Source organism: Labeo rohita, chromosome 4 (assembly GCF_022985175.1).
Source record: "Labeo rohita strain BAU-BD-2019 chromosome 4, IGBB_LRoh.1.0, whole genome shotgun sequence".
In the NCBI taxonomy this organism is placed as follows: domain Eukaryota; kingdom Metazoa; phylum Chordata; class Actinopteri; order Cypriniformes; family Cyprinidae; genus Labeo; species Labeo rohita.
This window is the reverse complement of record NC_066872.1, coordinates 35,659,138-35,803,316: the sequence shown is the minus strand read 5'-3', so window position 1 is coordinate 35,803,316 and position 144,179 is coordinate 35,659,138. Positions and strand designations below refer to the sequence as shown.

Here is a 144,179-nt window from a genome sequence, read left to right as displayed (position 1 = left end):
AGGGGAGGTGAGAGAGACGCAGACTCATGCCACTTTACCTGCTTGTGCCACTGTTGGACAAAGTTTTTTTAGAAAAACGATTGATTTATACACTTTATATTTTGTAATATTGGCATTGTTTTATGTTTATACTATGAATTCTGTCCAATATTTTGAGGAGACACGGCCTCCCTTGCCTTCTCAGAGGAAATGGCCACATTTTATTGCTGCCATCTGCTGAATTTGTAGTTTACAAATATGATGTGCCCTAACCTTTATGGCAACCTCACGTTGGTCATTTGCAGCACGGCTGGATTTGTGTTGACATTAGTTTACTAAAACACATCAGCACTATAAGAGGGCCGCGGTGGGACAGAAGTGTATCATTGAAAGAATACACACTCATCCTGCCCCAACCTCCTCGCCCTCCCCAACCCCCCAATGAAAAATGAAATACTGCATTGAAATTCCACACCAGAGGAAGGATAGAGAGAAGCTAAAGCTTTGAAGCTCCAGCCTGTCAGTCTTTTTTGTGTTTTTGTGTGTGTGTATGAAAGAGGGAGAGCGAGAGGATGAGTGAGAGAGTTCCATGTTCTAGCGCTTTCTCTCTGACTCTTTCTATTTCTCCATCTCATTCTTCTGTCTCTCTCTGTCCCTCTCTACCTCTCCCACCACTCGATTCCACAGGCCCCTTTGCTTTTCCACCACTGTCATTCCCAAGAGCCTGCACAAATCAGAAACACAGATTTGAAAAAAGTTGGGTTTGTGGACTTTGGAATGGAAAAGGAAAACATCCCTTTGCTTTTGAACTTGCCAAGCAGCACAACCACACCTTGCCCGTATCTCGGTTGTGTCCGATGAAGAGAACAAGAAAGGGAGGAAGAAGAATTAGGAAAGAAAGGTAAACAAACAACATGCAACACTGGTCAACATGGACAACCTTCCTTTAAACACTGCGTGAAGCACCTAAAGTTTACAACATCACTCCCTAAGGGACTAAAGGAAGGATTGTGTTTTTTCTTGTTTCTACTTTATTTTATCACTTTTACGATTGCTTCTTAAATCCAGGATTAGTATTTATTCATTCCAGAATAACAATGTAATTTATTTTAAGGACAAACCATTAATTACCATAATTTTCTCACCTTCATATTATTCCAAACCCCTATGTTTTTCCGTACAGTATTTCTTTCATAAAACACAAACAGAAATTTTGATTCATTGTACTGGTTGCTCTCTTCCACACAGTTTCAAACTTTTTGATGCCATGGACCTCCAACGATTGTAAGGGGCCCTCTTGTGAGGGCACCCTTCCTAAAATAGGCAAGCGAGCAGAATTTTAACATTTAGAAACATTAATAATGTGTGTGAGTATAAGTTGACATTATTAAGAAAATTCTGCCAAAGTGAATCAATAAAGGTTTAGAGTAGTCAACATTTGAACCTTTCATCAAAGTTGTCCTAAAACCAAAACAATACCCTTTCTTGTCTTAGGACAACTTTTTTTTGATCCACTTCAAATGTTGACAACTGTATTCGGAAAAAATTTATACATTTCCTTGCTTGTATTAAATGTTACATTTATGATCAACAAACTTTTAAATGTTTTATATATCTTTAATTTATCTAATAATTAAATATTTACTTTATATCATGTATTTTTTAATTAATATTTCAAGCTAGCACAATGTTGACAGCCCTAGATATAATTTTTGAATGTCCATATGTAATTACATTTTTTTTTTTTTAATTAAAATTGTTAAATTATTTTATATTATAAAAAAAATGATAAAACACCAAAAAATGTAGTGTATATATAACATTCAAAAATCCCAAAAAATATAAAATCAATTTTTGAATGTACATATGAAATTAAATTATATTTTATTTGGTTAAATTTCGTAAACGTATCATAAATACGTATTTTATTAATATTTCAAGCCAGCAATATTGACATCCCTAGATAAAATCTGTTTTTGAATGTACATATTTAATCATATATAATTTATTTCATATTATTAAATTGTATTCAATTATTTTATATAATACAACATAAAATAAAATACCAAAAAAAAAAACAAAAAAAAAACACTATAGCTAGTTGCCGAAATTTTATGTGGAAAATATTTACTTTACATTAGATATTTTCTTAATATTTCAAGCCAGCACAATGTTGACAGCCCTAGATAAAACATATTTTTAAAAAATGTAACTTTTCTGTGGACCTGGGTCATGGTCCATACAACTTTTGCGCTATATTCCCAGTCAACCGACTGTAATTAAGTGTGAAAAGCATGAATTTGGTCATATAATACACTGAAATAACCCAACACTATGTGTGCAGAAAGTAATTAAGTGACAGCCATATTTACATGCAACCTGAACCTGCCTGACAATGACCTTCAGCAACTTTGAGAAATATCATCTCTCATTCTAACCATACCGCAGGGGATATACATCTCGTAGCTCTGGTCCACGTGAGAAGCCAAATCCACCATCTATCCTCCATCTTTACTAGAGAGAGGCGCGTGTGCGAGATGAGACACTGTGGCTGAATATCAGACAGACAGAGGAGGATAACGAGCCTCATCCTTGCCGTTCATTAGCGCCGAGAACTCCCTAGCCTCGAGGGATGGGATAATTCCCACGGTAACCATTGCACATTCTTAACAAGCATCTACGCTGAACTTGCTCTGAGTGAGAGCTGCAGCTAGTCCACCTGATTTGGCGGGTCCAGCCCACAAGTGTGTGCTTGGTTACATGAGAATGATTAGCAGGGTCTTATGGGAGGCTTTGAAGCCCCCGCTGACACCGCTTGCTCATGTTTGCAAACAAACACAGAGCCTCTTTACAGAAAACAAGGTATTTAGCAGCCATTGAGAGTTACTCTTTTAATACACTGGCTGACTAGCATTAGCCGTTCCAACTCATCCCAAAGGGTTTTGTGCAGTCCAAGTCAAGTTCTTTCACTCCAGACTCCGTTTAGGACCTGAAGTGTTTGTCCGGGCTTGATTTTATGCGCTTTTTGGCAATTAGCACGTAGTTTTGGTCACGTAGTGCAGCTAATTTCTTCGCCGTCACCTTTTTGTACGACTGTGCTTGGGAGAGAAAACAGCATGATTATTTAGCCTCAGGAATGTGTGTTTTCTAGGCGAAGGCCTTGAAGAGAAGCATTAACATTCGTTTGCCACTTTGAGGGGGCAGCCATTACTAATCGCTAGGAAATTTCCTTACTACCTGAGGGCCTGTCAGGTTGTAAATGAAAAGGAATTAGGAAGAAATCCATACGTTTCTCCACCCAGCCCCCTTCCCTGGAGTTGGCTCTCCCAGCTTGCGCACACTAGATGGGAGTCTATCATTAGCAGACCAAATTAAACATTAGCTCTTCGGCTGCCGGTAGTTTGGGCTAATTGCTAATCAGCAGTAAAAGTTGCCTGGCACGGAATATTGCTTACCATAAGCTAAAGGTAATTTGCTGCTTGAGACAAGCTAGGCCAACATGTCTGTTGTTGTCCAGAGTCCGTTCCTAATTACTGCCGGAGGGCGATGACAGTCATTCAATGGAGATTAAGACTGAGGCGAAAAAATGGAAATGCGCCATAATGCAGGAATGAGCTAGAAATGCTTCTGTCTGCTTTTCTTTAATTTCCCCACTCTCGCTCTGTTTCCCTTCTGCACTCCGTTTATTACCAAGAGGGATGGATTCTCGCATGGCAAATCGACAGCAGGGTTGCTTGTTGATAGCCAATGAGTCAGTTGAAAAGCTCCATCTTGAACTGAGCTTAGATCATCAAAAGATTCCTTGAGCTTTGGGTAATTGGCACGACACTTACGGACATACGCAGTTATGGAGGGCACGTATACTGCGCATAATTAGATTTTCATTTGACAAAATGTTTTACATATCATTAAGAAAGTATTTCTCATTTTAGGGAGTAGCTAATTAAATTGCCATTTGTGCATCTTGAGTGATTCAGCTTGTTCGCATGATTCATGTAAACAACTGATTCACTGATCAAATAAAAGATTCAACAATTGGATAAATAAATAGATTTTGAAAGTTTTTTTAAAAAAAAGTTGTTTATAATTCTGCAAAATTGGCTAGCTTTATTACAGAACTACAATTCAACGCTGTCATGCTAATTTCAAAACCTCAAAGATTAAAGATTCAAAAAAAAATCAATATAAAATTTCTAAAAATCTAGATCATTTATATAATTTGGGGCATCAAGACAGTCACTTAAATGCACATATGCTGGACATTTTTTTTTCTGAATCTGTATGTACTGAATGTATTACATATCATTAAAAAAGTATTTCTCAATTTAAGGAGTAGCTAATTACAACAAAGACATATTTTTATGAATTGTAAATGAATCAGTTTGTTTTCCACATGATTCATGTAAACAAATGATTCACTGACAAAATAACAGATTCACCAACTGAACAAAAAAATAAGATTTTGTGATTTTTTTTTTAAAATTAAGCCGTTTATAATTTTGCTAAATTTGCTGGCATTATTTGCTGTATTTATTGTATAAAACTTCAATTCAGTGCTGTCATGCTAATTTCAAAACCTCAAAGATAAAAAAAAAAAAAAAAAAACTATATAAAATCTATATAAAATCTAGAAAAATCTAGATCATTTGTATAATTTGGTGCAACAAGGTGTTCGGTTATTTGCATGATTTTTTTCTGAATCTTTTCACTTGACAAATGTTTTCTACATATCATTGAGAAAGTATTTCTAGAGAGTAGCTAATTAAAACAAAACGTATCTTTTTGTGAATCTGTAGTGAATCAGTTTGTTCACATAAGTCAAGTAAACAAACGATTCACTGACCAAATAAAAGATTCCCCAGTTGAATAAAGAATTATTTCGTCAGTTTTTGTGACGCATTTATTTATTTATTTTAAGTGAGTGGTTTATAATTTTGCTAAACTTCAGATTCTCAAAGTTATTAAATCTACATAAAATCTATACAAATGCATGTCATGTATATATATATATATATATATATATATATATAATTATTTTTAAAAAATTGTTAGTTTAAGGAGTAACTAATAAAAACAAAAGCAGCAATACTACTAAATTAACTATATTTTTCATTAGCTGTATTTAAAAAGTCTTCTTTAATATAACTGTAATCAGGAGATCAGCAATGAAAAATGTTTTAAATATTTTACAAAAATGTATTGTGGTGTATTGTGTCACATTTATTCCTCTACTGTTACAATACATTAAACGTGATTTTCGTAAAGCTCCGGTAGCTCATATTTTAAGGATTCATTTCAGTGAATCAGATTGTTCAACTGAGTTAGGTAAACAAACGACTCACTGATCAAATAAAAGATTCACAGAATCATTTACATCATCGTTTCTAAATTAACTATTTGGTAAAATGCTTAAGATTATAATTTTCATAACTGTATTATTATTATTATTATCATCATTTAAAAAACTTTATAAGTTTATAAGTTAAAAAAAACTTCAGTGTATTTATCTATCTTTTGTCATAGTTAACTTTTGTGTAGCCCAGCTAGTTGATTAGCTTGTAGCTTAGCAAGCAGCAGTTTCAAATTAATTTTTTAGCCAATAAACTGAGTATTTGTTCTAAAAGATGCTACTTTCATAATAAATTGCATATTCATCCTAGTTATGTACTGTAGTAGCGCTACAAATCATCCTCGATGTTCATAGATGAAAGCTGCGCTTTTTTCCCACCGCGTTCCCATCAAGTGCCACATCATCCTGTTCCTGATTGTCTCAGTGTCAGGCAACCCGGCTCAGCTGATGTCCCACAGGTCTCTGACTGCAGGATAAAATCTGAGTCTACAGCTATCATAATTAATAATCACCCACCCACAGGCTTCTCAGCCTAACCTTCAAAATCCAATCCAGCTCCTCTTCTGATCCCCGGATTGATAGATGTGCATGTTTCCGCACGCGCACACTGTAAATATGTATGTACTCATAAACTCAAACAACATTCGTCCCTTTCATCTGCAGGTTCGCCGTACGGGGAGGAAAAGACACACGTGTGCAGATACACACTCGCGCACTTTTATCTAATGTCAGATATCAAAATGTCAAACCATCGGTTGGGGGGAAGGAGGGGGTTGGGGGGTGTTGCGGGTAGTCGTGGATGTCTCACACCCCCTGGTCGAATCCCAGTGCAGTCCGATCAATACATCGTTATAGATCTTAATCACGTGAAGCGTATAATCGCCTAAAACCTATCAATTATAGAGAGTGAGATAGCTGGGCCGCCAAATCCTGGCCTGCAGCCTCCTTCCTCCTTGGATTAGGATCTGAGATTGGGTCAGGATCATAGGAGCCGCGCCCTGCCCGGCCAGATAGCACATTAATGACCACTCCAGGGGCAGCTGTCTCTCAGGCTGCAGTCTGGCAAAATAAATAATAAATCATTTAGGCTGGAGCTGACATAATTACCAACTAAGAAGCTCGGAACAGGCCAGCGAGGCCAGTAACAATGGCAGAGGAGAGAGCGATAGGCCGAGCGCTCTGCGCTGATTAGCTCCTCTTTCCGCAGACATAAAGCTCGGCTTCTCTCTTTACAACATTCGTCTACCTTTGCTGCCTTTGTGAAGTTTATACGCAAGATCATGGAGCCAAACAGATGGAGTGGCACCAAACAGAATTCGGAAATAATGACTGTTAATCAACAGGTTTCAAATTCGCTAAAGGCGAACTGCAATGCGACCCATGATCGCTGTTGCATGTGATCCTCCTCTCAGCGATCTTGTCCTGCGCAAACAGAGCCTAAAACTAACTTTTTGCCACACCTGCTAAATTTAACATTGTGTGTCGTTTTTATATTAGCCCGACCAGCTAAAGAAGCTAAGTTATGATACCTCAAACTGTTGTTGAGACGTCTTTCTTACCTCACTCAAGTAAATATAAGCTTTATTTAAATACACAGGGTTTTCAAGATGGCCACCAAATGAACTGATTTGCATTAAAGGGACCGTAACAGTGTTTCCACTCTTCATGGAAATTAACCATTTTAATTAAATATTAAATAAACCCTTTTTCTACACATTATATAAGATAAAACTACACTGAATTAAAGAATTAGTTCACTTCAGAAGTAAAATTTCCTCATATTTAAATACAAGTCAAGGTTTTCAATATGGCCACCAAATGAACAGAATTTGCAAAAGGGACCGTAAATAGTGTTTCCACTCTTCAAAGGCAAATTAAACACATTTTAATTTAATCAAATATTAAAAATAAAATGCCCTTTTGTGTTACACATTATATAAGATAAAACTACACTGAATTAAAGAATTAGTTCACTTCAGAAGTAAAATTTCCTCATAATTTACTCACCCCTATGTCATCCAAGATGTTCATGTCTTTCTTTCTTCAGTCGAAAATAATTAAGGTTTTTGAGGAAAACATTCCAGGATTTTTCTCCATATAGTGGACTTCAGTGGGGATCAACAGGTTGAAGGTTCAAATTGTAGTTTTAATGCAGGTTCAAAGGGCTCTACATGATCCCAGATGAGGAATAAGGGTCTTATCTAGAAAACAATCAGCCATTTTCTATTAAAAAAAAAAAAAAGTATGAACGTTTGTATGAACCACAAATGCTGTAATTATTTCAAAGTTACTGCCAACTTACCTAGAGGTAAATACACTATCCAGGGAATGTTGCACAGTAGATGTGAAAGTGGTATTGACCCAGCCCCCCTCTTCCTGCTGGCAAGCAATTGTCATTCCCTCCCACCGAAACACCTTGTTGCCAGTGGCGATGCAATTAAAGGGACGGAGAACTCATTTCAGATGCAAGTCTCTTATGGTCGAATTGCCAATCAGGAAGGGCCGATTTTTGAGGCAACTGCAGAAATGCCGCCAACTCACCTCATTCATTTGTTCAGCGTTCAAAGGAAGTCTTAGATAGAAGAGGGAGGGCCGAAACAAATATGTTGTCTACATGTTCTAATTTATCTCACCTTACACACCTTTTCTGTCCCGAGAAGCTTCTTCACTTCCCAGTCCAAATTTAAATTCAGAAAAATTCCTAAGCGGATTTTCTCAATTTAGCCATACTTTTAATCTTTGGCAAAAATGAGTGATGACTTCTTTCAATAAAAAAAAAAAAAAAAAAAAAAAAAAACCCTGACAGGCTTACAGCGCACACCGGCGGATTAGTTTCCCGTGGAGATGAGGTTTTCCTTTGTGCTGCCGTGTGTCTGTTTGATGGGGGTTTAACAGGAAGCGTTCATGCTGAAATTGGATGCAGACAGGGATAGTGGTGCGATGGCCGGGTTTTGATATGGACCCCACGCAGTAACTCTGGTCTAACATACCCTCATCTTTCTCTCCCTGAGGCCTGCCTTAACGCCTATAAGACTACTATATATATACACACACCGGGCAACAAACCAGGATGTTATTTAAACGCATATATACCCAGATCCGCAGGAAAATGCACTTTTCTCTATGTTTACGTCAATTGGTTTCCGGAGGAAATATACGTCTTATCGTTCTCGCTTTTAGATATATTGGATTCCTGACACGTTGCCGTTCTGCCAAGGATGCTGACGAGAGATGAAAATACTGCGCATAATGCTGGACTCTTGTAAAGTAAGATGATTATGACATCTCGTTGCGTAGAAACAGGCCGTTCTCTGCAGCGAAGCAAGGTTAACAGGTTGTTTACCAGCTAAATCAGTTCAGGGTCTTGGAAAAGACTGCATCATGATGGTGCATTACACAAAATGAAGAGCTTTCTTCCAATTTGGGCGGTCCTAGACAGGAAGAATCATTTGAAGAGTATTAGGACCAACACAAGGCACGTGATTGGACGACTGCTGTCCTGGTGTGGCCCCCCTTCCCGTGCTGGCCAGGGTTCACGACAGATGGGCAAAGGCAGGCCTAAGCTCAGACTGTCTGAGACACTCACCAGGGCAGGATGGGTATCCTGTCCTATCAGACTCAAGCTCTCAATCCTGCAAACAGGCATTTGTTTGTTGATTTGGCTGCTTTGATGCCCCATTATACACCCTGTGCTGACAGACAGAGAACACTGGCTTTCCCCTGATTTGCGCGATGTTGTGTAAATACACCCGAAATCATCATGATATTTCTGATTTAAGGTGATGTATATTGCTTTATTAAAATGCTCCCGACGGTTGTTTAGGGTTAAGGAACAATGCACATTCAGATGGTCGATATAGAAAAATAAATCACTTTGATTTGTAAGGAATATGTCTAAATGAACAGTTTTGGATGATATTGGATATATAAATGTGCATGCTCAATTTTGACTATTTTTACATTTAGATTACCTTGGCCACCATCTACCAGCCACTTCAACATAATATTAAAAAATGCTAATAGTAACACTAATATTAAAAAAAATATATATATATATATTTTTTTTTTTTTTTTTATTATTATTATTATTATTATTATTATTATTATTTTATTTTATTTTATTTTTTTTGAATAACTTTTTATACACTTTTTATATCTTTTATATAATGGATATAGTTTATATATTTAATGTTTTATATATTTTCACAAATAAAATTGTAAATAATATTTAAAAATTATACAACTATACAAATAATTCATGAATAATCTTTTTTTCCCCATCTTTAAACCCTTAAAACCCAGTTTATATCTATATCTATATCTAATCTATACCATTTATATATACATACACACACAAACAAAAGTTTATATTTTTTATATTCAGGTTTATACAAAGTATATAAACTAAAAATATTTAAAGTTTAATATATTTAGACAAACAAAATTTCAAATAATACTGAAAAATTTAAATAATTATTGAATAATCTTTGTGCATCCTTAAAACCCAGTTTATGTACATATATATATATATATATATATATATATATATATATATATATTTAATTACACAAGTTTATATTTTTTATATAATTTGGTTTATATAAATGATACAGTTTATATATTTAATGTTTAATATATTTTGACAAATAAAATGTAAAATAATACTGAAAAAATTAAAATAATTAATTGTATTTATTTATTTTTGATCGGTTTATCCTTAAAACACAGTTTATGTATACCTGTATATCTATATCTATACACGCACACACACACAAAGTTTACATTTTTTATATTTTGGTTTATATAAAGGATATAATTTATATATTTAATGTTTAAATTCTTCCTTAAAACCCAGTATATATATCTATCTATAAACTGAGTCTATTTACAGTCTCTCTCTCTCTCCCTCATATATATATATATATATATATATGTTTGTGTGTGTGTGTGTGTGTGTGTGTGTGTGTGTCTGTGTATATAATTCTATGTACAATCTATTCATTTTTATATCAGTGCATCCATAAAACCTAGATTTTGGGATCTGAAAAAGGATTATTTTTTATTAATGAAAAAGCTTGCTACATGGCTACTTATGTACATAAAGAACTACATATATAAATATGATTTTATTATATGAGAGTTTGAAGTGATACAAGACGCTATGTTGAGAAAAAAAACAAAAAAACAAAAAACAAACAACAAATGGCACGATCAACCAATCAGATTCTAGTACACCAGAGGATCACATATTAAGCTAAACATTCTAAAGGGCCCAAGGATCATAACACAAAATAACCACCCCTTTAAAATCATAATATTTCCTAACGTCTCCTATGCACTGCTTCGCTACAAACAATGCCAGAACTTTATCCCAAATAACCTGATCTGGATGCGTGCTTTGATGTGCACTTGTATTTAACTGGTGCAAGTGCTGAGTTAGGACTGCGATAAACCACTGGGGTGGCTTGCTAGTCTGCAGGTTTTTTTAGCAGCGAAGTAAGGAGAAGAGAAGTGTATTGGCTTGCCGTTTAAAGCCTCTGCTCTTGACCTACTTTTCTTTAATGGAGATTCCGAGTGCGAAAAAGAGCTGTTTATCAGACGATGAAAAGCATAATGACACAATTTATTTATTCAAAGCTGAGCAGCCAGGATTCAAAATGCTGACCCTTAAGGAGGGGGCTGACGGTCAGCCTCAAGGTAAAGACTGTTGTTATTTAGCAGACGTCAAGTAAATGCTTTTTACGCATTAGCGCTTAATAAAGCAGGCTTTTTAATCATCCGACATGAAAGGTAGTGAGAAGATGGTTTGCGGTAGAGATCCGATGGTCAGTATTAGTCAAAATTAGTTGAAGCGAGTCAAAATGAACTGGTTCCTTCATATTGTCGAGCAGGTGTAGGGGGGTCTTCACGAATTCAGAGGGTGGGTACGTGCCGAGCGTCGGCAATTAGAGTCGCGTCGCACTCATGAGGTCCGTAGCACTTCAAAAAGAATTATTCAGGCCTTCCCTTTATTTGATTACGGCCGGTCCCCTGACTTTCCCTCGCCAGCGACCACAATGCATTTCACCAATTAGCTGGTGCACCTGGCCACAATTGATATGTTGTCAGAGGATCGCGCTTGGTGCAGAATGCTTAACGGTTGCATCTCAATCCCCAAATTATTCACTAAAGCATATAAATATTTGATTCCTGTACCCTGTAGCTGTATATCGGATCTTTTTTTTTATTCCAACCTCCATAAAAACACAGATGTTTTATATAAATATTTTAGGTCATCAACTCTTCTCTTCCCCAGTTTCTCTCCCTCTATATATCCTTTCCTCATTTACTATTTGAAGCAACTATTAGTGTTTTAACACCACAGGAAAGCGGCTTCATTGAAATGCAATGAAAACTGCACAGAAAAGGCAAAGTTAACTAATGGGCTCAAATTTTCAAACGAATGCAAGATTAAAGTCAATTGAATCTCCCATTGGGTTTTGACTGAAACCCTTTGAAAAGGAGCCCCGTAGTGGTTTTCAGAAATGAAAAATAGGACTTGTTCTAAAATATTAATAACATTTTATACCCTCATTATGGCAAAGCAATTACATTTATTCAGAAACTTACTTTCGATTCTACCTTGAGGTGATTCACACGCAGGTAATGCCGCCATCAGCCTCGTGAACGCTCCTCTACGCCGTTCTCCGAACTGACACATCAGAGGAAGAGATATAATTTAATATAGGCCAAATTCAAATTCGATCTGTGCATTGTAAGTGAGAGCTCTAATAGCGCATGTACCGGCGGCCTGTCATGAATCTCCAAGTGCGAACGCCAAAACTAGGTACGAGACGATTCCTTTTCTCGCGGTCGTCTGGAGGGGAATCAGAATTAGAGATCTGAGGTGCAATAAAACCTTTCGGGAGAGCATAAGTAAGTTCTGTATGAGTGTTTTATATCAGTCTTTGTGCACTAGACATCTCCCATCAACTAGTCTGGCCTAGTTTTCCATAACAGACGCCATTAATTAAATATATTACACAATGTGCACCCTCACAGATATAAATGAAGCATGCGATACAAAAACAATTCAGAGAGGAGATTAGCCGGAAAAGTTGCATTTGTTCTCCATTGACTCCTCTCGCTCCAAACCCCCGAGTTCCTCGCCGGCTCTTCAGAGGGTTTTAGCATATCTCGAATCACACACGCCGCAATCCGACAAAAAGCAGCACACTTCCTGGAGCTCGCACGCAGTCAGACGAGAGTGACAGGGAGGAAGATTTGAAACTCCTCTCTCGTTCTCACTAGCGCACGCTCTGCCCGTAATGGGGTAGAAGTCATTAAAAACATCACTGCAGGCCTAATTAAGACGGGACATCTGGTCTCTCCTCACAGAACGGATCGCAGCCGAGTACAAATAACTCCTCCATGACAAGTTGAGAGGTGTCATACATCTCAGTGATCGTCAATCAACAGGGGACTTAGGCAACTCTTTCATCGTTAACGAGCGAATGCTTTGTTTTCCCGTTATAAGAGAAAACATTTTGACAAATTTCAAAAGGGGGGTTGGAAGCAGGGTGTCTTCTGTCATTTTTCAATTCCCCTTTTATGTTGCTGCCAATTAGTTGGTGTAAACTTTAAGTTGCCTTTGACAATGATGATTTTCGCATAGCAAATGCCTGTACGACGGCGGATCTGCCACTGGTTGGTCTGCGAGTGACAATACGAAGGAAAATGAAGACGGAAGATCTGCCTTGACACTTTCAACGAGATCTGACCCTAACCGCAACAACCTTGAGCTTTTGTTAAAGGAGACATTGGATGGAAAATTCACTTTTACATGGTGTTTCGTATAAATGTGGCTTAGCAGTGTGTGGACACAATCACCCTACAATGATAAAAGTCCATCTACTCCTTTTTTGAATCCTAAAAAGTCTCAATTATCAAGCCGGTTTGATTTTCTGAGCAGTATGATGTCATACTGCTCAGGCCCCACCCACAACCTCTGCCGGACTGTCCCATATTATCATATTTTCACCCTCAGCCAGTTGTACGCTGTCTGCCAACACAAGAGTCTTCATTTTCTCCCAACATCAGAGCCAGTTAGGACGCAGTGGATTAGATTTGTTTATGCGATGGTAACGCACCAAATACACCAAACAACACCAAAATGCAAAAAAGGGGCTGGGTGAGCAGTAGCTCATCATCATTTAAAGAGACGCACCGAAACAGGTCACTGCGAACAAAGCTGTTTTTGATTAGGTAAAAGGTGCACTGTAAAAAATGACTTAACGGTAAAAAAAAATTTAACGGTAAAAAAAAAAAAAAAAAAAAAAAAAAAAAAAAAAAAACTGTAAAAATGCTACAGTAAAAACCTGTTAAATGGTTAACTGTACATTCCCCTACTATACACGGTATTTTTCAGTAGTATACCGTTTTTTTTGAAGTGGAAAAAATTATAGTGAATAACTGTAAATTGACATTCTCAGAATTACCTGCATTACATTTTTTTTTTTTCTTAGTTTCTTCTTAGTTTTTTTCTTATCAGTTTCGTACATTTGTACTTCAATAGGTTGGTACATTAACATTATATCAGTTAATGACATTGCGTTATTTATTAAACTAAAAAAAATTTTTACGGTACAATTCTTGCAACCACAGCTGCCGTTTTTTACTGTAAATTTTACCAGGTATGTTGCAGAATTTTCATGAAGGCCGTATGATGTCATACTGCTCAGGCCCCACCCACGACCTCTGACAGACTGTTTATGCGATGGTTACGCACCACCAAATACACAAAAATGGAAAAAAATGGGCAGGGTGAGCAGTAGCTCATTATCATTTACAGAGACACGCACCTGCAAATAGAGCTTGTTTTTGACTAAGGTGCACTGTAAAAAATGACTGTGAATTTAAGGTATAAAACTGTAAAAATGCTACAGTAAAAAAAACTGTTAAACTGTCAGTGGTAAGTTCCCCTACTATATACGGTGAAAAATTGTAATGGAAATTGAATTAATTTTACGGTAGTATACAGTTTTCGGAAGTGGAAAAAACATTTCCAGATTTCCCTGCGTTACAGTTTTTAAATCTGATGGGATTTTTTTGGCTAAAATAATTACAGCATTTAAATGTAAAATTAAGTTAAAACTTAAAACTTAAAACGTTGCTACCGTATTTTTTAATGATAGAATTCTGCCAACCACAGCTGCAGTTTTTTATCGTAAATTTTAGGGACAGTGTGTTGTTTTATACGAACAGACTTTTCATGAAGGCCGTAGAGAATCATACCAACTTGTGGAAGATGCATCCGATATCCTCTTTAAAGCTATTAACACCAAATAGCATAATAATAATTGTTTCCAGATAGGTTTCCTAAAAACTTGCCTTTTCCTCCATTGTTTCTATTTAAATGAATAAACATTGAATTGCATGCATTTATTTTGTGAAATAAAAGCTGAATATTCCATTTGCTCCATTGTTTAGTGTCACATAATCTTTCAGAAATCATTTTAATATGCTGATTTGGTAATCAAGAAACATTTTTGATACTCAGTATTGAAAGCAGCTGTGCTGCTTAAACTTTCTGTGGAAAAAGTTGGATTATTAGATTTAAAAGTTCAAAAGAACACTTGAGATATAAATATTTTGCAACAATGTAAATGTTTTTGCTGTCAGTTTAAATCAATTTCCTTGCTGAATAAACATTAATTCCTGTAGTCTGATTCACTGAATTCAGTGTGAAACTACAAACTACTCAGCCTGTTTAATACGCCGACAGCTGCTCAGATGTTGTTCAGCATCATGTACGTTTAGAATCCACTTGGAGATTCGATATGTTCGGGTATTTGTCACTCTTTTATGAGATTAGACAGCTTATCAAACATTAATAAGTGGCTAGGAATTCACAGCGTGCTACAGAAATGATAACTCTCGCAAAAAGGCAACGGCACAAAGGGTTAAAGTTGTATAGCGCAAACCCTCCAAGAAAAAGAACGAAAATACAAAGATGGATAAAAAATAAATAAAGAACAAAGGCAAAAACAACCAGACCTAGTCAGAAGCTAAGGGAGACAATGCATGAAAATAATTGGAGCCCAAGGGGTGATATTTGTTCTCCTGAAATAATAATTACTCTTATGGACTGTGTGCAAACACTTTAACACTAAGAGGAAAAAAAAAAAAAAATCACGTTCCTATCAATAATCATTTCTACAACTATGTGGTCGAGCTTTCTTTATATATATAATTATTTCTGCACTTTGCTGCTGTGATTTTTCACGTTGCATTTTAATTAGATAAATAACAGAAGCATAACTCTAGAACTGAACCCTATGCCGCTTCACAATCGAAAAGCGCTTTCCAACCCTGATTGTGTATAATTCTAATCAGACCCTCGCCATCTTATAGATAAGACAGAGTAGCAGATAATGCATTAAAAAAAAGCCTATCGAGTCTAAAATAAGGCAATTTCTATGTAAATCGGCAATAAAGCAGAACTTTCCTAACTGCTGAGGGCAGTCGCATTATTGACATGCGGGCTGTTCGGAAATTGTTTAACTGCTTGAAAGCAGGTATCTCGCCAGATATTTGCTTACCTTTCCTCTTCCATTAATGTCCCCTGTAATATTAAGCCATCTTCCATGCATGCGAACAGACGCCGCTCGCTCTTTAGCATCTGATTAGCGGCCGGTAATTCTATCTCCACCGACGACTGCATTGTAAGATTGCTCGCAATATTATGTGCGGGATGAAGCATATCCATCCATCTCGAATTGAACTCTGGGATGCATTATTGATTGACCAGAAGGAAAATAAGTGCCACTGGGTTATAGTTTAATATGAATGATAATGCACAAGGGCCTTGGTGAACCATCAAAGCTAGGTCTGTTTTCATAGGTAGCAGCGTGCTTCTGTTATGAAGCTTGAATCTGACTCATGCTCGCTCTTTGTTTGACGTAAAGTTAAGTTTCCACAACTTTGAAATGAGATGATAAAAGAATTCGGGTGTCAGCGGTTCTCTTATTGTAACTAGGGCTTATATTTCCCTGCAGGCCTCCTAGAGGGATTATGATTATACAGTAGATTAACACTTTTATCCCTATCTGTGAGCAGCGAATTATCGGTAGATGAGGCACAAACCAACGAAACACATCGTATTCGCAGGAACCGCTCACAATGCTCTACCCTGTCGACTTTTAACCCCAGCCCTGGGATAAGGAAACCTGACTGGATGGGATATCCAGTGTCATTCTATGCGTGCATGTGTCTGTGAATGACACTGTAAGCTTAAAATGTAAAGGTTAAACCTTTTGGGTGAGAACTAGATGCTAAAGTATTAAGCATGTATGTTCTGTGTACCTAGTGAATGCCAGTTAATTCAAAGTCAAGGTGTATGGCCATGTCTCGTGCCCTGCTGAAATTTGTTTTGGGTTTCTAGTGGAAACAAACGTGCTATCATTCATTTAAAAGTCAAACATAGCAGGTGTAAATGTTATAGGGATAGTTCATCCAAAAATGAAAATTCTGACATCAATTACTCACCCTCATGTCGCTCATAATCTGTATTATTTTCTTTCTTCTGAATGTCTGCTGTCGTCCATACAATGAAGGTGAATGGAGACTGGGACTAAGCTGCAAATATGACAAAAAGCATTATAAAAGCACCAAAAATATTGATGTTGAAGCAATTTTCACTCATATTATATATAAATATAAAAATATATATATATATTTACATGAATATACTTTCTACCAATATATTTTTGCCCATATTTGTATATTTTAGACCATGTATTTTAAAAATATAAATCTATTTTTTATGCATTTTAAAATATAATGTGCCATTTTTGTTAGGGTACATTTAGAATTTGACAATGTGAAGAAAAAAAAAAATTCCTTTTTCCCAAAAACCCAAACATGACCTTACATAGCTGCTTTGAAACGATTTATATTGTATAAAGTGCTATATAAATAAAGGTGATCTGTTGAAACATGTGCATAAAATACCATCTATGTTTGCTACTGTCCACCATGTTACCTTTATTGGGTAACACAGTTGACATTTTTAGTGTTTTGGGCCTATACTCAACATGGAAGCCTAGAACTACTGAGCATATGGTATGTTTAGAAATATATTTTCATAAAGAAAACATGTTTTAGCTAAATTGTCTTGTTAAAATTTGCGGCAATAATACTTGTGTAACACTGTTGACGGTCTATTAATCCACTCTTGACACGTTTTCTAGTTTAATCAATATTTGGGGAAAGAGAGAGAACTGAACTTCTAGTGTTTCATCCATGTGCTTCTAGAGGAAATATCATCATACTGCAAAAATTATGCGAGAATGGGACAAACAATTCCTTTTTGAGAGGGGACTTCCAAGTGGGTAACCTAGTTGACAATGTTAAAACCTAGTTTTCGGACACAAATAAAACAAGTTATATCATAATAAACGCACACCCAAATGTCTTGATAAGCTAATCTAACTAAAGGCAAAATTATGAAATTTATATTTGAGGTAATTTTCATGCTTAAATGCAGTAGAATGAGCAACTTTACAAAATCAGACCAAGGTTGTATGTGATATGAACATCATTTCTGAACAAAAGTTACAGCCTTTTTTAACATGTAGTAGTGTGATTGGGAAAATATAATTGTTTTCTAGAAAATTAGGCATTGGGGCTTTATATTGATGAAAATATATTAAAAATATATTTCAGGGACATGAGATGTACCCACAGTTATAGAATGACCAATAACAATCTGCAATAAAAATGTCAGTAAAATTAGGCAAAAAACTAACATTTTTAAACATATTTTGCTATATGAATGTTGAAACCGAATATATTTTCTATTTCAAAAATATATTTTATTAAGCTTCTCTGTTTACAACATATATATTTGAAATACATTTTGGCCACCAAAATAGTTTTTTGCAATATGGGACATTTCACATAAAATTACAAAGAAACTGCAAGTAACACATTCAATTAAACTTGAAAATGTTAAGTAGAAAAAAAAGTATTTTCTACTTAAAAAAGTGAGTAAATGTACTCCAATAATCTTTAATTGCGACCTTTTAATTTTCACAGTGTATATTCCAAGTCTTCTAAAGCAATATTATAAGTTTGCATGAGGAATTAAAGTTGTTTTCACAAGATATTCTGCAAAATAACTCCATAGAAGAAAGTCATAAGCTTCAAATAAGGCAAAGGTGGTTAAATGAGTGTTAATTTCTGGGTAAGCTATCGCTTTAAGACTGCCGTCAGTTCAGTAATTACAGTTTTACAATAAACCACCTAGCATATGACCCTGAACTATCTGTGTTTTATCACTTACATGACTGGTCTCAGCATATGCACACATTTTATTTTTCATTTAAAAGGTATAGGAAGAAATATATAAAGAGCTAATGCAATAAAATAACATTTAAATTAAATCTGAATGTTTTGTAGGATCCAAGGGCAGGTTGCACAACCAAAATATTGTGCTATGGTGATCTCATTCTCATTTAAGCATTTCGTCTCTAGGACAGCACTAGAGAGCATTGTTACATCACAGTACTTTATGTTGTCCAAGTTTGCAAGGCATGTACAGTAGCTGTGGGCCGTTAATTTATTCATGTTGTTTTCTTTAAATATTCACACAGTGGCAATCTGTTGAGACTCATTGGCCGACTCCTGAGCGCTGTCCGGAGCGACGCAGAGAAGAGAAAGAGAGGGCCCGACAGCAGTTAATTATAAAAAATGTCAAAAATAATCACTAACTCTCTGCAAACCTCCACTGTCATCAAACCTGTAGCGTATATCTGAATTCTGTTCAGCAGGTCAAAGGCGGAGTATGGGAGCCACTAATAGCAATGCAACAAAAACTCTCGCAGATACATTGAGGAATGGTTTTGTAAGCGGCTCAATAAATGACGGTTAAAACATGACCTCCATCCTAGCAACATATGTTGTAACTGAAAACTACTTTCACCTCTATTTTCGCTGCTTTGTGCGTGAGATGTTTCAAGGTGGCCTCATTTAAATCAAGGCTGTCATAGTGCTTGAATAGGAAAGGATGTATAGAATCTTAATAAAACCCTCCACCACAGGCTGCTTTTACATGAAAGCACTTCATATGTCCTTTAAATGCCATAGGAGCTTATTTAGCGAAATTATTGTGTCTCTCATTCTAGGCTTTTGTCAGAGGTCTTTGTTAAGCTTTTGTACTGTGTAACCTTTTGTACACATCTATTTGCTCTCTGTATATAATTTCCAATTTCAAGAACATTTAATAAGTTTTTTTTAACAATGCTTCACAGTCTTCCTAGATAGACAGATAGATAGACAGATGGATAGATCGATAGATGGATTCTAACAATGCTTCACAGTTTTCCTAGATAGATAGATAGATACATAGACAGACAGACAGACAGACAGATAGATAGATAGATAGATAGATAGATAGATAGATAGATAGATAGATAGATAGATAGATAGATAGATAGATAGAACAACAGAACAATAGATAGAACGATAGATAGAATGATAGATAGAACGATAGACATAAATGATAGATAGATAGATAGATAGATAGATAGATAGATAGATAGATAGATAGATAGATAGATAGATAGATAGACAGAACAACAACAGAACGATAGAACGATAGATAGATAGATAGATAGATAGATAGAACAACAGAACAATAGATAGAACGAGAGACAGACATATAGATAGATAGACAGACAGAACAACAACAGAACGACAGACAGACAGACAGATAGATAGATAGACAGACAGATAGATAGACAGACAGACAGACAGATAGATAGATAGATAGACAGACAGATAGATAGATAGATAGATAGATAGATAGACAGACATTAGATAGACAGACAGACAGACAGACAGACAGATAGATAGATAGATAGACAGACAGAACAACAACAGAACGACAGACAGACAGACAGATAGATAGATAGATAGACAGACATTAGATAGACAGACAGACAGACAGATAGATAGATAGACAGATAGATAGACAGACATTAGATAGACAGACATTAGATAGACAGACAGACAGACAGATAGATAGATAGATAGATAGATAGATAGATAGATAGATAGATAGATAGATAGACAGACAGAACAACAACAGAACGACAGACAGACAGACAGATAGATAGATAGATAGACAGACATTAGATAGACAGACAGACAGACAGACAGATAGATAGATAGACAGATAGATAGACAGACATTAGATAGACAGACAGACAGACAGACAGATAGATAGATAGATAGATAGATAGATAGATAGATAGATAGATAGACAGACAGAACAACAACAGAACGACAGACAGACAGACAGATAGATAGATAGATAGATAGACAGACATTAGATAGACAGACAGACAGACAGATAGATAGTTAGATAGATAGATAGATAGATAGACAGACAGACATTAGATAGACAGACATGTAGATAGATAGATAGATAGATAGATAGATAGACAGAAAGACAGATAGAACAACAGAACAACAGATAGAACGATAGACAGACATATAGATGATAGACAGATAGACAGATAGATAGATAGACAGAAGATAGATAGACAGATAGATAGATAGATATTAGATAAACATTAGATAGACAGACATACAGATAAACAGATAGATAGATATAAGATAGACAGACAGACAGACAGACAGACAGACAGATAGATAGATAGATAGATAGATAGACAGACAGAACAACAGAACAATAGATAGAACGATAGACAGACATATAGATGACAGATAGATAGAACAACAGAACAATAGATAGAACGATAGACAGATAGATAGACAGAAGATAGATTAGATAGATAGATAGATAGATAGATAGACAGATAGATAGATAGATAGATAGATAGATAGATAGATAGATAGATAGAAAGAACAACAGAACAATAGATAGAACTATAGATAGACATAGATGATAGACAGACAGACAGACAGACAGACAGACAGATAGATAGATAGATAGATACATAGATGATAGACAGAACAACGACAGACAGACAGACAGACAGACACATAGATGATAGACAACAACGACAGACAGACAGACAGATAGATAGACAGAACAACAGAACAATAGATAGAATGATTGATAGCTAGATAGATAGATAGATAGAAAGAAATGAAGGACAGAATAAGAAGGACCAATTAAAATATCTAGTTTATATGATGTTTGCTATTCAATCAGTGCGAGAACAGAATCAGTCGACGTGTCGTTATATCCAGTTATCTTGTTCAAGTGCATCCAGTGAAAGCAAAACTAATGGAATTCTGTGCGGTGGGCTGTCTGCCGTTTTCTGATCACTAGAAGATTGCACTATTGACCAAATGTCAGGCGCAGAGAGATGCAATGATTGAATAAAAGAGTATACATAATCGAAGGCGAGAACTCTGCCAGGGCCGCCTTCTGTTGCCTCTCTAACTACACCCTGGGAAATTCTCAAAAATCATTACCCCTCCCATCACCACAAACACACACACGCACGCTCGCAGCCACACACGCCGCTGTCATCCTACCTCTGCTCTCTTGTGATGCTCTCTTGAAATGCTATTTGTTTTTCTCATTAAAAGCAAATTTTATATATGTCTCTCTCGCACACGCCACATCTCTCATTCCAATGCATTTCTGCCCTGTTGCCAACAAACTGCTGCTCGGTATCTGTCTGAGGACATGTTATGAAATATTTTGGGCCCAAATTAATGTGCTATTACTACAGGAGGACTGAGCTGAAGATGACAGAGAGCCTCAGGATATTTAGATCACTACCAGATTGGTTACCGGAAGGAAAAGTGGGTGTTGACCCCTGGAGACCAATACACCGCCCCAAAAAAACATAACTCACCTCAGGGGGAGGAGGAGGCAGCTAACAGATTAAATTCTGATTAGGGAGAAGATGCCCAGAGGAATTTATTGGTCACTTGAGAGGCTGAGTGATGTTCTACCAGTCTGACAACTGCTTGAACATGCTAATGACGCTGTTGCATTTATAAATGCAACACAAATGTGGCAAATGAAAAATGTATTCCCTCAAAAAGAGGATTTTTCCCTACTTCTGTTGTAAAGTGATCCAAATCTGTCAGAGGTGAAATAAATTACACCTTCCCAGGAAAGGAATGGATTTTTTTAGGGTTTTGCTTTACAGTCTGTATTTTATATCTATTCTGTGAAAATACATTTATAAAATTGTTAAAGGTACAGGTCACTCAAAAAATGAAGTTTTGTCATTATTTACATATACCCTCTAACTGTCTTTCCAAATCAATAAGATTTTCTTTCTGAAGCTCAAAAGGAGAACTGAATAAAACAAATTTTTTTTTAATTGCAACTTATCTTATAATTCAGAATTGCAGGATATAAACAATTACGAGAAATAAAGTCAGAATTACAGGATATAAACTCGCAATTGCGAGAAATAAAGTCAGAATTACAGGATATAAATGTGCAATTGCAAGAAAAAACAGAATTACAGGATATAAATGTGCAATTGCGAGAAATAAAGTCAGAATTACAGGATATAAATGTGCAATTGCGAGAAATAAAGTCAGAATTACAGGATATAAACGGGCAATTGCGAGAAATAAAGTCAGAATTACAGGATATAAACTCGCAATTGCGAGAAATAAAGTCAGAATTGCATGATATAAACTCGCAATTGCAAAAAAACAGAATTACAGGATATAAACAATTGCAAGAAATAAAGTCAGAATTGTGAGATATAAACTCGCAATTGTGAGAAATAAAGTCAGAATTACACGATATAAACTCGCAATTGCAAGAAATAACGTCAGAATTACAGGATATAAACTCGCAATTCTTTTTTTCTCAGAACTGTGTGATATAAACTCACTATTGTGAGAAAGTCAGAATTTTCGTCAGAAGTCCAGTGAGGGAAAAAAAAAAAAAAATTTTTTTTCTCAGAATTGTGAATTTATATCTCACAGTCCTGATAAAGTCAGAATTGTGAGAAAAATTCAAAGAAAAAAGGTCACAATTTCAAGTTTAAATCTAGCAATTCAGACTTAACTCAGAATTGTGTTATAAAATTACAAGACATAAACTTGCAATTCTGAGGGAAAAAAAAAAAACGAGTTCGAGTTTATATCTTGCAATTCCTGCTTTATAACTCACAATTGCGAGTTTACATCTCGCAAGTCTGACTTTTTCCTCAGAACTGTGAGAAGTGAGCTCGCAATTGTTCACAAATATTTCCTTTTTAAATTTTTTATTTAGTGGCGGAAACAGGCCTCCATATTTACATGCAACTGAATGCAACTTATTAATAATAATTATAAATATAACCAATATATATAATGTATATTAATATATAATTCATGTCTTTTTTAAATAAATAAATATGTAAAGATTTATAAGCTATAAAATTATAGCTATAATATTAATCTATGATAAAAAAAAATATATCAAATGTATATTCATATGTAATAGTGACAATCAAATATTAAAAAACAACTAAATTAATAAAATGCACAACCTATGTTTATGGTTCTTTGGCATCCTATTTGTAGCTTGAAAAAAAATGTACATTCTTCAAAATTGAAGACAAAGATAAGTAATACAGATTTTGGATCCACAAGTAAATGTACCTTTTTAAGTGTGATGGCAGAACTTTTTTGTTGCACCTGTGCTCTCATAGGAACAGCTCAAGCCCTTCCCTCTCTCACCACTTGTGCATGCAATTACACCTAAATGCACTAAAACGATTGACTGAACCATGTGAAGGGCATTTACTTTTTGTGAAGCGTGACATAATCGGAGAGGTTTAGATTCCTTTTTATCAGGAGGCCCAGGTAATGATGAAGGCCTGGGATCCATTCAGAATTCTCATTTACAGCTAGGAGAGGATGGCCCCATCTGTTCCGTGGCAAGGCCCCTTCCAGCAATCTTTGATATCACTGAACGCTATTAGCTGAGGAAGAGGCTGGGCTAATGGACCTTTAAGAGCTCATTTATTTGAAGCAATTATTTTGAGGCGACCCCTTTTTGGAGTTGAGCATTGCCCTCACAAACGGGAAGATTATGCCATGTTTGGAGGAGAATGCATCTGACTGAAGGACACAAGGAACTGAAGGAGGAGGAGGAAGGAACTCATTTCAGGGAGGCAGACTGAAGACCCGCAAACAAGTGCTCAGTGTACTCTGATGCCGACTCAAGGTAGCAGTTCTCAGTATTCACGAGCGCAGGTTTGAACCAATCAGTTTGCAATAGCGACAAAAAAAAACAATCTCAAAAAAGAAGCAACTGAGTCAGCAGTGTTGCCTTTACAGTGAGCCAGGCCTTCACATCAAAATGGAGATTGAAGAACTCAAAGACGCTGATCATATGTCTTCTACTGCACAAAGGCATTACTATGTTGGATGTCCCACTGTGGAATAGGTCTTTGCCCAGTTCTGACTCCAGTTGTGTTTACACACTATAGGTGGAAATGTTGTGATGGATAGCTCTCACATACCTTTTAAATTTTTTTGTATATTATTTATTCTATTGTTTTGGGGAGATAAAATATTAAATAAAAAAGCCCATGAAAAGCACTTCTAGAGGGCAAATAATCCATTTATGAGGACTTTTTTTCTGAAAATACACAATTTCTGTCCATTTGTCAAATATATTAAAAGAAATAATCTGTACAATTATTGCTGCTACCTATGAAACCAACAAAAACAGCTGTGAATAATTCACAAGATAATGCAAATAATAATAAATATAGCTGCAAGCAGCAATTACAAGGCCAAGCACAATGGTACAATGAAGAGCTAAGGAGGTGTCTTTAATTACTCCATAAAGACAAGGGTTCTCCAACCCTGCTCCTGGAGAGCTCCTTCCTACAGTCTTAAGTTCCAACCCTGATTCAAAACACCCGTCTGTAATTAACTAACGTGTGTGTAATGAATACCTTGATTAGCTGGTCCAAGTGTGTTGGATTAGGGTTGAAGCTGAACTCTGCAGGATGGTAGCTCTCCAGGAGCAGGGTTGGAGACGGTTGTGGCTAGAAGGGATACAGTTCCGACAGGAAACTAAAAATAAAATTATATTTTCTATCTATTAGATTATCTATTAGTTTTATTAACATCTACACCAACCCCAACCCTAAACCTAGCCCTTACTATAGTACAAAAACAGTATTACTGTCGTACAGTGTGACAAAAATTACGCTAGATTGATGTGCACATGCCCAGTATCTGTATATCATCTAGCCTTAACTGTTGAAGATCCCCGTTAAAGACATTTGTTGATACAAAATTTTACTACAAAACTCCAACATAAGGCCAACATGAGATGGCACAGACGTTCTGAATCTAATGAGACCAATCTCATTATTTTTGATCAAACTCAGAAAATATGAAAAAAAAGTCAAATTTTGGCCAGTAGGTGGCGCTGTGCGAAAACGAATCATGTGTTCTCAAGTCATGCTTGGTATATCACGTACCAAAGTTTGGCCTTAATTCGCCAAAGTGTAGTGAAGATATAGCCTCATGTCCATTTTTCACGCAAATTTCGTCAAATTCGTTAACGCGCTTTACGAAAACGGTTTGGTATATCAAAAAGCTTCAGATAATTTTTGCCAGCATTGTCTGCAGATGATCTGAGCCAATTTAGGTGAAAATTGGACAAACCGTCTATGAAGAATTCGAAAAATTTGATTTTTTGCCAAATTTAAAAATGCGTAAAAGCTTGACTCGTAGAAATTTACATTTGGGTATGCATTCGACTTGGCGTGAGCCAAGGAATCAGAGAAAAAAAAATTGCTTCTAGGCCTCACGGTCCAAACGTTATTAGCAGAAATATGAGAGCAAATTTGGCCTGTTGGTGGCGCTAGACAGTTTGAAATAGAGACTCCAAAATTGCTGCGGTTAATATTTGTGTGCCAAATTTCATAACTTTCCCGCAAGCGGCTCCATGGCTTGCCATAGACTCCTTGAGCGGAAGAAGAAGAAGAGGAAGGAGGAGGAAGAATAACAAGAAAACAGATACAGTTTGCTAAACACTCAGCGTAATTCAGTAAAATAACAACTACAAGGGCACAACAAACTACAACAAAAGAATTGCATGGCACTATGATTTGAAAAGTGAATCAAAAACTCATGTTGCATGTTTTGCGTTCCAGTAGTAGTTCTTTTTTTGCAACACATTCAGAATCTCAACAGATCGACTTTTGACTTTTTAAAAATTGCCAGAAAGAACTCTACGTCCCTAGTTGCACATATAAATGTCTGCTTCTCCCTCCCCCATGACCGGGGTGCTTTTGAGAATATCACTCACTTTGCCAGGATATGAAAGAACTAAGAGCCGAAAGAACATTGCAGTGGCTTCAATACATGACATTCCCAAAGTAAAAAGATCAATCAAATCTTTCATGATTATGCCTCTTTCATTGAATGTTTCAATCAACCAAATATAGACAACCTCTGCAATTTACTCGCAAGTACTGCAAGTTTGTGATATACTTTGCACCCTTTTGAGACAGGAACATCCGCTTCTTGCCAGCCTTATTTTTTCTTAACCTTAGCTGTATTCTGAGATCAGACAATGAGCAAGTGATGCAATATCGTGGCCTGGCGGACTCAGTAATGTAGTCAATGGTATAAGTCCTACTGCAATTTAAAACTGCTTATCCGAGCTGAATCCAGATGGGAAATCACTCCCAAACAGTTTTCTCTTATAAGCACTCGTCAGGGCTTAGCCAGGGTGGTGTTCATCTCCGCACAGAGGATGCGCAAATCGCTTTAGTAAAAAAAAAAAAAAAAAAAAAAAAAAAATGTAAGGCCTCATGAGCCATTTGATGAGACGCCGGCTCATAGGCCTCTGTCTCCTGCCTTCAATTTGGTGGGCCCAATGCTTCAGCTCAGTTGCGCATCCACTTCCATTTTCAATATTGCTTCTCCTATCATGGCGAAAGAGTCCCTGCAAAGACAGACAGCCTCATATTGGAAAATAATGGGCCTTGAACTACCTGAGCCGCACGGTCTCTCTACACTAAACTATGTTTTTGTGTTTCCTTCTGTTCATCTGCCATTAAAATCTTTACATTTCCCAACAAAGCCACAGACATATTCACCCGAATGTGATAATTCAGCACATTTGAAGAAGGTGCACCTTAGATTGGGCTACTGTGAAGATGGCGTCAGAGCAATCTGAACTACAATCGGGCGCGATGCGAGAGGAGGGTGTCTGAACCGCCTTTTCACACCCTCTCGAGAACGGCATCCGGTCTGATCGTCGCTGGAGGATTACTAACTATTCCACCGGGTCCCCTGACATGCAAAGAGAGCAGCCAATTAAAACATGAAGGAGGGGACTCGCAAGCTCCTACACAAAAACATGGAGCAAAATAAAAAAGGAGAAAGGGGTAACGCGTGCGAGAGAGAGAGAGACAGGAGTGAGATGTAAAGATTCTCAGTTTGCTTGTACATCAACCCCGTTTTCGTCGCTGTGTACCATATGAATCAGGGAAAAAAGCCTCAATCCTGGCTGGCTTTGAACCACCAAAAGAAGCTTGAACTACACGCCTAATTTGCAGCTTTATGCCAGAACACATTCCCATCAAGCTCACAGGGGTTGTGACATGAGAAACCAAATGTAAAAAAAGAAAAAGGAACGGGTGCATCATCCGAGTCTGCCGGATGTTTATAATATTCTCTGTCTTCTGTACTAGGGACTGTATGCGATAAAGACAAACTGGCTGATATATGGATATAGCTTTCTCTAGCTTAGGGGGTTTCAAACTTTTGGAGCCCCAAAGGGCCATGAGAGGAGTCCATGGGTCCATATTAAACATTATTTGCCCAGTTTATCATGCCCCTTTCAAAGAATAAATGGTTCTTTATTTATGAAAATACGTAGCTACCCAAGTACCCAAGAGTTTTCTGGCCCTGCATGGACAGCAATGCAACTACACATGCATTGTACTCTTTTGTTTTCTTTGCACACAAAAGTATTCTTGTAGCTTCGTGAAATTAAGGTTGAACCACTGATGTCACATGGACTAGTTTAACGATGTCCTTACTACCTTTCCGGCTCTTGAGCGTGATTACGTTGCGGTCTATGCACGGCAAGAAAGCTCTCGGATTTCATCAAAAACATCTGATGAACGAAGGTCTTGTGGGTTTGGAACGACATGAGGGTGAGTAATTAATGACAGAATTTTTATTTTTGGATGAACTGTACCTTTAAAGGGAAGTAGACATATTCACACGCAAGACTTGACTCTGGACATTGGGGTGGATAATTGGCGCTGTTTTATGATGTCACGCGCTTGTGCAGCAGCCGTCGAGCGGATCGTAAAGAGTGACAGTTGCTCTAGCCACTGTGAAATGTGGCGATTAGCCATCTTAATTAGCTGTCGTCTCCAGCTCAGGCCCCCCTCCGCATGATGGAAAGTTGTTCTCCAAGGATCGATCATGGCAAAGCGGAGGCGATCGTCTTTAAATCCTTTTTTATACCTCCAACTTACATACTAGAAAAAGGTTGCAAAGTTAGTCAAGGCTGTATCAGACAGATTCACCATCAGGGTCCAAAATATTAGTCTAAATAATGACATCTAAAAGCCACTTCAGCTGATTTTCCTTTCAGTCTTACTTACATAGCCTTACCTTGAGAGCACTCAATGGCATGGAAATAAGTGTATTGCTTTGACTATGTCTCTTATGTTTTAAGCCTATGAGTTTTGGAATCTGCCAAATTCACAGCCCTCGCTGAAGGTGAAGGTTAATGCTTCTCATTCAAACAACAGAGCCGTAGGTGCTTCGAATGCCACCTATTGACGTGCAGAAAATTAATTTCATGCTAAGTATGTTTTGAAAAGCTCACCAAAGCGCAAATGCTTCCATTTCCATGGCCAACAAGAGTTTGAACACTTACCGCACTCTATTCCATCTCATTTTTGTAATGAGGCCATTGTGAGGCCCGTCTGCGCACGCTTTTAGTTCATCCCGGGGACCTCACCTTGTGTGTTTTTGAGTCAATTAGCATTGGGGAAGAGAATGAGCTAGAGGCTAATGGCACTGAACAGAGAGGTGATGTCCTTCAATGTTTCGAATAAAGCGAGAGACTGTACAACGTCAAAGCAGATGGAGGATGGGCCGTCATGTCATTGCCTCTCGCGTACTGATCAAGGTTTAGCTCCCCCTCCTTGAATCGCAGGCTTAATTATTTTAAGAAATGGCACAGTGCTGATCTCAGATCAATGTAAAAGGGCAACTTTTACGGTAGCAACACCATGTCATTACACTGACTGACGCGTGTGGGTGGGAAAATTGCAGCAAGAGCGCAGGAGAACATCAGTGACATCAATCATCGCTTCATCTTGCCAATTAGTGCTCCCAGATATACACGCAGATGAAAATCAGAGCCTCATCTAACTGGCTGACAGACTCTGAGATCAACCCCCCAGCCTCCAAAACAGCATCAGCAGCGCCAAAACTTTACAACGAGATGTCTGGTTTTGTTCCTGGGCCTCTGGAGTCATTTGTCAGCGAGACAAAGTTGCTTGCATATTTTGATTCCTTTTATTTTCAATCAAGACAAAGCAGACGTGATTAAGACACTTCTGATGGGTCAAAAAGTGACAAAGTGCACTTTAGCCTTAAAGCGTTGATACAACAATCAATTTCATTATGAATACAAATGACTCATCGCCATGGGATGTGTGCCGGAAGTGTGAATCTGTATTTGGAAAGGCTCGGAAAAAACGCACTCTACGGAGCCACTAAAGGGACATAGTTAGCTGCTTGCTGTCAGTAGCCTGTTACATTACAGTACATAATATTTCACTTATACTGATGACTGACAGGACAATGGAGAATAATTTGCAGATCCTAAGCACTGCTGACAAACATCTTATCTTGTAAAATTTGTGGTAAGTACTGCCGCTCCTTAGTATAACTGTTACACAGATATGTGTGATCGCGAATCTTGAAAGTGAAAGTAAAAAGTGCGCACGCATTCACAAGCGATCTCAATGATGCCCGAAAATGTATACACAGTATAATTACTCAACGACACAATTGCCAGAGAAAGTATTTAAAGTATTCTGTGCGGATTGGGGGTTAAAAATGAAATAGAAGTCCATCTCACTATAGAGGTTTTGCACTTGCGTCACAATTTGGTCAGTTACCCGGATGTGCTGCCATATTGGCGATACTCAGATGTAAACAACAGCATGGATTGCATGGTTAATCTACTACTGAATACACTGTTCTGCTAATTTATGTTGTCTAAACCACAGAAAAAATGTGTGGAAGCTGCTAAATCATATAGAGAAGTAAGCAGGAAAGGGCGCAATATTTTGACAAACTAAATTTAATAGGTGGTAAAGACACGTACAAGTCTAATATTTCACCTACCTGTCCAGAAATTATAAGAAAAAACATGAATGTTGTCAAGATTCTAGCCCTGGAAGTCCAGGTTCAGTTTGGCCACAAATGCCTTTGTTTCTCAATTTTTTTGCATTCTTCTCCTTGATTTGTTATTACTTTTGGAAGTCTATAGTTCTCCAAATGTTTTTCCCATTCCGACCAATTACTACAGCCTAAAACATGTCAATAATTGACCATTTTCAGCAGCAATAATTGCGAGTATGCGAGTTTCTTCAGTTCAGCTGCACTGTTTACATTCAGTGCCGCCGATATGGTCAACTGATGACGCATCGTGAAAACACTCTACAGATATTGAGATTGAACACGTGCTTTTTGCATGACAGACTTGGTGCTATATATAATTATTTAGGAGATTGCAATTTTATATTTACGGCTGTGACAAAACAGATGCCCAGACATAGTGGATTAAGAGTTAGTTGCAATTCACAATTTTTTTAAATAGACTGGACTGTATAGGAGATGGAAAAAAAAAAAATATTTAGTTCATTTTGCAATAGTAGTTGTGCTTGAAATGAGATATTTGAGTTTTGAAAGATAAACCTTGAACTGAACTGTAAAAAAACTAACCCTAACACGTATTCACCAATAATTGCACTGCCTGTGAGTAAAATGAACTCAAAAGACAATTATACTGCAATTCACTGCATCTCTCTTTGCCTATAGTGTGTATATAACAAGTCTTGTTAAAGACTGTTTTGTGTAGTACATAAACTAGAGGTTCCATCACAAGCAAGCCTCCATTTTACTGTCAACTGATGCTCAGCACTGCAATCAGGGATTGTCGGCAAGAGATTAAAAGATATTTTCCTCTTCAGGCGGAGTAAATTGGTTTTGGATTAAGGCTGATTGATTGCCGCAGAGGTATACAGCAGTCTGTTTGAAATGCTTAGTTCCAAACACACAAGTCATTTCAACCGAGCTACTCAAGGAAATCATGCTGGATAGAATCAATAGATATTATGTAGCAGGTACCAGTATTGCTCAAGGTTATCATTAAAGGCTTGTAGAAATATTATTCAAAGGCTCATCTTCTTGTGGTTTTGAAAACATGTGGCTGTGTGTGGCCTAACACTCAAAAGGCGCTGACTGGTTTATTGACTGTAAAGGCTCCATTGTGATGGAAGATTTAATTGGAAAGCATAAAACTGACCTCCAAAACCGCCAACATGACCTAGAAGCTCAAGTGCCAAATGACAACAAAATATTCAACATAAAAGATAGTTAATCACATAAAATGTTTAATTGTGGGCTCTATGTTACTTGGATTCATACAAAAGAACCGAAGCACATCCTGTGAAGGACGTATGACTATTCCTACATGCATCCATTCACATTTGCAAATATCCATAATCTCTGTTTTACATCTATCTATATATAAAATGCTTTCATATATATCCAGTGCAGTGGATTGCGAAGACGCTCAACAAAAAGGTAATGGTCTAATTAATTTAATGGCCTATTTTGTCTGCAAATTTATGCACCCTTTTAAAAAGCAGCAGTTTACCCTAAACATAATGACTATTAAAATACAAACATCACAAATCAGAAAGGTAGACATAAACAATATAACAGCAGTCACACATTAAAATGATCTGATCTCACTGCAGACCTACCTACTCACAACCGGCCTTCAGGCAGTCAAGGAACGCCCTCCTTCTGCAATGGAGTCACGTTGCACTTGGATATTCTAGCTCTCAGACCGGCCTTAACAAATTAATTGCTGGTTGAATTAAGTAATCTCCATTGATTCCCACTGCGACAATAGGATAGGCCAGTATATTGTGGTCTGGGTGTTCTTTAACTTCAAAGGTGTCCCCTCAGGCCCATTACTAAAGGTGATTCTTCAGACTTTGCTGAGGAGTCTCTATTATTCGCTTTAGTTGTCTCTCAGCCAAAAACTAAAATTGGTCTACAGGGCAGAGAGAGCAAGGTTGGGAGTACGAAAGTTGTCATTAAAAACTAGGCATCCCTTGACCCTAGTTGAGGGTCACCTACCTGAAGCAATTATTGGGTGTCTTTTTAAGGAGAGACTCTTGTGGTCATTAGTGCAAAGTCACACGTGTCCCTTTGTGTCCACTGGGAGCAGAGAACTCTAGGAGAGTATGTGGAATTAGATTGTGAATCTGTGCCAGAGTCAGGAGATGCTTACTAGATTGTGGAAGTATAGTGTGGTTAAGTTAGTTTGGGATTTTGAAAAGTGTTAGGCAAAGCTGATGAGATTTGCTGGATGCATATAAAGGTGCACTCATGAATCTCAATGGGGCAACAGCCAATAAAAGAATGGTGTAAAACGCCACATGGCGAGGAATCTGGACACTAACACATGCTACATGATGACTGTAGACAATACACCATAAAAACCTTGATTGGTTCTATCTGAATGTAATTGCATATGCTTGTCACATTGTGCTTAACCCTGGTGTATTGTCTCTTTAGCAATGTTTCACCCAAAGTTCACCCAAAAATGAATATTCTTACTCACCCTTATGCCTTTCCAAACCCGTAAGACCTTCATTCATCTTCAGAAGACAAATTAAGATATTTTTGATGAAATCCAAGAGCTTTCTCACCTTCACATACAAATTCGTATAACCTCACATATGGATTTCGAAAAATCGTAGATATTTTACGAGGTGACAAATTTGTAGGAATTCATAGGACCACCCCTAAACCTACCCTTACACAAATCGTACAAAAACGTATGATTGAGGTCGTACAATTCATACGAATTGGAATCATTCCTGCAATAAAAAGCATACTGCTTATACACCATATAAGCTCTTGAAACACTGCAATTTGAGGAAGGAAATTTACCGACTGGACATGTTTGAACTTTAATCGAACACCTGTAAATAAAAGTCACATATTGCCATGTTTGTTTTCTCGCAAAGCTCAGCTGCCTACACGTTCATGTCACGTTTACACCACAAACTGCATGATCTAGAAAAATTTACGGCAGTGATTGGCACCGAGCGCACCCACCCCAGCTTCCTCTTCTCCCTGTGTGACGAAACCGTCTCGTCTTTTAAGTGCGTAAGCGTGACACTCACATTTCCCTAAAGTGCTCTGTGTTTTAGCACGGCGGATAATTAAGCGGGTAGAGGGAGTGGCTCTGATTGGCATTATAAACGCTGCGCCATCTCTGCTCGCCGTTCACACCACCTGCCTCTCCCTCCTGCGCTCACGTTCACCATCAGAGGAATTATTAAAGATAAAAAGGCATTGTGCAAAAAAAGAGATCCTCCCCTGACAGATATTATCATTACAACCTTTTATCAAAAAGTGCAAACTTGTTTTTATCCATCCGTCTCCCCCCTCCACATGTGTCTCACGCTCCATCCTTCACTCTTTCCCTGGGTATTTCAGCAGGGAGAGAAAAGGAGAACCAGAGAGAGAGAGCGCAAAAACGAGAGGGAAAAAAGCTAGACTGAGCTCTGTCAATTGGAGTGAGTGCACTACTAAGTCTGGCTTCACTACAAAGGTTAGCAGATCTGACTGTCAATACTGTCAGAGGAATGGAGTCTTAGGGAGGGGAGGGAGCAAAGGAGGTGGAGACACGAAGGTTAGGTGGTGGGGGAGGCAGGAGGGTTTGCTTTGAGAGAAAGAGATACTTTGATATTTCGGAATGTTAGAAGGGTGAATGTGGAGAACTGGAGGTTGGGGATCTAATTACCGGGCCATAATTGGGGGCTAGGGAATAGGTTGCCGTCCTCTCAACTCGCTGCAGATCAATTATGTTAAGAGAACATCTGTAAGTAGAACTTAATGAGGTCCATTAGAGCAACATGCGCTGCCTTCCCTAACGGTGCTTGTCAGCTTCTTGGATGAGCTGGAGTGTGCTGCTAACTAGGGACCTGGTGAAGGTGCTTAAATAGGCGAGGAGACGTGCGGGCCGGCTCAGGTCTGTTTTGCTTTGCTGCCAGGGAGGGAGTGAGACCGCGAGCGAAGAAACAGCCGTCGTGGGGAGAAGGAGGGGAATCTTTTTAGAGCGCGAGCGAGGAGGAGTTGCACCGAGGCGGGCTGCGTGTTTTTAACCCGCTCGCCTGGAACTTGACAAGGGAACCGGCTATATTTGAGCTACCATCTCGTCCTAATCGGCAACTTTTCCTCGGTACAGTATCTTTCAATCAGATTGTTTTTTCCCTCCTCAAACATATTCTGATCTGCAGCCTCATTAAGAAGCTTGGAAACGATTGTTTTAATTTGACCCTAACCCGGAACTAATTGGTGATGGTCTTTTGTTCTAATTAAGGTTGTTAGGAAAAAGGATAATCTCGGGATAACTGCCAACTACTTTGACGGGTTCTCTCCTAAATAAGGAAGCGAAGAGTTAGAGTCGGTTGCGTCTATTACAATGTGAGCGACTGTGGTGGGTGCGAGAGCATTAGATTCTCTGTACGTTACTAGCAGCGGTTTAAAACTGGGATTAAGTTGAAGCTTCCGTGAAATGAATGGTCGCTGGAGATGCTCAAAGGAGGCTTAAACCAGGGTAAGAGTACCAGGAAATATCTTTCTTTACTCCAATCCTCCCCGCAAAAAGATTTCTCCCCTTGTGAAGCCCGGTAATTAAACTCCCGCTTTCATTTCTACCACAAAAACGAACCTGCATTCCTCTCGCTCGGATGAAGTGGGGTGGTCGTCTGTCGGATATCCCTCTCTTTGCTGACGTTACATCGCAAGTCTGTGTGTGAAAGAGGGAGAGAGAGAAAGAGGGGGTGAGTGAGTGAGAGAGAAAGAGGGACTGAGGCGAAATAATAAGCAGCTCTTCATTTTAACGACGTCCGTTCGCCAAGACTACGCGCGCTTCCCGCCACGCGGGCTGCGTGCTGGACTGTTTCGCGCCAGCGTCACGTAACGTGACGGACGGCTGAGTTCACCTCGCACGGCACAGTCTGATGATGGCACTCTCTAGCTCATCACCCCCAATAATTCAGATATCTTCGGTGAATAATTGACGTGATAATGCGCCAGATGAAGTGGTGGCGGGAGGGTAGAGAAAGAAGAAGGGGTTACAGCGTCCCCTACTCACTCGCTCTCTCTCTCCCGCTCCCTTTTACTCAGCTTAAAGCGTCTCCCCCGCAAATTGCATGATTACCAAGATAGCCCGCTTTGAAATAATTCAATCCATGACAAAACCTAATTACTGGCAGGTAATACCCTGTCAGCTTTAATGCATCTCATCACTCATAATGGAAGCGAGGAGCATTTTATGACCCATCTCATTACTGCTGTATTTTAGGCAGAGAGTGATTGGCATGGGGCCACAATCTTACTACTACCCAACTCTGTTACCATCAGTTCTCCGTCTCCACATTCTCGGTTTAGTCACTTTCAAACTGGGCTGACGATAAATGACTACTTTTGGGCCATGACAGAAAATAAACTCTACAGTGAGTGTGTGATTATGTTTCCTTTTCTCTCTCTCTTTCTGTGTGTATGTGTGTGGGGAGGGAGGGTAGGTGGCACTGAAGGCCTGTGATTCATCCTACCTCGGCAACATGGGCATCAAGCAGTGCTAATTAGAGTGAACAGGTGTAACCAATGGGCGAGGAATAGCTTTAGAAACAGACTGGGAAAAAAAACTGTGAAAACAGTGAAATTTATTACTCTGTCTCTCACACACACATGCACAGTTTTGTCTGGATATTCATCGACTTTGATTTTGCAGGTGCACAGCGATCATATACATGAAGCATGAAAGTTTATAATCAATAATGGAAAATGATCTTTGTGTGGCCTGGGGTAATACAGCCTGATTTAGTCCTAAACATTTGACGGCGAGATGTTCACACACAAAGATCACACACAAATGTATAAGTCTTTTTTTTTAAACGTGCGATTAGAGATGACAGTCGGCAAGACATGCTTTTTACAGCTGTTTTCTGTGAATGATCAGCATGTTGAATCTTAAAATAATTTGCCTCTTAAGTAACTTAGATCAGTTATTCCCAACGAGAAGTACAGACACTGAGGACACCTAAAAGGTTTTAGGGGTTACCAAGATTTCGGTACATAAAACAAAATAGTGGCAAATGTGGAGTAAAGTGCACTGTCCACGACACCTACACTATTGCTCTCTTTAGTGGCTAACAGTATAGTTAATGCTAAATGATATCCAGTGTAATATGAGTTAAAAAGAAACACGGTTATTGTCTGCAGCTTGGGCCAAACTGACAGGAAACACAGTTTTAGATTACATCAATGATGTAAATTCTAAATCAATCAAGGCTGCTCTGAAAGAGCGTAGTCTATAAAGCATTACTAAATTAATCTGAATGAATTAGGTGTGCTGATTTAATATGAGATCAGAATATTCCTGGATTTAAAAACTGATCTGCACCTGATGTGCTCACAGGTGCTGTACATACATAATCAAGTGCGTATATACTGTAGTTTGCATTTTGTACACTCTTAAAATGAAATGTTCCTTAGTGATTTATTGCAACAGCACTTTTTTGTCATTTTCAAGTACCGTTTTTGTTTTTCAGGATTCTTAAGTTACATGCTTTTTCTGTAGATTACAACCTTTATGATATTAAATATGTTCTCATATCAGCATACTGGTTTCTGGATTTTTCAAAGCGTTATATAGGTAAAAAGTTATTTGTGAAACTTAGGATTCTTATACAAGGCATCAGAGTGTGAAAGCCTTTTTTGCTCTAATTGGAATCTGTTTTTTAAGAGTGCATTTGCCTGCATTCAGAGGTAGCCTACTAATATAATTACAGTTCAAACAGATGCACGTAAACACCTGTCGCTAAAATGACAGACATATGTATGCATATATAAACGCGTGTGTTTTATGAATCAGTCCGGTTTTGCTATACTATGTAGCAGCACGAAATTGTTGCCTAGCTGCTAAAACAAAGAGAGAGAGCGAGTCTAAACGTGTAGTACAGAGCTCATAGCATGTTTGCGCGCACGTCTCAGAGAGGTGAGCATTAAGTTTGTGTTAGCGAGAGCGCGCTCCGTTACTCCGGCTGTCGGTAATAACCGAATGACCTTTTCCTCCTCGTGTAATGTCTCACTGGTGAGGGATTGGGTTTGAAGATAATAAAGCTAGGCTTCACTATTCCTCGTTCCTCACTCACTGATGGGCAAGTTGTTGTGAGCTTTCTCAGAATACTCAATACATGACGAGAACACCTGTAGCTTTTGGTGCGAACTACTCCTCGTAGATGATCCATGTGGACCTCATTATTTTCAACCTGAAGATCACTCTTATCCGCGGTGCAATGTCAGATTCGTGAACTTTTGCTCGGAGGAATATTGAGTTGGAGTCGGTGCTCTATCCTAAGTTAACCTTCTGCATAACTTGGTCAAGAAGGTGAGTTGTGCTTTAATTATCTTTTGCGAACGGATTTGCTCTAATTCCTCCGGTCCTAAATGAACTGCGAAACTAATTGCTTAATCAAGCAAGTGCTTTTAGCAGTCTTTGATGTTTAAGACAAAATTCAGGCTTGCATTCCTCACGTAGACGCATAATTTGCGCATGTGATTCAAATGATTTCAGGTAGCTAAACTGATCGTGCAAAGTCAGGTTGTCATTTTTTGCACACTGCAGAGCACAAAAACGAAATGAGGTTTCTTTAGGAAACTACGTTGCAACGCATAACAAACACCCAAGCTATGTGCATGGCTGTAAATAACGACTGATATAATTTACAAACAATAACAGGGCACTTAACAGTGCATATATGTAGATGTGCATGCTGTATTTACATTAAAGTTTGTGTGTGCAAAAACAAGGCTTAATTCGGAGAATTAAGAGCAGATTTTAAAGCTGGAAAGATATTCGTGTTTATATTCTAAAAAAATGGCATGCATCAGAACAAATGTAGTTCGTAAATGCTTGACAAAATGTGATTGCGTTTTAGTATATGCGTGCTCCTGCATGCTGTCTTTTTGTGTACATCCAACTTGGTGCCTTTTACTGTACGCGCACTGAAATAGGCGAATAGCGAGAGGCACGATAGGATTATAAGATTACGGCGAGCGCGAAGGGGTAAAGCATATGCCTTTGTCATCCGCTGTCATTTGTTCGCCGCCACTTGCCTCGCCACGGCTGCTGGTCGATCTAATTTCATAGTCGAGCACTGTTGTGACAAACGGAGTCTTAACAGCGTGTGGCGCTGAGCGATAGCGGCTCGCTCTTTCTTTCTTTCTCCCTCCCGTGTTTTGTTGATTGGTGTTTTCGTCGTTTTCACTCTTTTCTGGCGGAGCGAGGTGGATTGTTACTTGTAACAAAAGCGAAGCACCCATACAGCTGCTCACTTTACGCGCATCTTTGGCTTGCGTCTCGTCTTGTTGCATGGTGTTTCTGGGAGCCGAAGCGGGTCAACCAATGCAGAAAAGGGAGAAAAGTTTCGGTAAGAGCTGCGTTTTGCATCCTACCAACGTTAGTGTGATATGTTTAAATGTGTGCCTGAGTACTTGGGATATGTTTCTATGCGTCTAGAGGCAGTTTTGCCTAACCTCATAGCTGCATTTTACCGAAGCGACGTATTTTTCCCCGAATTTCCCCCGTGTGAATTTTCGTGGTTTGCTTAGACAATTGCGAATAGCGTTTAATGTGATGTGCCGTTGCGCATCACCGTTTCTAACGCGTTAACGGTTTCATTTTGTCGTTTTGCAAGCTGCAAATCTTATTGGCCTTTTCAGAGCACTACGCTGCCATGGCAACAGTAATTAAACTGATAAGAGGGTGAAATGTCAGCATCTCCGGCTCTCGCAGCTGTGATGTGAAATCAAATTGGTACTTTGCGCCCGGTGTTTGCCAAGTCTCGCCTGAAATTTCCCCATCAGTATCTGCGAACAGTGAAGCGCACAAAGAGCATCGTATCACTATGCGAACGGGACATAATGAAAGATCTGAGCGAGCGAAAGACAAAAAAGACACCCATGTCCCAGGCCTATCGGGATGAGAATTTAACGATTTTGGTTGCGTATTCGATTGCGCGTAATGATTTCGGTTCCGTAACGGCTAGTAGTAGCTACTCTTGAGGAAGAAATATTTCGGGAGAAACTGCGTTTCGCGGTGCACTCAGTCTGTTGGCAAACCATGCGGTAAATTCAGATTTCAACAGCAGAGATAATACAAATAAGAATGACATTTTAATCAATTCTTCCAAAAGATGTGATTAGATTGCCCTAATGACTTGTCGTCGACTTTTTAGAGGCGGCTTAAATGCAGTCTAATAATTGGTCCTGTTTATATAAGTGAAAATGTTGAACAAATATTTGGTGACCTGTTTCATTAAACAATCGATTATTTAATAAAACAGGCCTACTGATTAATAATGTGTATTTTAAACTGCTCATCTCGTGGCATTCAGTCAGTTTAATATGTCTCTGCATAACACAGTGACAGTTCTGGGTTCATTTCGAGTCGAATATGACAAAAGTCATTTTTGCGGTTCAATCAAGCGTCACATTAATTCTGTAACACCTCCGACTGGTATAAAAGTACGTTTGACTCGCTAAAGAAGAACCGACTCATAAGAGTCATTAGTTCGGAACTCTGTTTACATTGTTCAGTCTGCATGTATTTGATTCACTTAAAAGAACCGACTCATAAGAGTCATTCGTTTGAGAATCGGTCAATAGCATTGTATGCTTTTGATTCACTAAAAAGAACCGGCTCATAAGAGTCATTCTTTATGAAATCAAACTATACTTGTCTTGCTGTATGATTCTGACTAAAAAGAACCAGTTAAGAGTCATGCATTCAAGAATTGAACTTAAGTGGTCGTGCTGTCGATTCAAAGAAAAGCAACGGAGGAAACACCATTAAGAGAAATCACTCAGTTTCGGTATTTTTTTACAAAGGCTACCCAGGCCCGATTAGTCTGTTGCTCACCGTTTGATATAGGAAAATTGATGAGAGCATGAACATCCCAGAGTCCTATTAGGAAAAAGCAGAATTGGGAATCCAAGCCTGTGAATAGAAGGGCTAAGTTTGTGCCACAGTTGATTCATTTAGGACTAACCGTGATTGCGGACCGAGGGGAGTCGAAACTCTAACTTCTTTGGCTTGGTAATGAGAGGCGGTGACTTTGTTGTGTTAACCAGGCGAGCTGGGATGGTGCGGATGAGTGGGACAGAACAAGGACGCATAGCGGAGGAAATCAGCCGTGTGCTGCTCTTACAATCCAATCCAGCCAATTAAAAGCTCAACAGCTTAAACACAATGGGACAAACAGTGCGGCGGTGCTACCTGTCTGATGTGCTTCCTTGCTGTTTTCCCCTCATCAAGCCCTCTCCTTTGAATAAACTCAAAATAAAGCATCATAAAAACGCCAGCGAGGTCGAAGGCATCATCATTATCCCTCGCCTCGTTTTCATTGAATGTTCCTACATCTTAACGAGCACGGTCCTACAGCAGAAAGAAGTTGTTCACAGTCTAAACCTATGGTACTGCATCAGATATTTGCTCTAGGCTATAATTATGACCCTAGAGGGATCGGCTACCTGCTGTTCCTTTCCCTGCATTGTAATGCTCAGTTGAATTGAAACAATTTCACACCTGTCCTCAGTCTTACTAATTGGTGCACTGTCTTGTTTATTTTCTGTGAGGGCCAACTGCCACGCTTTTGGCAAATCATTTTTGAAAGTAATTATCGTCAAGGCCACATGTTAAAAAGAAAAAGAAAGCGGGAAACTCTCTCTCTGTTAGGTAGAGTCTTAATGGCCTCCAAATGTGTTGACATGCACAACTATTTAAAGGGACAGCGCACCCAAAAATAAATCCCGACATCATTTACTCACCCTCGACTTACTTTCTTTCTTCTCAATTCACTTTCATTGCATTTTATCCATACAGTGAAACAAGTAATGGTGTCGGAAATTTCACTTTTGAATAATCTACCACCAAACTTCTTTTCTTCTTGTCAAGACAAATTCATGCAGTCCAAACAAGGCTTTTTAATCTCATATTCCTCTATGAATGTATTTCAGCGAGATTGCCTGGACAACGCATCGCGGCGACGAGCGCATTATAACTATCCCGAGGGAGGTCCTCAATTCAGACAGAGACACTCAATTTACCACAGCTGAGAAATCTCTCGGTGACCCTCTCACTCAAAGTTCGCAATTTCTCACTGCTTGCGCTCTCACCCCCCTCCAAGAGCAGCATATACATTAGGTGGAATCTATGGCTCTGACAGCTTCTCCTGCACAAGGTGAGAAATGGGGACTGTCTCAGTGGCAGGACAACGTACTTGTAAAAATGTAGGACAAAAACTTTTTGGGCCGGGACAAAACAGAGGGGCCGGAGCTGTGGCGTAGGGGGGAGCGGGGTACAGCTTACTCTCCTCTGTATGGAAGGAGAATACTAATTACAGGCCTTCAGCATGAGCCCACATTGTTCCCTCTCTACCCAACAAAGCCCTTTCACGCCCTGTAAAGGGCTACACAATGCCTGCTCTGGGGGCAAGCTTTGGCCCCGCCCCTAAAGCGGGGGGAAGAGGAGGATGTTAGCTACATTGGCTTCTTGTTATTGTTGACCAAAAAGTGTGTTCGTCTCTTGACTGAAATGCACAGCACATGACTGACTGCCAAAAGTCACCATGTTCTCGCCTGTCTTCGCAGGTATACAAATGCTCTCCGTCCAGCCGGACACCAAGCCAAAGGGCTGTGCCGGCTGCAACCGGAAAATCAAGGACCGCTACCTGCTGAAGGCCCTGGACAAGTACTGGCACGAAGACTGCCTCAAGTGCGCCTGCTGCGACTGCCGACTCGGCGAGGTGGGCTCCACGCTGTACACCAAAGCCAACCTCATCCTCTGTCGGAGGGACTACCTACGGTAAGAGGAAAAACCTGTTGTTTCTGTCGTAACACGCATTCTAGACACTACAGATGTAACACGCTCTCTGAGGGCCTTGCGTCAAACCCCAAACAAAGCAAGTGCCACAAAAAGCCATATTGCTGTTAACACTGGCTTTAATGGCTGCCCTTAACGCCCAGAGTTCTCCCATGCTGTTAGATATCCTTTGCTTTTCATAATAGAAAAGGAGCTCAAAGGGGATCTTTATGAGCCTATAAACTGCTGCCATTTCTGTGAGTTTTCAATGGATTCACTTGTTGGATCCAATCAACACACTGAGGCTTGATAGAGGGGCATTGTTTAGCGAGAGACCACCCTGGTTCTTGTTCAATCAGCTTACCTTTGTCCACTGATGGAAGGGTTTCCTTAGAAACCCAACCTCTCAATTTCTCGCTTTTCTATCTGTGTGCCCAGCATGGATCAGCTTTAAAGCAACAAGTCTGCAAGTATGGATTTTTTTGGCATATGGACAAATACAGACTCCGATATCCGTCATCCGGTCACCCCTAAAAATATTCCTCAACATCGTAGTTTAAAAACGTCTTGTTTTCTCTTAATGAGAATTTTGATGCGATAGCATCAATTTCTATTATTTAACATTCTGTATGCATATATCTGGTTCTTCCACATAGAATTAATAATTATCAAATTAAAATAAAAAAAAAAAAATTGAGCTTGTTTTTGCATGGACCGCCAGTCTTTGAAAGATATTTTTAAAGTTATTGTCATTTTTTTAAATATACAATTAAATATCAATATATATATTATGAAATATATGCATATATTTGTAGCTGCACCCAACAATACATTGTATAGGTGAAAATTATCAATTTTTCTTTTATGCCAAAAATCATTAAGATATTAAGTAAAGATCATGTTCCGTGAACTTATTTTGTACATTTCCTACCATAAATATATCAAAACTTAATTTTTTATTAGTACTATGCATTGCTAAGTACTTCATTTGGACAACTTTAAAGGTGATTTTCTCAGTATTCTCAGATTCTAAATTTTCAAATAGTTGTATGTCGCCAAATATTGTCTTATTCTAACAAACCGTACATCAATGGAAAGCTTATTTATTCCATTTTCAGATGTATACATTTCAATTTCAAAGAAATTGACCCTTATGACTGGTTTTGTGGTCCAGGTTAAAATATATAAAATATATCATGCAACTTTCTGTCTAGTTCAACAATACAGCATTTTGTTCCCCTCAAGTTTTTCAACCTATGTTACACACGTTCGTGTTAATAAACCCACGTGCACGTGTGCTACGTACGTATATGAAATGATACAAATGTTCAACGGGATGCTCCAGGGAGTCACGGCTTTGTGAGCGTGCTAGAAGCTACAGTAGGCAGGAGGCGCTTTGAAATGGCACAGTTCATTTAATTTTGGCATGGGCGATGAGAGAGTCTCCATTAGGCGCGGTACACAAGCAGGCTTTGGGGAAACGCGACTGTAAAGCATCGCCAGAGGGCCAGAGGCAGGCTGAGATTACCATCTCGCAGTAAGCCTCATTGACTGTGCCCTGCTAAACTGCATCTTCATTCACGACGACGCTCACAAGTTTGTGCCTCAAACAACGGCGGCGACGAGATAGATGCCATTAGGAGACGTGTGGATCTGTCTTTGTGGTACCAGATGCGAGTGATAAGGTTCTTGTGCATGTGTATATCTCTTTTAGGAAGGGAAAAAGCGAGGCCAACTGCGGCCCATGTGATTCTTTCATCTTCAAAGTTCAAGGTGACTGAATTGATTCGATTCTAGCCATCACATGAGCGGTCTTCCCGCGCCTCTGGCTCGACGTCTCCTCGCCAGCAGCAAATTAGGGGCGAGTGTGGCACGGTCCCAGTTCCTCAAATCACATCTGCAACACAACAAAAGAAAAGCAGCCTCCATTGACGAGCCAATCAATCGGCGGTCCTACAAAGCGCTCCGGCGCACTCCCCTCGATTGGATCGTTTCCTTATTTATTTTCTTAAGTTAGTGCCGGCGAGATAAGAGATAGACTTAATCCCTTCCTCTTTGTTCTGTGTTCTATTTCGCCCGTTCTTATTCCGAGTAAATTATGCTCGGATTTATTATACAAGATTCCCCACCCCCACGTCCGCACAGAATCAATCCAGTCCTGTTTAGCAGTGTGGCATGTTATTAAGGCTGACATAACCAGGGTTAATAGAATTCTTCAGGGGTCTACAACCATGAGCGATGTGATCCCACCAGCTGAGAAATAATAATCCCTATCGCAACACACACAAAAACAAATTAAATAAGGGGAAAAAAAAAGATTTATGCCTTCCCGAACCTGTCTCCCTTAGTACGTATTATCAAATATGATGTGGGGTTTTTTGTAGTCGGAGCCGAATCTGGAAAAGGAATATCATTCGATTCATATTCAAAGCATCGAGAAGGTAATTACTGATGGAAAGCATTATCGGGCCTGACCCGATGCTCGTATTGCTCTCAAAATGTGGGTAAATGGTATTGGGCGGTCGTATCAACAACAAATGATTCTTTTGATACCGTGCAGACATCTCTATTGATGATAAAGGTAATAACCGGCGTGCCAGTGTTTATGCCGACGTGGTTACATTTCATAGCGGGGAGCGATAAAGTTAAAAGCAGCAGACAAAAAAGCGACGGACACATTTAAGTTGAGAAACGGGCAAAAATGAACCCTGTCAGAAAGTAGTTACAGACAGGATGCAAGCAGGGCGAGGGAAGCTGTTAGGCATCAGTTAATGGAAAACTGTAAATTTCAGGCATCCATTTTAAAGACAGCACAGGGTGACCACTTATTTATTTATCTATCTATTCATTCATTTTTTTTTTAATCCAACTTCAATTTTCCTCTACAGTGGTTTTACTAAGATTGTAAATGCAAGCAAACTCACAGAGCAGTCAACATGACTGGATTTATTACCGTTATGGAAAGCTGGCTATCGGTGAAAGATAACCAACATGTAAAGCATGGTTTGGTTGTAATAACTTGTATTTTTTTCCGCTCTCGCCCCTCATTCAGCAGCCACTTTGTGGTGCCCGTCTACCTTGTGCTGTGTAAACTTTTGGAAATTAACCATAAAAATGTATCTTTCACTTTTTCATACAGTATTTGCATCTGGAGTCACGCAGTAGATTGTATGCATTTATGGATGTGCCATATGTTTATCTGTAGGTCAACAAAATGTGAGTAATCTTTGAAGTCAGGAACTGACAAATTGCGCTCGACGGAATTGGTTTTGTGATTCATTTTGGTCGCACACTTACAGATAAAGTTATAATTACCTAGTCGCTTGATGAAATGATGCACATTTTGAACGAAAGGATGGTGTTAAGATAAACTAGCTGCGCTAAAGGTGGCTTATACACTTTCGAAAAGAAAAAACACCATACCTCGGATGCAATCGCTGCTCTTCGCCACCACGCAAAGTAAAGTTCACCTGCTATCGAAAACATGCCCTTGAAAACATGAGGAGCTTCATACTTGGGTCTGTGCCATGGAGAAGTCCAGAGAGTCACCACCTAAGGAGACAAAGACAAATTTGCAGTATGTGGACTGTGTCCAATCAGCTATTTTAGTTTAATCTATGTTTTAGGTGCTGTGCAGGTGTGCAACACTCATTTTTTCCCTCTCAGCTAACGGTCTCCTTGTAATTCAGGAAAGGTCAGAAATGCACAACTTTGTAGTTCAGAAGTTCTCTAGTTCTCCAATGCTCCAGTTTACGCCTTTAGCCAATAAGAGCGATAATTCTCAAATATGAACGCATTTATTGTAAGCTGACGTGACACTAAAGTAACAAAGTTGCTGCCGTGTTGTCTGTTAAAGGTTAGCCTGGTCTCTCCGGCGGGACTAGCGCAGTGCGGCCCGGTGTAGTTTGTCTTGTGTTTTGCTCAGTCGTTTTGAAGCTCGCTGAAAGATTGAGGCCATCTCTTGTTCTAATGACCAGTGCAGATGTTCACAAACAGTGCAGTGCTCTCTGTCTCTGAAGGGCATTAAGCAGGATTTTGGGTATAGCAAACACGGAGTGCTAAAACAGAGCATTGCTAGCATTTCACTTTGTGTTTCTACAGTCAGAATCATTGTTGGGGAGTAACTGTTGTGGCAGTACTTTAGCACTTGACAAAAAACTAAAGCTTTTTGAATAACTTAAGTAGCAAGATAAAATGGTACGTTAGTAGTGTTTGTAATGCACACAAACTAGCAGTCTCATTCCAACTTTGATATGAATTAGTTTGTTTTATTGATTTATAGAGCTGGGAAATCTGGTACATGGGAACAGTTCATGGTAAATTAAATTTAAACTGTCTGTCACTATGTTTTTGACTCATTTATTTAGAATAGCGTGTTTAAGGTGTATTTAGTGCTCATTAACTTTTTCAAGTTTAACCTTAAATGAGATCTGTGTTGTTTTTGTGCCAGATAAACAGCACTCTGGTCATAAAAGTAAATCACTTGAGAGTTTTATATTAAAGTTATTGTTCCTTTAGGTGGTTTTAATAGAATTAGCTACTTTATCAAAAAGATGGATTTAATATACTTTAAGTTTAGAGTATGTTTGAAAAGCTACAGCTTCAAAGTATGGTAAATGAATAAACTGAAACGGCTTGTCGTCCTTGAGGTAATGTTAATGTTTATTTACCTAAACACTGAGATAGTGACTGAAGTCACTGAAGTAGTGACAACTAGCTACACATTTAGAGCCCTATGAGATCCGTTTTTATTTTTTCCCAAATTTGAGTTTTTCTAAATTCTGTTTTTTCTGTTTACATTTTTCTAGACTTCCGTTTTTATTTCCCTAGACTCGGTTTTATATCAAAAAGCATGTCTAATTAATTGAAATCATGCAACGTATACAATTTAACAGCAATTTGTTAAAAGTTGAACAAAAATTACATTTTTAAGGCTCTATGAAATACGTTTTATTTTTACTAAATTCTGTGTTTTCTATAAATTTTCTGGATTGCATTTTAATTGTTTCATTAAATTTAATAATCAAAAGCATCTCTAATTAGTTGACTTTAATACATTTTACATTTTTCTGGTAAATATTTATTTTTAAAAATCTGCTAAATATTCCTCAAATAGTAATTTTATTATTAGTAGGAGTACTACCATTAAATTAAGTCAGTTTCTTCAAGTTAAACCCGAACTTTTATTTTGACGGGTTGCTGTGAAGGACTTTAAGTTTCTGTTTGTTTATGATATGCCTATAGTTTTTCTCAGAAGAAACGGGAAAATGCTCATGAAGTGACCCGGGCAGGTCTAGAGATCATTTGTGTTCATCTGCTCATATATTAAGACGGCAGAGGCTGAAAACACCACGGATGTCACGCATGCATCAGTATGTGTGTAGTAAACAAAACCGCACGTCTGCGCCATTCATTCACACAGAGGGATGCAGAACATGCAGGATTTATATTTATAACTTTTTGCAGCTTAATATTCACAAACATTAGTACATATTGTGTTTTAAGTTAAGTGTACTGACCTACTTTTGATTTATTCCTCCAAAATTTTAACATTCCATGACATTCCATGTTACACAGGAAAATTCCATTTTTATGACTGGATTCTGTGATTCCGTCTGCGTTTTTTTTTTTCAGGTAATATTTGAAATATTGTTTTAATAAATCTAATTCGCACCAAGACTGTTTCTCATCTATAAAAGACAGCCTTTAAACAGAGGTGAAATATGTTCTTTCACTAAAGACCTTTATTAATCTTAAATTCTTTAATGACACACATAAAACAAAACAGTTGACAGAAGAACAATTTACCATTCATGTTGATATGTTGAACATCAGTGCGAATTACAGTGCTACACAGCACTTCAAACGCATGTAGTTTGGTTTTAAAACATTAAGACTCTTTATGAGCATCCCGCGTTACTTTTGTTGCCAGCGCCATCTCCAGCTGACAAATTTCTAGGCCCTGGGGGACGCGTTTGCAAGGTCGGCTTTTGAAAACACACTGCACCCTACATAAAGCTGTTTTCTGTGGGTGCACCTGTGCTGTAATTGTTTTTCCTCTCATCTGTCTGTTAAAGAATGGCTTTTTCTTAAAGCTAATAAAAGAGTTAGTATTTCTTGTCATTTATCATTATGCCCTTGTGATGTGAAACACATTTTATAGTTATAGTATATTTGTTTTGTTTTTAAGACTCGTGGTTTTTGCATGTTTTTTTCCCATCTCCGGTTCATCTGTTGATGGCTTTAAAAAAAAGCTAGACAGCCCAATTAGTCGAGAAAACAATTCTCCATTATGTGGGAAGTTGATGCATTTCTGTGAACCTTTTTAAATCAACATCAACATTTTTGATTAAAATTTGAAATTAACGTCTGAGGGAAAATGTATAATTTAGGTACTTTGTCTGGTCACAACATCCGTAATAATTAAAAACAATTAGCAAAAAAAGTTTTGTACTTACTGGAGAGTTTGATTTACTCCACCGTCGTTTAGAGACAACAAGGCCGTGCAGCCTTATGAACTCTGATTTCAAAAGAGGAAATATTGATGACTTGAAGGAGGTAAATCCTAGTAGAGAGGTGCTCCAATAGGAGTGGCCCTTGGTGTTGCGGGATCACAGGCACTTGAGGTGTGGATTCAGCGGGTGTGCCGTTTCTCTCAACCGCGGATAGCGCTGTGTCTCAACGGCACTCGTTACAACAGAGCACTCAGCGTGTACAAAAGGGCTTCTTCCCGGTGAAGATTTTAATGGTGTTGCGGCTCTGGACACTTTACCTCCTTATCCCCCTCGTCTCATTAGACAGCCCCTCACCGTCTTCTGTTCCTTTCTGCTGAGCTTCAGTCTTTGATACTGCGATTGAAACCTTGTGATGACCAGTTTTCATGCAGGCCAGGTTATTGTTGTCACTCAAGAGTAAGTTTGTTTGGTCCTTAAAAACCTGTAAGATTTTCTTTCATCTGTGGAAAAGGAGGAGAAATTTAGAAGAATGTACAAGTTGACTTTTTCCATGCAATCGCAAAGAAACAAGACTTGAGATTTGGTGATTTTGCATCCATTTAAACCATGAAAGTTCCTGTCAGATTCATTTTTGGTGACTATCCTATAGAACGGTGGTTCTCAACTCCAGTCCTCGGGGCCCACTGCTCTGCACATTTCATGTCTCCCTCATTTAACACACCTGATTCAGATCATCAACTCGTTAGGAAAAAGATCCATGAACTGAACTGAGTTTACTGAACTGAACTTAAGTCAGAATTGCATGATATAAACTTGCAATTGCAAGTTACGAAGTCAGCATCAGGAGACAGAGTCACAATTCTGAGAAATGAAGTCACAATTCTAAGAAAAAGTCAGAATTGCGAGATATAAACTCACAATTCAGAATTTTTTCAGAATTGTGAGTTTATATCTAACAATTCTGACTTTATAACATAGGAGTCAGAATTGTGAGACATGAACTTGCATTTGCCGAAAAAAGTCAGAATTGTGAGTTATCTCGCAACTGTGACTTTATTTCTCGCAGTTGTGACATTGTATATAGCAGTTCTGACAATTGTGTGATATAAACTTGCAATTGTGAGTTACAAAGTCAGAATTGCGAGATACAAACTCACATTTATAGGAAAAAAGAATTGCAATTTTAACTTTATAACTTGAAATTGCAAGTTTATATCACTCGATTCTAAGAAGAAAGTCAGAATTGAGAGTTTATATCTAGCAACTTTGACTTTATAATTTGCAATCGCAACTTAACGTTTATATTGTGATTTAAACTTGCAATTCTGAGTTATAAAGTTGCGAGATATGTCACGACTGCGAGAAATAAAAAGTCATAGTTGCGAGATCAAAACTCGCAATGCTGACTTTTTTTCCACGCAAATGCGGGTTTGTATTTCGCAATTCTGACTTTATAACTCACAAATGAGTTTATAAAGTCAAAGTTGCAAGATATTAAGTAACGATTCTGACTTTTTTGCAAATTCTAAAGTTAAAATTGTGCGATATAAAGTCACAATTGTGAGAAATGGTCATAGTTGCAAGATAAAATCATGCAATTCTGACTTTTTTCCCATAAATGCGAGTTTGTGTCTCACAATTCTGACTTTATAATTCACAATTGCAAGTTTATGAAGTCATAGTTGCAAGATAAAAACTCACAATTCTGACTTCATAACTTGCATTTGAGAGTTTATACCTCACAATTGTGAGAACGTCAAATTGCGAGATACAAACTCGCAATTATTTCGTGCAATTGTGACTTTATTAGCTTGCAATTTTGACAATTTTGACTCAACTTCATTTCGCAGAACTAAACTGCAAGTTTGTCTCACAATTCTGACTTTTTTCTCAGAATTGCAAGTTTGTATCAATTCTGAGAGAAAAGTCATTTTATTTCTCGCAATTGTGAATTTATATCACGCAATTTTGAGAAAAAAAAGTCAGAATTGTGACTATATCTCGCAATTTTGACTTTATAACTTTAAGTATAAATATAAGTTTCTATGATTGGATTCTGAGAAAAAACTCAAAATTGTGAGATGAAGTCGCAATAACATTTTTTTTTTATTTTTTGTTCAGTGGTGGAAACGGGCTTCCATACTATTCCTTTAAAAATTGGGATGCTTTCAAACTTAGCCACATCGACGAGATTAATGCACACTTAAATTTAAAATGTACTTTTCAAACATCTATGTAGGCTCTTGGGAGTTTGTGAAAAATAACAGTACGTAGTCACGAGCTACCATAAATCTACTACAACTACAATAATGACCCAAGAAAGTTAGTAAATAAAAATTTCAACGTCTTTTTACGCACTTGGCCGCTGTTTGTTTTATTTGTTCCCCATGGCGTCCTGTATGATTCATGCCCCTGGAGGCTGCACAGCGAGCCTCTAAACAGCAGCGGCCGCTCCATCGCCACAAGGTGAACTATTCCCCGCTGTGCGTTATTATTAATAACTGTCAGCCAGAGGGGGTCACCCACGACAACTCCTTGAAAAGAACCCAGGGCAAGGCAACTAGGCCGCAGCTGGGCGCCTTGTAAAACAATACCCCCTCCCCCCTCCCTGCTTCCCCAGAGGATGAGTGCTTAAGGCAGGAATAATGCATGGGAGCGATTGGGGAGTAGGGCACCGCCATGTTTCCAGCCGTGAAAAATTAAGATGTCACCACCTGGCACTGTTAAGCATACCTTTTGCCAGAGCACGAAGCTATCTATTAGAACAGGACAGAGCAAAGACAGCGCTTGAATGTCCCCCGTTCCCACCTCCACCTTCAGGCACACCTCCCCTCATCATCCCACCTGATTCTGTGGCCTAAACTAAAAAAAATAAAAAAACGAAGGAAATAGTTCTCACACACACAATTTACCGCCTCATAATATAATATAATATAATATATAATAAATCAAATGTAATATTTTAAATGTACTGTGTACAACATTTAATATATAATACCATATATAATTATAAAATAATATTTAAAAAAAAAAAACACAATTACTTACCTAATATAATATTTATAAAAACACAAAACATTTAATATATAACAATATATAATATTTACTATAATATAGTATTTTTTTAAACATTTTATAAAATGCAATTTATTTGCTTATTATTTGCTGTATGGAAAATAAAAGTTTCTTATTTTAAATGTACTGTCTCTATACAACATTTTACAAAATATAATTAGAAAATATAATTTATATTTATTATGGATAAAAAAAACTATTAATCTATACAAGATTAAGGTAACAAAAAAGTATAAAATATTATATATACACACAATATATATACACAATTCTTCATGTTTATTATAGATATAAAAATAATGTTTTCATTTAAATGTACAGTCTATACAATATTTACCAATAAATAATATAATATAATATAATATAATAATTATTGTATTATATTTTATAAAATGCAAATTTATTTAAATTTTACTGTCTTTATATATTTAACAATGTATAATATAATATAATCTAACATAATAATATAACATAATATAGTATAATATAATATAATATGATATAAATTGTATTATATTTTATTAAATGTAATTTATATTTATTATAGATGTAGAATAATAGCAAAAATGTGCTGTATGGAAAATTTAAATGTAATATTTTAAATGTACTGTGTCAATTATAAAACATTTATAAAAATATATTTATTATAGATACATTTCTAAAAATATTTGTATATCATCCACTTCTGTTGTATATCATCCAATAATTTAAAATTGTTAAATTTACTCAACTACGCCTATAAAATTTAAATTTCATAATATACTTATTACTGTAATATAATTTAACGCATTGCAAAATAATTTTTAAATGTATTTTAAAAATATGGGTGAGGATGTGTAAAGGATAAAGGATATGTAAAATTAATTTAGTTCTGCACAGGGTTTTTTTTTTCTGTTTTGGCAGAAACTCGCTCATTTTAAAATAGCGGATGTTGTCATTCTCTGCATAGCTGCATTGCTGTGGTCAGAGCAATTCCAAATAAGTGTTCCTCCAATCTCCCTACACCACCTCTAATCCAACAAGTTTCCATTAAAATGAATGTTATAACTGAAACAGGGCGCCGAAGATGTGTGTGGGAGGGTAGTGACAGCAATTTATTTGTGCTCACCTCCTCTCCCGTGCACTCTCACTTTGAATGCATTACAAATCCTGCTTTAATTTTCTCCACTGTACCACATAGACATCCAGCTACATCACTCCAATCTCTCCAAATGAAATTGGTTTCGGAGGGGTCAGAGTTCAGCGCACTGGTCTGTGTTATGATTTCCATCTAATCTGGGAGAGGACTATAAAGACCTAATCCGCCCTACCTTTTCCAGGCGCTGCTGCACTCTTGAGCCCGCGTATGGGAACCTTGTAATAAGCCCAGAGAGGAAGGAGGGGAACGAGGGATGACTGTTTTTCAAGTCCTATTTGTTTCCTGGATTTATGGGAAGCAAAATGTTGGATGGCTTCAACTGTGCCAAGAGTAGACAGACTCCATGAGGCCAAGGCTAGATTAAACATCAACTTTGACCCCACTTGCTGATCGGAAAGAGCCACCCAAGGCCTTCAAATGGGTTTGATTTAAACCCCTGTGGATTTACTGCCACCGCTTCCCCAAAAGTGTGACCACTTTCACTAAACTGCCTCATTTTAGTGCTTTAAATGTGATTTTATTACTGTATATCTCAACTTGCACCAGCCAAATTAACATATATGTCCCAGAAGTGAAATTGGCTGGACAGTCGTGCACAAGATGGACGATCACAAAGCATTAGACAAATGGCTCTGAAATACTATGTGTTTGCAAAAAGCAAACACACATCTCGTATTCATGAAGCCTGTGTAGAACTGTTACAGCTAAAATGGTCGGCTGTGGAAAAACACCTTGCTGAGGAACACATGCTCTTAAAACACAACTACCTGCTGAGTGTGATATTATCTGTTATTGTAACGCTGGAAGAACTGTTTTTCCGCTGCTTACAGTACCTGCACATTCAGCTGTATTGATTTCGTCTGTTTTGTTGCTTTTTCCTTGTATATGCCTGCAGTTCTGTAGGATTTGAGCAGAATAGAAACAGAGAAAGCAAAGCTTTTGTGACATTGTGTACATGCATCAATGACAACAGGCCTCAATCACAGGATGAAGAGGTACATTTGCACCTAAATATGTTGTTACCATCTTCTATTTAAAGGAGAAGTTCACTTCCAGAACCAAAATTTACAGATAACTTACTCACCCCCTTGTCATCCAAGATGTTCATGTCTTCAGTCGTCAAGAAATTATGTTTTTTGAGGAAAACATTTCAGGATTTCTCTCCAGTTTGAACCTACAAAATGCAGTTTCAATGCAGCTTTGAAGGGCTCTAAATGATCCTAGCCTAGAAAGAAGGGTGTTATCTAGTGAAACAATCAGTTATTTTCTATTAAAAAAAATTACAATTTATATACTTTTTAACCTCAAATGCTCATCTGGTCTAGCTCGGCATGAACTCAATACAGTTAGGGTATGTCGAAAAACTCCCATCTCATTTTCTTCTCCAACTTCAAAATCATCCTATATCGGTTTTACCTTTTTTTTGTAAAAGGCTTTTTGGTCTTCTTTGCATGTTCACCTTGTAAATACTGGGTCGGGTCAAGAATGCAGGACAATTTTGAAGTTGGAAGAGAAAATGAGATGGGAGTTTTCAACCTACCCTACCTGTCTTGACCCGGAATACACAGAGTTCACGCAGAGCTAGACAAGACGAGCATTTAATGTTAAAAAGTATATAAGTATCCTTTTTTTTTTTTTTTTTTAGAAAATAACCGATTGCTAGAAAAGACCCTTCTTCCTTGGCTGGGACTGTTTAGAGCCCTTCGAAGCGGCATTAAAACTGCATTTTGAAAGTTCAAACTCACGGGCACCATAGAAATCCACTATATGGAGAACATAATTCTTTACATAATTTCTTGACGACTGAAGAAAGGAAGACATGAACATCTTGGATGACAAGGGGGTGAGTATATTATCTGTAAATTTTTGTTCTGGAAGTGAACTTCTCCTTTAAGTCCCTGAAGCAGTCGAACAAGGTTATATTAGGCTTGAATAAACTATTACCTTATGGGGCTTCATTTCTGATGAGATGACTTTCCTGAAATAGTTGTCGTGATACATCTCGTTGTCGAAAGCACTTCCACAGGCATTACGACCATATGGGTGCTTCATTTTTCCCCCGCGCTCTTGTCGTTACATTAATTTTCAGAAACTGCGGCCGTCGCTTAATGCCAAAATTAAATCCTGCACCTGCTGACTGGCCTCAACGGGACGATCGCTCCTGTACCCTGAACTTAACTTTCTCCAGAAGACGTTTATGTGAATTTCTTTTTCCTCCGCTCCCAACCATTTGATATCCTTGCTCCTCAGAGATTAACCTTTATGCCCTTAATAAATGCTCTGTATTGACATCAAAGGAACGGGGAAAATGGCGCAAGGCCGTCTGGGAAGAGGTCCGGGAGCTTCCTGAAAGAAGCCAGGCTTGGGCTCTCCTAAGCGAGAAGCCGTAATCTGGGCTGAGCGTATGGAATTTACCGCTCGTCTTTGTCTTTTTAATTAAACTCCAGCACAGTTTGGAGGCTATTTGACCTTTCTCAGCCCCCTCTTTGTGAGGATTGCCATAGGTCATTTCCATGCATATATTACCTCATTTGAGCTCTCCTCTGCTTCTAGTGTGTCCATGATCCACTCGGATTTACAGATTAAGCAGAGGTGCGGCTGGCGAATATCGGCCACGTATTTGGGGGGAAATCTTGAAGATCAAGTATATCATTTTAGGAAGGTTAGCAAGCAAGATGCACAAGATGTGTGCCTTCAGAAGAGTTTATTAGGTCTGCGTGGTGAATAACTGTCAAGCGTGTTTTTCTTTCTAACATTCAATTTTAATTTGTTCAGTTCAGTGTTCTTTTACAACAAGCAGCATTGCCTGGCACAGTTGTGGCCGGGGAGGTGGTGCCACTGCATCCTTGGCTGGCATCTCTTCTCTGCCGGCATGCGAGAGTGTGATAACCAGCCTTGTCGCTTGACACGCCGAGATATGCAAGCCCCTCTGCCACCCCCAGAGCTTTGGCAGACACCGATCGGCTTTTGTTTCTGGGTTGGAAGCCATCCGCCATCTTGGCTCGCAACACGGCCATTTGAAAACCTTGCGGCTCATTCTCCAACCTCCCAGTGCAATCCCTCCAAAACCAACTCCTCTTTTACCTGTGATAAAGCAACAGACCCAGTCCAGCAAAACAAGAGAGGAACGGATTCCCTGCCCTGAGCGGGAGGCCGAAAAATAAACCCTACTTCTCTGAAGCATCGCCTTGCTTGGCCTGGTAGCTTTTAAACTATTCATGGGGAATTGTGCAGAGTAACAAAGACAGCCATTCTGTTGTAGGATCAGACGCACGCACAAAGTTATTTTGGCTGGTGCTTTGCCGTAAGGTGTAAACCCGATTTGGGATGCACCGCAGTCTCGTAAAACCTACACCTCCAGTTCAAGTGCAAGTGGCGTAGTCCGTAAATCCGCAAGCTCTTTTTTAAATCCCTAAGAAACTTATTGTTTAAGGCGTTCTCACTCCCCGCCTTCGCACTTTCTGAACATCCAATTATTTAGTACAGCTTTGTGGGTCCTTGGTCCAAGCAAGTTCCCTCTCTCCAGACCTGTCCACTATGCTTACACCTTTAGACTGAAGAGTCGCTGAAGGCATCAGTCCTTTTTACACTGATACGTTTGCAGTTTTCGAGAGAACACAATGCCTCTCAGTTCCAACTTGAACATCAACTGCATGCAAGTTTAACAACCAAACAGAACAAAGCACCACAGCACTGACTCAAACCTTGGACCTTCTCTGAAATGCTTGCTTTAGGGCTTTGCCCTCTCCCGCTTTGTAATACCTTGCCATCATCGCCTACATATGACTGGCAGCTCTACGGACCTCCACAAGGCAGTCAACTCGGCTCACCGTTAGTTACACTGTGGTTCGCGAGGACAGGCTTGGCCTCAGACCCTCAGTTGCACAACCTTAGTAATGAGCCTTTTATGAAGATCAAGAAGAGAGAGGATAGTGGCAGATCCTTTCATGGTAGTCAGGAAGTGGTGGGGGTTTAGTGGAGGAACCTCCAGATGGTGATTGGTCCATGTCAGCCCCACTTACAGGGGCTTGATTTGGATAGGGAGCGCAGTGCAGCGAGCCCCCTGCGCTCAACCCCTGAGCGACTTCTCAATTAGTGTGCTGCCTAGCGGAACTGTGAGACGCCGCTGGATGCTCCTCACCTCAGCCCCTCAGCTCCAGGCACACAGCATCTGCCAAAATATCTCATATGATCACATGGTCAGGCTTATTTTGCTGTGGATGTTACATCAATACACATGCTTCTATCGAGAGCAGCAGACCAAAGCATAGCCTGACTGAAAAGTGCAGCAGGCACACAATTTTTTCGGTATTGGTAAATATCTGAAGAGCACTGCTTGGTAGACATTAAATGGTTTCTCTTCTCAAAATACTGCATTATTCTGACTATAAACAAAACACAGCATTCCCCCTTTATATTTAAGTTGTACATTAAGTATGTTAATGGTGTGGGTTAAACCAGTCAGACCCAGTTGCTCAACTGTGCTCGTGTAAAATGAGATGTAAATGCAGCCGTTTTAACGTCCTGATTTATTCATGAGAGAGCCAAAAGAAAGAGAAGAATGCAAATGAGGCGCTCAGGTTTGCCCTTGAACTGGACACATCCACAAACAAGTCCATTTCACCAAAAGAATTAACAACTTTATTAAATCATCTGACAACAGCCCTCATGTACATGTGGCAGATACTTCATGTGCAACTCTATTTCAACATTACTGCTATAGAGAACCTGTCAAAGTCACACCACATTTTCACTCTTCCTTCCTTTCCTTCCTCCCTTATAACATTAATATAACCAATGCATTCCTAAAAACACAACCAACCTCTTCACTATACGTGACCCTGGACCACAAAACCAGTCAGAAGTTGCACGGGTATATATAGCAATAGCATACATTGTATGGGTCAAAATTATCAATTTTTCTTTTATGCCAAAAATCATGAGGATATTAAGTAACGATCATATTCCATGAAGATATTTTGTAAATTTCCTACCATAAATATATCAAAACTTTTTTAATTAGTAATATGCATTGCTAAGATTACACTCTTAGATTACAGATTTTCAAATAGTTCCATCTCAGCCAAATATTGTCCTATCCTAACAAACCCTACATCAATGGAAAGCTTGGAAAATTGACCTTTATGACTGGTTTTGTGGTCCAGGGTCACATATGTATATCTGATATGGAACTAAATGCATAAAAAGAGATGGAGAGAGAGAAGCACTGATTGTGCTGAATCACACCTCTTTTCCATGTACGTTTAATCTCTACAATGCTAAACAGGCAATCAAAGGAAGTCTGCAGTCGTGTGGGCCAAAGTCCTGATGTCTGTACAAGTCAGCCCTGTGTTTTCTCAGCCTAACTAGCTCCTCTGCATTAGCCAGGCGTGTCCTGATCAATCGCACACACTGGTTTGTTCCTTTATGGCAGCTCTGCCTGAGAAAGTGTTGAGCTGTTGTCCTGTGACTAGCGCTCTAAATGCTGTGCACATTGCATGTTAAACACTATCACTGACTGGCTATATAAACGCCAAGACAGAGAGAACAGAACTGCAGTCTTACGTTTTTTTCTCTCTTTTTTTTTTGGTTGTTGTACAGCATTGACCAATTCAGAATAAGCAAAGTCAGAAGAACTAACATTATCCACCTTATTTTTCAACGCGTAAGTAAGCCTATTGGCGAGACTTCCGGTTCATTAGCCGTGAGAAGAATAACAACGTGCAGTAAACGGTAAAACTGTTTGCATTACAAATCAGTGTGTTTATAATTCAGATAATACATTAAAATAATATGGTAAGACAGGACAATTTGCAATATCATGCAGCCAAACGAGCTGTTTTGTACAGCTAAAAATAGCTGGATGCGGAGACAGGAAGCCAGACCCATAAAATTTACAAATGGCCACGCCCACTCTTAGAGGAAAAATAAGGTATATACCTTACAGTGAGATGATGCACTAACTAGGGGTGTGCGATATATTTCGCCTACGATAATATTGCAGTTGTTTTTTAAACGATATGCATTAGACTGCATGAGCGGATTTAGAGTTCAAGCTCTCACTAGGTGATTTAGTCTATTAAAATACATTTCGAATTCCCACAAAATTCAAGATAAGGAGGCAAAAATGTTTTAACAATGAAAGTAGTTCCAAACAAAGCCATAGCAGAACTGTTTTACATCTCTGAGCGATACACAATGGTGTTTCGTTACTGAATCAATCTGCTGTTTGAACGAATCAGTTGAATGAATGACTCAATGAATCAGCCGTGCAGTGATTTTCCACCACCTACTGGTGATTTTAAGTTTATTTACAGAATATTTTCCCTTTTTACCTCCAGATCATTTCAAATATCAGTATTCAACTTTTTTATCAAAATGTTAATTATGCATTTGTAACTGCAGGTTAAATGCATTCATATCATGCCTTAAAAATGTAAAAGCATCTACATGCCACTTCAGATGCAGATTCTGTGCCACCTCTGTATTGCAAACACAAATTTTGTTGATACTGATTTCATTTGATTGGTAACAGCCCTATAGTGTCTTACTACTTGAATTTATTGATTGAAAAATATAAGAATCTGACACAAAAGAAGATGCATACATTTATTTAGGTTAAAAAAAATGGCCCATAAAAGGTAAAAATCATTTTAAACTTGTTGGAAAAGTTAATTTCTGTTACTGCCATAAACTAACCATTGCACAGAATGTGAAGCACATATGCTCGGCGAAATATTATCTATTTATCGTTATTGTTAAAATTCCAGAGAATAAGATATTTTTTGTACCGCACACCCCTAGCACTAACACAGACAAAAAAGAAAAAAACTAACATGATGGGCAAAGCAGGCTGTTGTAAAATTGCTAAGCATTTCCCTCCAATCAAAGTTACTGCGGCATCCCTCCACACTATCTGTTCCAGATATTTGGATTTGATCAGACCCATGGCCTTTGTAAGCTCTCATTTTAAAAAAGCAGTCTGCTCTTGTCCTGTTCATTAGAGACCTCTCCATTGTCAGGCTTGGATAGCAAGATCATTTGCACTGATTCACTTCTCTCTACCACCGATCTGCATAAAAAAGCAGCATCACACTGCAGGAAGTGTAGGTGCTGCTGTCCGTAACGCATTACTCTGATACCCATATGTCCCCGGCACAAAGCGACAGAGGGTTTTGATACTGAGAGGAGTGCGTATAATTAATTTGATTTTGAAAAGAGGGAGGTGGGTGGAGAGAGAGAGAGAGAGAGAGAGAGGGGTGCCGGTTAATGTATTGATCAAGAGTTCATTTGGCTTTATCTTCATTCGACTAATTACTTTACTCTGAATAATATCAAGGTGGTTTTCATTTTAACTGCCACTGGGAATTCCTGGGAGAGAGAAAAAAAAAATGCATCCAATCTATTTTATCAGTGATTAAAACATTTCAATCATTGGGTCCACAAAAACACCCCTCAAGCTCAATGTGGGGCAGCATTCAGGATTCTGTCTAATTAAAATCCTACATTAAATATTTCTTAATTATCTTTTTCAGTAAGAGAAAGGAAAGGAAAATTAATCAGGTTGGTTTTGAAGACCTTTCCACAGATGGGATCTGCAAATCTAGTGCTGCAACAATATGGCGCTATTGGTTTTCTCCTTTCCTACAGTCAAAACTCTACATTAAATTGTTTTAAACATCATTTATTGATTATTCAGTTACTTATATAACTGTAATTTAATTAAATTCCTCTGACAAGACAGCTGAATTTAAAAAAAAAAAGATAAAAACTAAATGGATGCACATTCAGTATAGCAATACCATGTCCATCCGTCATCAACAACAAAAAATCTATTCAAACTCTTAAATATGTTATTGAAGCATTTGTTGCTTCAGTTGTACTGACAGACTTTAAGCTTCAATCAAATACAAGTAAAATGATTTTAAATTAAAAACCTATACAAAAATAAACTGATGCAATTAAATATATATATTTACGAACATATAATTTAGACGCAACCAGCATCAAATAACCTGAAATCCTTTTTCTGAAATTCTGCACCGATACATAATACCAGCTTTTTTTTTTAATGGACTGAATATCATTCTCAAACAGAGCAAAGCTCTGCATACAACTAATAGAAACTCTACTTATGATTTTAATAATAACAAAAGATTCAGAAAGCATTATTAGATAAAAACAAGACTGCTAATGCATATATTTGTTCTCATCTAAAACAAACTTATAAACTATAAAATGCTCTGTACATGCATGCAATATGCATTCATATTGTTTATGTAATGGCAAAATAAATCTCTCTTTTTTTTTTTTTTTGGCTGAAATACAAACAGTGTCCAGTTTCTGGGCGCAAACGAATGGTTTTGATCCTTCAATAAGGCCCAAGATGTTTTTCCTTTCATCTCATTCTCCCTTTCTCACAGTTTCTGGTGTCTTGTGACATTTCAAACAGCGGCTCGAAGCAGGAGGCCTCCATATTACGAACAAATTCTCATCTGAGGAACAGATGGTTTAAGTCTTGCGTCCTCAGGAAATAAATTAACAGATAAAGCTACAGAACAAAGAAATCCGGCGTCCCCTCTCGCCTCTATTTTGTGTTAAATGAGATGGCGTGGAGATGTTAAAAGCTCTGAAGGCGTCCTGTAATTGCTATGTTGTGCTTGGAAAAAAAGCTTTGCCACCATTAACCTCTCCTCAATACAATTCACTTCACATGTCTGGCAATTACGTGGCCAATAATGCTCCATTCTTGCAAATGTGTGTGTTCTTGACTTCCTGTAATTAAATTGGGCTTTTCACATGTAATCTGAAATCGCGGAGAGGTCAAAATGGGCACTTGTAATCACCATCGATCGAATTTGAAGTAGAGGTGCAAATACTTAATCCTCTATTTTTCTTCCGTGCTAAATTGTCCTGATGGGAAGGTCAGGGATTCAGCTAAGGGGTCAGGGGTAGGACGCTATTGTTTTCTGCCTCTTTTCAATCCTTGCCGGAATATGAGTTCTGCAAAAAAACGAGACAACAAACACTCATTATTGACAGCTCTTTCAACTTCTTAAGAATGAAGGCCATCTCTTTTTTTTTTAAAAAAGACACCATCTCTCAAGTAGATTATGATTTAGAGTATCGAAAAGTTGTTTTGCTCCCTCTCTAAAATGACATTGGCTCCTAGGTGATGTATACTTCAAAGCATTTCATGTAGCCATAACTATCATTCACCAAAGGCCACATACACTGCAATGCACCTTTCCAGCATTTTCTATGAAGTTAGACCTTTAGAATGGTCCATTTAATGTGCCGACACCTACACAATGCCCTAACGCGACAGCGCAACACGTTTATTCGGCGATGCCATGAACAACCGTAGGACTTTCTTTCAGCAACCCTTTTCTCTATTAACAAAGTAGCAGAATAAGGTCGTCAGACCTGGTTTAAAGTGCTAAATACATGAGTTCACTCACAGTTTGGGTATTAACAAAAGTGACTATGAAACTGTCAAGTAAATCAGACAAGACTGGTTAGCATGTGTGATGCTTACAGTTGTTAATTGTCATGAAACTTGGCATCTTTGATAATTAGTAGGCTATTACAGGAACAGAAAATGTACTTGACTTTAGTTATTTGGTCATACAGATTTATTAAATGATGTATAGATGTTATAGAAGTTGCCATCTTCAACAATTAGTTGAATATTAGAATTGGGTGTTTGATAACTTCATTCAATTTCTGTATATTTCCTACTTGAAGTAACTAAATATGACATTTATTATAATGCGTTTATGTGAAGATTGTTTTAAGTTCACTTAAGAAGTTGTTAAAGTCTAATAAATAGTCAAATTAATAGCTCTGAATTATACTGTAATGTTTAGCTTATAGTCAATGGTTAAATATTAGGGGAAAAAACTATTTCATACAGAACTGCATCCGTGATAATCACCTTCAGCCATGAAGATGTCTTTTAACAAATATTAAAAATATACTGTCTTTATGTTGTTTCTACACAATTTTGAAGATTGAATTTGAAATTATTGCAATAGTGCAGTCAAACAATTAATCATGATTAATCGCGATTAATCGCGTCCCAAATAAAAGTTTGTTTACATAATATATGCAAGTATACTGCGTATATTTATTATGCATATATAAATACACACAAAGTATATATTTTGAAAATATTTACATGCATTTCAATGTATATATTTATATTTATATAATTGATCATATATATAAACATAACACATTTTTCTTAAATATATATGCATGTGTGTGTATTTCTATATACACATAAATATACACAGTACACACATATGTAAACAAAAACTTTTATTTTGGATGCAATTAATTGTGAGTAATCCTGATTAATTGCGATTAATCGTGATTAATCGTTTGACGGCACTAAAAAGTACATTTAAAAACTTTAATTAATTGCACTTTTTTTTTTATTAATCCCACCTAACATTAGTTTTTTTTTTTATGGATTGACAACACTAATTGAATTAAATTTCTCTGACAAGACAGCTAAATAATAAAAAAAAAAATGCATATATAAATCAACAACAAAAAATCTATTCATACTCAGTAAAACTTGTAGAGTTTAAAACAACTTAAGAAACCTTTTATTGAAGCAACTGCTTCAGTTGTACTCACAGACTTGAAGCTTGCAATGCATGCAGCAAAAATACAAGAAAACAGTTTGTAAAAGGATTCAAAATTAAAAACCTACGCAGTAAACTGATGCAATTAAATATAGATATTTAAATAACCTGAAATCCTTTTTCTGCACTTTAGTTGTTTGTTCATACAGATAGTATTTGATTTGCTTCTGACTGATTTATTAATTTGTCAATTTCAAATTTCCAGTTGTCATCTGTTACTGAAGTTGGCGTCTTCAGCAATTAGTTGGCTATTTAGTGCCTAAATTCATAAATACAGTATTCGATTCACTTCTGATTGCTATTTTACGAGCAAGACAATACGAGAGTCACACCTGTTTGTAAATATGATAGTCAATCCCAAACACTGACTGTGTGAACACAACCTCTACATCAGCCGCCATTTTGTTCGCATTCAAAAACGTAAAGCTCCGGCATTTCCGTTCAGGCTAAACGGTTTTGAGATCATTCGCCTGGACACATTATGTTTTTGGATGGTCCCCTCCAGTTGAGATTAGCTTAATTAGCTGTGAAGAGCAATGACTCGTGGGACTGCGCATGTTTGGTGCAGATAATTGCAGGGCTAGCGTGGCACACCCCAGTGCCCAGCTTGCAACTGCAGGTGGGTTGGCACCGAGAAGTGCCTATCAAAGTGCACATCTGGGCCCTGCGGGGGTTGAAAACTTTCATTACACCCCTCTTCAAAATACCCCTCTGAATCCCCGCACACCCCTGCCAGATTTTCTTGCTGAAAGCCCTCCAAAGCTTTTGGACGGTCAGGGCATAATTATTTTGTGTGTTCGCTGTGATTTTCACTTGAAAGAGGCTTCGCACCTTTCATCTCGGCTGTTTATTGAATACACAGATGCGTGAAAATATTTGACCGTCATTGTTTTTCGGGAGTCCATTAAAGTCTGCGTTTTATCTCCCGATACGAGTCTCTACGTTATTATCTCATAATAGCGGTTTCTCGAGTCAATTCCTCAAGTTGTTGTCTTCTTAGAGAGCTGTTTACAGTAATTACCCTGTTGAGGCAGATAGAGGCAGTAACTTTCGATGTCAGAAAACAATTACCCTTTACTTTCAGGAAGAATTTCTGCGCTCGATCTCACGCCCCGCTTGTAAAAAGCCGCTTTTGCCAAAGTGAGAGAGAGGAAGAGACGGAGTGAAGGGCCTAATGAGTGAATGATGTTCATGTGATGCTCATGAGTTTTAAACACGCACATGGTCTTTTCTGGGTAATTATCGCGGGTCTCTGCCTCAGCCTAAGCGAGCTGACAGGTCAGCCGAGAGCTGTTCTATCTGCCCTGCAGTGGAAAGCTGAGAGGCCCATAATTCATCATTAGGATATCAGAGTCCAGGTGCAGATTAGAACTGATTGAGCCAGCAGCCAGGCAAAGTCAGGGCACTCAAGGAGGAAAATCTTATCCCACAGACAATTCCCAGGTCACGCCCGCTGTAATTGAAATAATTTTGCCCCAAGAGTTGTTTAATCTTCGAAAATCACACGTGTAGCCGCTAGATTGAAGAAAGTACACGTTTGATAGCATCTGCCAACCCCTTCCAACTGGTCTCTCCTGCTTTGCAGGGTTAGGCGACTTTTTTTTTTTTCAATCAAAATAAAGTTTGTTCAAGTGGAACTTTCTGCGATTTCTGAGAATAAAAAAAAAATCAAATCGGCCAAAACTTCAGATTATCAGGCTCTTTTTTTTATTTTACCTTGATTAACAATAATTATAGAGCGTTATCATTTGGAGACCCCAAGAAATCAACATGGAAGTGTTTTGCCTTTTTGAGGTCTTCTACATGTTAGTATACTTCTAAAAGCTATTTATTTTCAAAATTCACTCTCGTCATCTCATTCATCTTTCTTTTTTAGAATATAATAGACCGATTTGGAATAGACGTCAGTGTTATGTCACTTGCAGCTGCACGCACATGGTGGTGGCAGAAAAACACTGGTTACAAGTGGAATGAAATAGGAAAAATCCACGGAATAAGAGATATTTGGATGTCAGAATCAGAATGCAAATCATTTTTATAGAATACTGTCGTCAAAAACACCATTTGAGCAAATTTAAACAGAGACTAATGGATGAAACCAGTTATGATTACTTTTAAGTTGTAAACAATATATTCACATGCAGTTCATAGGGAACATTTTATATTAGCTCTACAGTTACAGCATGAAATACTATTTTAACCTATAAGATTTTACATGTACCTATTTTATCTCACAATTCTCTCAATATCTTTTTTTCTTGCAAATGTGTTTACATGTCGTATTTCTGGCTCAATGTAACTCAACAATAGGGCGTTTGTTCGTTCTGAGGGGGGAAAAAAGCCAGAAGTGTGGGATATAAACTCAAAAAAGAGAATGACAAGTTGATTTTTCTTATTAGAATTGTGAGACATAATCTTAGAATTGTGAGAATAAAGTCAGAATTTACCTTTTTTAGTCTTTTAATCCAGTGTTTCCACAGACTGCCACTTAAAAACTGTCATTTTCTGCTATCTGATAGGCTCCGCCTACAAAAAACATAATTACTGTTTGCAAACACCAGATAGGTCTATAAGGCAAAGATTCTGATGACTCATTCTGCACTGCAGAGATTTTCGTCCAATCAGATGCTCTCTAGAATGAGAATGCGCCTCCCCCAACAACAAGTGAAACTGACTAGCAGAGCTGGGTTGTAATTGATTACATGTAATCTGGATTACGTAATCAGATTTCAAAAATTGGGTACTTGCAATTAGATTCAATGACATTTTAAAATATATTTACTTGAAGTACCCCCGAAAGCTTTTAAAATAATGTTTTAATAATTAAATATTACATTTGCATGTTCGTGGTTCTCTGACATTGGTTAATGGTCACATGACATGCAGGTAAACAAATAAAATATTTCATTTTTTAGTACGTTTTTTTGTTTTTTTGAGTATTTTTAAAATGATTTTTAAATTTAACATTATGATTTAATGAATTATTAGTTTTTCATTAAACTTATAAACCCTCTGCAGTTCTTTCACAAACACCAGTTTGGGAAACCTTGATGTAATTGAATATTTATGCACTTCATTTTGTTAATAACAACAAATATTATATATTTATTTTTAGTATTTTTATGCAAGTAGGGTACAATATTATCCTATTTAAATCAATGTGATAAATAAGTCAGGTCAAGGTAATCTAAAAGTAATGTGATTATATTACCTAAAATATGTAATGTAATGGATTACATTAGTAACTACTATTTTTGTCATGTAATTTGGAATCAGTAACAGATTATAATTAATCAAGACTGTTTTAAAAACAAAAAGCTCCTTTTTCAATAGGAAAAATTTCTAGGAAACTGTGCTAATTAATTTAATAGAGTCTGATATTGTTTTAAGTTATATCAAACATTTTTAAAAAACATTAGTAAAGTAAAATAACTCTAGATGATGCTTCTTTTTGCTGCTAGGTAAGTGTTTTTTTTCACTTAGGTGATCATGACACGCATACATTTTTATGCTAATAAATAATAAAATCACTAGCAAGTTTTTACCTCAAGATCCCAAACACTTACAGTCGATATTTTATGTGAGGATCGATCCTCCCTACAACATCAGTAATGCAAGCATCAATATTTAAAGCTATATCCTGACTTTTTATGCTCTCTGACCTCAACTCGCAGCACCCCAAACATTGACGTTAAAGTTAGCCGATGCTAACCGCAGACACCACGCCGCACGGTAGCAGCGAGAGAGCGCCTGCTGCTCGAGACGCAACAAATCATTTGTCTGTTATTAACCCTGAGCCTGTAATTATGCAGATTGCCATAGATTTTCCCTGGGTGCCGAGAAGTGAGATCCAGGGGTTGCTCTCAGCGTGGCAGGCGGACGCGAGAACGGCCGCGCATTACTGAACTTGCCACATTCATCACTGTGACTGATGGCACAGGCGGCCGGTCCCCGGGTCCCGGTGGTTAATGTAGTGGGTAATTAACTGTCATTTGCCTGGTAATAGGCCGATGATCAATGGTTTGTGAGGAAACAAATTCTAATTCGGCAGCTGATGAATGCATGCTGAGGCCAGAGCGATTGAAGTCGCGGGGGTGGCGGCGGGAGAGAGGAGCAAGATGGAGAGAGGGAGTCGCTGTCAGAATTTCAAATGCTTCTGGAGGTGGCGGTGTTATCATTCTTTCTCTTTTCCCAGGAAAAAGAGGTACAGAAAGGGAAAAGCAATGCTTAATTTGTTGCCCTTGATGTTCAGAAAATACCCAAACAAATGAAGTGAAAAATACACGGGCCTGACGTTTCAGATAAACGTTTTTGCTCGAAAAATCACATTATTATTTTTTTTTCTACCTTTACAGGCCCCAGGACCCCCTACCTGGACTCTCAGCTAGAAAGCCGAAAATAAAAAAAGCTATATTTTCTCCATTAAACATTTAATTTAAAACATTATCTACCAAGGTTGTACAGAACACAGGCTCTGCTTAAAATTAAGAGCATTGGAATGACAGGAAATAGAACTGAATTGTAACTAAATTGCAATGTATTCTGGGAAATGAATTGGTCCTCCACACCGGCCCACAAAGTTAATGTATTAAACTTAAATGCATCTGTCTCCAAAGCTTTTCAAAAGAGTTCAAAATTCAGGAACACTATTTTACAGTGTCCTTGTTACACGTGTACGTACACTACCGGTCAAAAGTTTGTGAACAGAAATGATAGAAGGGGGGGGGAAGAAATGATAGAAATTAATACTTTTATTTAGCAAGGATGCTTTAAATTGATCAAAACCTATGATAAAGACATTTATAATGTTACAAAAGATTTCTATTTCACATAAATGCTGTTCTTCTGAACTTTTTATTCATCAAAAAAAACTGAAAAAATTCTACTCAGCTGTTTTCAACAATGATAACAATAAAAATGTCTTTCGAGCAGCAAATCAGAATATTAGAATGATTTCTGAAGGATTATGTGACTGCTAAAAATTCAGTTTTGAAATCACAGGAATAAATTACATTTTAAAATATATTCAAATAGAAATCAGTTATTTTAAATACAAATATTTCTCAATTTTATGGTTTCTGCTATACTTTGGATCAAATAAATTCAGGCTTACTGTCCAAAAACTTTTGACTGGTAGTGTACTATAGTAAGAACAGTGAATTATACACCCCAATCCTAATCATAACTTTATAGTAAGTACATGTTGTTAACCACAGTGTTATTACTCTGTATAATTACAGTGTAGTAAGACCTTTAAAAACTGTAACGTTTAATTCAAACATTTAAACTCTAATTGGAATGTTGCATCATATTTGCTACTTTAATTCAAATTTTAAAATCTAAGAGACATTCTTAATTCCGTTGCGAATGGTGCCGAACCCTGATTACTTCACTGGATCATTACTTTGAGAATTAGAAGTTAGTTAATAGTTAGAAATTTCAATTATCTTTTCCATGAACCACTGGTTGAAAACCCCGAGTGTAAAGGGTCCCGAAATGACACCGTTTGGATCATAACAGAGCATCTTATTTCTTTGTCTTATTTGAATCACTTGCATATTAGAGTCCCAGAGGGGTCTCGTTTGATAGGGAGTAATTTACAAGGATTTTGTGGAGCTGGATGAGAATATTGAGGTGACATCGCTCATGCATTTTCCATTGGGGCACTGTCTCATGATTACAGTAAAGCTGCACGCTTGAGCCTCGCTTGTGCGACCACTAGGATAAAGCCTTGTGGAATAATTTAATTGGTGTCTGTTTTCCTCTCATCAAATAGGTGCCATTCAACTGTGAAAAGCCGCTGTGCACCTCCAACACCTTTTGTGTCCAATCAGGTGGTACTGATTGCGCATTCTCTTTTAACTTATGAATCCGAGCCGCCATGAATTTTAATTTCACGCTGCCTCTTCGGCCTTCTAAAATATACATGCTATTTTGTCAGCCTTTATGTCCAAGGGAGTTTGATTTCCTCTATAATACTCTACAAATATTACACAGCCACTGAGCGTTGACTGAAAACTAGACTGAGTACATTTGGTACGTTTTCTTCAACGTCTGCATTTGTCTCTGGACTCTCAGGTCTTTCTCTTGCAGGCTGCATTTAGAGAGCATGCACCTCCGAATTCATTACAAGCCAAGCACGCTTAATTTGCCGCCTCCCTTGAGAGCCATTAGCGTCTGCGGCATCAAACTGGCAGACCGGTGAAAGACAAGTGGCAGGTAGGGCTTCATCCGTCTTGCCGCCCCTCCCCTTTTCCTGTTGGGCTGAGAAACAGAGCTCTCGGAGTCTCCTGTACGGAGGGACGTTGGGTGCTTGTGGCACAGTTCCCTACTTTTAGCTGCAGTGGGCCTTTATAATCTCTGTCTTGGGGTATGTAAGATTTTTTTTATTATTATTATTATTCAGAAAGGATGCTTTAAATTTATCAAAACTGACAGTAAAGACATTATGTATATATGATATTATATTATATTATAATCTATTATGTATATACATTATGTAACATTATAATATAATCTTTTTTTTTTTTTTTTTTTAACAAATAATTCAACAAATAAATGCTGTTTCTATTAATAATAATTTCAAAATAATATTAATAATAATAATCTAATAATTTGTCATTTATTTTTTAGCTTTAAATAAAATAATTAAAAATAATAAAATAAAATATTGAATATTTGTTTGAAATATTAAAATACATCAAAAATTTATTAAAATAGAAATGTGTTGTTTTAAATCGTAATATTTCACAATATTACTGCTTTTACTTTTTTATCATTTATTTTTATCTTTATTTTTCAATCATAAATAAATGTCATCTATAAATAATTCTACAAAAAAAATACTGCTTTTTTTGTTTTTATTTTGTTTTTGTTTTTTTTATGGCACCAAACCGGAATATTAAAATGATTTCTGAAAACTGGAGTAATGGCTGCTGAAAAAATAAAAAAATAAAATAAAATAAAATAAAATAAAATAAAATAAAATAAAATAAAATAAAATAAAATAATTGTTTTAATTTGTAATATTTCACAATATTACTGCTTTTACTATTTTTGTATCATTTATTTTTAGATTTTTTCAATCACAAATAATTCTACAAATAAATGCCGGAGTAATGGGTGCTGAAATTAAATTAAATTAAATTAAATTAAATTAAATGTTTGTTTTATATATTAAAATATATTACAAAATATTAATATTACAATAATAATTATCTAATAATAATTTTACAAATAAATGCTGTTTTTGAGGACCAAATTGGAATATTACAGTGATTTCTGAAAACTGGAGTAATGGCTGCGGAAAATTCATAAAATAAAACAAAAATAAAATAAAATAAAATAAAATAAAATAAAATAAAATAAAATAAAATAAAATGAAATGAAATAAAATAAAATAAAATGTTATTTAATATAATAAAAAATTATTAAAGTAGAAAATAGTTGTTTTAAATTGTAATTTTTTACAATATTACTGATTTCTATTATATTTTTAATTAAAAGACGTCTTTTCAGGAAAAAAAAAAGAAAAATCTTAAATCCATACACACATATACATGCATTCAGTGTACATTAAGTTTATCCACATAAAGTATACAATTTTTACAAAACTCAATAAAGTATTTTATAAACATGTAAAGCTGCACATTTTGACTTATATTCAAATCTATAATTGAAGGATGACTTAAATTTATTTTCTTTGCTAATCAACACTGTGACACAAAAGCTATTAATAAAGCTGAAACATTTTTAATGTAGTGTTTAAAGCAAGACGTACAATGTTTATACATCAAAGACGAGTTTAGATACGCAAATATGCTGGCTTGCAAAACCATTTCAATCAATTCTCAAGACTCTCCCTTTTCGCACGATCTAACTCAACTCGAAGCACAAAAATAAAGGAGTATATTAATGTTCTGTGTGAAAATAAGAGCCAAGAGTAAATCTGTCAGTTCTGAAACAAGGGAATAGCTCAAATCAGCAGTCAAAATGAAGCTGTGAAAACAAATTCCCCAAAGAGCATCATTGTACATCGAGATACTCCACTTATATCTAGCTTCTGATGGATCACAATCCATTCCATAGAAAAAAAATACAGTGTGTTCTTTAAATAAAAACATCTATTGATTTCTCCGTGCAGCGTGTGTAATACACGGCCGGATTCTCAGGTGAGAGCAGTCGTCTTCACTCAACGCGTTGTGTATTTGCAAAGCACAGACCTCTGTCCTCAAATGCTCAAAGCAAAAAGGCATGACTGTCCAATTCCAGGAAAGGTATTGGTTACTTTAAATTTGCACGAGACGAGACGTTTCGAGCTCGCAGCTCGCTAGAGTGGCAAACCCAATACTAGTTTGATTCAACCTGATGACAAAAAGACCTTCAAGCATCATTTTTTCATATGGATATCATCTATCATTCATCAACTGAAATCCAGCGCGTGCATTAATGCGTCGTTTCTTTTCAGAACATGCATTAATGCATTAACGCCATAATCATTTTCCTTATATAACAGAGTTATCGAGCTGTGAATCTATCATCCTTTTTATATTTGCATTTAGATCTTTGATATATATATATATATAATTGCAATATGCGAAAAACATGCCTCATCATTTCATCTCTTTCATGCTGAGGCCTTCTGGCTATGGACTTTTGCTGAAAATAGTGGAGACGTGATATCGCGGACGTGTCTATATTTAGACAGCTCAAAGAAAAAGGCATAATTCCTTTAATTAAATCGGCACCGATCCACAGGACGAGCTCTCGTTCTTTTTCTCCTCATACCTGGAAAGCTATTGGAGATATCCTTCATCGTCTCAAGGTGTGCTGACAGTAGCCCTTAATTTTGTAGGTATTCATGAGAGTACAATCTATCTGCTTGGCTCTTTTTTATTTGCCTGTGGGAAACATAGTTTCTGAAGGTTAATAAACAACCCTGCATATCCCAGGCTCCGAGATCATTTATCAGATTGCGATCTCTTACAGAGCCGGAGAGTGGCATACAGTTTTATCATTTTAACAACAACGGCTAAAAGTGCCCGAAGAAGTCCGCCTAATAGGTTATTTTGTTATATGATTTCGTTATCAGATATTTCTTTTCCCCCTTCCCCCCTTTGCTCGGTCTAGGTCGCGCTGGAGTAACAGCCATGAATCCCTAATGAATCCTCTCCGTAATGTCCCGCGAGCGGCCTGGAAAATAATAGGCTCGTCCCTGGGCAGAGCGGCTCTGTGGCGCTAACCTCACCCGGCCCGGACATCTCTATGATGGTCACATCGCACTCCACTTATGTGTTTTTGTCCAATTTTGTCTTTTTCAACATCAAATTAAACCTTAATATTGGTTCTTTTTTTTGTTTTTTTTTTGGTTCTGTTAACAAGATCTTGGTTCAGTTTGATTCATTTCGTTCAGTTGGATATATTTTTTTGGCTGTATAGTTTGTTTTGTGTTCATATGAAATAAAGTTTTCTCAGGGAACCTTCTAATGGTATATGAAAAAAGATGATTCATTAAAATACAGATTCATTTGTTCATGAATCAGACTACACTAGTTATCTTTTATGTTTTTGGTATACTAAAAGGAACTAGTTCATAAAAGTCATTTGTTTTTGAACTGGACTGCACTGTTTGATCAGTATGTATTTGATTCAGAACTGGTTCAAAAGAGTCATTTGTTTGTAAACTTGACTACGCCGTTTTTGATTCACTAAAAGAACTGGTTCAAAAGAGACATTTGTTCATGAACTGGACTACACATTTTGATCAGTAGGTCTTTGATTCACTAAGAAGAACCAGTTCAAAAGAGTCATTTGATTGTGAACTTGACTACACAGTTTTTGATTCACTAAAAAGTAGTAGTTCATAGCCATTTGTTTGTGAACTGGACTACACTTTTTGAACAGCATGTCTTTGATTCATAAAATATAACTGGTTCAAAAGAGTCATTTGATTGTGAACTGAAATGATTGATTAAAAGGCACATTCGTAAGAGTCATTCAGATTACAGTGGTTATTTTTAAGTTTTTTAATTCACTAAAAAAACTATTTTATAAGAGTAGTTTACTTGTGAACGGGACTACACTAGTTATTTTTATGTTTTTAACTAGTTTACTAAAGTCATTTGTTTGTGAGTTGGACTACACTGGTCGATCGGTGAGTCTTTGATTTACTAGAAAGAACCACTTCAAGAGAGTCATTTGTTTCTGAACTGCACTACACTGTTTTTGATTCACTAAAAAAAAAAAAGTTCATAGTCATTGTTTGTGATAAGTATGTCTTTGCTTCACTAGAAAGAGCCAGTTCAAAAGAGTCATTTGTTTGTGAACTGGACTACAGTGTTTTTAATTCACTAAAATAACTGGTTCATAGTCATTTGTTTGTGAACTGGACTACACTTTTTGATCAGTACCATGTCTTTGAATCGCTAGAAAGAACCGGTTCAGAATATTTATTTGTTTGTGAACTGGACCACACAATTCACTAAAAAGAACCAGTTCATAGGAGTCTGTGAATCCAACTACACCGGTTGCTCTGTATGTCTTTGATTCACGAGCAATAATGTTTATAAGAGTCATTTGTATTTGAATCAGACTACACTGGTTATTTTAATCTTTTTGATTCACTAGAAAGAACTGGTTCAAAACAGTCATTTGTTTGTGAACAGGACTACAAAGTTTCTGATTCACTAAAAACAACCAGTTTTTAGGAGTCATTTGTTTGTGAATCTGTTATGTCTTTGATTCACTAGAAATAACCTTTCATAAGAGTCATTTGTTTGTAAATCAGACTGCACTGGTTATTTTTGTTTTTGATTCACTAAAAGAACTGGTTCAAAAGAGTGATTTGTTTCGGACCTGGACTGCACTGTTTATAACTCACTAAAATGAAACAGTTCATAGGAGTCATTCGTTTGTGAATCCAACTACATTGGTTGCTCTGTATGTCTTTGATTCACAAGAAAGAACCAGTTCATAAAAGACACTGTTTGTGAATCAGATCACACCAGTGGCGTTGTATGTTTTTGATCTACTGAGAAAAAAAAAAAAAACAGGGTTCATAAGAGTCAAGTGTGAACTGTACTACGCAGGTTGCTCTTTATATCTTTGATTCACTAGAAAGAACCTAAGAGTCATTTGTTTTTGAATCAGACAAGACTGGTTGCTTCATATGTTTTTGATTCTCCTAAAAGAACCGGTTTATAAAAGTCAGTTGTGAGTTATACTACACTGGTTGTTCTGTATAGCTTTGATTCACTATAAAGAACTGATTCATAAGAGTCATTTGTTCATGAACTCTGAACAAACTCTACAATGTTTGATCCAGTGGTTCTGACTCTAAAACTACACATCTTTTTCAATCCGTCAGGTTGTTCGGTGTGACAGGGAACTGTGCGGCTTGCAGTAAACTCATCCCAGCCTTCGAGATGGTCATGAGAGCCAAGGAGAACGTCTATCACCTGGACTGCTTCGCCTGCCAGCTGTGTAACCAGAGGTTAGTCAAATCACATTCAGCATTTGAAGCACTTAAACATGTATCTCCAGGCAGATGTGCCGAGCCTCTTAAAACTTAAAGGCTGTCTCGAATCCAAGACATCTTACAGTACATTTAGTACAAGGACGGTCCCGCTTAACCCCTCTATCGTGTCTCGCTCAAGGGCAAAATGGCGATAGGGAATCCCAGCAACTCTCCGGTTCATGAATCAAACCTTCTGGGGTTTGAAAAATGACCTTCGGAATAAAGCCCACCACCCTACCACCGAAAGACGGTTCGGGCAGATGTTTTCTTATCCAAATTACATCAGTGTGTTTACTACAAGTACAGTCTCCCTGGAGCAAGAAGTACATTGCTCAAGGGCAAAACAGTGATATAGGGGATAACTCTCCAGCACATGAATTGCCCTTCAGGGGTTTGAACCAGCAACCTTTGAATTATATTCAAGTATTGAACCACCACCATTTGGAATTTCTAGTGATTCTTACCAACAGCCTCAGAACTACAAGCCTATTTGTGTAACAGTCATTTAATGCACACTTTCATATGCAGTGTGTCAAAATTAATTGCTTATTTCTGTGGTTCACCATCAAAAATGGCAATTTAACACTTGAATATTCTGTGGCCTGCAGTTTTCTTCATTACTTCGGGCAAATAGTGTTATTTGTCCTCATTCACTTTAAAAAGAAGAGGCCATTTGTCTTTGAACATGGCCAAATAAAGAAGAAACCTCATGCACAGGCTGTTCATTAGATACCTGCTTCATACAAACACAGGTGCCAGAGAGCAGTACACATGAGAGGGGCAGATTGCAGGATCCGGTTACGCTCAATTAACACCGGGTTATTGTCTTGCCACTTCACTTGACTGCACGAACCACGCTTACCTAATCTAAGAAGTCAGCTAATCTTCATCAGCAGAGCCACAGACAGGTCCACCCGCCGGCGCGGCATTACAGCCCATTTAGAGGCAGGCAAATCTTTCTTTTTACATTAGGCCAGCCGATCAACTGTTTAATAAAATCGGCGTCAGTCTGCTTTACACGCTCTGACGAGGCCTCTATGCATCTTTCATTCGCCCATCACAATTTCACTGGTGTTCGCCACAAGATTTATAGCACGGAGACGGTGCTAATTGCCCATATCTCAGACTGAAGCTCGAATTTCCTGTCAGTTTATTGACATTTTTGGATGTTTTGGCAGAGAGATGGATGTACATAGGTGTCCTTCGGAGCAAACTCACATTCAGCTGTCCTAAAAAGTATTTGTGCTTAAAAATGTATTAAAAATATAAAATGAGATCTAGCTTATTAAGTTTAAAGTTTAGGGTCATGAAGATTTTTTGAAAGAAATAAATACTTATATTCTGCAAGGACGCATTAAATTGATTAATAGTGACGGTAAAGACATTTATATTGCTACAAAAGATTTTTATTTCAAAAAAATCTTTTTAATTTTCTATTCATCCTGAAAAGATGTAGCATGGTTTCCATAAAAATATGAAGCAACGCACCTGTTTTAAACATTGATCATACAAAATGTTTCTTGAGCACCAAATCAACATAATATAATGATTTCTGAAGGATCCTGTGACTGCTGAAAATTCAGCTTTGCCATCACAGGAATAAATTACATTTTATTTCAATAAATAGAAATACAGCTGAAACTAGAAGTTTACATACACCTTGCAGAATCTGCAAAATGTTAATTATTTTATCAAAATAAGAGGGATCATACAAAACGCATGTTATTTTTTATTTAGTACTGACCTGAAGATGATATTTCACATAAAATATGTTTACATATAGTCCACAAGAGAAAATAATAGTTGAATTTATAAAAATGACCCCGTTCAATAGTTTACATACGCCCACTGTTCTTCAGAAAAATCTTTCAGGTGCCACAAATTCTTTGGTTTTTCAGCTTTTTTGTGTATTTGAACCCTTTCCAACAATGACTCTATGATTTTGAGATCCATCTTTTTCACACTGAGGACAACTGAGGGACTCATATGCAACTATTACAGATGGTTCAAATGCTCACTGATGCTCCAGAAGGAAACACAACGCATTAAGAGCCGGGGGGTGAAAACTTTTGGAATTTGAAGATTGGAGTAAATTTAACTTATTTTGTCTTCTGGGAAACATGTAATTATCTTCTGTAGCTTCTGAAGGGCAGTACTAAATTTAAAAAAATATGACATTTAGGCAAAGTAAGAAAAATGCACACATCTTCATTCTGTTCAAAAGTTTTCACCCCTTAATGCATTGTTTTTCCTTCTGGAGCATCAGTGAGTGTTTGAACCAAAGCTGAAAAACCTGCTTGTGGGACCTGAAGGAATTTTCTGAAAAACAGTGGGCAGTTTAACTGTTCAAGGCAAACAAGGGACTCATGAACAACTATCACCAAACAAAACCAAAACAAAAAAACCCAGCTGTGGATCATCCATGTAGCAACAGTATTAAGATTTGGTGAGCATTATAGATTTCTTACCTCAAACATCTTGAGAAAAACTGATTTCCCACACACCTTGGAACAAGATGGTTAAAAGTAATTGCAAAAAATGTCATAATTTGTTCAATTCTGCTTTAATTTCTAATCAAGTAATCAATTTAATTAACCAATTTGCTTTCTAATGCATTGAAATTCATATATGCAGCTGTTTGGCCGACTGTACAATACAAACCACTTAAATGAGACCTATTATGTTCCTTTTTACAAGATGTAATACAAGTCTCAGGTGTCCCCAGAATGTGTCTGTGCAGTTTAGCTCAAAAAACCTCACAGATAATTTTTGAAAATCCCCATTTTGAGTGAAACCAGAAACATGCTGTTTTCGTGCATGTCTCTTAAACGCAAATGAGCTGCTGCTCCCCGCCCCTTTTTCTAGAATAACAGCTCATACCTCAGATACTGCTAAAAAGCGCTTGTTTGGTTTTGATTGTCATGTTTGTTGCACTAAAATCATGCATTTTAAACTATCAGTTTAAACTTCTGATATACAGTTTTCTGAGTGCACACATCCGAAGCACAAGCACAGAAAGTGTCTAAACTAAACTTCTCTTTCATGTCTTATTGCGCTTAAACTGTCAAATGCACACGAGTTTATGTTAAAAATACACAGGAGTTACAAGCACAGTCTGTGAAGGTATACAGCTGAGAAATAGCATTGTTTATATTAGATCTGTGTAGCAGCAGCGTAATATATAGTAAATAAATCAATAAATCCACTGCTCTCGTCTCCTCTGAGGCTGGGACTCTAAATAGTTTTCTGTGCTCGTCTGTACAGTCAATGACAGAACAGTTAGCATGCTTTGTTTGAACTTTTGCCATGGCGTTAGAACTGATATATCGCAATGGTGGCACCGTGGGTGAAAATGTGCAGGTTAAGGGGTGGTAAAATTATAAGAAGATCCCCTTTCTTAAATCTGAGCAGCTCGTTTTTTTACATGCTTGCAGACAAAGGCTTACCAAAACTAATTTACTAGGTTGTTCTTTTTTAAAATTTCTGGGTCTGCACTGGGGACCTGATTATAGCACATTTTCATGATATCTCACGTTAAACCAGTCTTATCCTAACTAAACTCCAAAGGTGAATCCACACAATCATAAGGAACTTCCTGCATTGGATCTCCTATGGTCTAAACGCTACACGAGAGCACCGCATCAACAGACTGATATGCAAATACCCCCCCCATTTGACCAAGAGAAAATTCATTTGTCAACAAGCTGACGAGACATTATCTCCACAGACACCCGCCACCCGACACGTCTCAGACACTTTGTTGTTCTGTCAGTGCCTTTCGAGAAAGCCTCGCAAATTTTGATGGACTCCTCCAAAAGAGAAAAGGACGGCGGGGCTTTTCATGACGCGTCTGTCATTGTGACAGCTCGCTGCATTACCCGAGTACAGCCTCAGTCCAGTGATGCTCTTTGATAAACATCAACACAAACAGCAAGACCGTCTCAAGAGCTTTTGATGGAAGGAGAAATACATTGCGCATTATTGTTTTGACTAGCCAATTGGGCCTGATTTCATTTTTCCCATTTGTTTTGTTCTGTGCACTTAGGCCTTGAATGAGAATGATACATAAATCAGGAGTAAAATTACAAAGTTTCATAGTTGAAGGACCTCCTGAAATCAAAAAGACAGACAGTCTGTATGCTAATATACTTCAATAACATCAAAAACATTGATGACTCATCCTGCACTAAAAGATTTTTGCCCAATCAAATGCTCTCTAGAATAAGACCCGCCTCCTTTCTCTAAATAAGGGATGTGTTTTTACCTCCACTGTATTGAATTTAGCGTTTCCCTTTTATCTGCTTTCATATACATCCCACCCTGCTTTCTCCCTTCTCATTTCCCCTCTTCAAACAATATTAAGGAGGCCGTGGCCTTTAAAAGAGCCATCTAATCCATCTTACAAAACGCTCTCCTCGCCGTCAGTGACGTGGGACAGGCATTCTGATGCTGAGAGCAGGCTATCGGGTCGGTAGAGGTCACGCCGTATAATTATGCTTCTCCACGAGGGTCAGTAATGTCCCGACATTACCGTTTGATGCTTAAATTATTACAATCAAGCTTTTAATACAGCTGGGCCACCCCTCCTTTTCCCCACACACATCAGCAAGGCCATCATCTCCTACAGAGTCGTTTCATTAGTCAGGCCACACAAAAGCACCATTAAATACCGCCCGTGATTAGCTTGATTTCCACAAAGAGAGTGCTGAACTGTGTCTGGCTCACGTATATGAAAACGAGAAACTTCCACATATAGTAATGAATCTTTTAAGTAAACGAGTCACTCTTCTTAGATGAATGACTTTTCGTTCACATCTCTCACTATTGGAGTGTGTGGCCGTTTGGCTTTTCCTGCTTTAAAGGGACAGCTCACGCAAAAATGAAAATTGTGTCGTTAATTGCTCATGCTCATGTCTTTCCAAACCCATAAGACCTTTGTTCATCTTCAGAGCACAAATTAAGATATTTTAGATGAAATCTGAGAGCTTTTTGAGCCTGCATAGACAGCAATGCAACGGACACTTTCAAGGCCCAGAAAGGTAGTAAGGACATTGTTAAAACAGTCCATGTGACATTAGGGGTTCAACCTTAATGTTATGAAACTATGAGAAAACTTTTTGTGTGCAAAGGAAACAAAAGTAATGACTTTATTCAAAATTTCAAGCATTTGATTGTGAATGACTCATTTGATGGACCAATTGAATCTATATGCCAGTTTTTACTAAAGTCAATATTTTGAGTCTGAACGAGACTCAAAGAGTCACTGAAGATGAAAGGAGAATGACAGTATATTGCTATCATTGTTCATAGTTTCATTAACATAGTTTTGATTGCTTATTAATGATTCATTCGAGTGAATGTGTCGACTCGTTCAAAACGCACAAAGAGACATTTGTCGCCACTTGCTGTAACAACATAACCTATAGAAAGAGCCCTTAAACGAATCAGTGAATAAATCGTTTTGGAGAATGGACTAAGGATTCACTGAGATTAATCAAAATCACATTCACCTATTATATAGCAACCTGTGTTTTTTTTTTTTTTTTGTTTGTTTGTTTGTCAAAAATGACAATTTTTCGGCAAAAAAAATGACCAAGTTCTGCCTAAAACAGATTAGGGACATTTCATGTCATGTTATTTTAGTATTACTTATGTACTATTATAGGATTTATTGAAAATTGAAGATTTTTATAAAACTATTAAGCTTTTATTTTTTTTTTATTTTCACTTTTAGTATTTTTTGTTTCACATTTTCTTTTTTTTTATATATATATTTCTATTTAGCTTTCATTAATTGTTTGTTTGTTTTGTTTAACCTTAGAACTTCAACTTACTTTATATATTTCTCATTTTCAATTAAGTTTAAGTTTTTATATATTTACACTTTTTTTTTTTTTTTTTAATCATTTAATTAGTTTTACAAGGCAAGTTGCATGAACTTACCAAAAAAAAGGGAAGGACATATATAATGCAAATGATACTAATTAATTCATAAATTATTATATTTAAGTAATATTTTTAAATTATTATAAATGATTAATTCATGCAAATCATTATTGTGGCAGCTAAAAAAACATTTAACAGACATTTAAGCCATTTACATTTTTTTTTTTTTTTTTTTTTGGTTATTTATTTAGTTATTTTTTTATTATTTTATTAGTTTAGCAAGGCAAGTTGCATATAGTCTAAATAAATAAATAAATAAAGATATAGATAGATAGATAGATATAGAAATAAAAATATTAAAAATAATGCAAAAATTAAGTGGTACTTCTTAAAACTTCCTAAATACATTTTTAATATTTAGGAATCTAATTTAATATTAAGAAAATCGCCTTTAAAGTCGCCTAAATGACGTTCCTAGCAATGCGTATTACCAATCAGATATATTTATAGTAGGAAATTTATAAAATATCTTCATGGAACATGATCTTAATGATTTTTGGCATTAAAAAAAAGAATAAATAAAATAATAATAATAATAATTCGATAATTTTCACCCATCCAATGTATTTTTGGCTATTGCTACAAATATATCCGTGCGACCTAAGCCTGGTTTTGTGGTCCAGGGTCACAAATGTTTTTTAATAGTTTTATTTAACAATAACTGCTAACCACTGGCTGAACACTGAACAGTACGTTACAGACTTTTAAGACATCAGACATGATCTGTGTCGTTCATAAAGTATCCCATCATTCTGCGCAGCCAGACTTAATCCGGTGTGATTATTCATGGGTTGGATATGATCTGCTCACCTGGCTTGAGGTTATATCCTCAGCTTGGTTAACAGGGACCGGGGCGACAGCCGCGGCAGTGAGCGTGAGCGCAGTGTGTTTGTGTGGTTTTGAGACTCCAGCCGGCCGTTAGCCACAGATCAGCCCTGAAGGGACAGCTAATCGATGAGCCTGTCGTCCGCTCAGGCCTCATCAGCCAACCTCAAGAGTCCCAGTTCCCGGTGATGAGGCCGGGCCACGGCGCTCTGAGGCCCCACGGGAGATCCGGAGAGGGCCGAGGCCTAGGTGGCAGGGCGGGGAGGTCACCGGTACGGGTCACCGTCCTTGTCGGAAAGTCTGGAAAGCCAGAGCCAAATTGGGCTGCACGTGCTTAGGGACAGCGGTAACTAAACTACACCGCAGACAACAGAGAGACGTCTGCGAACCTCAGTTCTGGTCGTCATTCGTTAGAAGAAACCATGCGGTTGCATTGCAGACACTGCGGCAGATCCACTCTATTCTGTCGGATAATGTCTCGTTCACATCCGATGACGTTCCCTTTTCTTTCTCTCCGTCTATAGACCTCCCTCCGTGATTCATTTCCTCTCTCTTTTCCCTCACTCTTTCAAGTTCTCTCTCCTCCACTCAGCTCCAGCATGTTATTTCACAGAAGAGGAATGTTACTACTCTAGTTAACACAGACCTCAGAGGCAAATAGCTGACGAAGCCATACATCATTAAGTCCACTGCCTTGGAAGCCATCTTTTCTTTAACAAGATGGGTCTCAATAGACATATTCATCATTACTGTCACACCTGAGGAAAAGGAGAAAGGCAGAGAGAGGCAACGGTGTGGAAATGAAAGAACGGGAATATAAGCTAAAGACTAGAATGTAATGTAAAGCCACTGTTAATTAAAAATATAGAGCTGTCAATCAATTAAAAATCTAATCAATTTAATTAGAAGGATATGCTGATTAATTCAGCAGATTAAATTGTGTTTAATTGCATATATCTATAAATGTTTTGCTTAGAAGTTAAGAAAATTGAAAGACTTAAATTTAATTTCTTTTAATAATACTGTTTTTAATTTCTCAGTGTTGACAGTTCTAATTTATTCATTCATTAAGTAATGTATTTAAATTATTATAAATGATTAATATATGAAAATCATTATTGTGGAAGCCAAAAAATACACATATTTAGGAGCCAGTTATACAATTTCTTGTTTTTTGTTTTTTTTTAATCATTTAATTAGTTTGTCAAGGAAAGTTGCATATAGTCAGCTGACTACAAACTTACCAAAAAAAGAATAGAAATAATGCTCAATTATTCATAAATTATGAAATTTAAATTATATTTTTGAATTATTATAAAAGATGAAATTATGAAAATCATTATTGTGGCAACAAAAAACATTTAATAGACATATTTAAGAGCCATTTACACTTTTTATTCATTTAATAATCACAAATTATATTTAAGTAATGTTTTAAAATTATTATAAATTATTAATTTTTAAAATAAAAAATAAAAATCATATTTTTTATTGTTTAATTAGTTTAGTAAGGCAAGTTGCATATAGTCAACTGACTACAAACTTACCAAAAAAAAAAAAAAAAAAAACAGAAATAATGCAAATTTATTCATACATTATTATAAGTAATGTTTTTAAATTATTATAAATTATTATTAATTTCTGAAAATCATTATTGTGGCAGCTGAAAACATTTAACAGACATTTAAGAGCCATTTACACAATTTTTTGTTTATTTAAAAAAAAATAAGATTAAAATTAATAAAGAAAAAAAAATTTGATGCAAATTTATTCATTCAAATTTAATTTTAATTTATGAAAATTATTATTATTAAGATCCATTTACACTTTTTTTTATTTTTTTTTTTTAATAATTTAATTAGTTTGGCAAGGCAAGTGACAGTCAGCTGACTACAAACTTACCAAAAAGAAAAGGACAGAAATAATGCAAATTTATTCATAATTTATTCATAAATTATTATATTTAAGTAAGGTTTCAAATAATTATAAATTATTAATTTATGAAAATGATTATTTTGGCAGTTGAAAACATTTAACAGATATTTAAGAGTCATTTATACAACATTATGTTTATTTTTTTAATCGTTTAATTCGTTCGACAAAGCAAGTTGCATATCTGACTACAGACTTAACAGAAAAAAAGGACAGAAATAATGCAAATTTATTCAGAATTTATACATGAATTATTATGTTTAACTAATGTTTTTGAATTCTTATAAATGATTAATTTATGAAAATCATTATTGCCATCCAAAAACATTTAACAGACATTTAAGTGCCATTTATTTATTTATTTATTTAATCCTTTAATTGGTTTGGCAAGGCAAGTTGCATATAGTCAGTTCACTACAAACCTACAAAAAAAAAAAAAAAAAAAAAAAAAAAAGGACAGAAATATTGCAAATCAAGGTGGTAGTTCTTAAATTGTTCAGATGGAAATAATAAGGTTACATTTCCTAACATTATTTAATGCATTTGGTATCATGAACTTACAACTATATTTACAGCATTTATTAATCTAGGCTAATATTAATTTCTAAGTATGCCATTGTTATTCATGTTCATTTACTTTTGTCAAACCAAAATAAATACTGTAAAAGTCTTTCATTGTGAGCTGAATACATAAATGCATTAACTGCTATTAACAAATTTGGTAACAAAAAATTCTGTATTTAAAATAATTACTCACAGTGCTCAGATAGTATTTAGTATTTTGTAAATGTAATTTACATATGGGTCAGGGGCATGATTAACTGCGTTCATTTTTTATCACATTATTTTCTTTATAATTAATCACACTCAATTAACGTGTAAAAATGGCAGCCTTAGAAAAAACACAAAAAGCCCCAAATTTACGGTCATACCTGAGCAAACACTATAGCAAATGCATTTACTTTTTTCCCCTGCACTTGATGGGAAATACTAAAAAGCAATTAAAGCAATCTGAAGTTGAACTCATCTGGGATGAGAGATTGAAAGGGGAGGGCGAGGGGGACGCATCAAGCTAAGGGTAATGTAGGTGCTCGGAAACATGTGGCGATCGGTAATGACTGAACGAGCTGAAAAACGGAGGGCAGCGCAAGGGCATTTATTACCGCTACCTCTGATGGGCTGACTGCAATATCCTCGTCATAATTGGCACACAGATGTCACAAACGCTGTTGACATTTCACCAAGCAGAAACAATTTGGCGCTGCGAAACGGGGCGGCGACGAGGCTAAGAGGGAACAGAAAACACAGGCTGTAAATAAACACAGAGAGATCCTATTAGCCGAGAAAGCGAGAGAACGAACCGGCGAGATGGAGGTGCTCAGAAGAGGAGGTGGAGAGGGCCAGGATGTCAGAGAAGACAGACACTAATGGATTCCTGGCAAGAATGTGTCATTTAAACAGGACGTTTTTATTGGAGTGAATGACACCATTACATTAAGCACACCTCTGCTTTGTGTTAATCACCGTGTCAACAAGCGCGATTAATGGATATTACTTGTTGATACTTGGGCCAAACTAATGGCTGCGCCTTCCCGCTTGACATTGCCGTGTATAACGAATAAAAAAAAACTTTTCCCGAGTGCGTGCGTGCGTGTGTTTGCGAGGGAGGGAGCGAGGAAGCCGTTTACAAAGCATGCTCGCTTATTATATTCAACAATGACGGATCTCAGATCTTATTCGACTCCTTTTGAATAATGTCTGTTCGATCCACAGCACTTTAATGACCACAAACATGAATGTCCTTCTTAAAAAGCAAAAATTTGGGTTATAGTGAAGCACAGGGGCTAATCCATAAATGTTAAATACTCGCTGGTTTAATAAGATCTCAACAATGTGGTGTTTTTAGTTAAAAAAAAAATCACTCGCTAACCTTTTGTGTAAAGATCCAATTTAGAACTTTGTTGCCATGACAATGTACAGCCTAAAACCCTAAAACAACATTAAAAATGATTAACATCATTACAGGTCAAATGGGAGAATTAATGTGTTTTGATATAATTAGGTGCATATTCCTGCTTTTAAATCCTCTTAGGTTACATTTAAATAGTCTACTTTAGACATTCTAGTTAAGTGCATATCAACTAACTCTTATGAATTCGCAATTACATGTCAACTAACTCTAATTATTGCATTAGCAGACTGTTAGATTAGGGTTAGGGTCAGCAGAATAAGTTGACGTACTTGCAAAGTTATTTATAGTCAGTAGAATGTCTGTTGGCGGGCCATTAAAATAAAGCGCAGACAGTCTAGTAATACTCTAACGACTGGTACACAGTAAAAAAAAAAAGTTTTTTCAACTTAAAATAAGTGTTCATGCTGCCTTAAGATTTCATGTTGACTAAACTTAAAATTTTAAGTTGTACTACGTGAAAACGTGGATATTTGAGTTGAGTAAACTTAAAATTTTAAGGCAGCACAAACACTTTAAGTTGCTGGGGTTTTTTTTCAAAATAAAGTGTTACCAATTTTACTTCCAATGTGCCGGTTACGCTTTATTTTATTTCCACTGGTTTTGATAGGATGAAAGCATATTTGAATGCAAGCTTGCAGTCGATTACAAGAAAGGGACAGGATTTATGCAAGCTATGAAACCCAAAAATTCAAATTCTGTCATTAATTAGTCACCCTCATGTCGTTGCAAATCCGTAAGACCATCATCTTCAGACTGCATATTAAGATTTTTTAATGAAATCTGAGAGATTTTTGACCATGCAACATGCCTCAAAGACTGACACAGAACAGAAGAATTTTTTGTTTTCTTTGCGTACAAAAAGTGCTCTTGTAACGTAATAAAATTACGGTTGAACCACTGTCACATGGACTATTTTAACAATGTCCTTACTACCTGGGCCTCATACGTTGCATCTATGCAGGGTAAGAAAGCTCTCGGATTTGATCAAAAATACCTTAATTTGTGTTCCGAAGATGAACGATTTGGTTTGGAACGACATGAGGGTGAATAATCACTGACAGAGTTTTCATTCTTGGCTGAACTATCCCTTTAACTTTGGATGAACCCAAACTATTCCCTTTAACGCTTGCTTAACATTGCATTCCCACAAACTTGTAATTGTTAAAACGGCACCTGCAGACACTCAAACACATTGTCTTTCTCCTCGTCCACAGGCGGGAGGGTTCGGTAGGGAACGCTGGCCGGTAGACACGAGCGCTCGCTGGCGCTCCGACCTTGTCGAACTCTCGCTGCGAGCAAGATAAGCGGCCCTCAGGACGGCTAAACACACAGAGCGCTCGCTCTCGCTCTCGTTCCCTCTCCGCCGCCTCCTTTGTCTCTCTCTTCTGCCTGACCAACATAATCTTCTTTCCAAAAGGTCAAGTGAGACAGCGGCCCGTCAGGCTGCGCTCCGTCTGTGGGGTATATTTATGAAACAGCTGCAGGTGGAGAAGATGCTAGGTGCACTCTGGAAATACTCTTTCCAGAGTGTCCGCAGGATAACGCACGCTAATATTTGAGGGGGCGGGATGCGGCTCTGTGGGGAGAGCCGGCAAGTTTTGCTAGTAATGAGTCCTTCTGCGTCCCTCTCGAGTTACGTAAACGCCATGTTTCTCTTTCTGCAGGTTCTGCGTCGGAGACAAGTTCTTCCTGAAGAACAACATGATCCTCTGCCAGACAGACTACGAGGAAGGGCTGATGAAGGAGGGCTACGCGCCGCAGGTCCGCTGACCACCCCGCGACCCCGACGCTCGCAGGAGGGGAACGAGCTGCGAGAGGACCCGAAGGGGACATGCAATCAGACACAAAAAGCACTAGCGTCCTCTCCAGCCCCTGTCCCCATTACTTTGTATATACGAAGAGCCCAAATAAGGGACAGTGTACTGTACAAATTAGCCATAGAGACGTTTTTGCTAAGTGGAAGAACGTTCCAAGACGGACCAAGACCGTGGTTCGCTTTTAATGACGCTGCCTGACGGCCTTATGAAGACGAGACATCTCGATGGCCGACTTTTGTGAACTTAAACACACAAATGTACAACCCCCAAGTCCAAATCGCAATTCCATTTCACTTGCTTTACAGGGTGAAGAGCGCATAGTAAAAAAAAATTAAAAATTCAGTATTTAGAGTGTGAGAAGAAAAGGAGCCATGTCAACATAAGATCTCAGGTTGAATGGGTTTCCTCATTGTCCTTTCTATTTCGAACTATTTTGCGTTTGTGTCTTAATTGCGTTTTCAGCTGTTCAGCCAATCAGATGATGTTTGATGTTTAATGTACAGTTACAGGAACCAATGAGATTTCACAGTGGGCGGAGCTACCCAGCACAATGCCTCAGACAGAGTCGAAATGCCTTGGCTGTTTAGGACAGCTTTGCAAAACTGGTTAGGACATGGTGTTAGCTTGCTAACAGATCTTTGAGCTTCGATTTTGACAAGTGGTGTGATTTCAGTAGTGATGTTTTGAAACATTTATTTCACCCTGTTTAAGATCTAGCTGTCAAATGCGAATTCTTTGAACATTTGGGTTTGGCACGTATGTAAACCGAAGGGTTTGTTACTTTCTTCACTGTATTTATTTAATAGGCTTTTCGTCATTGCGCGTAACTCAAGGCTTTGTTCCTGACATGTTTATACCTGAACTGAATCACCGCCAGTCGCCAAGCATCTCCTTCAGACGTTTTTTTCTTTTTTTGTGCGGCCCATGTTGATCTGCTCAATCCTGTTTAAACACAATCAGGTCGCATAAACTGTAGGCATTACTGGAGCACGTGAATACCTGGTTGGAGGATTTGCCTTTACCGGGTTTTGTTTACTATCGACTCAAGGCGACACGCGAGCAAATCACTACTGTAGCCTACTATGTTGATAATCCTTTTATGGGCTATGACAACCTTTGGAAACCGAGGACATAGCCTAGAGAAAATATGAGGACAAACTTAATTTGTATATGGTGGTTGTACATATTTAAGAAAAATATTCCTTTTTGCTTGCTATTGTATATGGATTTTCTTTTTATGTGTTATTCAGCATGAGATGTTTATTTTTAGGACGTGTACATACTGTACTGTAATCATTTTAAGCACAAATGTAATACAGTTTTATTGTGTTAGCACTGTGTGGTGGCTTTCTTTGTGTCCTCTTTGTTTTTTCACAAAAAGCATTTGGCACCTGCTATAAACAGGGTACAAAACAGAACATGAAATACTTTTTTTCTTCAATAAGTGGTCAGAGAAAAGAGGTATTTGGAAGCCTCCAAAAATGTTGACTGCCAACATCAGGATGCCATGTTATTTTCCGTTTATTTTCTGTGGAATTTTTCCCTCCTAAAATAAAATAAAATAAAATAAAATAAAATAAAATAAAATAAAAAAATAAAAAAATAAAATAAAATAAAATAAAATAAAATAAAATAAAAAATCTTGAGCTTCTGAAATGGGTCCAAATGATCTTACTGTTTTCAATTGTTTTTATTTTTAGGATAAAGTCAAGATGATCAAGATAACTGAGGTGGAACTGGTTAAAATCCCCATTCTAAGTAGAAACATGCATTTAAATCTAGCCGATTTTCATGCCAGTCTAACATTCAGGTTAGATAATTAGATAATCGCTGATTAAAACATATTTAATAGTTCTCTCACAGTACGAAACATGGGATTTATGCAACTAAAAAAAAAAAAAAAAGTCATGGTACTGTACACTGCCAGTCAAAAGTTTTTGAACAGTAAGATTTTTAAATGTTTTTTAAAGAGGTCTTTGAATTTTTTTGATCCAAAGTGCAGCAAAAAGTGTCAAATTTTGAAATACTTATACTATTTAAAGTAATTGCTTTCTATTTGAATATATTGTAAAACATAATATATTCCTGTGATTTCAAAGCTGAATTTTCAGCATCATTACTCCTGTCTTCAGTGTCACATGATCCTTCAGAAATCATTCTACTATGCTGATTTGCTGATTATTATTATCATCAATATTTAAAACAGTTGAGTACATTTTCTTTCAGGATTCTTTGATAAATAGAAAGACCCAAAGATCAGCATTTATTTGAAATAAAAGTGCTTTGGTAACATTATACACTATACCATTCAAAAGCTTAGAGTCAATATAATTTATTTATTTTTTAATCAAAAGTAATTGATCAAAAGTAGTGATAAAGATGTTTATAAATGTTACAAAAGATTTCCATTTAAGATAAATGCTGTTCTTCTGAACTTTCTATACATCAAAGAAACCAGAAAAAAAAAAAAAAATCTACTTGGCCGTTTTCAACATAGTAATAATAATAATAATAATAATAATAATAATAATAATAAATGTTTTTTGAGCATCAGAATATTAGAATGATTTCTGATGGATCATGTGACTGGTGTAATGATGCTAAAATTTAGCTTTGAAATCACAGGAATAAATTACATTTTAAAATATATTTCAATAGAAAATAGTTATTTTGAATAGTAAAAATATTTCTAAAATTGTTTTTGCTCTACCTTGGATTAAATAAATGCAGGCTTGGTGAGCAGAAGAGACTTCTTTCAAAAAAACATTACAAATCTTACTGTTCAAAAACTTTTGACTGGTAGTGTATGCAAACATTTATGGAAAATGGCATTTAGAGGATAGATCTCTCAGTCTCTTTTTTTTTCCTCTTTTGTGTGTGAAGAAAGCTGATGGGCCGGTTTGCATACACTGTCATTTCTAAGACGGAGTGTTTACTGAAGCAATTTGGGTTAAGTGCCTCGCTCAAGGGCACAACTGTAGATGCCGAGCAGCCAGTGGTGAACCTTCAGGTCTCCACTCCATTAGCCTATCCACCAGACCATGCTGCACTTCCGGTTCTGTGATTGATCATAAGTGCAATTTGTCATTTTGTCATCCATTTTGTTGTCACTGCCCCTCAAAAATTTCCACCCCTTTAGTCTGGGGAAAGCAAAAAAGGGCAAGAGGGAAAGAAATGGATCCACCAGTCCAGCTAAAAACAGCTGCGTGTTTAACAGCAACCTACTCGGCTTTAGCTAAAACAAATTCAGTGAGGTATAAAGGTGGTCACCCGGTCAAACTTAACCTGGACCTTGGTGATTAAAACCCCAAAACAAAGCATTTGACCGTGTAGCCGTTTATTTAGGCAATATAATGCATTTGGAATACTACCACAAATGTACATCTCATATCACTCTGTGGCTGCTCAGCAATAAAATAAAATAAAATAAACATTTGATCAGAAACCTTGCAATACTGTCTGTCTATAAACCTATAGAAACGTACAAGTAAGGCCCACACTTGAGCTATTTAAAAGCTTTTGTAGTTTGCTTTGCAAGCAAAGCCAGAATATTGCTTGAAGATCCTCTTGACTGTACAATTGAAACAGTGAGATTAAAGTTCTCCATCTAATTAAGGAGGCTGTTTAAAGTAGCCTGTGAAGTTTGACAACAGCGGCACTCACATCACATTACAGCCTATAATAAGCAGACCAATTAAACTAATTGAATTTCTTTAGCCTGAAACACAGAGGGAAAAAATGTCTTTGATTAGACTCAAGCTGTTAAGTCCTTCCATAAAAAGCAGAGACGGCTCTGAAAACTCGCTAGATAACAATCCAGTCGAAGGGAACCGGGGGGATCTACTTCGCTAATTTACCGTAATTGTCTCATATGTTGAAGGGTTTGAAGGAAGATATAATGAAACCATACTGTTAGCGGTAACACTGTGGTCATTTGAATATACATTTACACAATATACAGCACAGTGCAATCATGCACAATACAGTTTTGAAAAATACCATATCACCTGTTGATGACTATCACATAGTTGGCTACAATATATAAAGTAAAGGGTGAGCAACAAATGAGTCTGTTCGCACATATTTTGAGCACGCTTTGTACGGCACTACTTGCATGGCACATTCTCATATAACTAACTAAATAAATAAAATAATCAATTCAAAATTTATTTAAATAAAAAAGTAATCATTTTAGGCTGTTAGATGTAGTTTGGGTCAGGTTTTGAAATTCAAAAACAATACATAAATGAAATTGTATTTAATATTTTATTTACATTTTATAAAAGATTTCAAATTCAGTAGTTTGATTTAGGTCTTATAAATAAATAAATAAACAAATTAATTAATTAATTTTAATCCAATCCACAGATTTCAATTGTTAAGTTGATTTGGATCAGGTCTTGAAATAAGATAATTAATAAATGAATAAAAGTCGGACTTAAAATTTGATTAAAAAAATATATATACAAAAATAAATAAAATATTCAGATGAATAAATACCATTTATTAATTAAAAATAAAAAATTACAATACAGTATTAATACAATGTTTAATTACATTTTAATTGTTAGATCAGATCTTCAGAATAAATAAATACAATTTAATGTAAGATTTTATTTACATTTTATAAAATATTTCAATTGTTGAAATTTAAATAAACAAACAAACAAAAACAAACAAACAATCAAACAAGCAAACAAATAAATAAATAAATAAATTTCAACTATCAGATGTAGTTTAATCTTGAAATTTAAACAAAAACAAACAAACAAACAAATAGTAATCAGATTTCAATTGTTAAATGTGATTTGGATCATGTCTTAATAAATGAATAAATACAAAAAAAAAACTAAAACAAATATACAAAATTAAATAAGTAGAATGTTCAGATAATTAAATATTTTAATTATATTAAAAAAAAAAAAAAAAAAAAAAAAAAAAAAAAAATTAAATAAAATATAAATACAAATTTTAATATTTTAATTTTAAAACAAATCTTGAAAATAAATAAATAAATAAATGTTAAAGATTTCAACTGTTAAATGGGCCAGGTCTTGAAATGTACATAAGCAAACAAACAAAAAATAAATAAATAAATAAATAATAAATAAATAAATAAATAAATAAATAATACATTTTTTTTAATTAAATTCCAACTGTTAGATGTAGTTTAATTGTTCGATCAGATCTTGAAAATCAATCAATCAATCAATCAATTAATCAATCAGTCAATCAATAAAATTGAAATCAGATTTTAACTGAATATGATTTGGATCAGATCGAAATAATTAATTAATCAATTTTCAGTTGTTGGAAGTAAAAAGGTCTTTAAACTTCATCTTGTGTTCTGTTGTTCAGACAGGAAAAACAACAACAAAAACCCTAATTTGAGTCAGATGCACCAAAAAGCTATTTGCTACCTGTCTCAACAGCACACAATAGCAACAAACAGCATCAAATTTGAGTTTTTGTTCCTCTGTCAGAACTCCTCACCTTTCATTGCTGTATTTCTATGTAAATACATTTTCTTTCCTCACGCCAGAGAGAAAGATCAGTCTGAAAGCATTGAGGGACACAGCACAAACTCTCTTATTTAACACACCGTTATTGTTTTATCAGGGCTATTCACAGGGGCGTTTGTTTAAGACCAGTCCTCGACAAAAGAATAAAAGATACCGTGTGTGTGTATGTGGCGTATAAACATCTCGTCTCCAAACCCCCAGCAAACAGCAAGCTGACTAAAGCAAACCGAATAATAAAATGCAAGATCCTTTCATAAAATAGTCATTAGGGGCATTTAGAAAGAGAATTAGCTGCCAGGGCACGTATCGTTAGCGACTCCCCCTCCGCACCGCAGCTGACCGGCTGTGCGGCTGAGTCTGAGCGGCCGCGCTGCTCGCACGGCTCTTCTCGTTTGGCAAACGGCTCCAGGGGCGAAAATAATGATCTGCGTAGACATGCCAATGCTATCTGGACCAGATAACGCTGCCTTAATGACTCCTTATCCTTCGGCCTCTTCGTAGAGATGGGTGCCACAGCAAATATATTCCCGTCATTGGGTCATTAGCTCTTTATTGCACCGATAATGGACTTAAGAATTTTTGGTCCAGTTCGAATGTACGCTACCCAGTGGAAAACAGCCCTCGGACAGATTAGCCGACGGCTAGTAAGGATGCTCAACGAGCGTTTTTCCCATTCCTGATTAGCGGATCATTAGCTGGTATTGGCTTAAACACAAAGACACCGTCTTACTCAAAAACAAAACCTGATAAAGCCATTGTAATGGGGTCTGGATAATGGTAATCACTGTATGTATATTACACATCTCTAATCACACTTCACATTTACAAATCTTGATTTTGCTAGCCTTTTTATTCAGACAAGCTGCAAAAATTGAACATGTAGATCCCTATGTAAGATATAAACAGCACTAGCATGTTTTTCATACAGCTTAAAGTTATAAATGCTACGACAGATCAAACGTGGATTAATAAATACAATTTTACTGTTTTTTTTATGCCGTGTCTTAGAGGGTTTGCACGTACGTCACAGTTTGGTCAGTTACCCGCGAAATTGGCGATACTCGAATGTAAACAACAGCATGGTTAATGTACTAAATATGTTGTTGTTCTAATTTATGCTGTCTAAACCATAGAAAAACGTGTTGAAGCTGCTAAATCACGGACTTAGTAAGCAGGAAAGGGTGCAATATTTTGACTAACTAAAGTTAATAGGTGGTAAAGATAGGCACAAGCAGTATTAAGATAATAGCCAAAAATTTCACCTACCTGACTGGAAATGATACAAACAAATACGAATGTTGTCAAGATTCTTGCTCTGGAAATCCTGGTTCACTTTGGCCAACCACAAACGCCTTCTTGCCTGTTTTTTTGCACTCTTCTCCTTGATTTGTTTACAACTTTTGGCAGTCTGTAGTACTCCAAATGCTTTTCCTGGTCGACCGATTAGTACAGCCCAAAACATCACAATAATTGACTATTTTCAGCAGGAATAATCAGCAAAATATGCAAGTTTTGTTTGTTTCAATGGCATTGTTTACGTTCAACACCACCAATATGGCGGATTGATGAAATGCTCTATAAATTAGTGCCTGTAAGGATGTTTATGTGAGAATCTGAGAAATTAGCCTTTAGCGTCATTTAGCATCAGATAGAAAGCTACAAACAATCTTTTCTGCCTCAGTCTTGACTAGAATCCACATACAATCAGTAAAAGGTGGTGTTTTATACATCAAGCTGGGGTTTAAAGTAAATTTGAGCAGCAGAAATAGCCAAACTTGTCAACATGCTAGCTAAATGCTATTGTTAGCCTAAACATCCAGCCGTTAATTTAAATTGTCAACATTTAACTTAAGCTAAGCTAAATTTATTTTTAGCCTACACATGCACCTGTTACCAGGCACAGTTTATGAAGTATATCAAGAAAGTCGATATCAGATCACAGACATTGTTGTTACAGCAAGAGATATGATTTTTTGCCTTGTTTTATAGTTGAGATATTCTTCAAACAAGATAAATTTACTATTCTTGTTGACACTTTGCACATTGTTTCCTGAATGACAAGAAAACTCAAACCAAATCAAATTTTAAACCACAAATGGATAAACTTAAAGGGATAGTTTCCCTTAAAAATGAAAATTCTGTCATTAATTATTTACCCTCACGCAGTTCATCCTCGGAACAAAAATTAAGATAATAATAATCCTTTCAAGGCCCAGAAGGGTATTACGGACATCGTTAAAATAGTCAAAATGAAGAAATTGTTAAATAAAGTTGTTATTTTTGGACACAAAAAGTATTTTCGTAGCTTCATAACATTACAGTTGAAGCTCTGATGTCACATGGACTATTTTAACAATGTCCTTACTACCTTTCTGGGCCTTGAACGTGTCAGTTGTGTTGCTGTCTATGCAGGTCATAAAATTCTTGTATTTCATCAAAATATCTTAATTTGTGTTCTAAAAAAGAACGAAGGTCTTACAGGTTTGGAACGAGATGAGGGTGAGTAATTAATGACAGAATTTTCATTTTTGGGTGTTAATTTTTCTGTTATCACTGCTTAAACCATCAACATTAACACAACAATCTATGCACAAGTTACACAACCAAAGGCCTGTCAGGGGTCTGTAATGAAGATGCACACACCACAAAAAACCCCAAGCTTGCACGCACATATAAACATGCCTCTCCATCCTCGCGTCAATCTCAACTCCGCAGATGCACATAAGTGGCTCATCATACGCCGTTAGGCGGGAAGAATGCTAGTTATTTCACCTTAAATGTCACTGGCAATTTATTCCATGCGGCTCATTCAGCTGATCTGTGATCTGTTATTTAAAGAATGCAAGACGTGTTATCGACACAGACGGATCTGCAAAGGCGGCCTGCCATTATCAGTAATGTGCTCTGGATAGCACAGCGCCGACAAACGAACTGAGAGAGATTCGGAGTTCGCAGGCCCTGTGAAGTTCTCCCTTTTGATGTGGCACACTAACCTATACCAGATGGACCAGGATTGGTCCACCAGGGAGGCCCAGCAGTGACACCGAAATGCACATGCCAGACAAAGAGAGATATAAGGAAACATTCACACAAACACACCCATTCAAAGAGACATTTTTGTGTGCAGAACAACATGGCTATGTTTGGAATAGCTATTCTGCTATTGCACAGTATGTGAATTTTTGCATGCACACTCTTAAAAATGTTTTCACAATGCGTCATCAATCGGTCATATCGGCAGCACTGAACATAATGCCACTGAACCGAAGGAAACATGCATATTTTGCTGATTATTGCTGCTGAAAATGGTCAACTATTGTCATGTTTTGGGCTGCAATAATTGGTCAGACCGGGAAAAACATTTGGAGTATTATAGACTTTCAAGAGTTATAAGAAATCAAGAAGAGCAGTGCAAAAAAGTTGAGGAACAAAAGGCGTTTGTGCTATATATATTATATTATATTATATTATATATTATATAATATATACACAAGATAAAATATTTTTTTTTTAAAAAAGTGTATAAATCACTTGTTTTTCTAAAGAAACGTTGTCCAACAGCGATACCAGCAAGTAAATTTACAGAGATTCCACGTCTCTCTGAGCCCATTGAGTTTTAACACACCCCCTTAAGCATGAATCGTGATATGATTGGACATGACTGGTTATGCTCGGTTACCTGTCAACTGTGTTACCCAGTAAAGGTAACATGGTGGACAGTAGAAAACATAGATGGTATTTTATGCACATGTTCCAACAGATCACCTTTATTTATATAGCACTTTATACAATATAGATTGTTTCAAAGCAGCTATGTAAGGTCAAATTCTAAATGCACCCCTAATTATAGAATGACCCAAAATGCTTTAAAACACTACCAAGATTCATAACAGAATAAACAGAATATTGATTACATTGCAAATGTAAAAATATAAAATAGAATTGCTTTATCATCTCAAATCCCTATAAAGAGGTAATGTTATAATATTAAAAGCACTAGCAAACCACAGAACAGGGTCTACACCTCAGGTCAGCATACGTACATCACTGCGTTATTGCAGACCTTGAGTTATAAAGAGCCAGATTTGTGGAATTTAAATGAAGATTGCATGTGATCCAGTCATGCAGAGCAGCGCTAATGGCTATTTCAGTGTCTTAGTTAACACCTTCTTTCAAGTACATCTACACAGCTGGAGCTGAGAATAGCTCTACGCGTTTATGACGGGCTATTCCCATTTGACCTAATTTATACTAAATTGGAGAGATGATTGTATTCAGCAGGGGGTGCGAGACACGCGTAGCTCCTGACAACACCCTCACAAACCCTTTCAAAGCAAATATTTGAGATTATTCAAGGCAATTTTCTACCGTCCCCACCTCGGGCTTACGTACTCAGGACAGGCGTAACGACTTGAAACATCTTATTTTGCCAGGCTGAAATGGCTGCGGCAACAGGGAGAGCTGAGCTCCGGGTTTTCTCAGCGGGTGATTTAAGAGTAATCAAACATTGCTGCACTGCTACGGGAACCGACGAAAGCCCGTTAAACTGAAGTCCGGAGAGATAAGAACAGCACTACCTCATCTCGAGCAACCTCAGAAACAAGCGCAAACCCTCCTCCGAGGCTTATTTGCGGCAGATGGGCCTGTGATTTCTCGAGCACGCGGCGAGTTACCCGATGAGCGATATGAGAAGAATGCTGATCTGTTAGGCATTAGCGCTCGAAGACCCGGGCCGGCGCGTACGCATGGCCTTGAGCGTCAAGCTGAAGCCTTCGGTGGATGAGAGCTTTATTTCAGGTGCATAATTGGACTCCTGGCTTTTATGGCCTCATTTACTGGAGGAGTGCTTGTGCACTACCACATCTGTGAAGGTTATGTTTGCGCCCAAGGATTTCTGCACACTACTGCTGCGATTTTAACGGGTGTAGGGTTGAGCTACGTAAACCAAAATCGACTACCAAGCATCACAAAGTCAGTCCTACAAACACAATAAGCCAGAGGTTCTCAACTCGACTCAGCTGGATCTGGCATTTAGGTACTGTTTTTATTTCTCTAAACTTGATAGTAATAGACTAGACCTCTATATAAAATACAGTAGGCCTACATAGCTTCTCTTGCACTTAATTATACTAAATGGAGGATAAATCGTGATCTTGATGAAAAGGAAAACTCAGTGTCACAAGCCAGCAATAGGTGAATGCACAGAAGGTTGCTAGGTGCTCTAAAACTACCTTTTGCTTGCAGAATTCAACATTTTATTGCCATTTAATCCAGATACTGAGCCAATAGATATAATACAGCTTACAAATAGAAATTAAATGAATGCCTGCAACTGTGAGGGACTGTTCACGTAGGGCATGTTCTTTGAATCAAAATGCAAAGTAGAAAAAATGCATGGGTTACTAACCATGATTTTGAAAAGATAAACATCTTAAAATGTTTTAAAGACTCAGTATAAAATTTAAAATGTAAATTTATAGTTATTACTACATAAGATTTTGTGGTAGAAAAATGTTTTTACAGATGAGAATTGTGTGGTAGAATTATTTTATAGATGAAAATTTAAGCATTTAATAATAATAATAATAATAATAATAATAATAATAATACTATTCATAATTATTATCATCAAATATATTAATAATTACTATTATTATTGTTATTATTAATATTAATCACTTTTTTTTCAGAAATTTTCAGAATTTCTAAAATGACACAAATATATACTACTACTACTACTACTACGTTATTCATTATTGTTAAATATTATTAACAATAAATTACCAACAATAACAACACTAATATATATTTAATAATTATTTTATTACACTTTTTTTAATACAGCAGAAAAATCTTTAAAGGAACAGGTAATTTTATTTGTATTTTTTATTATTATTATTATTATTATTTTTATTTATTTATTTTTTGTTAAAGTTTTTATCATCATTATTAACAAATAAAAAAAATAAAAAAAACTATTACTATTATTATTATTATTATTATTATTATTATTATTATTAATAATAATAATAATAATAATAATAATAATAATTCTTCAGAAATGTTCAGTTTCTGAAATTATATATACAACTATATAACAACAATAATTTTTAATAAAATTGTTAAATAGTATTGTTACATATTAACAAATTAACAAACTAAAATAATTATTAAATAATTATTTTATAACACTTTTTTTTCTGAATTTAGCAGAATTTTTTTTAAAGGAATAAGTGCATTAATTATAAGGTTTATAGGTGTGATTTATAAGATTTATAAGATAATATATGTGAGAAAAAAAAACATGATTTTGTAGACAATAGACTAATAATAATAACAATAATAATAATAAGTTTTTATAAACATTAACAAATAAATTAAAAACAACAATTATTATTATTATTATTATTATTATACAGTTTTTTCTTCAGAAATGTTTCTGAAATGCTATATAAAACAATAATAATAATAATAATAACAACAACAACAACAACAACAAGACAAGAATGCCAAGTCTGCATTATTACTAATTATTATATAAAATATTATATAATTATACTACTAGTAGTAATAAAAATAATGATAATATATTATTAATGTAATTAATGTAATTAGTATTTATATATTATTAAAAGATAATTATTAACAACAACAATTATTTATATTATAATTACTTTATTTCATAATTTTTCTGAAACTTTCTGCTGAAAATGTTTAAGAGTTCACACAAAATGCATTTTTCCATTCCACTGCGTTACTTTTTCATTGTTTTTGTTGTAAACACATGCTAGACAAGCGTGTTTGACCATCCCACTCACATCTCACATCTTTTACAGTGTCTCATCCATGACACAGCATTCTAAAAACAAAGTACACAAGCTCAAGTTTAAGCGAAAACTTTACTAATAATGTAAAAAGTGAGAAAAAAAATATTTTTTCCCCCATTGCAGTGTCTGTGTCTCACATATTTCAAAGCAAAAAAAGAATGGCTCCTACAACTGCAATTAGTCACCTTTGAAATACTAACATTTATAACTATATTTTTTATGTGGGTATTGTCGCAAGACTTCTAAAACATAAAAATGGGTTGAGAAGTCTTGCAGTAAGCATTCTATACCTTGTATCCACAGCACTAGCAAAAAGATAGAAAGAAACGAGAAGAAAGGAGAGTATGGGGTGCTAATCAGACCAGTGAGCCACGTTTCTAATGGGCACCCAGGAGACCCGGGCCAGTGGACCCTGCCAATCCACGGCATCCGTTTTGACACAGGAATCACCGCAGAGCAGCGGAGCCGTGTAATTACTGCCCACCATCACGCTCGTGACGGCTGTAATACCTGATGAAACTTTAGCTTTACACTGGACTTGAGACTGGGGTCTCATCACTGACCCATCACTAACCGATCAGAGATTGTAAGCCAACATCAAGAAAAAAGTAGGCGCAACAAAAACAACAGATTTTGACAATGGTTTTCGAGCAGGACTACGGCGAGGGAATTCTGAAGTTCTTTCATTCCCTCAATCACGAAATGTGCAAACTAAAGGACGCTGCTGTCCGCTCATCTCCGCTGTTTGTTTATTTGCCGGTTAAATGTGTTTATATTAGTAAATGGCGATAAAAGACGTCTGTTTTCCTCCTCGACTGGTGACCTGTGACCTCTGGATGAAGCTGGAAAAGTACGCCCACACTCCTGCTGTGCTTTCTGGTCTTGGGTCAGATACGTGGGTTGGGCAAAGAGAGCAGCAGAGAGATGGAGAGAGAAAGTGTGTGTGTCGCTCGCTCTGAACCTCCGAGCGAATTCTAAATGTGAGTGATTAGTTCTTGGATGGTTGTCTGAAAGCTTTACTATTGCCAGCCCACTGCAGACTTGGGAAAATAAAGCACAGTTATTTCCTGTCTTTCCACGTCAACTTCGAGCACCTCCTAGAAAACTATGCACAGAAACAATTCAGAGAGCACCTGGACAGCACAACACAAAAGAAGTCGCAAAAGACAGGACAAATGTTCAACATGTGGAGTTTCATGACGTTCTGGCACTTTAATTTGATTTTGGATTAGGAATTTTAATAAAAGTTTTAAAAAGAATGAACAAAGTATTGAAAATCAAGCAAGAATTCATCGCATAATTGACCTATCGGTAAGCCCCGCCCTCCTTAATTACTGTTGTTAAACAAGGAACCAAAGGACTTGCCAACTCTTACAATGACAGCTGTCAGTTTAAAAACCTGTTTCATCATGTTTTTGGACACAGAAGGACCACCTCTATTTAGCCATTTAGGTTTGTATGTTAGCATGGATTTACAAACCCTGATAGCACATGTACATCTCGGAGACGTCTATTTGATATCTGCATTTACATCTGTAAGACGTATTTTTTACGTAGTTTGCTCATCTGCAATATGTCTATTGGACATTTCCTATCAGATGTCAAATAGACATCTATTAGATGTCTTTAAGAGGTGTATGATTTATAATATATGTAAAACTGACATCTTACAGATGTCTGCCAGATGTTTGTACACAGCAGATGCTTTCCAGATCAAGAGACCTTTAACAGACATCTTGCAGACGTACATGTGCTATCTGGGAACTTTAACGTTAGCTAGTTTTAGCCACAGATGTTATTGATATTAACAGACATTAATGTTCTGCTTGAGCGGATGACTTAATGAAAGTATGACAACCAGAAAATGAACGTTAAATTTGACCCCGGACCACAAAAACAGTCATAAGGGTGCACAAAAAAATAAAAAAAATAAATAAAAAATAAAAATATTGAGAAAAATCGCCTATAAAGTTGTCCATATGAAGTACTTAGCAAGCACATTACTGATCAAAAATGATGTTTTGATATATTTATGGTAGGAAATTTACAAAATATCTTCATGGAACATGACCTTTATTTAATATACTAATCATTTTTGGCGCAAAAGAAAAAACAAGAAGTTTGACCCATACAATGTATTTTTGGCTTTTGCTACAAATATACCCATGCAACGTATGAAAGGTTTTGTGGTCCAGGGTCACATATAATAAAATAAATTCCAAATTCCATTGCCTATCCACTCCAGATACCTTGAATCAGCGTTACAAGTACCCCAGGCACAACGTTTTACTATTTTTGTAGCATAAACACCATCAAACAGGTTGAGAGCTTCAGATCTTCCAATGTTTCCCTATGGCGCTGAAACCTAGAAATGTCCGAGTTCCAGGCTCCATGCAACTGATACTCAACTGCCATTGGCTCATCTGTATTCAAGGGGAAAGGGCATAACGATAGGTCAACTGATCGTTAGCAGAGGGCTTGATTGACAGGCGATCTGACCAATCATAACACCAAACTGACTATCAACTATCGAGTTTCCGTCTTAAATCCTAAATTAAACTGATTTAAAGTCTCAAAATTCACAAAAACTCTTTCTTTCAGCAAAATGCAATGTATACCGTCACAGAATACATATGCATATTTAATAACATTTTACAGTGGCTTTAGCTGAAATGCAATTCAAAACTTTTAGATGGAAATCCAACAATAAAGATTTAATGGTGGATTTTTTTTTTTTTGGACTTAAAGGGATAGTTCATCCAAAAATGCAAATTCTGCCATTAATTACTCACTCTCATGTCATTCCAAACCCGTAAGACTTCCATTTACCCTCGTGGGCACAAAATATTTTTAATAAAATCCGAGATCTTTCTGACCCTGCATAGACAGCAACGCAACTACTACGTTCAAGACCCAGAAAGGTAGTTGGAACATCATTAAAATAGTCCATGTGACATGCGTCAAACGTGTACAGAAGACTGACACAGAAGAGAAGAAATTGAAGTTGTTGTTTTTTTCCCCTTGCGCACAAAAAGTACTCTCATAGCTTTATAACATTAAAGTTGAACCGCTAATGTCACATGGACTATTGTATTTTATTTTATTTTATTTTTCATTTATGGGCTTTTTATGCCTTTATTTGTACGGGACAGTGTAGAGTCGATTGGAAAGCATCAGGTGAACAGAGAGACGAGTGAGATCGGCAAAGGACCACGAGTCGGGATTCGAACTCGGGTCGCTGTGAGTGCAGTTGCACTGTATGTCGGCGCACTAACCGTGAGGTTGTTGGTGCTGACACGTGGACTACTTTAACAATGTCCTTACTACCTTTCTTGGCCTTGATCGTGTCACTTACGCTGCCATCTATGCAGAGTCAGAAAGCTCTCGGATTCATCAAAAATATCTTAAATTGTGTTTCAAATATGAACGAAGGTCTTACAGATTTGGAACGACATTAGGGTGAGTCACTAACAAAGATGTTGTGTGCAAACCAGCATTGAAGCTATTCTGAACCTTTTAGAAACCACATAGCAATGTACTGGCATCCACTCTAAAGCAAAATGTAAAAATCTAGTTTCTATCATCTCTTGTTATGCCTGATAGAAACAAAGTTGGATAACTGGAAATATTAGACACAAATGACCTCCGTGAAGCAGCCCACAACACTCATTTCCATTGCAAATAGACCAAGGAGTCGCAGAACATCTGCTAGGCCGAATCTCCACCCACCATCGCAGCTCTCCGCTCAAAAACAAGCACCACGTGGAAGCAAACAGCGTCCCTCTGGACCATACCGAACTCTCTGTATCCTACAAGCACCCCGATCTTAAAAAGAGCCCTTGAGGAGCTATTTATTAGTTTGGCCATTTTATTCCTTCCCCCCTTACTCTCCTCCCTAAACTTAATCAAATGATGAGGGCTTGAAACAAGAGCTGGTGGATGAAAGTGTTGGGATGGTAATGATGCCATGTAATGATTTCCCCTGAGGAGATCGGATCTATCGCCAGGAGGGAGAGCGGGGAGAAGAAAGACCTGAGGGAGAGAGTCGGTGTAAAGAGGGAAAGACTCCACATCAGCATTTCACACAAGCACCTCTGTCATGAAAGAAACTCAGAGCGGGAGGTGGAGGCCATATTAAGATGAGAACGATCCGATTCGCACCCTGGGCTTCTTGATTCCACGTTCTCCATCTCCCTTTCAGAGGGTTGCCGGTAAAATATCAAGTGTTTGGGAAACAGCAAGCGATTTTAAACAGCTGAAAGGTACGATTTAACAATGCTCAAAGTTGGCGTAAGATAAGCAACAAATTAGACGTGTCTGTGTTCGGGAGATGGGAGGAAGGGGGTAAAAAAGTCTCGCAATCGATTGCGTCGTCAAAAATTAATCTTCCGCCCTGCGCCTGGGACTCGCTTCCAAGGTTTGTGAGAAGTAATAAGCACTCATGTAACTACTCTCTCTCTCCTTCTCCTCTTCCTTCTGCCCAGGAATCTGCTCTTGGTCTCGGCAGGGATGTTTTAGCTGGAGAGGCCAGACATCCAGAGTAATCTAGACCATGTTCCCTTGCTGCGACAATTGGTTTCGATGACTGACGGGCTGGACCAATGAGAGCGAATCCACCGTGTTCCCTTTTGAGCAACAATTTTGTGATGCTTTGTAAACACAAAGTCGTAATTGGGTGGAAAGCCTGCTGCGATTTAACTACTGGCATGTGCGCTGAACCATTAGCTCTACGAAAATGTGTTAAAAAAAAGAAGTATTTTTGAAAGGCTTGATGGGTGTTACACAACCCATTCTTTGGAAGTGTTGCTCGGTGTCTGTGGTAACAAAGCAGGCGTGTATGGGCAATAAGAGTACTGCGTCTGTCAGGCCCGAATGGTAGTGCATCAAGTCTGGAGGTGACAATGCACTCTTGCCCATTTGCACCACATTAAGGCCTGCTCCCAGCAGAAAAGTGCCTTTCTGCGTTTCACCCCTCTTTACCCTAAAGTAATGGAGCTTTTTCACAGCTCATGGAGGTTTTTGCAGGCCACGCACTTAATGGTGTTCAGTTATCACCTGCCTGTCTGCTCGCGGAGTTCATCCCTATTTGTCTCTAGGAGGACTTCTGCCATTGTTTGGATCAAAATCTCCCAAGCCAGATCTGAACCACGGCGATGAACTCCCAACAACTCAAGGCACCATTAAAGTCGTGAACTTTCTGTATTTCTGCATAAATTTGACATCGTGAACACATGGCGAAGACTGACATGGAATAGAAAAAATTGTTAAATAAAATCATTATTTTTGTTTTCTTGTAGCTTCCTAATATCACGGTTGAACCACTGACGTCACATGGACTATTTTATCGATGTCCTTACTTTCTTTCTGGGCCTTGAACGTGTCAATTGCGTTGCTGTCTATGCAAGGTCAGAAAGCTCTCGGATTTCAAAAAAAATATCTTAATTTGTGTTCCAAAGATGAACAAAGGTCTTACGGGTTTGGAACGACATAAGGATGAGTAATGACAGAATTTTCGTTTTTGGGTGAACTATCTCTTCAAGGGGAGGGTAGTACAGATACAGTTGAGGTCAAAAGTTTACATACACCTTGCAGAATCTTCAAAATTTTAATTATTTTACCAAAATAAGAGGGATCATACAAAATGGATGTTGTTGTTTTTTTATTTAGCACTGACCTGAGTAAGATATTTCACATAAAAGACATTTACATATAGTCGACAAGAGAAAATAATAGTTGAATTTATAAAAATGACTGAGTTTAAGTTTTTTTTTTGTTTGGTGATAGTTGTTCATGAGTCCCTTGTTTGTCCCGAACAGTTAAACTGCCCACCGTTCTTCAGTAAAATCCTTCAGGACCCACAAATTCTTTGTTTTTTTCTGGCATTTTTGTGTATTTGAATCCTTTTGAAGATCAGGGTGAACTTATTTTGTCTTCTGGAAAACATGAAAGTATCCTCTGTAGCTTCTGAAGGGCAGTACTAAATGAAAAAAATATGATATTTAGGCAAAATAAGAAAAGTGTACACATCTTCATTCTATTCAAAAGTTTTCACCCCCCCGGCTCTTAATGCATTGTGTTTCCTTCTGGAGCATCAGTGAGCGTTTGAACCTTCTGTAATAGTTGCATATGACTCCCTCAGTTGTCCTCAGTGTGAAAAGATGGATCTCAAAATCATACAGTCATTGTTGGAAAGGGTTCAAATACACAAAAATGCTAAAAAAAAAAAAAAATCTAAGAATTTGTTGGACCTGAACGATTTTTCTGAAGAACAGCGAGCAGTTTAACTGTTCAGGACAAACAAGGTACTCATGAACAACTATGACTAAGCAAAACAAACAAACAAACAAACAAACAAACAACTATTATTTTCTCTTGTGGACTTTATGTAAATGTATTTTATGTGAAAAATCTTATTCAGGTTAGTACTAAATAAAAATAACATGCATTTTATATGATCCCTCTTATTTTGGTAAAATAATTTACATTTTGCTGATTCTGTGAGGTAAACATCTGACTTCAGCTGTATAGGCTAGTTAGTTTTCTTCCTAGGTAATGATAGTTTAGATTCTCAAACATATCTAGCAATCCTCAGAAGAAATAAAAATGGAATTTGTGCCTCTAATGCTTAAAATTCTGCCAAACATTAATACACTAGTTCTCTATCCTTCAGTCTGCATTTGGAATTCAAGCAGCAATTTATTTCACCTCCAGATGAGTTTCTACCGTGTTCCTGCGTGTTCAGAAACGGCGCGGTGTGCGTAGAAGCTATTATCCTCGGTCTGTTCAATTATTGATTGGCGAATGCCACAGGGTGAGCGAAAGCGCAGTATACGAAGACCAAATAAATCTCTGTTTGGACTTTTTAGGCTGTGCCTTCGACTCCCTGGACTTGCGACGGTAATGGGGATGCTAAAACCACAATTATTTGTCAAGTCAGGAAGAAATCAAACATCTGCACCACGGGTTCAAAATGTGAGTTTCACTGCTTTTCTACCAGACTGTAAAGGTTTGGCAGGACTGCGCTTTCTTCTGTAAAGACGCACGTACAATGCTGCAACACCTTTGTAACATGCAGTCTATTATGGTCCATGGCTATAATTGACAGAGCTGGACAGCATCAATTTCACTTCTATTATGACATCTCGGATCAGTTGTGTCCGGTACTATTCCGATCGTAAGTTTTTGACAGGATGGATTTGAATGATATTTCCAGAGTGATTGAGCTGCCAGCCTTCTCCCTCAGGTCTCTCACAGCCTCTGAAGCAGCTTTTATTTCTTTCATAAAACTGGGCAGATTTATCTATTATTAACTCTGCTCCTCATAGCAGCCACATTTTTATGTATTGCTGAGACAGGGTTAAATGATTTTCAGTTAATTAGCTTGCCTCCAGGTTATTGATTTTCCTTCAGAAGGCAGCAAAGCTCCAAACCGGGGCCTCTGACTGGCTTCAGCTCCGTCTCTGATCACGGCCGCATGAAGGTGCAAGCCGAAGGGATGCTGAGAGACAATCCCATTGCACCTTCGCTGCAGCACGCAACGTACTGTTTCACTGGAACTTTAGATTCCCCACAGAGGAAACAAGTTTTGTAAAACGCTCTCGAGAACAGCGACACTCACATTAAAGCATTTTAAGCAGTTGAAGCAGCTAAATCAGTTGAGTCTTTTGCTATTGTAACAGCACAAGGACTCCGATGTGATGTGTGTATACCCAATGGGGTCATGAAACAAGAGTATTGAAGGTTGCTGCATATACTGGAGAACTGACTGAATGGATCCACACAAAACTGAGGTAAGAATCTATACGCTCTAATCAATACAACAATATTGTCAAATAAATCAAATGCATCCTTCCCTCAGATTAAATTGTTGACGTAAAGTCTTATGTGCAGACCCTTCAATGCCACATTCATCTTCAGATTGTCAAGTTTGTAAGCTGGCTGAATCCAATTAGACGGCTCTAAATGGAAAACATGTCAGAGCCGTAGCCAAGTACATTGAGCTGCGGTGCTCATGTGGGCAATTCAAGTTTGAATTTGGCTCGCATTCTCAATCTTGTTCCAATCATCAATTCCTGTCTGTTTAACTAGCTGGAAACCATTCATAGCTCCCCATCAACTACTTAATGTCTAATCTCTCTTCAAATTGGTGCGTTTTTGAACAATATGAGGCCTTAATTATAGCTAAAAATTACATTTCTTTGACATTTTTTGCTCAACCGGAATGGGATGACATTGTCACATTAGCTGTGTGAACACACAGGAAAAAAATCATGGACATAATTTGGATATGTTAAAGGGTCGAAAAACAAAGTAACGCTTAATACCTTTGTGGTCTGAAATGAGTGTAGAGAAAATAGATCATAAAAACTGTATAAATATTGCCTAGTATGGTTTTTCTTTGCTGTAAACAACAGTTAGCAGAAACTAGAGATTACTAGGGCTTCCCTCGACTAAACATTTTTCTGTTCGACTGGTCGTCGTTCATTTTAGGCATTAGTCAACTGTTAGTCGCACGTTTATTAATAAACCATATAAATCATAATAATTAGCCTTTAATTGCCTACATAGCCCAATAAGCACTCAAACGCACGTTTGAGTAGTTTACGTATTAATAATTTATTGATAAACTAATGCTTTCTTTGTTTTTGGATTAAGAGATGAAGTCTGCGACACTGACTCGTACAGTTTTGTTTCATACAGATTAGATAATCTGAGAATATTTGTCTTTTATTTGAATTGGTTCATTTAAAAGTAGATATTTCACGCTCTCTCTCTCTATACATATACATATATATATATATAGAGAGAGAGAGAGAGAGAGAGAGACCAAGATGGCAGAAAGCACATTCCAGTTTTTTTTATTTTAAAAAAGCACAACATTTTGTTGCTATTCTGAGTGCACAAAAATAAACAGAGACTTTACAGATTCGAAAGATGTATTACGTTTATCTGTACAACCAAAAATGAGTATTTTAAGAGCAAGAGACAGCACCAATGCCTCCATCTATCATGCAGGAAGCGCACTGCTATTCAGCTTCCACACTCCACATAGACAATTTAATAGAGCACATGTTAACATTATATTGACTTGTCGTGTAGTAGTAGTTGCTACTACTTACATATTTCAGATGAAAAGCCATATTTGAGGTCGATGAATGATAGAAGCACATTTGGATGTCCTGCCCGATGTACTGTATTACCACATCAACCAGCCGTTAACGATCTGTCCGTCACAGACTTTGTGACTTCGCCACTTCCTGTGGAATTGTTTTTCTGCGAAGAATACAATTTTGGTCGACTATAAGGGGACAGCACTAGAGATTACGTTTTATAAGTTTTAAATATGGATATTTTTCTTACACAAATGCATCGATTCACTTTCAAAAGGCCTTTATTAACCCCTGCGGAGCACTTTTAATAATGGATGGATGCACTTTATTGGACTTCAAAATCTCAACAGCCATTCACTGCCATTATAAAACTTGAAAGAGCTGGGACATTTTTTAATACAACTCCGATTGCATTTATCTGGAGGAAGAAAGTCATATACACCTAGGATGTCTTGAGGGTGAGTAAATCATGAAGTCATTTCAATTTTTGGGTGAACTATCCATTTAAAACATTTTATTAATAATTATAGGTAGATACTTTCATGTTAGGAAAATGCTCAGAGCTAACAGTAACTTTATTTTAGAAGTTTAGAAAACTATTTAATGAAAGATAACACAAATTTTCTATAAATCAACAGAGGAGAGACAACTACTATTCATCAACATCCTAGGGGTCACTCGGTCTAATCTTTGACTGCGGTTGGCTTGAAGCGAGATGACATCACATCAACTTTCTATCCGAGTGGGAAAAAGTGCTTGATCTTTTCATGACAACAGAATCCAAATGGTGACAGCCGAGTCTATTCTCTGCCTCATCAATGTTTCAGGCCCGAGTAATGAAGTCGAACGTCGCGCAGCCGCTATCACGCGTCTCACACACACATACGTGAACACACGGAGAGCCATGTGACGATGAATTATGGCAAGACCCCTCCTTACTTGACTTCCACAGAGGTGGGCTCTCTGACAAACATAAATTATGTTAATAGAATGAAATAAAAAACACTTTATTCCAAAGGTTTCAGTACTTTGAAATGTCAGGATGATCTAGTACGCTACCTGCAGAGAACTCCGAAGCTTAAGTCGGAGCGCTAAAATATTAAAACAAGAAATTTGCGCACTCTCCCGAGGTGGTGGAAAGGTGGGTGAAAAATGGAGAACGCACGAGCGTGTCTCCCAGGTGGAGTTTTTCCATTCATTAATTGATCCGAGCGCCAAATATAGCTCCGCATAAGAGCGCGACGGAATATTGTAGATACGAAACTTATTTGACGGTGCTTTCATGGGAAGAATTGCCATTAGGCCTGTTTTTTGTCCTGTTGCCTCAATCAAGTGCTTAGTCAATGTTATCTAAATGCCAAATTATAATTATCGTTCAAATTAGGCGTTTGATTTAAAAGAAGTTGATTAACTCCCAAGGTTATTACACTAGGGGGGTTATCTGGCAGGAAGCTCTCAGGAAACAACATTTTCTTCTATTATTCTTGTCCAGATGAGAAACATGGAGGACGTTTGCATCCAAATTGGAGCAAGTCCCACTGCTACCTCGACATTCCGTGTATAATGTGAGGGGGGCCGCGATGCTAAGCAGCTAAATTAACCAGAGATAGGATATTAATTGAACAATTCCATTGTTGCCGTGGCAAACTGCCAATTGATTGGCCCTTCAAGGCCGGATCCCTTCCTCTTTATGGGCGCTCCTCAGGCCACCCAATGCATTTTTGTTAATGCGAGAGCGAAAAGAGGAAAAGGAGAGAGGGAAAAGGGTGCAGGGGCTTGGTCGCGGTGTTCAATTACAGCAGGCGAGAGGATAAATCAATATCATTTAAATTGCTTATGGTAATCACCTGCGATCCAATCACTAAGATCAGCATAGGATATCTGCTGACCCCAGCCAAGTCTAACAGTCCCCTAGCTCCAACATTCAAAATCTCCTACTGAAACACATGTGTAAAGGTCACGCTTTCCAATGCTCAGAGTAGATTGGGTCAGGGTGTTGCCTTAGTGAGTATTATTATGGGATTCAAGGTGTGAGTTCAATCATTTCTTCCATAAGGCTGCATGCGTAATCAAAGAAGCAGAGTAACTGCAACAAAAGAAAACTGAATTTATTAAAACTTGTGAATTCATCATTCATAAATGTGACTCTGGACCACAAAACCAGTCATAAGTAGTGTGGGTTTATTGTAGCAATAGCAACATATTGTATGGGTCAAAATGATCTATTTTTCTTTTATGCCAAAAATCATTAGGATATTAATTAAAGATCATGTTCCATGAAGATATTTTGTTAATTTCCTACCATAAACATACAAAAACTAAATTTTTGATTAGTAATATACATTGCTAAGAACTTGATTTAGACAACTTTAAAGGCAATTTTCTTGCCAATATTTAGATTTTTTTTTTTTGCACCCTCAGATTCCAGATTTTCAAATAGTTGTATCTCGGCCAAATATTATCCTATCCAAACAAACCATACATCAGTGGAAAGTTTATTTACTCAGCTTATTTATTATTATTGCACAGGGTTTGGATAGCTTCAGAATTAAACTGAATTTATAAGTTGGAATTTAAACTGAATTAACCACACCCTGCAGGAAGGCAAAATGGAAAATGAATTGGACTGAAAAGCTAATTTATTAAATATGATGAAATTTATATTAAATACACACTCCTTTATGGCACATAATGCTTTAAACTTTTAAAATCTTTTTCCCCAAAACTTTCAAAAAATGCTTTTTTAAAAGATTAGTTCACTTCCAGAATAAGAGTTTCCTGATAATTTACTCACCCCTATGTCATCCGAAATGTTCATCAGTCAAAAAGAAATTAAGGTTTTTGTGGAAAACATTCCAGGATTTTTCTCCATATAGTGGACTTCAATGGGAGCCAACGGGTTGAAGGTCCAAACTGCAGCTTCAACGGGATCTACAGGATCCCAGTCAGTGAATAAGGGTCTTATCTAAAAGTAATAAAAATTGATATACTTTTTAACCACAAATGCTCATCTTGCACTAGCTTGACTTCACGCATTACATAATCACATTGGAAAGGTCATGCATGACGCAGGCGGACACACCGGTCCCGTGTTTACAAAGCGAGCATGCAAAGAAAGTCAAACGCCCTTTACAAACAAAGGTACAACAATGTCGGACAATTTTGAAGTTGGAAGAGAAAATGAAATGTTTTTCGGCCTACCCTACCTTTTTGAACCAGAGTACACAGACAAAGAACAAACCACACATGACATGTCCAACATGATTTCGTTGTGTAAGTCGTGAATGCTCATCGCAGAGCTAGTCCAAGACAAGCATTTGTGGTTAAAAGTATATACATTTTTATTTATTTTAACATTAACATTTTATTTAAACATTTATTTATTTATTTATTTTTAAAAAATGACTGATTGCTTCGCTAGATAAGACACTTATTCCTCGGCTGGGATTGTGCAGAGGCCTTTGAAGCTATATTGAAAGCAATTTGGACTTTCAACCCATTGGCCACCATTGAAGTCCACTATATGGAGAAAAATCCTGGAAGGTTTTCCTCAAAACCCTTCATTTCTTTTCAACTGAAGAAAGACAGATATTAACATCTTAGCAGAAGACATAGGGGTGAGTAAATTATCAGGACATTTTTATTCTGGGAGTGAAATAATCCTTTAAACCAACATGTTTTCAAAAAAGCAAACTTTTGACAAACTATGCTTTTAGTCAAAAATTTGTTTTCAATTGTTTTCTCATATTCAAATTTGAATTCCATCCTTTTTATCAAATCAAATTCAGCAATTATGTTTAAATTTAACATGCATTCTCAATTTAGTGATGAAAACAACCCTGCTATTGGGAAATACAAACTTGATCACCATTAAACAATTTATATGAGCAAAAGTGCCAGATTTAGTAATTAATCGAGACAAAACAGAACCCAAACCCAAAGTACAGCTACAAATAACTTAAATCGTCCAGGCATTAATAGCAAATGTATGTGGGCATACATCTTTTTTTTAAACAATAGGTGAGCAATGAGCACTTATATTGGTTCATAAGTCTAAATCACACATGATTACACTGGAAAAAGGTTTCAAGTGCATTTTCAGGTTATTCTTTGACCAACATGGTGCAAAAATAGACTCAGCACTGTTTTTGCTGTTAACACAAGCGCTAAAATGATGCTTATGCTTAAATGTTAGCTGAAGCACCACTTCCTCATGCCTTTTGGCCTACAGGCCATCTATTAGAAGTAACGCTGAGATAAATATGCTGAAATCATTGAGTCAACACAGGGCATTTGCTTCAGTGAGCATTTTAGGTAGATTTATTTGCCCCTTCAAGTGGCCATTTCAATGTGAGTTTTACCCCACATGAGATAATATGACTTCCTGTGTATAAATGGCACTGACAAGTTTAAAAAAAATAAAACACACAGCAGTTTGCTGCAATTCTCTGAGCTCAGTAATGGGCTTTGGTGGAGATGAAGGGCAGAGAAGAGAGCAGCAATGCGAAAGGCATTAGTTAGTCCTTATTATGTTCGCATTCCACTGAAGTCTGTTCGGGAGCTGAGAAAGGAGTCAAACATATGGTCCTGACCCACGCTCGCCACTGTCTCAATGTGATTATGGCTGATCTCTGCACCCATAATTACTGCACATAAACTCACAAGTCGTTAGTTCGTGTATGAAAGCATGCCGTCATTGAAGAAAGGTCACGAGGCTGTGCATTTGCGTCTCGCCCCTGACCTATTTCGTCCATGTTACCTCCGATGCACCTCAAAAAAATGCTCTAAAAATGTCTAGTCCAGCAGATACAGCCGCTTCCGGATTGCAAGGCTCAAACTCAAATTGATTTATATTGCGCCGTGTCGCCTATAAGTCGGATCCCGACTAAGCGTTCATTAATTTTTCAAGACCCGTGGAGCCATTGTGTGATATAAATCTCTTCTAAACCTTGATACTGGCCCACGCCATGACTTTGAAGTGCTGCCTAATTAAGCGGCCGTACAGTTAACGAGCCTTACAATAAGGCAGTGGGAAGATCTGAGAAATATATGATGTCTGTTGTAATATAAAAACGGCGTGGGAGGAATACACCGGTACAGCATCTGTCTATCAATATATATAGACCACTAGCGCTTTTTTTCAGGGCATGTCAGTCTCGACTTTGTTTACAGAACGTCCATCTAAAGAACAACTTCAAGGTTGACTCCAAGAGCCTTGAGTTTCTACCAAAAAAAAATCTGGTGGATAGGCCGGACCTCTGCTTTTCCCCAGCGAAGGGAGAGCCCCTTGTGGGCGGATCAGTCGTTATTGATCACAGAGCAAGGTTTAGCTGTTCTTCATCTGGCCAGCCTGTAAAATGCTTGGCTTGACTGAAATATTGCACACCCTGGAGCTGGGCACAGACCCAAAACAAATGAGAAAAAGCCTTTACGGGGCATATGCATGGCCAGCCGTGGCGACCTTGGGGCTAAGTAGTAGTATTTACTGTGACACCAGCAGACGGCTGGTTAAAGAGAAGGACGAAGCAGCTGAAGGATGCTCGAATATTTAAGACACAGGTTGGTTTAACTAGTTTTGCAGCTCTTAATATAAAAACGATCCAACTGAAAGTCTAACAATCAATATTGATTCTGTTTTTAACGCACATTGCTGGAACAAAACATCCATGTATTGTTTAAAAGTAATTTTTCATCAAAATCTCTTGCTATTTCTGTGATTTCTGTGATAGATCAAACCCTGCATATTTTCTTGTTCAATACACAATTACACTTTTCACAAGTTCGGAAGATCCCAAAGTTGTCTGACAGTGTAAAACTGAATTCCCACAATGGCAAATACTACATTTTGAGTCTTAAACATGAGTTAATTCATATTTGACCCTGGACCACAAAACCAGTCATAAGGGATCTGAAAGCTGAATAAATAAGCTTTCCATTGATGTATGGTTTGTTAGTATAAGACAATATTTGACCAAACTATTTGAATATCTGGAATTTGAGGGTGCCCCAAAAAAAAAAAAAAAAAAAAATAAAAATATTGAGAAAATTGCCTTTGAAGTTGTCAAAATGAAGTTCTTAGCAATGCTTATTACTAATCAAAAATTAAGTTTTGATATATTTACGGTAGGAAACTTACAAAATCTCTTCATGGAACATGACCATACAATGTGTCATGTTCATACAATGTGTGAATTAGTTTAAAACAAAGTGAACTTAGATTTTATGACTTTACTTAAACACTTAAACAGTACAGACACGGAAGGATGTGTTTCATTTGCATCTAAGGCTAAATATGTTACAGTGATTGTTCGTGGTTGAATGAAATTAGCAATGAAGCTATTCGTAACATATCAAGATAATAAGTGGAGCATGAATAATAACATCCCTTGTTCTGTTAAGCAGGGCTATTTTTACCAAACATCTGCTAACGTTAGCAATGAGGCTATATAAAACAATAAGGCAGAATACGGTGAGACAGAGTGCATAGAAATACATTTTTGTGCATGCAAGCCAAAGATGCATTCGAAATAAATAAAGAGGTGCTCCATGTGCATTAGACAAACATTGGACTTAACATTGGTAACACTTGAGCTTTCAAATAGCTCCCTCTAGTGGACTAAACATGCACTGGTTTCTTACACACTTGCAACATTAAAAGCACTTCTCATTTTAATTTTCAAACTTTATTAAAATCCATTAAAACTTTTTGTTGTCATTCAATGGATATTAAAATGCTAAAATGATGCTAATGCAAATTAAACATTTTACTTTGAGAAACTGAAAAGCACACAAACTTACATAGGCCTCATTATCTGACACAATCCAAAGTTGTTGCTCTTATCGTGATTAATAAGTAACAAAAAACAAATGTCTATTCAGTGTACAGTACGGGTCAAAGCTTTAGTCTCATCCTCAAATGTGTGTCAGGAGTTAAAGATTACATTAATTAAATATTATCAGCAGTTGTAAGCTGTATTTTACGTTTCATTCACACTATAAAGTGCACTTATAGGACAAAGTAACACAAAAACAGCATTGCAATTGGTACCTAAATGCATTTTCTTTGATGTAAGACTGCAAAAAGCATGTAAATTAAAACTATATTGTTTTAAATGAATTGAATGCTATCAATTAGAGAAAAAGTGATGTGGTGAGCACCCGGTAAGCCATGGAAAAAGTTGTGAACAACCCCACAGCAAAGGCCAGAGCTCTGGTAGGCTGGGGCACAGCCATCACATAGGCCACGGTGTGGACGAAACGTGACCCCACAAACACCCGAAAGTGCAACAGAGCTGTGGAGAGATCCGGCCCCGTGAGTGCATACAGAAGACCGATCACCACAAAGGGAACAATGTTTTCCAGATCATTCAAATGGCACCTGTGATTCAAAAGCAAAGGCATCAAAAAGACAGAAAACATCAGTAGCATCTTCATCGCTCACCCAGTGATCTTATTTATTATGTATAAAATTAATTTATATGTTTACCGTCGCACTCTTTCTACATCCGGATCAACCCTGACCAACTTCTTCCTGTCTTCTGATGCTTTCGCCGACAAGTTGGTGTCCTCCGGGTTTGAAAAAGCCTAAAAGAGGAACTGGTGAAAATAAGTGCTTGACAGAAAAATTAGATTTAAAAAATGCAGGTTGCATAAGCAGTAAATTGAGCTTAAGTAGTAGCATACCTTTTTTGTCATGCGAAAGTATGAGGTCATGAAGCTCATAAGCATCATTTTGAGAACGACTATGGTTGCATATGTGGAGAAGGCCAGGAAAACCTCGCTGTCAATCATGTGCACAACTTCTGCCATCTTCGAGTACAAATGGAAATAATTACATCAAAAGTCTAAACCAGGGGTGTCCTGGTTCAACACACATACTATGCAGCTTTCAATTAAGCCTGAAGGACTTAATTAGTTGGATCAGGTGTGTTTAAATAACGTTGCATTTAAACTCTGCAGGGCTGCGACCCTCCAGGACCGGAGTTTGACACCCCTGAACACTATTTGTGACCCTGGACTACAAAACCAGTCTTAAGTAGCACGGGTATATTTGTAGCAATAGCCAAAAATACATTGTATGGGTTAAAATAATCATTTTTTCTTTTATGCCAAAAATCATTAGGATATTAAGTAAAGATTCCGACTGGTTTTGTGGTTCAGGGTCATTTGTCATTCATTCTTTAGTTTGATATAGTGAATCATATGCAAATGCAATAATGCATACTGGTTAATGTGATATATGATAGGAAATATCTTTTAGCACGCCTCCTATTGCCCTTCCAAACAAATTTGGCCAATTTATACCAGCTTGAACTAGTTTAAGACCATGTTCCAAAACAGCTGCCAGTTCAAACTGGATTTTCCAGTATCACTATCAAAGCCAAGTTCCAAATTAATAATGTGGTATTTACAGAATTTTCTTGACCAAAAATGGTCAAAAACCCCACTGAACAGTTATGCATAAGCAATTGTTTCTTTAAAACTGTCCTTTTAAAGTTGATTTAGTACAGCTGAAATGCATGAACAGAGCAAATTATCTCATTTAGTACAGTTTATGTCGCGCAGTTTAAAGGATTTTATATTATGAATGCTTAATATTGTTACATCAAATATAGTTTCGATTTGTTTGTTTACGAGCATAATGGAAACAACAAAGCGAACTATAGGACGCCGAAGACGGTCTCTTTGGAAATTCAAAAAAAATATTGGAAGTGCAATTTATATAGCCTTAATATTGACAAGAAGTAGATAAAAGTACAAGAGCATGACGTTCGAGTGAAGTTTAAGTTAAAATATTAGCGTTTTGATGCGTTTCTCACCTTTTTGCCGCCACTCGGTTTCACAGCGTGTCACTCCTGAGCTAACTTCAGACAATGGGCGTGCCAGAATTACACCATTTGAATGAACTGTTGAAAGTGAATGTTAATGCAACGGAGCTTTTGCGTAATTTATTGTTATGGAGACCTAGAGTTCCTTGGGCACGTGGCTTTAGTTGAAATTTTGAATGGTAGTTAACACATTTTTATTTATACTTCTCAGGATGAGTTAACCATTTAAGCACAACCCGTAAAGCTATATATAAATCTTAGAGCTATTTCTAGGGGACAGAAGTTGATTGAACATAGGTATTGGTCTTTTGTGACAACATGCACCAGTTTTGGTGTCCCAGGGTTAATTTAAACAGTAAAACCAATGTAAACACACACACACAAAATAAAAAAATAAAAAAAGTTGCATGCTGCACCGTTTTGCATTTCATATGTATAACTTTGACTTGATTTTGTATCATTTCCCAGTTCTTTGCACCCTTGAGTAGACGAGACAAGACTGCAAAAGATAGTTAAAACCTAAAATAAAAAGGTCCAGTTTAAGCAATGGAGAAAAGCAGGTTGGAGCATTTGGAATGCATCCTAAAAAGCCTGTTGGCATTGATAGCAACCCTCTGTTTAATGCTGAGTCATTGTGACAATGTTGACTGTTAACATACATTTATTAGATGAGACAGATTAGATTACATCACCTTAAGAAAATTAACCACAGCTTCACTCCATATAAAACCAAAAAAACACGGTTACCACAAATTAACTATGGTTTTGCTACAATAACCATGGTGTTTAAAAACATGCTTACTACAATTTTATTATGGTTAATTATCATAAGGTAGATTCATAAAAAATGAATCAATCAAATACTGACAACATATAACAGGCTTTATTAGGAATTGCATACAATTTAATAATAAAAGAGAAAACCAGTGATATAAAAAAAGATATAAAACAAGCCTCTCCCATTTTGCAGTGCTGTGGTGTGTCTTTAGAGAAGGAGCGCTGTGGTGAGCACCCTGTAGGCCATTGAGAAAGTTGTGATCATTCCCACCACCCAGGACAGACCTCTGCTAGGCTGGGGCAAAGCTAAAACGTAAGATACGGTGTGGATGAAACGTGACCCCACAAACACACGGAAGTGCAGCAGAGCTGTGGAGAGATCCGGTCCCGTGAGTGCATACAGAAGACCGATCACCACAAAGGGAACGATGTTCTCCAGGTCATTCTGATGGCACCTGTAATTCAAAATTGCAAGTTACTAAGCATATTCTCACTAAACGGGTTAAACGACGATAACGCTATTACCTTCGGACACGTTCTACATCAGGATGGGTCTGAAGCATCTTTTTTCTCTTTTCTGGATCTTTTTGTCTTATGGCGGTGTCCTCCCAGTTTGAAAAGGCCTGTGTTATGAACGGAAAGATATTGAATAATAATATAAAACCTTGACATTTATTCATTTATTTTTTGTTGCAATAAAACACATTAATTATTATGCATCCTGAATAGTGAAAACACTGATAAAATATAAATCAAAATTTAGTGTTTAAATTTTAGTGAATAGCATCGTAAAGTGGCAGTTTTGGAATTGAAATCAAACGCATTTAATCAGTGGGGTGATTAAAGACAAATCTAACCCATGTTTTGCTGTAAATTGTGCCAGATGCCCCTAATGTGACTGGAGGGGTGCCATTTCCAAAATGGGAGAACTGACAAAAATAACTGCTTATAAAAGACAAGCTCCACATTATGGGATATGTCATTTGTCATTTCTTTGTTGCAGTTTATATAAAACTGAAATTTCTAAACCAGTTGCACCTTTCTGGTCATCCTGTAGTATCCAGTCAAAGGGGCCATGAACATCATTTTAAGGACGACAATGGTAGCATATGTACAGAAGGCCAGGAATACATCATTATTCATCAGGTCAGCCATTTCATTCCTACCAAGGACAACATAAAATATTACAGAACAGAAGGGTACAGGGCAAAAGCAAAAGGCATTACGAGTCTATCTTAACATATCCAAACACATAGACTAAAAAAAAAAAAAAAAAAAAAAAAAAAAAAAAAAAAATCTTTTATTCATTGTAGCCTAATAAAAGTTTCTATTATGAAATCTTGACTAATAGTATCAAGAACGAACTTTGAATTTCTGTGAAACTGGTTTGTTTATCCCCAATACTACTTAAGTATTCACATTTTCAATCAAAACACAGTTTATTGATAGCAATTCGTTTGTATTTTGATAAATGTCATAGAGTTAAGCTTTGTTCATTTATGTTGTTAAACGTGTTTATCAGACTCGGTACAATTCGATCGTTTTGTGAACCGGTTCAATCAAATCATTAAAAAGATTCGACTCAAAAGAACGATTCGTTCACAAAGTGGACGTCGCTATTATTGAACAAAACTATGCTTGAGCAAACATGCTTAGCAAGGATCATACTTGCACAACAAAATCAATACCGACGCACCGTTTTAAAGTTATTTTCAAAACAATGCGGACTTTACACTGAACCTGTTTACACAGTAAGTGGGCGTAACTATGATATATTGTGCGCGTAGTTTATTACATAATTATTGTATTCGAGTTCGGTTGCGTCACCAGCGTGCAGTTTAGACCAAAGGTTTCAGTTGCTATATTTGCAGCTTGTTACACCCTCTCCAGTTTAAATGCAGCAGTATAACCACGTTAGAGCAGCATGAGAAATAGGCTACTGAAACGCTTACCTGTTTGACGATTCTTGCAAGTGTTTGTCAAAGCTTTGAAATCTGAAATATTTGAGTTTAGTTATGGCGGATATTCACCCATAGGACAGCCTACTTGGACCAGAGCCAGCCCATTGCCCCCTTTCTAGCGTGGTTCCTGCTTTGTTTTCTTGTAGCAATGTAAAGTTGCCAGGTTAATTCTATTGAGTCTTGTGGATCAGTAATTAATGCCTGCTTATTTTGATCTACAGGAAAGTCTTTCAGCCAGATCAAACATAATCACTGTTGATTCATTCTACAGTGCATAAGTTGGCAAGTGCATGCTTGGCTTCTTAAGCCTGTTTGACTCGTTATGTAACAAGGAAGAGGGGGGTTGCAAAAAATTTTGACTTCAACCCAGAGTTTATCTAGAATATCATCTCAACTGCTTTTTAACCAGGCAGTAGAAGTGTGCTTCTGTGAATAGACACACTAATGTACAGTATAAGGACTTTTTATTACCAGTGTAACCAAAATATACTTTTCTGATCGCTTTTATACAGATTAACTGTATATATCATGTTTCAACCACACAGTTCTAAACAGTAAAGTACATAAATAATATCTTTTCACCCCACAGTTTTTTTCTTTTTTTTTTTTTTCTTTTTTTTTGAGAAATTGAAAAAAAGTCAGAATTTTGAGATATAAAAATCACAATTGCAAAAAAAAAAAAATATATATATATATCACAAAATCCTTTATTTTGAGAAATTGGGGAAAAAAAGAAAAAAGTCAGAATTGTGAGATATAAAATCACAATTGCAAAAAAAAAAAAAAAAAAAAAAAAATCACAAAATCCTTTATTTTGAGAAATTGGGGGAAAAAAAGAAAAAAGTCAGAACTGTGAGATATAAAATCACAATTGAAAAAAAAAAAAATCACAAAATCCTTTATTTTGAGAAATTGGGGGAAAAAAGAAAAAAGTCAGAATTGTGAGATATAAAATCACAATTGAAAAAAAACACAAAATCCTTTATTTTGAGAAATTGGGGGGGAAAAAAGAAAAAAGTCAGAACTGTGAGATATAAAATCACAATTGCAAAAAAAAAAAATATATATATATATATATATATCACAAAATCCTTTATTTTGAGAAATTTTGGAAAAAAAGAAAAAAGTCAGAATTCTGAGATATAAAATCACAATTGCAAAAAAAAAATAAATAAAAAAAATAATAAAAAAAAAAAATAAAAAAAATCACAAAATCCTTTATTTTGAGAAATTGGGGAAAAAAAGAGAAAAAAGTCAGAATTGTGAGATGTAAAATCACAATTGAAAAAAAACACAAAATCCTTTATTTTGAGAAATTGGGGGGAAAAAAAGAAAAAAGTCAGAACTGTGAGATATAAAATCACAATTGAAAAAAACCCCCCACAAAATCCTTTATTTTGAGAAATTGGGAAAAAAAAAAAGAAAAAAGTCAGAATTGTGAGATATAAAATCACAGTTGCAAGAAAACTCACAAAACCCTTTATTTGTGTACATATGTATGTATGTATGTATGTATTTATTCTTTCATTCATTCATTTTTTGTGGCAGAAACAAAAAAAATGCAAGATGTAAACAGGATTCAGAGAAAAAAACATAACTAAGTTTGCATCTTTGAATTCTTGATAAATTTTCTCAGATCTATGAGAAAAAAGTCTGAATTGTGAGAAATACACTTTCTCAGATTTATGAGGGGAAAAGTCAAAATTGTGAAATATAAACTGAATTGAGAGAAAGAATGAGAATTTTGTCTCAATTCTGAGTTTATATCTTGGAATTCTTGAGAAATTATCTCAGATTTATGAAGAAAAAAGTCAGAGTTGTGAGATATAAAATCAGAATTAAGAAAAAGAAAGTCAGAATTGAGTATGTTTAAATTTTTAGTCAATTCTGAGAAATTTTCTTAGATTTATAAAGAAAAAAGTCAGAGTTGTGAGATATAAAATTAGAATTGAGAGAAAATAAGTCAGAATTTTGAGTTTGTATTTTGTAATTCTTAAACCATTTTCTCAGATTTATGAGGGAAAAAGTCAGAACTGTGAGAAATAAACTCAGAACTGAGAGAAAGAAAGTCAGAATTTTGAGTTTGAGAATTCTTGTCTCAAAATTCTCTTGGAATTGGAATATCTTGGAATTTTTGAGACATTTACTCAGATTTATGAGGGGGGGGGGGAGTCAAAATCAGAATTTTGAGTTTGTCTCAATTCTGAGAACCATTTTCTCAGATTTATGAGGGAAAAAGTCAAAATTGTGAAATATAAACTCTGAACTGAGAGAAAGAAAGTGAGAATTTTAAATTTGTCTCAATTCTGAGTTTGTATCTTGTAATTCTTAAACCATTTTCTCAGATTTATGAGGGAAAATGTCAGAATTGTGAGATATAAACACAAAATAAGTTGAGAGAAAGTCAGAATTTGGAGTTTGTCTCAATTTTGAGTAAATTCTGAGAAATCATCTCAGATTTACGAAGAAAAAAGTCATGAGTTGTGAGACATAAAATCAGAATTTAAAAGGAAAGTCATAATTTTGAGTTTGTTTCAATCTTTAGTCAATTCCGAGAACTTTTTTCAGATTTATGATGAAAAAAGTCAGAATTGTGAGATATAAAATCAGAACTGAGAGAAAGTAAGTCAGAATTTTGAGTTAGTCTCAATGTCAAGTTTGTATCTTCAAATTCTTAAAAATTTTCTCAGATTTATGAGGAAAAAAGTAAGAATTGTGAAGGGGGAAAAATCTGAATTTTGAGATAAGTCGCAATTACTTTTTTTTAAATTTGTTTTTATTCCATGACTTCCACTTTACTGATGGATCTTAAAATATCAGATATAAATAAATCAAGGTCTAAGGGATTTGAAAAGTTTTATTTCAAGCTTTGAAGTTATGATTTGCACTGTCATTTACTTTCCACAAGTATATCACAAAACGCATCTAGAAATTAATTTAAATTGCTGGTATGATGCAAGAAATGGCAAGGTTATAGGTTCCAACCCGGTCTCATGAGAAGCTGTAGCAATTTGCATGACAAAAAAGAAAAGAAAAAGAAAAGTCATATGACTAAAGTCACGATTTTGACAATACAGAGTGGTTTTAAAATTAGCTTGGGATAAAAAGCCTGTCAGCTGAACAAATATAGATTTTGTGCTTTTCAACTTCTATATAAATGTGCCTCTTTTTTTCACCTCAGACGTTTTCGGTCTGAACGCCGCATGGCGCATTGCCACTTAACTAATGCTATCTTGTAGCTATGTGTTTAAGATATCTGCTTCGTTAGGCCTTATTCTGTTGACTGCACACATAAGGCATCATGCCATGTAATTGTAGGCACTAAAGAGATCTAGTCATTCTCCGCTCCTGTCATCTTCCTCCGCCGAGTATCCTGAAGCGAGAAGTTAGTCTTGTCTCAAGCTGAGTGAAGAGCAAGACGTCTTCTCCCTCCTTACAATTACACCACTGTCACGCTAAACAGCTGCACGTCATGTTGCCATTGTGCTCGTGTTTTTGTAAGGCATTGCAGGTGCGAGCAACATCCTTATCGCTGCTGGAACATATTCTGGTCTTTACATATGCATGAGCTGCACGCGAAAGTGCGGCGTGCAGAACTAGTTGATAAAGAATGTGGACTGATGAGATATTCTCCTACTGACACGCTGCCGTTCGCCGGCTTCTCCTAGTAATATGTTTTACCTCGTGTTTACCATTCCAGGGAGAAATGCGGGGCTGTGCTACTTTGCCAGAGGAGCACATGAGAGATGTCAATCAACGTGGGACAAGGGATTTAAAGATGTCGTGCTGCAGTCAGAGATTTAACAATGTGGTCTGTGTCAGGTGTCAACAACCTCACCATCAGAATAGTAATGCTGCAAGACACATATCATTAGTGTTTGATTTGCACCTCACCTGAAGAACGCTAACTGCTTTTCCTTTACACTTAGAAGTAGGTTCACATTTAATTTTAAAAAATAAATAGACTTTGAACACTGCACGGCTGCCTGGTGTAAGGACGACTTTCTTGGCTCTTCAACACTTTTGCATTTATGAATTTCAATTAAATGAAATATTTCAACTGGGTAATCTTTAAGTGGTGCACATATTGTGAATTCAGAATAAATAAAGTACTTAATTAAAAACAACAAAGTATGAATATTTAAAACTTTTACAACACAGTTTGGCAAATGGAAAAGCAACTTTCTTGCTTTGGCATTAATTGAACACATTTTATACATTGCAAAGTTAAGCATAAATATACACTGTTTAAAAGTTTGAAAGAAAGAAATTAATAGTTTTATTCAACACGGATGCATTAAATTAATCAAAAGTGACAGTAAATAACATTTATAATTATTTTGACTAAAAAAAAATATTGGAAAAAAAATGCATGATGGCTTCCACAAAAATATTAAGTGGTCATTTTCAACATTGATAATAAAAAAAAGAAATGTTTCCTGAAGAAATGTGATTTATGAAGGATCATGTGACACTAAAGATTGGAGTAATGGATGCTGAAAATTTTCTTTTAAATTTTAATAATATTTTACAATTGTACTGTTTTTACTGTATTTTTGCATCAAATAAATGCAGCCTTGATAAGGATAAAATATTTTTTGAAAGAAAAAAAAAAAAATGGTAGTGTATATAAAGATCATTTTAAATAAAACTAAATGTTAGTTTCAATTAATTATTTAATTAATTAATGTATTTATTTATTTAAACGCAACACAACATATCCTTTTATATAAATGTCAGGGTGACGTAAACATCTATTTTAAACCATTTGAATAGAGATGACATTTTTCAGGATTTATTGGTTGATTGATTTCCATTTATTTATTTCCTTGTATTTAAGTAATGAAAATATATATTTCATATATTTAATAATAATATATTATATATATATATATATATATATTTTTTTTTTTTTTTATTTTATTTTTTTTTTTTTTTTCTATTTTTGTGACGAGATCATTTTTAATGTTAAAATGCTTTTGCATGTCTGGGTTAGGGTTAAGGTTAGGCTCTAATGCTTTCTTTTCTTTAAAAAATGACAAATAATTAAAAAAAAAATAATAATCAATCAATCAATCAATCAAAGCTTATGTTATATAATTTTATGTCTTTCTAAATGACATTGTAAGTTTCTATTTAATGTCTTCCTAAGTGACATTTCGCATCACGTCTTGTAGGTTATAGCACACAACAACCTAATAATACATGTTATTGCGAGACCATTGATGTGAGGGTCGCATGAGGCAAAGCAAAACAAGGTAACTAGGTCTTTGGCTGTACAATCGCTTGTTGATTTGTGTAATTCGCTGTTTTAGAGCGAGACAGGGAAAGAGAGCGCTTGTACGAGAGAGAACCGAACACAAATAATGCAGTATGATTTCCCAAAAGGACCTGTTAATGGCCAACACATGAATTGATCTCTCACCAGTCTCACCAGTAATTGGGATGCCGACTGTGGTGTCACTTTATTGATTTTTCACTGGTAGCCAACTTGCACCCGGGTTGTAGGACAACGATGACTAAATAACAGCCAGACCAATGATCTTAATGCTAGGAGCCAAGCACAGCTATTGATTTCATTACTGAATGCCTCCTAGGCTCCAAGCACATACATTTTTGTATCGACCCAAGGCGGCGTCTACATTTCTTCCAGCACTGTCACATGCACTGTGCCTGGACATTCAAAAGCAGAACGCTGAGTATGTACAAATATTTGCTACGGTGCATGTGTACGCCATAAATTTCACATCATGCAATCAGTATGTGAAGGTGACCTGGTTCGACAGGGCTGACAGTTTTATGCCGCCAAAAACACGTCTTCCTCTGTTTATTACATGGCTCTCTGAAATACTTGATTTTGATTGGCCAACCGTGGCATTATGTAAAATATTTTTGCATAATGAACACTAAACTGTATATTTGACCACTGTCCATGGCAACTTACCGGTGCTACCAAAGTCCATTTCAAGGAAAATCAGGTCACTCTGCAGCCATACACATTTGTCATTCCTCCAGGCAGCTATTTCAGGCATGCAGACTAACTACTGTTTCTTTGAATGGTGAAATCTTGTTTCTTATGCTAAATAGTACTTAAAAGCAAGCATTTCAGGTACAGCCAGTGCAGTTGCAAGTGCAAGTTTCATGACACTGAAGCCTGGTTTATACTGGTCACTGGCAGATGTGCCATTTTTTGTAATTTTAGCCAACAGTGAAGTACTTCAAGGCAAAATTTGCTGGAAAGATATGGAAAGAACTTATAACATCATACCAAATATATTTTAAACGGCAGAGCATGTGCTCTGTCTTGTCCAACTAATGCAAGTTAGAATTAGTAGTCGACCGATTATTGGCGCCGATATTTCAAAACCGATTAGCCGATAAAATAAATTAAAAGCATTTGAAAAAAGTTTTTGTCAAAGCCCTTGTTATTTTTAATTTTTACATTCATTTTCATTTTTACAGCAGACAAATAAAATATTGGTTCAGAATATCGGTTATTGGTCTACTTTATCTGTAATAATCGGTATCTGCATCAGTCGACCTATAGTTAGAATAGCAAACTAGAGCCATTTTGTCACTCAAAACAGCTGACTGCAGTAAAAATAGCCTTGTAGAACTTGTAGCTTTAGTATATGGTGATTTAAAAAAAAAAAAAAAAAAAACTATAAAAGCCCATTTCTGCCACAAAAGACAGCAAATATTGGTAATATGAGTTAATAATACATAAATACATAAACAGTCAAAACAATTAGATGCCAAGTCAGAATTTTAAGGTAAAAACATCATACACAAATATATTTTTGCGTAAAAAGTATATACGGCGGAGTATATATACGGTAATTTAATGGCAACTGCAGTGATGCGAAGACTTTACCAACTGGTGACTGTTAGATTTTTAGATTTATTCCACCATATTGCATGTTGCAGATTATTCCATTTAATAGGAGTGAACCATCTGGATATACTGTAAATACTTATATACTCTCATATTATTCTGCTCTCTCTTATGTGTAAAAACAATGCAAGTTAGAATTAGGGGTAGACTCATTATCGGCACCGATATTAAGCATTTTTATAGTTATCGGTACTGGTCATTTTCAAAACTGATTTGCCAATAAAATAATTTAAGAGCATTTAAAGGAAGATTTTTTTGTCAGAGCCCTTGTTATTCTTAATTTTGACATCAATTTTCATTTTTACACCAGACATATATATTGGTTCAAAATATTGGTTATCGGTCTACTTGATCAGTAATAATTGGTATTGGCATCGGTCAACCCCTACTTAGAATAGTTAACTAGTGCCATTTTGTCACTCAAAACAGCTGACTGCAGTAAAAATAGCCTTGGAGAACTTGCATCTAAAGTATATGGTGATCAAAAAACTATGAAAGCCCATTTCCACCACATAACATTTGAGATAAAGACAATAAGTCAAAAAGTCAATTATGAGATAAAAAGTCAAAATGATTAGACGCTAAGTCAGAATTCTGAGCAAAAACATCATAGGCAAATATATTTGTGCATTTCTAAAAAGTATATACGACAGAGTATATATACAGGAACTTAATGTCAATTGCAGTGACGGGAAGACTTTACCAACTGGTGATTGGTTCTTAGTTGCATGCTGCAGTTTATCCCGTTCACAGAAATAGGAGTGAACCATCTTGATATACTCTACTTACTTATATACTCTCATATTATTCTGCGCTCTCCTGTGTAAAAGCCAATGCAAATTAAAATTAGCATTCGACCTATTATCGGCACCGATATTAAGCATTTTATGATTATCGGTATCGGTCATTTTTATAACTGATTTGGCAGTAAAATAAAGCATTTAAAAGAAAGCATTTAAAGAAAGTTTTTGTCAGAGCCCTTGTTATTCTTTGTTATTTTGACATTAATTTTCATTTTTACACCAGACACTTATCGGTTCAAAATATTGGTTATTGGTCTACTTGATCTGTAATAATCAGTATTGGCCCTAAAAAACATGTTAGTTAGAATAGGTTACTAGTGGCATTTTGTCACTCAAAACAGCTGACTGCAGTAAAAACAGCCTTGGAGAACTTGCAGCTTTAGTATATGCTGATCAAAAAAAATATGAAAGCCCATTTCTGCCACATAAAAAAAGATGGTAATATGAGTTAATAATGAGATAAGAAGTCAAAATTATGAGACAAAAAGTCAGAGATAAATGATTAGACACTAAGTCAGAATTTTGAGGCCAAAAAGTTGAAATTATGACAAGCTGAGACTTTGTATGTCTTAGTATATACCTTTTATCATAATTTTGACTTTTTATCTCATGAATACGACTTATTGAGTCACATTTATAGGACAAAAAGTCAAAACTTTTTTTATACTTGTGACTTTTTATCTCATAATTGTGACTTTGGGGTGTCTTTTTATGTCATAATTAAGATTTACAAAAGCATTTTTCTTATGTGGCAAAAATAGACTTCCATATGAAACCTCAGAACAACAAAACAGTAAGAGATACAAAGTGTGAAAATGGTAAGCCAAAAAGAAAGAAAGAAAGAAAAAAACAAAAATCAGTCAAACAAACAACCCTTACCTTGACCATGACCGTTTAGGGTGTTCCCTGCTTGTGGCCTGAAATGCTGGGATAGGATCCAGCCCCCTTTGTGACCCCGCAGAGGCAATATGGAAAATAGATGGATAGATAGACCTTGCTAAATGTTAAAGACCTCCTTAGTCCATCTGTACTGCAACTGCAAACATCTAGCAATGTTACCTAAGTTTACGAGAAGGTAATATCACAGAAACAGTATGGCAGATTCTGGTTAAGAATCTTGTATACTCCTGAAAGTTGTCCTACAGTTCCCGTAGGCGTCTGTGAAGTTCTTTTAGACTTTAATAATCCATCCATCGACAATGACCCTTAACTAGCAGAGCCATTAGGAAAAGAGGCCACTTGTTCTGCACTTAATTACAACAAACCCTAGTGCTCATTATCGTAAAGAGCTTGTTTCCCCAGCAGCTTCACCTAAACTCTGAGTTTAATGACAAAATTAGTCAACCTGTACAATTGCTAATGATCAATTATGAAAATCAAACACACAGGCGACAGTTAAGTGCAGACTCAAAAGTCACTTTCAGAAAACATTGCAATCACAAATCTACTCGTGTACATATTTCAAAAAGCACTGTAGCAAAACATGCCAGATGTACACGGGTTGTCGGTTTGAATCCCACGAAACACATACTGATGAAAATCGGATAAACGCTTCAGGATACATTCATGGGATTTGCTAAGAATTCATATTCATATTGATAGCGTTTATGATTTTATATTCAGCTAAGCAACACAGGTTAACTGATAAGTCTACAGATGGCTTTCAAGCAAGTTAATATTAAAATTTTCAAAACTGGAACAAGTTTTGCAAAGCTAAATATCTCAAAGTAAGTATTTCAGTCAATGAACTCTGTTAATCATCTACATTTCCGACAGTAGCTTGACACCTTTCTGTGACACGGGCCTACGAACGAGTTACGTCAGAGTAGTCATGGGCGGAAGGTCTCATATCGGATATGGCTCCGGGGTGCAAATTAAGATAATTACGTACTGTGAATTCCTCGATAAGTGGCCCTCCAAACGCAGACGATACCGTGTTCACGCTTACTTAATGCACATCTGAACAAAAGCGAGTGCTCCTGCTAGGCGTAACGCTTGGGCCTCGGCGCTCTGCAGGAGGGCTCGTCTCATTAGGATGCTTATTTTAACGAAGCGTCTCCACGCTGCAGATCACTGCGTGGCCCCATGGATCCGCTCTCCTCCTCACAAAGGGAAATAAATCTCTTTTCGGCAGGATAATTACCAAGATAATTTTATCCGTAATGATGCTTGTCAGTCAGGAGAGCTGATGAAATTAGAGATGTTCTTGTGTAAGGAAAAAAAGAGAAAATCCCAGCAGATTTAACTGTCAAGAATGAAAAGAGATGAATAAAGAAACTAGCGAAAGAACTTTCTTTTCTTCAACCTTACACAAAATGCCGTTCCGACGAATGTTATACAAACATCAGGGCGTTCGTAAAGGAACGGTGTGCATAAATGTGAAAATTCTGCCATTGATTCATAGAATTATATTGAAATGTAACTTCTTCCTGTAGCTCAAACAGTACAGCATGGCGTAAGGTCATGGGTTCGATTCCCAGAGAAAGCAAAAACTAATAAATGTGTGTTTTTTCTTGACTATGGAAGTTAGTTTCTGCCACAGCCTGTCACAATTGCAAATATTTTTGACAAAACTAGCACTTTCATACTTGACATAAAATGTCAGAGCAAAAAGTTAATGTCAAAAATAAAAATGTTAAATAAATAATCTGTTTCATGCAAAAACAAACAAACAAAAACAGTTTTGGAATGGAATAGGTGTGAGCAGATGATGACAGAATTTGCATTTTTCATTGCACTAACCATTTCCTCGTTCTAAGGCCAGCTGAAGTGCTAAATAATTTCCTAAATAACGAATTGAATGACCATTGTTGACTTTACATTAATGTTGGTGTTAGAGATAAAGCCGTCTCTTGGCTGGTACATAATAAACGCCCGCTTTCCATCAGTGGACATCATATATATCTTGACACTTAATTTGCTGTTCACACACACACCTGGAAGTAAACATGTAGACACGTTCAACTTCACAGTTAAACGTTTGGAAAACCTAGCACAGCCTTTTAACCACCAAAACAGTACTTGATCGCAACATGGAAAGCTAGAGAGCCAATACTTACTTCAGTGGCACTGCAACAGCACAGCTTTGATCTTGGATGTGAATTCTCTTAACTTGTCTGGGCTTTCAAAAAAGGGCTACTTAAATTATTTCAGAGATGCCGCTTCTCTCCGACATGGCAAAGGTAGAGCCCTCCTGTGGATTTGGAAAGATAAAAGGTGCTCAAACAGACATCACGACAGGTTTGTTATATTACTTAGCATAAGCACTGCCAAGCATCCCTTAAAGGAATAGACATCTTGTGTTTTTCCCTTTAAACAACAAAAAATTAACAGTGAGGAATTGGGACCCGGCTCTTGTGTTGTATCACTCAACAAAGGCGCGTGAACAATCGCTTATTATGTCAAACTTTGACAATGACAGAATTGGAACAGGGCTTCTTCAGCGCTCCGTCCCCCACTGGGAGCCCCCCCTACACACACAACTCCGCGAAGAAAGTTTACTTTCCTTGTCATATGAAATTACATTTGCATTCGCCGAGCATAGCAGGCCATCGCAACGGAAACCAGTAAGGTTTGTCGTGAAACATATGAAGGACCTTTAAGGTTGGACATAGTGTTGACAAGCTTGTGCTTATAAAAGCACAATATGAAAAAAACCCCTGCTAGATATGTGTCTAACTGATCAAGAGATTTGAGTAAATATTGTGTATATTCCCTTACATAAGTTCAATAGCCCTGGGAGGGGTAAATATGCTGATATTCAATACAATTGCAAATATGATCTTATTAATGGAACTTTTGCATAAAATCAGTAAGTTAAGACTAAATTAAAAAAGTTAACCATGAAACCAAAGCAGAACCATTGCAACAACAACAGTGTTTCAAATCGACTAAGTAAATTATTCAATGGAATTTTTGTACATTTTGGAAAAAAAAAAAAAAAATATATATATTATATTATATATATATATATATATATATATAGTTATTTGTTTTGTTCTGGAATTATTCAGTGTTTTCTATCAAAATGGCTGAATGAATAAGTCAATGACTCACTCATAAATACAGTTATTTGTTTCATTTTTAAACAAATTTTCTAAAATTACTGGGGGAAAATCCCTTAATTTGCAAAATTATGTTTTTACGCTTGCTTGAGGTGGTTTTTGATTTGGGTGAAACAATTTATTTTTGGAATAAAATCAGTGTTTTCTAACCATTTGGTTGACTGAATGAGTAAATGACTCACTCATAAATACAGTTATTTGTTCCATTTTGAATGAATTTTCAGAACTATAGCAAAAAAAAACGAAAAAAAAAAAACGTTAACCGTGAAACCAAAGCTTTTTGGTTTAAATCGACCAAGCGAATTATTCAATGGAATTTTCATACATTTTGAAACAAAATCCTTAATTCACAAAAAAGTTTTTAGGCTCGCTTGAGGTGTTTTTTGACTTTAATGTAAATATTGGGAGATAAAAATGCATTTGCCAAGTAAATTCCTCCATGCAAAACACTGTTTCATTGCAGTTTAAATCGACTGAGTGAATTATTCAGTGACTTACACATAAATATTGTTTTTTGTTTTGTTCTGGAATGAATCAGTGTTTTCTAACAAATTGGTTGACTGAAAAAGTAAATGACTCACTCATAAATACAGTTATTTGTTTCATTTTTAAATACATTTTCTGAAATTTTTGGGGGGAGACCAATTTGTTGGTTTTCTAACAAATTGGCTAACTGAATGAGTAAATGACTCACTCATAAATACAGTTATTTGTTCCATTTTGAATGAATTTTCAGAACTATAGCAAAAAAAATAAAATCCCTTGATTCGCAAAAAAGTTTTTACACTCAATTGAGGTGGTTTTTGACTTGTGCGAAAAAGGGTTAATGCAAATAATGGGAGATGGAAACGCAATTGCCGAATAAAATATTCTGTGCTAAAAACAGGGGTTCTTTCCAAGTCAAATCAATAGAGTGAATTATTCAATGACTCACAAATAAATACAGTTATTTGTTTTGTTCTGGAAAAAACACGACTTGAGGTGGTTTTTGACTTGAAAGGGTCAATGTGAATAATGAGAGATGGAAATGCATTTGCAGAAAAAATTCCTCTATGTGCTTCAAAAAAGTCATGTGACTTTGTGCTATGGGACAGCATAACGTGACTAACCAGCGGGCCACATAAAAAGAGTTATTTGTTTCGATCTGAAACAAATCAGTGTTTTCTATCAAATTGGTTGACTGAATGAGCCAGTCACTCGCTCAAAAATACAGTTTTTGTTTAATTTTGGAATGAATCAGCACCGTTGTTTCCATCACCCTGCTTTTATGCACATTTTGAAGTACGGCATCACAATATTCCAATCCGATATTCCAATTCTGCGCATAAGTTAAATTCGCAAACCCAACTAGTGTTTTCTAACAAATTGGTTGAGCGAACAAGTCAATGACTCACTCATAAAGACCTCTTGACACTTACTGGCATAACAATGTAATACAAAGCTATGCTTCTAAAGTACCTTTCTCACCAATAAATGTTTTTTTTTTTTTAATATTTTCAATTAGCAAATCAACTCAAAGACCCAACTCCACCTCCACTGTTATAAAACAAAGTCAAAATTTCTGTAAACTGCAAAAGTTGGTTTCACTCTAAATATTCTGTAATGTTTTGCTTGTTATTCACACTAAACTTCACCTCTGTGGCAGCAATAAAACTTCAAATGACTTCAAACGTGGAAGCGCAGACAGGATGAAGTCTGCAGTGGTAAAACGAATACATCTCAAACAGAGTCATTAGCAGAAAAGGGTTCACAAATTAAAGCAGTAAAAGGGACTAAAGATCGATTGTGGGGGATTTCGGCTGGCATCACAGCGTGAGAACGGCAGCCGGATGTTTGGCACGCCGTAAGGAGGGGTCTGGATCATACGCTAACCTCCATTCGGTGTGCTAGCTGGCGGCCCCAGTCATTGACAGGAAGGAGCGGGCCGCCAGGGCATTGATTGATTAATCAAAGCTAATGTTCTTTTGATCAGCGGGGGCTGCCCTATTAACCAGCGAAGGAAAGAGGGGGAGAAATGCTCCATCTTTTATTTACCCGCTCGCGAGGTCCCTCGTTGGCTTCCATCGCTAACTTCAAAGCAGACTGTGACAATTCTGTCACAGTTTTGACTGATAGAAAAAAAAAGTTTTATATATATTTTCCCTCGACAGTAGATTTTGTTTAATCGTTTCCAGCCTCGCTCGGTTTTAATATGTGTCGAGGAAGAGAATACAAGTCTCATGTTTTCTTCATGACTGTTTCCTTTCTCGTCTAGTTGTCTAGTGGGTTGTCCTCTTTTTCGCACTGTGCCATTTTATGCCGTGCACTGCCTGTCACAAGGACACCCAGGGAAACTTCATGCAACTTTTTGTTGTTTGCTATAATTTATCCCCTTGTTCCAGGTTCGAGTGCACAGACTTTCAATGTCAAGCATGTGTTGTGAGAGGCCTAAAACGACAGCGTTTGACACTGTATATACACAGCTCCCATAAGAAAACACTCTTGTTTTTTCACATTAAATCTTGGATATTTAAAAATACTTTCTTAGTGTTAGTGTTAACAAATGTTTGTAATGGCAAATGATTGATTTTAAGGGAGAAGTTCACTTCCTCTTGTCATCCATGTCTTTCTTTCTTCAGTCGATAAGACTGCTTCTTGAGGAAAAAAAGTCAGGAATTGTCTTCATTTAATGGACATCAATGGTGCCCCCAAGTTTGAACTTCCAAAATACAGTTTAAATCCAGGTGTAAATGACTCTAAACAATCCCAGTCGAGGAAGAAGGGTCTTATCAAGCAAAATGATTGGTCATTTTCGAAACAAATTAACAATTTATATACTTTGTAACCTCAAACGTTCGTCTTGTCCAAGTCTGCGTGAACTTCCGGTTCAAACCAGTCAATACGACAGGGTATGTCGAAAAACTCCCATCTCGTTTTCTTTCCCAACTTCAAAATCATCCTATGTCTGTGCAGAAGTGCCGACCCGAAGTGAACATGCAAAAAAGATCAAACGCCCTTAAACAGCAATGTAGGACGATTTTGACGTTAGAGAAGAAAACGAGACGGGAGTTTTTCGACATACCCTAACTGCACATGTGCATCGCAGAGACGAGACAAGACGAGCATGTAAGGTTAAAAAGTATATAAACTGTCAATTTGTTTTGAAAATGACCGATCGTTTCGCTAGATAAGACCCTTCTTCCTCGGTTTGGATCGTTTAGAGCCCTTTGAAGCTGCATTTAAACTGCATTTTGGAAGTTCAAACTTTGGGGCACCATTGAAGTCCATTATATGGAGAACATTTCTGAAATGTTTTCCTCAAGAAACAATTTCTTATCGACTGAAGACAGAAAGACATAAACATCTTGGATGACAAAGGGGTGAGTAAATTATCTGTAAATTTTCGTTCTGGAAGTGAACTTCTTTAATACTACATTTTCTTTATAATATAGCACAGCCTCTTGTACTTCAACGGTTAACAGAACTTGTGCTATTGAGTACAACTTTAACTTAGATAAACTCGAAAAAGCCTACAAAAACATTTCCTCAAACTGAAGGGCATCTTCTTGGCCGCGGCAGGCTTTTATGGACACAACAAGACAATCAACTGCACACCATCCCAACCCAGAAGGGACGTTTACAGGCCCTGTGGCATTTCATATCATGTTCAAAAGTCCTAAAACTACACTAGTTCCTTTCTTTACTTTCAGATGAAGAGAGACACACCTGAGTGTAGACTAAGTGAGGTATCCTTCTCCATCTTGTTTGATGTTGGTTGACAAGCAGGTTGAAAACTCAAGGTCCTTTTGCCGGGTCCTTGAGGTTCTTAAGCCTTTCGAATATCTCTGCGGGAAACGGTTATAGCTCATATTTAATATAAAAAGTTAAGAAATAACTCTCTCCACACGTATACAAACATACACAACCAACTTAAACACAAACGCCACTTACGAGTTGTTTGAAGTCGCCTTTGTCTTTGTTGTTCTTCTTCTGTTATCTTCCGCTCCCCTCCCTTTTTCATTCACGAGCCTGTTTCCTGCTCAACCCCTGCCCTTGAGTTTTTCCCAATGTCAGCGCACACTTCAAACACCAGCTGACAAGCTCAGAAGAGTCCGCTGAGAATCCCCAATTCCAAACAATTATTCCGTCTCTTACACGCCGGCAGATCTCTTCTTAACATTACGACTAATGAAAAGGTTAATGTGTGGACTTTGCCCTTCTATAGCAATGCACAAACATATGTTTTATATATAAGAATGTGCAACGCTGATGCCGATTTCTAAACCAAGAATGCCTGAAGAACATGTTTTGGTTGTGCAAACTCTCTCTGTGGATCTTGAACCTTCAGGCTTCAGGCAGTGACTGTACCTGGGAAAGTTTTGTTAAACAAACAACAGGCTTTCATCTAGTGAAACTAAATCATTTAATATAGATTAAAGCTGGGGTAAAACACCTCGGGAAACCTGTACGCGGTCTCCACCGTGAGCGGGGAGCTTCTCTAGATACCCATGCTCATGTGAAGAACCTCTCTGCAAAAGTACACTCTTAAAAATAAAACCTCCAAGTGGAGGTTTTAACAGTGATGCAATAGAAAAACTGCTTTTGATTTCCCAAAGGACCTTTCAGTAAACAGTTCTTTTATCTGAACATTTTAAAAATCTATGGTGGAATGGAAAGGTTTCATGGATGGTAAAGGTTCATCATGGAACCATCTACGTAAATAAAGTACGAGTGTAATCTGAGCACTTTCAGTCTTGTTTGATTTTACTTTGGGAAAGGTTTGCCCAAAAGCCTGGGTGTATACATTTAAATTTTAAAATAGGCAAATTGGTCCAATCTAATCTCATTTCATGACATGCAAACTTTCATTTTAAAACGGCTGTTATAAAATCACCCAAACGACCCCACGAGTCAATAACACACTCACTGATTAGAACCAAGACAATCAATAAAGATCACCAGCATGTTTTTGGAGTATCCATCAAATGTTGTAATCTGCAAACGGAGCTTGATATTTCACTGCCCCTCCCTGAAACTCATCTCCAGCACCTGAACCTCCTCTACAGCCTTTTTTCATTTATATGGAGCACAGACAAGTATTTCCATATTGATTGTGCTGCAAATGTGGCCTTTTGTTTGGTAAAACCCCTAAGCCAGCATGAAATATGACCTTGTTAATGTACATCAGGTTATAGATGTTAAGTTTCTCCCTTATCAAGAAACTTGAGGGCACCAATTATCAATTATATTTGATGGATACCAGTCTTCCACGGAATCGGGCTCCTTTAACACTGTTGCCGTGGGTTGTTTTTCATGTCCGTGCTTTTATGCTACCCCAAAAATGTTATATTGATCCTCTGAAATGTTAAGTTTACTAGTGGAACCATGCCAAAAAATGTGTACTTTACCCCGCCAATTGCAATTTTTAACTGGGGACCCCCACTCAAAACACGATTTGTGACCCTGGACCACAAAACTAGTCATACGGGTAATTTTTTTTTAAATTGAGACGTATACATAATCTGAAAACTTGAATAAATGAGCTTTTCATTAATGTATGGTTTGTTAGAATGTGACAATATTTGGCTGAGAAACTATATTACACAATATTGAGTAAATTAACTTTAAAGTACAAATGAAGTTCTTAGCAATGGATATTACTAATCAAAAATTAAGTTGTGATATATTTAAGGTAAGAAAATGTACAAAATATCTTCATGGAACATGATCTTTACTAAATATCCTAATGATTTTGGCATACAAGTGTGATAATTTTAACCCATACAATGCATTGTTGGCTATTACTACAAATATACCCGTGCTACTTATGACTGGTTTTGTGGTCCACAGGGTCACATTTGGCTAGTTTTGAGTATCAATTGGGTGGGCTTTGTTGTAAAAACCTGGCAACCCTGCTGAGCACCACTGACAAACATCTAATCTTGTAAAATGTGTTGTAAGTAAGCTGCTCCATAGTAAACAGAGAGAGTATGTGTGATTGCGAATTCAAAAGTGAAAGTAAAATGTGAGCGCACATTCAAAAAGCGATTTTAATGCTTTGCATATTAATAGCGGCTTCCTGAAGTCCGCAATTTATATAAAGTATATTTATCCAATGATATAAATGCGAGACAAAGCATAAAAAAAGGGTTAAGCTTACCGAACAGTATTCGGGCCCATCTCTAGAAGAAATGACAAAACTATTTCACTACATCTTTATCATCAAAATTTTCAGTTTCCAACTGAAATGAACACAATGGTAGTAAAACACCAATCATTTTTAGCACGCAAATTACTTAGGGGGAAGATTATCGTTTAATAAAAACTTGTACAATGCTATTTTATGACCACAAAAAATTTACCATAACATGATTTGCCAACTAATACATTTTTGATGTTCGCATAACTAGCTCCATTTGTATAGATTTTCTAACACTGTAAACTTGCTCAGTAGCTCTTGTGACATTTCTTGCAAAAAGTGAAAGAAACACCATATTTCTATCATTTTGTAGAAATGTCACCACAGGCACATTTTTCCCAAGAGGCCTAGGTTGTTTGTTTAACAAGCTAACAGAGCACCCGTTAGCTTAGCACAATGCTAACTAGTTAAGAAAAGCTTTAGATTAGCTGAAAACGTTTTTGGCCAGGGCAGGATCTTACACAACATCAGTTCTAGATGTAAATGCTAACATACATGATATAGCTACAGCTGGTGAAACTGGCCAGCTAATAGCTAGTAATTAAGCATGTGTTAGGAACAATATGGAGGATTTGCTTAAAAAGATAGTTCACCCCAAAATTCTGTTAGTGATTACTCACCCTTGTTGATGTTGTTCCAAACCCATAAGACCTTCGTTTATCTTCGGAACACAAATTAAGATATTTTTGATGAAATCTGAAAGCTTTTTGACCCTGCATAGACGGCAACACAAAAAGTATTCTCGTAGCTTTATAAAATTACATTAATCTTTTTTTACCTAATGTCTTTACTATCTTAACAAGCCTTGAACATGTCAGTTGCGTTGCTGTCTATGCAGGGTCCGAAAGCTCTCAGATTCATCAAAAGTATTTTAATTTGGTTTCAGAAGATAAACAAAGGTTTTACAAGTTTGGAATGAAATGAGGGTGAGTAATTAATGACAGAATTTTCATTTTTGGGTGAACTATCCCTTTAATAAAATTTAAATTCATTTCTTTCAGCTGGGATTCACAATAAACAGTCTATATAATTTAATTAAAGCTTAAAAGAACATAGTTAAACTAACTTTTCTATCTTCTAGCTACAGTTTTCTTTTGCCAGCCTACATAACCTTTTACCTGAATGAGGATTTATTGATACTGGGTAAATGCCAACAGTTAAACGTGCGTTAGTCTTTGTAAAAGCCATTCACCTTCCATTTCGTCAGCCCTGTAGCATTTTAATGGATTATAAATACTTGGCTGATCTGTCAATGACAAATAATTTATCCTCTGCATATCTGAGAGAGATCAAAGCTAATTAACTTTTCCTCGTTAATTTGAGCAGCAGCGTTTGACAAGTGTGGCTGGGGCAAAGGCTCTTCGGAGAGTCAGACATCAGACCGGCAGTGCCAGGTGAGGCCCGAGCGCAGGTTTGATCTCGTATACATGTATTCCTTCACTACTCGGTCGCTAGGGAGCTCCGTGCCAAGGTCAACATTCAAAGACAACGGCACGCAGCGAGAGACACTCCTGCACGAGCGGCGCCGTGCGAGCCGTGGCTCTTTTGTTGTGCGCATCACAGCAGCATCAGAGGGTTTGCACTGACACTAGTGAAGTCCCCGGATAGCAGCCATCGCTACCAGTTTCCGTCCCCTTCATGAGAAAAGCTAGTATACGTTCTAATTGCATCATTAATATCGTTAGAGATTAATTGTCTTCTCCGCCTGGTTCACTTTTACTGCGTTGATGAGGTGCAAAGTGCGAGTTTTGATGACCTTCAACCCCAAGCGAACAAAAGAAATCTTTACTCCAGTGGCTGAATGGAATTTCTTGATGTGTACTTGAAGGACAGCTTTTTTTATGTGCAGGATTAATTTTCCCAAACTATTTTTCATTCTAGCCGTCCTTTTAACCTTTCTGGGAGATTTGCCGCTTTGAAGAAAATATTAAGTTGGAGACCACAAAAACTGAAGATTTATAAAATCTAAGTTAAACCTGGAAAATACTGATGGATATTCTTGCAGATCATTGCAAACCAAATAAATAAAAAAAAATAAAGGAGCACATACAGCTAAAATGACAATAAAATGTAAATATCTGTCCTTTTAACCTTTCTGGCAGATCTTACAAAAATAAAAATAAAATAAAATAAAATAATAAAAATCTTTTAAAAAAACAAGCAAACGGGAAATAACAAAATAAATAAATAAATAAATAAATAAATAAATAAATAAATAAATAAATAAATAAAGAAGCACACATAACAGAAATAAAAATAAAATATAAATATCTGTCCTTTTAACCTTTCTGGCGGATCTTCCCATTTGAATAAAACATTAAATTATGAAAAAATAAATAAATAAATAGTGACAGAATTTCTTGCAGATCATGGCAAACCAAACCAAAAATAAAATAAAATAAAATAAAGTAAAATAAAATAAAAGAGCACATATAACTGAAATGAAAATAAAATTTAAATATCTGTCCCTTCAACCTTTCTAGCAGATCTTATAAAAAAAAAATTAAAAAAAAAATGAATTAGATTAAAAAAAAATAAAAAAATAAAAAAATAAAAAAGCACATATAACTGAAATTAAAATAAAATTGAAATATCTGTCCCTTTAACCTTTCTGGCAGATCTTGTAAAAAATAAAATAAAATTCAAAAATAAAATAATAATAAAACAAAATAAAATAAAATAAAATTAAAATAAAATAAAATAAAATAAAAAAAAAAAAATAAAATCAGAATTCAGATCTTCCCCTTTGAAGGAAATATTAAGTGGGAAACCACAAAAATCATAGATTAACTGAAGTTAAACATGGAATATACTGAAAGAATTTCTTGCAGATCATAGCAAACTTAATAAAAATAAAATAAAATAAAATAAAATAAAATAAAAAGTAGCACATATAACTGAAATGATAATAAAATTTAAATATCTGTCCTTTCAACCTTTCTGGCAGATCTGCCACTTTGAATACAAATACTTTCATTCTAATATAATAATAAACTAATTCAAACATGGAAATACTGAACAACTTTCTTGTAGATCAGACCGCAACAAAACAAAACACAAACCAATAAAAATAAATAAGAGAAGCACAAGTAACTGATATGAAAATAAAATTAATAAGATATAGTATAAAATACAAAAAAACTGCTCCAGGTGGAGAGCCTCAGGCTATCGAAATAAAATTAAAATGTGAATCTTCAAAGCAGATCCAAAAGATCAAAGAAATCATATTTATACCAAAAAAGAAAGATTTATTACAGGAGAAAAATAGCTATGGCTAGTCACTGATAGCTATTTCAGCATAAGAGTTGATTACGACCAGCATGTAGCTTGGAAAGTTAAGTTGTCAAAAGCAGGTTCCCTAACACCGTGCACACACTGTACGCATAAATGGACAATATCAGTTTTGTCAAACTCCAAAATCGAGGATGTCAAAACAAGCATGTTAACATGCAATTGACACAAAACTGTCAGGCCTCACTGTCATATGTCAGCTCAACAAATGCTACCAATTATTCATAATCTCACTGGCTGCGCTTCGAAGACAACTTCTGACATTCTGTCACAGATCTTTTACAGTCGTTTTGCTCTCTTTTGTCTCTCAGTATGTTAAAATTCAGCAGCCGAGAGATGACTTGCCAACGATAAGCAAAGACACGCTATCAGAATGAATGCAGCACAGCGCTGGATATTACTGTTTAAGCATCCTTAAGCAACTCTCAGACAAATGAGAGAAACACAAGATGTGTGCATGCTATTAATCACACAGAATAACATGTTTCCATAGCAATTGATTACGAGCTAGGCTGCCGTTGCCGCTGGGTAATGTGTGAAAAGCACACGCACAAACCTCCAACACGCAAAATCCCGGCCTGTGATGAATGTAGTTGACAGGTGACTCACGTGTCATTAAAAATGATTTTTTAGCCTGGAAACACCACTGTGAGCACACCATTTTTCACAACTGCTTCAAGGAACAAAGAGAAAGAAAAAACATTTATGAATAAAACAGCAGAAAAGCAATCAATCTGAAGAAAGACATTTGTCAGCGAGTGAGTGAGTGGCGACCAGCTGACAGAGTCAGTCAGATTGTTTCAGAAACCGGGTTACTGCCACAATATACAAGAGCGTTTGCAAAGGCCACCTAATCTATGCCACATATACTGCATTAAAAATATATGACAGATTGACTCCTTCTACGTTAGTGTATTAGTAATAACCTGGACTGATAATGCTGGTAATCAGGGTCCAGATGAACTTTTTGCCACAGTTGCCTGTGCGTGGAAAGTGAAATCCATTTTCAGTCTATATATACACCTATTAATATGCATTTATTCATAACCATTTTATAAATCACATAAATAATAATAATAACAACAACAACAACCTCAAATAATTTAGATTATACACTTATTATAATTTTGGAAGCTTCATGCAAGAAATAATATTTCATGTTGCCACGAAAGCAAAACAAAACAAATTCAAATATCAATGAAAACAAAACATAAAAGCAAAAACAAAAACAAAACAAAAAAACTGCATTCAACAATATGAACTCATAACTGAAAATAAACTAAAATAAAGCTAAAATAACTGCAATGAAAACAAAACATAACAGCAAAAACAAAAAATTCTAAACAAAAAATGAGCCCATGACTAAAACAAAACAAAAACAAATGAGGTAAAATAACTGCAATGAAAACAAAACAGCAAAAACACAAAAACAAAACAAAAAACAACATTCAAAACAAAAAAAATGGGCTCATAACTGAAAAACAAAACAAAACCAAAACAAACAAGGTAAAATAACTGCAATGAAAACAAAACAGCAAAAACACAAAACCAAAAAAAACAACAACATTTAAAACAAACAAAATCAGCTCATAACTGAGAAACAAAACAAAAACAAAAACAAACAAGCTAAAATAACTGCAATGAAAAATCATAACAGCCAAAAACATAAAAACAAAAACAGCACTGAAAACAAAAAATGAGCTCATGACAACAAACAAACCAAAACACAAAACGAAAACAAACAAGCTAAAATAACTGCAAAAAAAAACACAAAAAAACATTCAAAAAATGACTCAAAAAAACTAAAAAACAAACGAGCTAAAGTAATTGCAATGAGAAGAAAATAAAACAAAAAACATAACATAACTAAGAAACAAAACAAAAACCAAAACAAACTAACTAAAATAACTGCAATAAAAAAATCATAGCCAAAAACAAAAAACACTGAAAACAAAAAATGAGCTAACGACAGAAGCAAAACAAAACAAAAAAACAACATTCAAAACAAAAAATGAGCTAAAATAACTGCAATGAAAACA

The 144,179-nt window shown here is 36.6% G+C and overlaps 3 protein-coding genes and 1 long non-coding RNA gene across 7 annotated transcripts; 1 reads left to right on the top strand and 3 right to left on the bottom strand.

The window, feature by feature from the left end:
• Nucleotides 1-34,404: 34,404 nt before the first annotated feature.
• On the top strand, nt 34,405-89,216 carry lmo3 (LIM domain only 3). 4 transcript variants are annotated; one of them, XM_051108559.1, is made up of 4 exons: nt 34,405-34,865; nt 42,344-42,557; nt 75,243-75,368; nt 87,732-89,216. In XM_051108559.1, exons 2-4 carry the CDS (start codon nt 42,352-42,354, stop codon nt 87,835-87,837), a joined length of 438 nt encoding a protein of 145 aa, XP_050964516.1. In that variant the 5' UTR covers nt 34,405-34,865; nt 42,344-42,351; the 3' UTR covers nt 87,838-89,216. The 4 variants fall into 4 exon arrangements, with proteins under 4 accessions (XP_050964516.1, XP_050964515.1, XP_050964513.1 ...); XM_051108558.1 differs by lacking the exon at nt 34,405-34,865 and adding an exon at nt 37,660-38,081; XM_051108556.1 differs by lacking the exon at nt 34,405-34,865 and adding an exon at nt 38,761-39,123.
• Nucleotides 89,217-116,010: 26,794 nt separating this feature from the next.
• Nucleotides 116,011-118,314, bottom strand: mgst1.1 (microsomal glutathione S-transferase 1.1). The gene is made up of 4 exons (XM_051108364.1): nt 118,163-118,314; nt 117,027-117,152; nt 116,830-116,927; nt 116,011-116,721 (listed from the first exon to the last, which is right to left on the bottom strand). Exons 2-4 carry the CDS (start codon nt 117,150-117,152, stop codon nt 116,475-116,477), a joined length of 471 nt encoding a protein of 156 aa, XP_050964321.1. The 5' UTR covers nt 118,163-118,314; the 3' UTR covers nt 116,011-116,474.
• Nucleotides 118,315-118,814: 500 nt separating this feature from the next.
• On the bottom strand, nt 118,815-121,251 carry LOC127164417 (microsomal glutathione S-transferase 1-like). The gene is made up of 4 exons (XM_051108365.1): nt 120,901-121,251; nt 119,987-120,110; nt 119,474-119,571; nt 118,815-119,403 (listed from the first exon to the last, which is right to left on the bottom strand). The coding sequence occupies exons 2-4, from the start codon at nt 120,101-120,103 to the stop codon at nt 119,157-119,159; spliced, it is 462 nt and encodes a 153-aa protein (XP_050964322.1). The 5' UTR covers nt 120,104-120,110; nt 120,901-121,251; the 3' UTR covers nt 118,815-119,156.
• A 10,420-nt stretch (nt 121,252-131,671) lies between these two features.
• LOC127163729 (uncharacterized) lies at nt 131,672-136,670 on the bottom strand. Its single transcript, XR_007827533.1, has 3 exons — nt 136,602-136,670; nt 136,377-136,495; nt 131,672-131,800 (listed from the first exon to the last, which is right to left on the bottom strand). It is a non-coding gene; the product is annotated as an uncharacterized LOC127163729 (long non-coding RNA).
• Nucleotides 136,671-144,179: the final 7,509 nt, after the last annotated feature.

What these genes read in the sequence shown, in the direction of transcription:
- mgst1.1 (XM_051108364.1), bottom strand. Translation starts at nt 117,152, where the DNA reads ATGGCAGAAGTTGTGCACATGATTGACAGCGAGGTTTTCCTGGCCTTC. An exon ending in ACTTTCGCATGACAAAAAAG is followed by an intron (nt 116,928 to 117,026) that starts GTATGCTACTAC and finishes TTCCTCTTTTAG; the next exon opens with GCTTTTTCAAACCCGGAGGA. An exon ending in GATGTAGAAAGAGTGCGACG is followed by an intron (nt 116,722 to 116,829) that starts GTAAACATATAA and finishes TTTGAATCACAG; the next exon opens with GTGCCATTTGAATGATCTGG.
- LOC127164417 (XM_051108365.1), bottom strand. Translation starts at nt 120,103, where the DNA reads ATGGCTGACCTGATGAATAATGATGTATTCCTGGCCTTCTGTACATAT. An exon ending in ACTACAGGATGACCAGAAAG is followed by an intron (nt 119,572 to 119,986) that starts GTGCAACTGGTT and finishes TTCATAACACAG; the next exon opens with GCCTTTTCAAACTGGGAGGA. An exon ending in GATGTAGAACGTGTCCGAAG is followed by an intron (nt 119,404 to 119,473) that starts GTAATAGCGTTA and finishes TTTGAATTACAG; the next exon opens with GTGCCATCAGAATGACCTGG.
- lmo3 (XM_051108556.1), top strand. Translation starts at nt 39,066, where the DNA reads ATGGTGTTTCTGGGAGCCGAAGCGGGTCAACCAATGCAGAAAAGGGAG. An exon ending in TGTCGGAGGGACTACCTACG is followed by an intron (nt 42,558 to 75,242) that starts GTAAGAGGAAAA and finishes TCAATCCGTCAG; the next exon opens with GTTGTTCGGTGTGACAGGGA. An exon ending in TGCCAGCTGTGTAACCAGAG is followed by an intron (nt 75,369 to 87,731) that starts GTTAGTCAAATC and finishes CTCTTTCTGCAG; the next exon opens with GTTCTGCGTCGGAGACAAGT.